Source organism: Monodelphis domestica, chromosome 2 (assembly GCF_027887165.1).
Source record: "Monodelphis domestica isolate mMonDom1 chromosome 2, mMonDom1.pri, whole genome shotgun sequence".
NCBI lineage: Eukaryota > Metazoa > Chordata > Mammalia > Didelphimorphia > Didelphidae > Monodelphis > Monodelphis domestica.
The window spans coordinates 339,087,942-339,232,120 of record NC_077228.1 but is presented as its reverse complement, the minus strand read 5'-3'; the positions used below and the strand labels follow the sequence as shown (position 1 = coordinate 339,232,120).

The 144,179-nt window shown below is 35.1% G+C and overlaps 2 protein-coding genes and 1 non-coding gene across 6 annotated transcripts; all 3 read right to left on the bottom strand.

The window, feature by feature from the left end:
• Nucleotides 1–24,337: 24,337 nt before the first annotated feature.
• On the bottom strand, nucleotides 24,338–127,742 carry LOC100024704 (cytochrome b5 reductase 4). 3 transcript variants are annotated; one of them, XM_007484267.3, is made up of 16 exons: nucleotides 126,383–127,742; nucleotides 113,117–113,270; nucleotides 95,961–96,061; nucleotides 93,058–93,142; nucleotides 84,728–84,754; nucleotides 82,319–82,373; nucleotides 77,601–77,658; nucleotides 75,732–75,825; nucleotides 73,709–73,741; nucleotides 71,084–71,206; nucleotides 48,575–48,715; nucleotides 47,277–47,429; nucleotides 45,869–46,019; nucleotides 45,435–45,521; nucleotides 35,425–35,589; nucleotides 24,338–30,195 (listed from the first exon to the last, which is right to left on the bottom strand). In XM_007484267.3, the coding sequence occupies exons 1-16, from the start codon at nucleotides 126,455–126,457 to the stop codon at nucleotides 30,141–30,143; spliced, it is 1,557 nt and encodes a 518-aa protein (XP_007484329.1). In that variant the 5' UTR covers nucleotides 126,458–127,742; the 3' UTR covers nucleotides 24,338–30,140. The 3 variants fall into 3 exon arrangements, with proteins under 3 accessions (XP_007484329.1, XP_007484330.1, XP_056674536.1); XM_007484268.3 differs by lacking the exon at nucleotides 84,728–84,754; XM_056818558.1 differs by lacking the exon at nucleotides 113,117–113,270.
• MIR7280 (microRNA mir-7280) lies at nucleotides 61,169–61,229 on the bottom strand. Its single transcript, NR_127475.1, has one exon. It is a non-coding gene; the product is annotated as a microRNA mir-7280 (primary transcript).
• Nucleotides 127,743–128,556: 814 nt separating the features above from the next.
• RIPPLY2 (ripply transcriptional repressor 2) lies at nucleotides 128,557–141,802 on the bottom strand. Of its 2 annotated transcripts, none has more exons than XM_056818559.1 (4): nucleotides 136,772–141,802; nucleotides 136,443–136,518; nucleotides 135,413–135,477; nucleotides 128,557–128,623 (listed from the first exon to the last, which is right to left on the bottom strand). In XM_056818559.1, the coding sequence occupies exons 1-4, from the start codon at nucleotides 136,879–136,881 to the stop codon at nucleotides 128,611–128,613; spliced, it is 264 nt and encodes an 87-aa protein (XP_056674537.1). In that variant the 5' UTR covers nucleotides 136,882–141,802; the 3' UTR covers nucleotides 128,557–128,610. The 2 variants fall into 2 exon arrangements, with proteins under 2 accessions (XP_056674537.1, XP_007484332.1); XM_007484270.3 differs by lacking the exon at nucleotides 128,557–128,623 and adding an exon at nucleotides 130,678–130,963 and having other exon boundaries at nucleotides 136,772–141,794.
• Nucleotides 141,803–144,179: the final 2,377 nt, after the last annotated feature.

The window sequence follows — 144,179 nt, the reverse complement described above, 5'->3', positions numbered from 1 at the left end:
TGAGAACATCATACCTTGTAGAACTGGTGGAAACATCAAGTTTAATACCCTAGTTGAGGGCTGTGGCAGAAGCTGATACATCAAGATATTTTACAAGAATGATTTTTTTCTAGTCCAGTCCAACATAGCAAAGCTCAGGGGACTTCATTATTAAATGAACTGAACACTCTCTGAATCAACAGGGCATGAACTTCCTTTAGCCTGCTTTATTGAAATGACCTTGCTTGCTTTTTTCCCATCATAGTCTCCACTCTCCATGATTATTCAATAAATATCAATTGACTGGACCGATGGGGCTGCCTTCCAGAAAGGAACAGACCTTATCTTGTGCCTCATGTTCTAGGTGACTGTCAACTTCTACTACAATATTTTTAAATTTAATTTTTATTTACTTGTTTGTTCATTAAATTAAAATATCAAAGTAACCCCCTCCTTCCCTCCCATTAGAGGGAGGCATCATTTGACAAAAAGATATATTATAATTAAACATGTGTGTGTGTGTGTGTGTGTGTGTGTGTGTGTGTGTGTGTGTGTGTGCTACTTATTTCAATTTCTCAGTTCTTCCTCTGGAGGTGGATGTATGGTTGTATCTGAGAACTCCACGGAGCAATATTGACAATATGGACCACTGGACTCTGCTTGGTCTATATTATTTTAGAATAGTAAAGCAAAGGCGGTCATATTGGGGAAATAAGGATGGGATATGGTATTTCTCAAGGAAAATACCAAGAAGCCCAGCAAATTACTTTCTCTGTGGTGGGTCTATAGTAGGAGTATCTACAGACAAATTACTCTATCGGTCTGTGGAAATTCATATTAATCTGTATCTCTTTTTCGACACCCCAAGACAATCTTTGTATCTAAAAGGAGGGGGAAAGTTTCATTTTAAGCCTGATGCTACAAAGTTGCTTTCTCCCCCTTGCTGGAGCAGGGAAGGGACAAGTTCTCTGTTTATCTGTAAATAAGTATCTTGAGTGCTGAAGTAACTAAATGAGCTAGGCAGAGTCCCATAGGGTATAGATGTGCTATGTGGCCATTCTAAACCCATCTCCTCTCTGGACTGAGGTCAGAGTCTTCCAATCCTTTGGGAAAGGGACATCACTAAGAACATAAATGGGCAGAAGGCAGAGAATATCACTCTCTTGCTTTGGAACTGAAAAGCTGGCTTGGGGCTAGTGCAGTGGCCTTGGGGAAAAGGTGACTAAGAGAGTAGCTGGCCACCCATGCTGGTGCTTTTTCCTTCTCTGGACTGCTTTTTATTATTTAATAAATCATTATAAATTAAGACAGTGTCCAGTGAATTTTAAACATAACAAATCAAAAAGTGTTTATGAAATGCCTACTATGTGTTAGGCATACTAAGTACTAGGCACTGGAAATACAAAGGGAAAAATTAAATAGTTGGGACAGCCAGGAGGCTTAGTGGATAGAACACCAGGCCTGGAGATCTGGGTTCCAATGTGGGCTCAGACACTTCCTAGTTGTGTGACCCTGAGCAAGTCACTTAACCCCCATTGCATAGCCCTTATTGCTCTTTTGCCTTGGAACAAATACTTAGTATTGATTCTAAGACAGAAGGTAAACATTTTTTTAAATTTAAATGAAATGGTTTCTGACAGAAAGGAGCTTACATTTTATAGAGGGAGACAACATGGATGACATATATACATAGAGATACATGCAAAATATAGAATCTGCATTTTAGAGCTAGAATGTATTTAGAGATAGATCATCTGGTCCTTCCTCATTTTATAGACAGGGAAACTGAGGCTAAGAGAACATTAAGTGATTTTCTCCAAATCATCACAAATGGAGACAGCATTTGGATCCAGGTCTACTGAGTTCTAGTTGCACTGAAAAATTCCATGGTCTGGGGAAGTGACTATTCTTAATGAGGTGTCAAAATATTAATGGCGAGACCATCCTACAGAAAATCAACTAGCATTTATCAAGTACTTTCAATGTGCGAAACACTGTTCTAAATTCAGGGAATAGAAATAGAAAAGAAAAGACCTTATGTTCTAATGAGAAAGAAGATAATACACAAAGAAACTGAAAGAGGAGAGGAGCAAAGGCACCTTGTGCATAGGGATGGGAGAGAACGTTTAGAGTACAATCTGGAGGGGAATGAGACCTGGCTGGGTGTCCTCACTGACCTTCTAAGAGGAGCCCTCCAATCAGAGGGAGAGGATGCTAGGGCAAAGGGTATTTGTAAAGTGTGGATTCTAGGACTAGAGTGAGAGGCTACAGGATGAAGAATTGTGACATAGTAAAGGAGGTCCACCTAGAGAAGAATATACCCCTGTTAGCCTTTTCCCCTATGTTATTGGTTCTTGTTTTTTTAACCAGCTTACCGGGAGTTAAGCTAACCAAATTTTATGAGAAAAAAAAATCACCTTTTCTCATAAAACATTTATGCACCTTTTACTTCTCCTGGTCCTCTTTGACCTTGCTCGTTCCTCTCTCCTTACTTCTTGCATAAAGGGATAAGATTCAGGCTTAGGTTCACAATTAGCCTTAAGAAAAATGAGGTTCTGCCTTGTAGTTATCGATGTCTGGTTGAGGAAGAAGGAGATGATTCTATTTCTCCCTGTTACCATGTTACCATGTGTAGCAGTCCGCCCCCTAGCTATGGGCAAGGGGAACAGTCAGTCTTGGGCATGCTCAGTAGTGCTCATGGCTGGGAAGGCCTCTGACCCTTGACCCCAGCTTCTCCCAGGTTAGGCGGGAAAACAGGTTTCTTTGTTCTCCCCTGGTTAAGAGAAACCACACCTATGCCTTGTCATTAACCAATGAGAATCATCCCTATGTACTGTGTATATTTGCATATCAAAAGCTATATTTAGCCCAGCAAGCTCCACCTTCTCGCTCTCTGCTCTCTGCTTCTCTTTCAGGCTACCTGATGGCTGTCCTTGCAGGAGCTTGGCCTCTGGCCAAGCTCCATCTTTAATCTTTCTCTATTCACCTCTCTGACCTGTGTGGTATGGATCTCAGGACTGGAAAAGCCTACGCAATGGTCCTTTGATCTGAGCTTAGCTGTGGCTCATTGATAATTAATAAAGACTCATTCTGACCACCTCATATCTCTAATAGGACTCCGTCACTCCCCTCGTGGTATCAAAAACTTCTATCCTGTCTCTATCTTCCCACCTTGTGGCTTCTCTCCCCTCTGAGAGAGCTACACCATGCTTGCCTCATGGTCCTCCACTGATCTGTTTCACTGAGTGGCCAGTGAATTGCCTTTTGTGACCCTTCCTTCCCTTTTCCTCTTTTCCTCTTCTTCCCTCCTCTCCCCTCACCACTGTGATAACAGAACCAATTATCACTGGAGAGGAAAAAATCTGTTTCTGTCCTCTAGGAAAGGTTTCTTAATGTGGACTTCATGAATGAAAAAAAAAACAACAACTTTTGATACCTATATTTCAATATAGTTGGTTTCCTTTACAATCCTATTTTTTAGAACAATTATTTATTGAAAAACATTCTGACAATCTAGTCCACATGTTTCTTTAGATTACTGGACAAGTCCACGAGCCACACGAATGTTAAGAACACTGCTCTAAAGGAATTTAGGGGAAGGTAAAGCCCCAGGAAAGGACCGTCATCCCCAGGGTTCCATCACCAGGGACTGCCTTCAGTCTACCTTTTGTGAACAAGGGTTGGGCAAGGAAGCTCTCTTCTGGTGTAATAATAATAATGAACCTCAATGCTGACTGTTCTTTGTGCCATAGCCACCAATCCCCACCCTCCAAATATTTTCCCCTGGTAAAAATATCTCTAGTTATAACTCTATTGCTATTTCTTTATCATTCCATTCAATTGAATTTCTTATTTGAATTTGAATTGTTTCTCATTTATCTTGCAAAGCTGAAGGTCCAGTCACATTTTCTGGATTATTTATTGGCATATTGTACGCGAATGTGGAAAAATGTCAAAAGAACTTTTCTATTTCCACAGCATTTATCATGTAAGACCATTTTCTTCTCTATTAACATACCCTAGTTCAGAACAATGCCTCTGGTCTGAACTACTACCATATTTTCTTAATTTCCTAATTGGTTTCCCTACTTCAAATCTATCCCATCTCTAATCCTTTCTCCTCAAAGATGCTGACATGTCACTCCCTTCACTCAATAAATGGCAGTGGCTCCCTATGAAATTTTCCTCCTTTGACATGCATGCTATCCAAATCTATCACCTAATCTCTCTCATAATCCAACAGCCAGGTTACTATTTGCCTAGACAGCCTTTTAGAATATAGTTTTTTAGGCAGAAAAAGCTGCTGATAAAGTGAAATTAATAGTTTGCTAACCACAATCTCCCTTCATCACTTTTATGTTTGAGAAAATGGATCCCTGGGAAGATTTGTCTCAGCCTAATCCTAAAATTAATCTAAGCAGTTATTAAACACCTACTCTATGATAGTCCAGTATGTTAAAATGGATCTCTGACCATAAATTAGGTGATGTTTGAACTGAGACATCCAGGAGAGAGCAAAATGGTTCAATTAAGATAAAAAAGAATCAAGTAGAGCCCAGGAGTTCAGAAAAAGGGATGATGTTAATAGAAGAATTCTGAGAAGATGATAAAGGGCAGAGATGATCTCAGCACAGGCTTTGATACTTCCTGGAGCAACCTGGAGAAAATACAACTTTATAGAAATTTACTGGAAAGAACCTAGGCTAAAAAAGATTTTTAAAAGCCTCACACTGATTGCCTGAAATGCTGAGCTCTCTTCCCCTCTGTTATTAGAATTGATTAAGCACAGCACTTCTAGGAGAGGGAAGATTGAATTGCAGGTGGTTCAAAAAATAACATCTCAGTTGAGGATTATGGCACACTACAAGAGGCTTCTTTTCTTCTATTTCCAAAAAAAAAAATCACTGTTTATGTCTTTTGTTTTTATATCATGCTATTTCCCAGGTATCTCTTCCATTCTTCCTACTAGAGTTATGCATTATAACAAAGAATTTTTAAAAAGAAAGAAAAAAAAACAGTTCAGCAAAACTAACCAACACATTGAAAAAATATAACATTCTATGCAGTGTTCAGGCAGCTAGGTGATAGAGTACCAGGCCTGGAGTCAGGAAGATCTAAATTCAAATCTAGTCTCAAACGCTTATTAATTATGTAACTCTGAACCAATCACTTTACCCTATTTGCCTCTGTTTCCTGGTCTGTCAAATGAGCTGGAGAAGGAAATGGCAAAGCACTGCAGTATCTTCACCAAGAAAACCCCAAATGGAGTCATATAGAGTCGGGCACAACTGAAGAACAATATGCCATGTTCTGTACCCATAGTTTCCAACCTCTACAAAAATCTCAGATTTCTTTGTGAGAATCAAGATTGGTTATTGATTACCTCACAGCATTCAGTTTTCTTTGTTTTATGGCTGCATCATCCATTTATACTATCATAGCATTGCATATATTTTCCTGGTGCTATTTATTTCACTTGACATCAGTTCATATAAATCTTCCCCTGCTTCTCTGTGTAACCCCAGTCCCAAAGCCTGTTGGTATGGGACTTTCTTATTAGTGGTCATAAAGGCCCTGCCTTATGGGAAGGGAGGGATAGAGTTGTGGAAAAGTGAGAGAGCTCCAGGGCCAGTCTTGCTTTGGGATTCTTAGAACATTAGGACCTCCTCTGACCTCATCAAGTTTCAAGTTGCTTCAGGCTTTTGTCTTCCAGTTTTGAAATGAAAGATGGAATTGGTCAGCCCCACTTCAGGCTTCCATGAGGAAAGGACTCTGGGAAGACATGAGAGGAGCTGGTAGTCTCTGCCCTGTTCCCTTTCCCAGCTTGCTACTCTAGAGACTTCAGGGAGTATTCCCCTTGGGTGAGTTCCAAGATATTCTCTCCTGTTTGAGCTGAGTTATCTCAATCCCAGAGGGAATGTTCCTTTGTTAATATTTTTTTTTCCATTCTGTGTTGTCCAATATATATTCTTCAATGTATACATTCTCTGATTTCTATCTTTCTAGGATTTGGATAAATGGGTTGGATGCTATTTTCTATGTGTATTCACTGTATTAATCATTTTTATAGCACAATAATATTACATTTGTTTCATATGCTGCCAACTGCTTAGCCATTCCCCAAATGATAGGAATCTACTTTCTGCTTTATTTCTAGTTCTTTGCTACTCCAGAGTACCTCTATAAATATTGTTGGAGAGGTAGCTACTAAGAGTGCTGTTGGAAAAGCTATCTCACAGCATCCATCATGGATGTCACACATAGAATGTGTATATTTGAGAAAAGTGAGCAGAAGGTTTATAATGGGACTGCTCCATTATTCATTTAATTCCATGGCTATTTTATTAAAATATCTTTGTTATGAGTATATTCTACACCTGGACTGGTATGCATCTCTGAGGAATTGTGGGTTAAACTGAAGAAGATTCTGATCCACACAGTTAAGCTGGAAAAGCTAACTGTGGGGCATTGAGGGGATTATGTGTATACATCTATACACACATTTTTATGTGCATACATTTATATATAAATATAGACATAAGTACATGGAGAGACAGAGACATGTCTACAGAGGGTATATATGGTAAGGGGGGGGGGCATTTAGGTCATGTAGCGATAGAGTACTGGACCTGGAGTCAGGAAGATGAGTTTTCCTGAGTTCAAATCCGACCTCAGACACCTACTAGCTGTGTGACCCTGGCCAAGTCACTTAATTCTGTTTGCTTCAGTCCCTCATCCAGAAGGATATGGCAAACCAATCCAGTATGTTTGCCCAGAAAATCTCAAATGGAGTCACAAAGAGTCAGACATGACTGCAAAACAATTGAACAACAAAATAGATAAACAAATGAATTCCTTATTTACTGGGCAATTTTTATGTAGCTAAACACATACAAACTCATACATTTACATATATTTCAGAACTTTTATTTTATTGACTAGTTAACTTTTGGCATAGAAACGGAAACCATGTTTTAGTTCACAAAAAAATTTGACTCTGATGCTTCATCATGGCATGGAGATGATGCTGGACTCTTAGTGGAGGGCAAGCTTCCACAGGTGCTATCTGCCAAGTCAGAAAAGGTGCAGAGGGTGATGAATCCAGCTCTCACCTGATCCTAAGAGACAATTGTTAAATTTTCTGAATAAGTATTTGCAAATGCTACAGATCAGGTTTTGATTAGTTATTTTGCTGATTGTCTAGACTTAAGAAAGTGATGGAGAAAATGTTAAAAATGCAGATTGAACTTTTAAAAAATGTGTTATGGGTGCATTGTATTTATTTCTAGCACATACCTGCACCAATACAGATTAGCAGCTCATCCATAATTTAGTCTTCAAATGTTGCCTGAAGCACTGAGACTACTCATGGTTACAGTCCGAAACAGAAATGACCTGTTGTTCATCCATGTCTGATTCTTCATCACCCCTTTATTTGGGATTTCCTTGCAAAGATACTGGAATGGTTTGCCATTTCCTTTTCCAGCTCATTTTACAGATGAGCAAACTGAAGCAAACAGTAAATGATTTGCCCAGAGTCACACAGCTCACAAATATTCTGGATTTGAACTCACAAAGATAAATCTTCTGACTCCAGGTCTGGAGCTTCATTTATGTGCCACTGAAGAAATAACGTGGATAGGTGGTGATATTGATGCTAGGAAACTGGGTTAAATACTTAATTGTCTGTCTGTCAGTCTCTCAATTCCCTATTGTGAAGGGAAGGCAAAATGAGCCTTCCTTCACTGGGCCAGTGCACACAAGCCTTGGAGACTGATTTGTATAAAAAGTATCTGTGTTTATTGAGAAACCAAAGGTAGAATATGAGGATTAAAACACAGGGATTCCCTAGGACTAAAAAAACCCCTAATACTCTACCCCCCAAACTACATCTATCACAAGATGAACCCTTCAGGTCTTCCAGCTACTCTATTTCTCCCTGGCTATAGCTAATTTCCCACCAAAACCTTTCTAATCTACCTGACTACAATCCTCAGTTGTTGGTTCAGTTATTTATCTCAGAAGCTGTCTCCAAATTTACTAAGAATGAATGCAAGATGGCTGAGTTCACTCAGAGCTGAGTTGGAAACCTCGGAGCCCTACAAACAGGATCTTCAGGTAAACCTTCTCTCAGGAAGTGCTGGTAAAATAGCAGGCATAGATAAATCTTTGGCAAGATGTTATCTCCAGTGAAAAAGAAACTTCCAAATGCAGTGTAAAGGTTTCCCTTCTTCCACAAAAGGTTAAGGTAGGAAACTCTCAAAAGAGAAGGGACAGTTACTCCCTCAAACACTTTCCTCCAGCTCCCTGTACATTCCAAGATCTCTTCCAGAATTCCTGGAATGAGCTCATGCTAGTAACTCTGGAGACAGCATCCAATATTCTAAAATTTAACTCTCCCAAAATGTAGCTTTCTAGAATCCCATTCCTATACCACCTAGGTACTCTGAAGCTGGCCTTAGGCTTTCTTATAAATCCAGATTAAGCCCACTAAAACCACTATACCTCACTGCATCTTTATGTTCACCAAAAAAATTTTACTCTGATGCTTCATTGTGGCATGGAAATGGTACTGGGCTCTTAGTGGAGGTCAAGCTTCCATGGTCCTACCTACCAAGTCAGAAAAGATCTGAGTGCAGGTTGTGATGCAAATAAATCTGTGATTTCAACTCTAGCCTAGAGAAATTTAGAGAAATTCATCCTTAAGTTGACAATGTCATAGATTTATTTTGTGGCTATAGAGACTCTTCTAGACTATCTACAAAAGTCATGGAAAGGTTAAAAATTGAAAGTCCTTATTTGATTTTTCAGGGATATAATAATTCTCTTCTTCAAATCTTCCCCTTGGCAGTAAAGAAGAAAGACAATTCCAGATAACCCTCTGAGGAGGAATCACTTGGAGGGAAGATAGGAGAATCTTTCAGGGGAGGAGGACTCTATGAACTTTGAAGAGGCAAGAGGATTTTGGATGTCTCATCTTTCATTGATCATAAAAACATCCTAGAACAGCTAATGACATTATCTGAAATAAGAGCCAAAGACAGATTAACCAAATATAAGAAAACAAATTCAAGGGGCAATAAAGAAACCAAACAAAAATCTACAACATATCTAAATTAAAAAATATTGAGGATTGCAGAAAATAGTCTTCCAGGAACTTTGCATAGATGTGCTGGAACAGTTCTAACTGGCTTGGAAAAGCCAATTTAAAATGTTTCATTATATACATTTATAGCTCATAAATCAGTGGTCAGTACAAATTAGGGCTTGATATATCATTTTGTTGAGTTCTAAACTTAAGAAAATATTAATAATGAAGACTAAACTTAAAGTGTGTGCATACGTTTCTTTCCCCTGGAGAACATGGTTGTTAATTTTCAGCATACCATCTATATTGCTTTATAAATATTGATTGAGCTCAGCAGAAATGCAACAGAAAGTTCAGGGAATGAAATCATCACCAGATTGATGGTCTGGATGGAAGCTAACAACAGCAACAACAATGGCATTTACAGAGTCTTTAAAGGCTCACAAAGTGCTTTACACACATTATCTCATTTGAGTCTCATAGTACCCTGAGTATATACCACAAATACTCTCTAAATATGAACCTGCTTTTTCCCCTTGGATTTCGAAGGTATTTGTAAAAGAATGTTTCATAGATTGGGGGGGGGGGATATTTTGTACCAAATATACCACCATACTAAATACTAATTTCTAAAATATAAATGAATGTAGCCAACTAATGAATATCTGATAATCATGAAAGGAGACACACTGATGGGGGCTCAAAAGGTATAGTACTAAAATACCAACCTAGACACTCAGGATTAACCACAGAATCCCAAGGGGACATAATAGTCGTACTCAGGGACCTCTGATTTGAAAGTGTTGAGAGAGTAATAACAAAAATAACTAACATTTTTATAGCAGGTACCATACATGAGACTTGGTTCTAAGTGCTTTACAAATAGTATCTTGATTGATTCTCACAACAATCTTGGAAGGTAGGTGCTATTATTATCCTTATTTTACATATGAAAAAACCTGAGATAAATGGGTTATATGACTTGCCCATGGTCATGCAACTAGTGAGTGTTTGAGGCTAGATTTGAACCCTGATTCCAGGTCCAGCAATCTATCCTCTATCACCTGGTTACCTGATCCTGTGCTAACCTGCCTTTCCAAAGATATTGGGGTGTACAATGAGGTCTATATCCTCTGGTTTAAGGGCTTGCTAAGCCCTTTTCAGGGCTACTCATCCACCTTCAGTGTCCATCTGGCACTCAACCTGTGGTTCCCATGCATGTAGTATGTACTGGGGTCATATTCCAGTAAAACTGCTTAGGCAGAGGGGCTCAAGTCATAAGGGGAATCATAAGCTTCCAACCCATTAATGAGTAAGGGGCCATCTTCCCCAAGTATGGGAAGGCTTTCCCCCGTGGAACGGGCAGATGAGAACAATTTGTTCCAATAGCCATGAAGGTGGCTGGGAAGTTCTTAGAGATTCATCAGACATCAAAGAGGCCAAAGTCATCCACTGCATCCTGACCCAGACAGTTGTCCTGACTTTTGCCTTGCCACTGGACTTGGATGACTGGAAGAAAGAGTGAGGCTGATGACTTGGTACATCTCTGCCTCACTTAAATCCAATTCATGCTCAAGTCAAGACATCACTCCATGATGTCATTGATTCCCTTCAAAAAGAAAGGACCAACAATAATATATTACTCCTCTTCACAGGCACTATACAGTCCAGCCAAATTGACTTTGCTCCTGTTCCTCATAGGCAATACTTCATCCATTATCTCTCCTTCTTTGACTGTTCCTCCTTCCCAGAAGGCACTTGTTTTTCACCTTGCCTCTTATAATCCTTAGTCTCCTTTGAAGCTCAGCTCAAGTGGAACCTCCTACAAGTACCTTTCCAATCCTCTAGCTGCTTCTATGTCTCCCCAATTGCATTGAATCTACTTTCTGTATACTTGTCTATGCATGTTTAATCTTCTCTCTAGATTATAAAGACTGTGAGGGCAGGAACTATTTCCTGTTGTCCCTGTATTCCAGTTCCTAGAACAGGTGGAATAATAGGTGCTTTAAAAAAAAGCATTTGCGAATAAGCATTCCCAGGTCCTTCACCTTGTGTTCCTATAGCATGAGCATTAGTTCTTTTCAGCATCCTGGGTGCCCTTGCTTGATCTTCTCTCAATTACCCATGTCTTTAAAATATGGCACTCAGAGCTGAAAGCTGTGCTTAAGATGTGTTCTGAGCAGCATCCTCTGCAGCTCTAGACAACATATATCTTGCTGAAAGTCAACATCAAGGTGGAAGAACTGCAACACTGTGATTTGTCTTCACTGGAAATCCATTGGATCCATGAGAAGTTTGCTGATTCCATTTTGGCTCAGCTTTTGTTAGTTATCAATTTCTTTGGGGAATATTTCCGGTTGTTGGCTGAGGACACTGTTCTCTATAGAAATCTTTTTTTACTGTTTGACAGCTGGGGTTCTATTGCTTTTCTGGCTAATGAGGTCAATCAGTTTTATTTTTAGTCTTCTTCTGATGTGAGTGCTTGCCAGGCTGTTCCTTCTCCTCCTTTTTCTTCTTCTTCCTCTTCTTTCTTCCCACTCTTGCTCCTCCTCTTCCTCCTTTTTTTGAAGTTAGTATTTATGTTGAGCTTTGAAGGTTTTTATCTCATTTGATCCTTACAAAGTGGTATCATTTTTACTCCCACTTTCAGATGAGGAAATTGAATATGAGAGAAGTCAATTCAATTGACCTGCCCAGGATCTCAGTCAGCTAGTAATACCTGAAGCAGAACTGAACTCAAACCTTCCTCATTCCAGGTCTAACACTTAGTTTAATCTCCTATAAGCTGCTTTTAGCCTAGTTTCCTTCTCTTCCTTTTTTCTTTCTCTTCCTTCCTTCCTTCTTCCTTCCTTCCTTCTTTCCTTCTTTCCTTCTTTCTTTCTCTTTCTCTTTCTTTCTTTCTTTCTTTCTTTCTTTCTTTTCTTCTTCTTTCTTTCTTTCTTTCTTTCTTTCTTTCTTTCTTTCTTTCTTTCTTTCTTTCTTTCTTCCTTCCTTCCTTTCCTTTCTCTCTTCCTTCCTTCCTTCCTTTTCTCTCTCTTCCTTCCTTCCTTCCTTCCTCTTTCCCTTCCTTCCTTCCTTCCTTCCTTCCTTCCTTCCTTCCCCTTCCTTCCTTTCTTTCTTTCTTTTCTTCTTTCTTTCTTTCTTTCTTCTTTCTTTCTTCTCTTTCTTTCTTTCTTTTTCTTTCTTTCTTTCTTCTTTCTTTCCTTTCTTTCTTTCTTTCTTTTTTTTTTCTCTATCTTCCTCCCTGTCTCCCTTGCCTTCCTCTTAGAATCAATACTATATATCAGTTCCAAGGTAGAAGAACAATAAGGGCTAGGCAATAGGGATTAAGTGACTTGCCCAGGGTCACACAGCTAGAGAGTATCTGAGACCAAATATGAATCACAGGAATTCCTGTCTCCAGGCATGGCTTTTGATCCACTGAGTCACCCAGCAAGGTCTTTTAGCCTAGTTTTCAAAAAGAAGCAGTCTTGTACAGAAGTTTCTTCAAGGAAATAGTGATATTTAAGAGTTGTTTCAGTATCACAAATTAGCAATGAAAAACACCATATGACTGAATTAATGAATAAAAAATTTTTAAAGCATTTTTAGGGGACAAATAGGTAGCTCGGTGAATTGAAAGTCAGGCCTAGAGATGGGAGATCCTGGATTCAAGTCTGGCCTCAGACACTTCTTATCTGTGTGACCCCTGGTCAAGTCACTTAGCCCCATACCACTCTTCTGCGTTGGAACCAAGTGGAAGGCAAGATGTTTGGGGGAGGGTTGGGGGGGGAGAAAGCATTTATAACCATTTACTATATGCTCAAAACTGTGTTAAGTGCTGAGATATGAAGAGAAAAGTAATCCATCCTATACTCTCAAGTTCTTACATGCTAACTAGGGAAGACAAGGGGAACTCAGCTACAAAACTCAGGGCTAAGGCCTAGGAATATTTGGAGTACAACAGCAGCTCATGTAGTGCTTCCCATGAGATCAGAGGAAATAATCAATAATAGTTGGCATTTATATATAGTACCTACTTGCACTAGGCTCTGGCTTAAGTGATTTATCAATATTATGTCATTTGATCCTCACAACAACACAGGTAGTTGCTATTTTTATCCTCATTTTACAGCTGAGGAAACTGAGGCAAATAGCAGTTAAGTGACTTGCCCAAGGTCATCAAGCTGATGAGTGTACAAAGTGGGATTTGAACCCAGATATCCCTGGCTCCAAGTTGGGTGCTGTATCCACTCTGCCACCTAACCACCTACAGGTAGAAGCAAAGCAAACAGAAAAGCCCAGTGGAGCCCAGGAACTCAACCTTCAGTTTTAGAATCAACATTGAGGATCAGTTCCAAGACAGAAGAGTGGTTCAGGTAGACGGGAAGGGCTAGAGATCCTCCACCATACCAGACAGATTGTAGTTGATGCCTTCTTGCTCATATGGGCAGTGTGAATAGCCATGACTGTTGGGAAGTGAGTGGTGAGCCCAGTGGTGAGCCCAATGGTGACCCCAAAGGTTATCCCAAAGGTAAGCCTATCTTCCATGGGGAGGGTTGGGGGGGGAAGAAAGCATTTATAACCATTTACTATATGCTCAAAACTGTGTTAAGTGCTGGAGATATGAAGAGAAAAGTAATCCATCCTTACTCTCAAGTTCTTACATGCTAAATAGGGAAGACAAGGGGAACTCAGCTACAAACTCAGGCTAAGGCCTAGGAATATTTAATGAGCAGAAAAGGGTATCTAGTAGGTGGTGAGAATGCAGCCATAAAGACTGACATGGAATAGAAGAGTTCACTGGGATCTGCTCTTGTTGGGTTCTCCCGTTACCCATTGGGATGGGGCAGAGAAGAAGGGAAGAAGGCTAGGACAAACAAGGGGAGAGACTCCAGAGATTTCTTTATAAAAATACAACCATTCTTTATCAAGGCTAAAATAAAGAGAACTGTCATGTCACAACCCAGAGGAATGTTAAATTATTTAGAAAATGGAAAGTCCTCAGTGCAGTAACTATCCGAAAATGTCTTGTTTTGTTTTTCTCCTGAAAGTTTCCTGAGACTCTTCCCTGAGAACTAACAATCCCCACTAACATCAAAAGAGCATTTTTTTTTTCAGAACAGAGCCTGTGAGGACATCAAAATTCTAAAGGTCTACCCAGAATGGGTCTGCAAGCACAATAATAAATAACTTCCCCTTAATCTTGAACCCCCAGGCTAAACCTGCTAATAAAAAAACCTCAACTCAGAGTGTGGACTTCTTGAATTCTGGGAAGAAAATTTCTAACTCCTTTTTCCAGAATTACCATTCTATTGTGAGCACAGTGAGCAAAATAGAGCCCCAGACTTAAAGCGGAAAGGACATATTTTTTTGGTTTGTTTTTGTTCTTTATCTTTCATCTCAGAATTGATCCTCTGTATTGATTCTTAGGCAGAAGAGCTGTAAGGGCTAAGCAAAGCAGATTAAATGACTTGCCCAGAGTCACATAGCTAAAAAGTGTCTGAGATCTGATTTGAATCCAGGTCTTCTCAACTTCAAACCTGCCTCTAATGCACTGAGCTGCCTAGCTACCCCTAATCCCTTTGTTTTAAAAATGAGGTCCTACGGAGCAGAGAAATTCAGTGACTAGTTAAATAGCAAGAATGGGCTTTGAACATAGAGCATCTGATTCCAAATATATTGGGCATCTTAATACTAGTAGTTAGTAGAGTGTAGAACAACAGTCAGGAAGACCTGAGTTCATACCTGTCCTCAAACACTCACTGACTGTGTGATCTTGGGTATGTCCTGCAACCTCTATCTGCTTCAGTTCCTTTATATGTGAAATGGGGATAATAAATTATCACCTACTTTCCAGGGTTGTTATGGGGATCAAACAAGACTTGTTTAGCATAGTGCTTGGCACAGAGTAAGTGCTTTAAAAATGTCAGCTATTATTATTATAACTACCACCTAAGGATTTTTAGTTAAATCAAAATTTCCTAAAATGATCGTTTAAAAAAATGATTCTTGAGGGCTGCTAATTGTGCCTTTTGTCATTTCATATGAATTTGGCACCTATTCAAGACAGTGCATCACCTTTGAGTGCCCCCATTATTTAGCTCATGCAGTTATAGAAACCTTTACTTTGTTTTGTTTTTATTAAGTGATAGGGGAGATGTTAATCACTCTAAGCTTGGCAATTTCTTTTGCCTTCATTTCTCATTTGTAGACCCCTCATTCCCTCTTTACTAACAAGAGATGCTTCCCAAAAGTCCTCCAATGATGTATTATCATATGGCAGAGTTGATCCTGGATTCTTAGCAGAACCCAAAGCCTGGGCAGGTTTTGGAAAGGCTTGGCATAAAGCCCTGGCAACAGACTAAGCTAGCAAAGCGAGGAAGCACCCAAAATGCAGATTTGGGAGCAGTGATACCCCTACCTTGCCCTGGTTGCTCTAGGGCCCCCTGAACCCCTAGAAGGCAAGGGAAATTCATGAAACATAAAAAGTCATAAAAAAAATAGAACCTTCCTTGTATTAAAAAAAAAAAAGGAAGACTTGGAAAGTCTTTTGATTGCTGTTCCACCAGATACTTGTAGCTTGCCCCACTCTAGCCTTCCTGAAGCTGTGGAAGAGCTATATCTATTATCAGATGTCTCAAAGGAGCCTTTGACAAGTGATAAATCATGACAATTCATTCTTGGAGTCTCTGATTGCAATAATCTGATACCAGAAAGTTGAGGGATATTTTGGGGCACAAGAAATCATGGATATTGTCTGCTAAATCTCATAAGGGTTTTATTCCTCACTGGCAAAAAGAAGGCCTCTTTCAAGAAAAAGGACAGTTTCCTGCAGTATTGATGAAAGTATTTTATTTGTCACAGCTAATGTTGACTTCATAAAGTCACACTGTGGGATGTCTGGATCTAAACTGATTTTTGCCCTCCCTGCTCCTAGAAGAAGCAATCACGGTCAATGTGCAGACTCTAACTAGGAATTATGCTATAATCTTGACTTTTTCATGGCAAAAATAACTATTATATAATTGACCTAAACTGACTCAGTGCTTATAGCCCCACAAAACATGGCTATGGTTTCTCTTTTTGGTGTGGCAAACTTATTGATCACTGGAGAGTACTCATTCCTTCAGCTGCAGTCAGTAGCATTGAGGGTGAAAATGATCCCCAGGAAAAGAAATCAGTTTTGCTGCCGCATAGTCCTCTGATCATTCACTGATGTGAGTCTTCGGCAAATAGGTTCCCTGCATCCTCCATCACCTTTTGCCTTATTTCTTCAGGGATATCATCTATCTATACCTACACAGGATTTGGGGTAGCTTACAAAATGAGAAAACTGAAACAGAAAAAATATTCTGAACAAAAAGCTGTTAAAGGGGATATAAAAATAACCCAACAGTTCCCTGGATCCAGTTAAATATGGCTATTGAGTCCTCAGTAGATGTATTGTACTGTCATTGTTCATCTTCTTTTTCTGAAGAGAACCAGTGTCTGGACTAGCTCATGAACTGGATTTAAGTGAGGCAGAGTTGCACAGTCATCCATCTCATTCTCTCTTCCAGTCATCCAAGTCTAGTGGCAAGACAAAAGTCAGGATGATCAGTGATGCGCTGGGATGTAGGGGATGATCTTGGTGTTTTTGATGTCTTACCAAGTTCAATATACTCCACAGTACCTTGTTCTGAATCTTAATCCACCCATACCACCTGGGGAAGTCCTCCTATGCCTGGGGTAGACACCCCTTGCCCCCAGCTCACTGATGGTTTTAAGGTCTATCAATTACTCTGAATCTGATTTAGCCCATCTGCTCAGATGGTTTTACTGGGGAATGGCTGCTGAGTATGCTACAGCTTCTTGGAACCGTGGGTGAGATTTGGGTGAAAGGTGGGCACCCAAGGTGGAGAAGGAGTCTTGAAAAGGACTTGGCAAGCCCTCACAGCTGAGGTACCAGTCCTTTCTGAATGCCCCATGCATCCCATACCATATTATCAAGACATATGAAAGGGTTTAGTGCTGGGTCTTTTTGTATTGGATGCAAAAAAGGGAAATTAATTTAGGATTATGGTATCAGTACCAGTTAAACTATGATAGGCAAAATTAATTTAATAATATCTGGCTTGTGACTGCTGATTCTTTCTCTAATATATATGAGGATATGTTTGTTATTTAGGTTTTTTGTAACTGCAAATACCATGGCATAGTGGAGAAAGTACTAGATCTGGAGTCAGAGAGACAAGTTCAAAATTACTTAACCTCAAACTCAGTTTTCTTATCTATAAGTACTAGCACCTATATCATCGGGTTTCTGGGAAGATCAAGTGACATAATCTTTAAGTATTTGGGAATTTATTCAAATTATTAGAATCCATCTTTTGTAAAAGCAAATGAAATTTGAATGATTGTAATTTGAATGAATGGAAGTGAAAATTTGACAGAAAATGAATATTTGCATCTGCTGGTACACCTAATACATGTAATGTGTTATTCAGTTTATGAAGTCCTGAACAAAAGGTCTTGGGAAAAATATGAAACTGTTTATTGTACTGTGACATGCTTTAGAGAATGGAGATTGCCTTGGGAAAGTTAAAGTAAGTCAGAAATTCAGGTCATCAACAAACAATGGCACCTTCATTCCTTCTTTTGCCATGAGGACTCTAGTGAATTAATGGAGTGTGGAGGCATAGGACCCTGGGTTCTAGGAAATTTATAGATAACTATTTCAAAGAGTCCAATCAAGGCCTAAAACAAGATCCATTTCTGTGAGAATAGATCTGATAAATTTAGTGAGCTTTGGGGTAAATTACTACCTTCTCCATTCCTCCACCCGCTCTTCTTTTTGTTTTCTCTGTCACTTCTTACAATGTTTTAAAAACCAAAACAGAGATATGGGAGCAAAGGCAACAAGGAAAGCTTATAAAATGAACTTGACCCTCAAAAAGGGAGTCTTTCTTGTATTAAAAAAAGGATCTTGAGTGAAACAAGGATGCCCATTATCATCTTTATTATTTAACATTGTATTAGAAACATTAGCAGTAGCAATTAGAGAAGAAAAAGAAATTGAAATTAATACCTTGAAGTTAACAGGCAATGAGAAGACCAAGCTATCACTCTTTGCAGATGGCATGATCGTCTACTTAAAGAATCCTAGAGAATCAACTAAAAAGCTAGTGGAAATAATCAACAACTTTAGCAAAGTTGCAAGATACAAAATAAACCCACATTAAGTCATCAGCATTTCTATATATCTCCAACACATCTCAGCAGCAGGAATTAGGAAGAGAAATTCCATTCAGAATCACCCTAGACAATATAAAATAGTTAGGAATCTATCTGCTGAGACAAAGACAGAGACTATATGAACACAACTACAAAACACATTCCACACAACTAAAACTAGATCTGAGCAATTGGAAAAACATTAACTGCTCATGGGTAGGACGAGGTAACATAATAAAAATGACCATCCTACCCAAACTTACCTATCTATTTAGTGTAACACCCATTGAACTTCCAAAAAACTTTTTTACTGAATTAGAAAAAAAACCATAACAAAGTTCATTTGGAAGAACAAAAGATCAAGGATATCCATGGAAATAATGAAAAAAAAATATAAAGGAAGGAGGACTTACAGTCCCAGATCTCAAACTATACTATAAAGCAGTGGTCATCAAAACAATTTGGTACTGGCTAAGAGACAGAAAGGAGGATTAGTGGAATAGACTCGGGGTAAGTGACCTCAGCAAGACAGTCTATGACAAGCCCAAAGATCCCAGCTTTTGGAACAAAAATCCACTATTTGGTAAAAATTGCTGGGAAAATTGGAAGACAGTGTGGGAGAGATTAGGTTTGGATCAACACCTCACACGCTACACCAAGATAAACTCAGAATTGGTGAACGACTTGTACGTAAAGAAGGAAACAATAAGTAAATTATGTGAATACAGAATAGTATACATGTCAGACCTCTGGGAAGGGAAAGATTTTAAAACCAAGCAAGACTTAGAAAGAGTCACAAAATGTAAAATAAATAATTTTGACATCAAATTTAAAAGTTTTTGTACAAACAAAACCAAGGTAACCAAAATTCAAAGGGAAAGAACAACCTGGGAAACAATCTTCATAACAAAAACCTCTGATAAAGGTCTAATTATTCAAATTTACAAAGAGCTAAATCAATTGTACAAAAAATCAAGCCATTCTCCAATTGATAAATGGGCAAATGGCATGAACAGGCAGTTCTCAGCCAAAGAAATCAAAACTATTAATAAGCACATGAAAAAGTGCTCTAAATCTCTTATAATCAGAGAGATGCAAATCAAAACAACTCTGAGGTATCACCTCACAACTAGCAGATTGGCTAACATTGGCTAGCAAAGGAAAGTAATGAATGCTGGAGGGGATGTGGCAAAGTTGGGACATTAATGCATTGCTGGTGGAGTTGTGAATTGATCCAACCATTCTGGAGGGCAATTTGGAACTATGCCCAAAGGGCAATAAAAGACTGCCCTTTGATCCAGCCATAGCACTGCTGGGTTTGTATCCCAAAGAGATGACAAGGAAAAAGACATGTACAAGAATATCCATAGCTGCGCTCTTTGTGGTGGCAAAAAATTGGAAAATTAGGGGATGTCCTTCAATTGGGGAATGGCTGAACAAACTGTGGTATATGTTGCTGATGGAATACTATTGTGCTCAAAGGATTAATGAAATGGAGGAATTCCATGGAGACTGGAACAACCTCCAGGAAGTGATGCAGAGTGAGAGGAGCAGAACCAGGAAAACATTGTACACAGAGACTGACACACTGTGATACAATTGAATGTAATGGACTTCTCCAGTAGTGTCAATGCAATGTCCCTGAAAATTCTGCAGGGATCTATGAGAAAAAACATTATCCACATGCAGAGGAAAAACTGTGGGAGTAAATAACACTGAGGAAAGGCAACTGCTTGACTACAGGGGCCAAGGGGATATGATTGGGGATGTAGACTCTAAATGAACATCCTAGTGCAAATACCAACAACATGGGAATGGGTTCAGATCAAGGACACATGTGATACCCAGTGGAATCTCGAATCAGCTATGGGAGGGGTGTTGGGAGGGGAGGGAGGGAAAGAAAATGATTTTTGTATCCAAGGAATAATGTTTGAAATTGACCAAATAAAAAATGTTTGAAAAAATAAAGGATCTTGTATTTTTAAAAGGCTGGAAACTGGTGGGGAGGAGGAGAAGAAAATGATCTATGTCTTTAATGAATAATGCTTGGAAATGATCAAATAAAATATTTTTAAAAAAGGCTGGAAACTATCTTGATTACTGCTCTCCCCAAATTTGCAGCACACCCCTCTCTTGTCTTCCTGAGGTGGAGGGCCATATCTAAAACCAGATGTCTCAAACGAGCCTTTTGAGAAGTGGTAAACCATAGCAATTCCTGTTGGGAGTCTGATTGCTAATACTTCTAATCTAAATTAATTTTAAATTACTTAATTTTTTTCTAGCTCTACAGTTCTTTATTTTCAAAGAGATATCTCAAGGGTGGTCAGTGATAACATTCTCAAAATTATAGAAATAGTCTTGGATTTTTGGTTGCTGAAGAACCTAGTTTAAATCAAAGGCTTAACAATGGTAGCAAGAGTGTGATGGGACAAGGTCACTACCTAAGGTTTTGTACTGAATCTTGCTTTCTCATAGGGCAGGAAGCAAGGACTGGGACAAGAAGTAGTAGTCAAGCCACTAGTCAACATTCTTGGCTCAGGTATTCATCATGGAGGTGTCCAAAAAACATAAGCATAAGATGCCGCTGGAGAGAGATGCCTGGAGCAGTTCCCCAAGACCTTGTCTTTCCTTGGAGTAAAACCAGCATTTTTCTTGTTTCCTTTGGGATTGCACAAGTCAATCTCTTCATGAGCCAAATTGAGGTCTCCATAGAGAACTAGTGGCTTTTTTGGTGCTTAGCCCGTAAATCTTGAAATCTCTCAGACTTGTGAATGTTAAAAATTTCCCCATCGGGGAATTCTTAATTGGAACAAATTCCCTACTGAGAAACATTCCCCATTTTGATGTGAGAACTCGCCAGGATCAGAAATGGGAGGACCTCTACTCCACCTGTACTTAAGACTGCTTTAGGAGAGAAAACTCCTTGCTAAACAATGAAAGTATTTGGATCCGTGCTTATGGTGGGGCAAGGAGTTCTTTGAGCCAGGCTTGTTTTTAGAATTGATACAATGGGATGCTAGGTACCTAAAAGGGTCGGGCAAGTTTTCTCTTGATGAGATTAGTTGACTCAGCTGTGCTTTCTCTCGTTCAGACTTCCTGAGGAGATTGGTCGACTTAGCAGGAATTTAGATGGGCAGTCCTTTGGAAAGCGTCTACAGTGATTGGTAGATGTAGGGACTTAGGGGAGGTGACATGGGAGAAAAACCCCTATATAAGAAAAAGCAGAATCTCTTGAGAGATATATCCTTTTGGAGAAATCCTTTTGGAGGATCTCTGATGAGGATCGCTTGGGAAGAATCTCTTGAGAGAGGCTCTGGAGAAGGGAAGCTCTTAGAGGACAATCTCTAAGGAGGTCTTGCTGGAAGGCTCTCTGGTGAAGTCAGCTGAGATGGAGCTGGCCTGGTGTCACTAGAATCCTTGTTTAGGCAGACCTTGTGGTGAGTGTTAAAAGACTGACTGATTCTCTCTCTTAAGACTCAGGTCTAGGCCATATTGGCTTGAGGCCCTTCATAATTATTCCTTTCCTACTCTTTCTCTAATTCCTCATTATATTATTAATTAAAAATCTCTATAAAACCCAGTTGACTTGGGTATTTGAATAATTGGGAATATTTCCCTGGCGACCACCTTATATTTGATTTAAAAACCAAGACACTGTAGTGAAACATATTTTCTGTGGTCAAATTTACTCACCCTCTCTTATATCTATCACAATTTATATCTTCCACTATTTTAATCACTACAGTTTAAGACCTCAACCATTTTAAATCTCACAGCCCCTTCAAAAATTTGTGAAATGCTTCCTCCCATCATTGTCAAAATTTCAGATGACTATAGGCCCAGTTCTCTATTCACTGAACCATTTAGAAATGATAATATAAGTATGATGAAACCAAAAAGTAAACAATGGACCTGTTGGGTAATATAATTTGATATTGTCCATTTAAATGGAAGTTATCTCACTGGATCTGTGATATCAGGAAAATGAATACTGCCTCCACTGGTGCAGATTGCAAAATATTCTTTGTAGTTCTTGTCCCTATTCTTCTATTGAGCATCAACCCTAAGTGCTGGAGTATTTCCTCTGGGCTTCTTAAAAAAAAAAAACTAAATTTAAAAAAATTTAAATAAAATTATCACTAAATTATTTGTTTAATTTAAATTTTTTTAATTAAATGTGAAAAATAAAGGAGAAATTCTGCCAAATAAAACAAATTTAGTAACCTCTCAAATTGAGGATACCATTAAAGGGGTAGAAATGTTCTAAATTTTTTCTAAAAGTATTCAGAAAAGATTTAATTTTTTTCTATTAATATTTATACCTTGTCTTGTAAATCTTTGGAAGTTGCTCTTTTGAAAGTACCTTTTTTCTTAAATATTTTTGGAATAATAGCTCCTTTTCCCATATTACCTGAGCCACAGATGGCAAATTCAATTAATAATCTCTGATGGCAAAAGTTAACATTCTTTTCAAGTAATGAAATAGAGAGGGAGGAAACAAATCTCCAGCAAAGAGAGGTCACTTGACAGACTAAATGAGATGCCAAAAATAACTTTTAAGAACTACTTTAAACAACAGGTTATAAAAAGGAAAAATTTTTTTGTTTGTTTTTCCATTCTAAGATACGTTGCATGGCATAGTTTAAACTTTATAAGCGACAGGTATGGGAATTATCCGGGAAATTACCTTTAAAATTTTCATCTTCGGGGGCAGCTGGGTAGCTCAGTGGATTGAGAGCCAAGCCTAGAGACGGGAGGTCCTAGGTTCAAATCTGGCCTCAGACACTTCCCAGCTGTGTGACCCTGGGCAAGTCACTTGACCCCCATTGCCTAGCCCTTACCTTCTGCCTTGGAGCCAATACATAGTATTGACTTCAAGACAGAAGATAAGGGTTTTAAAAATTTTTTTTTCATCTTCACCCATATTCTGCTATTTCTATTCTCACAGGCATTCGATGCTACCCATCACGCCATTCTCCCCTTTGGGAAAGTATATTCCTGATTTGAGCTTGTTACCTTGCACTGTGCATATCAGGGTGCTTTCTTAGACCTTCAGGATAACCCAACATGCAGGAACTGTTGGGAGATAGGAGAATTAAAAGAGCAGGCACCTTCTTCAAATGGGTGCTCTCCTATATATAGGGGGAGGGGGGATCCTAAAGGGAAATCTGTACTTTGGTTCTATTTTTAAATGTGATAAATATCTTCACTAAAGAAATTCATGGCTAACTTGCTGAAATTGAAGGGGTTCTTTTTTATCTGAGTATCCAAACTGGTGGGCAAAATACTGGGAAGAAAGGCAGCCCCCTAGGAAATATAGTGTGAATTGGGAGACCAGCACACATAGAATAGAGGGCTTGACTTTCTCTTCCTAGGTTTATACCAAAAGGTTCGATATACTTAAGTTTGTTAGTTTACATAGAAAAGTAGCAATGAATTGCTTATTTTTAATATTTGCCAAATGAAATACATATTTAGAAAACAATTCTGAGGTACCACCTCAAACCTATCAGATTGGCTAATGCAACAGAAAAGCAAAATGACAAATGCTGGAGGGAGTGTGGGAAAATAGTGGCATTAATGCATTGTTGGTGGAGTTGTGAATGGATCCAACCATTCTGGAGAATAATTTGGAACTATGATCTTTGCATACTTTTTGAACTAGAAATACCACTATTAGGTCTTCAACCCAAATAGATCAAAGGAAAGGGGAAAGGACATATATGTGCAAAAATATTTATAGCAGCTTTTTTGTGGTAGCAAAGAAATGAAAATTAAGAGGATGTCCATCAATTCAGGAATGGCTCAACAAGTTGTAGTATGATTGTGTTATAGTACTGTTGAAGGAAGAAATGACAAGCAGAATGGTTATCAGAAAAAATCTGGGAAGACTTATATGAACTGATATAAAGTGAAGAGAGCCAGACTATATAACTTCATACATAATAATAGTAATACTGTAATGATAACCAATTGTGGAATAGTTACTCTGATCAATAAAATGATCCAAGATAAAAAATGATATTCACCTCCAGAAGAAATTGAATACAGATTGAAACATACTATTCTCCCCACTTTGTTTTTTGCTTTTTTATTTATTTTTGCAACATGGCTAATAGTGATTTATTTACATGACTTCATACATATAATGGGTAACTTATTGCTTGCCTTCTCAATGGGAGGGGGAGAGAAGGGAAGGAGGGAGAGAATTTAAAATTCAAAAGATTTTTTAAAAATGGATGCTAAAATTAAAATATTTAGCCCTTTGTGATTCTTAAAATGCTACAAAACAGCAAAATGATTGCATTAAAATTATATACTTGTATATTGTTTTTACAAATGTATTTTATTTATATAATTATTATTAGGTTCAGATGGTTAAAACACCTTAAAATTTCTTTTTTAATTTCCCTGGCATCATTTTGTAATAAAAACTTTGCCTCTTTGCTCTTCTCTCTCCTTTTCTTCTTCTCCCCTACTTGCAACCTTCAGTCCCATTTCTCTCAAAGCTTTCTTGCAGAAACTTTCATTTGTCAACTAGAAAGAACAGGCATGAACTTGCAGAATTACATAAATCCCAAGAAAACAAGCATCTGATTACCTGAGCTCTAATTGCTCAGACAGATAAGCACAATCTTTTAAAGCAGTACTGGCAAAACAATTTGTTAAAAAACAAAACAAAAAAACAATGCAATAAAATGCAATGAGTCAACAATAATGGCTTAAAAAAAAAGTTGAATTTGGAGAGAAATTCCACAGAAAGTCAACCATTTAAGTGAACCTCTGAGGCTGCCTGCCAACTCCCCTGAGGTTTTCAGGTCAAGGAATCAAACAAAAGTACTGAATGAAGCATAGGCAAACATCATGAAGGGACAATAACTGGGAGAACACTTTAAAACCCTCATTTGCATTGGCAACCCAATCAAGATTTGAACATTGGTCTCCAGTGGGAGATGAGTCTTCTAGGATTCATTTCCTTCTTCTGTGAATGTTTTCTAATCAGTCTATTAAAGTGATCTGGATCAGGCATGCTCTGTACTTCATAATAGTGAGATCAACAACTTGATTAAGAAGCAAGGGTGGACTCTTCACTTATTCTTTTGTGGAAAACTGGCCTCAGGAAGTTGCTGAAATTCACATGCAACTGCCAGAAAGATGTGGATGAATAGGAACAATTTAATAATGGAGACAAACCATTGCTTTTTGAAGGAACGTTAAAGGTAATGAACATATAGATCTATACCTACATGTCATTTGGGTGATATTTGTGGTCTATCACATGAAATATGAGGATTGAATACCTCAGATTTCTGGGAAAGGCTTTTTTGGGTAAGTTGTTTTGCACAAAAGATGCTCTTTAGGCACTCTATGTGGCCAAATGTTTGTCACCCTAGAATTATACTAGACAGGTTCCAGGGGGTTTTACCGAACAGGATTTCTCCTCTCACTATGTGGATCTCTCCAGTCTTTCTTTAATGTAGAATGATCCTGAGGCATCCATATAATTTACTTGAATTTTCAAAAACCAGATTCCTCCTCCAACCCAGAACTCTTGATTTCATTAGTGTAGAAAACTTATAAGCATAATTTCCCTTCACTGGTAACTTACAATTCATAATCTTAAAAGAGTGGTTTCGAACAAAATTAAAGAGGTAAATGACTTGTCTGTGGTCACACAGCCTGACTGCATCAAAGGCAGTACATAAACCAGAGGTTCTTAACCATTTTTGTCATGGATTCTTTTGGTAGTTTCCTGAAAACTGTGGATTCATTCTCAAAATGCATAAGATAACAAGGGAAATCTAATCTGTGACCACAAGTCTTTAGTTTGTGGAAATGAATCTTCCTCAAAATTCAGCATTTTCCTCTCTTTAATCTGATTAAATTTTACCAAAAAAAAAAAACACATTTCATGCTTCAAGATTTATCTGTTTCATATGAAAGAGATTTCTACTCCACTCTGGACTTATTCTTTCTTCTTTTCCAAATGGTGTTAAAGTTCCACAAATACTTGTCTTAAATGTTTAAGAGCTGGAAGAAACAATAATTAAATTTAGATTCACTTCAGCCAACATTTATTAAGCACCTACTATGTGCCAGGCACTGGGCTGAGTGCCAATACAGAGGTTAAAAAAAAAAAAAACCCAAACAAAATAATTCCTGCCCTCATAGGGTGTACAATCTGATGGGAAAATATAATCTATACATAAACAAATATGTATCAAGTTAGAAAATGATGAGGGAAAAGGGGAAGAAGAATTTGAAAAGGGAGAAATCCCTTCTAACTGGAAGGCTCTGGGAAGGTTTCGTGGAAGACCATGTGTCCCAAAGGAAGAGAACAATTTCAGGGGTCAAAATTGAGGAGGCAATGTCTTTAGGAATGGGGAACAATCAATATGAACACATAGAGAAGGTGCATGAAAAGGTCAGGGACTATATAGCTGATCTGGAATGGAGAATACGTAAAGGTAAAGTGTGAAATAAGGCTAAAAAAATGTCTGCCAGAGCCAGAGTTGGCCCTCAAAAGCTTAGGATTTTATACTTTTCTGTAAAGGAAATAGGGAGACACTCTGAGGTTTTTAGGAAAAGGAATAACATGGTTGAGATATGGCATGGAATGGAGGCTAGGATTTGAAGGCATCAAGTCCTTGGTTCAAATCTTGCCTCTGACACTTATTAGCCATGGGCAAGTCACTTAATCTTTGAGCTCCAGGCAACTAAGTTAAGATAGGCTGAGAGAGAACTCCCTCCAGTAATCAAATCTAGATCCCTGACATGTCTGTGATGCAACAGGCTCAGAGAACTATGCACTAAGGATATTTTGGCACCTGTGTGAAGGATGGAGAGGAGAGAAACTAGAAGAGGGAGCTCTCAACAGTAGTACAGAAAAGAGATGACGAAGACCTGAGCTAGAGCAATGGCAGTGTGCAGCTGGCAGGAAATCTATGGAACAGATATTACCATGGTGCAATCAATAGGACTTGGTAACTGACTGGATGTGGATGAAAGAAGGGTGCATGAAAGATGTCTCCTGGGTTTCACACTTTGGTGAATGATGAGATGATTATACCATCAATGGGAGAGAAGAAGGGACTTATTAAGTGCCTGCTATGTGCCATGCACTGTTCTAGTGCTTTATAGATAACAATAAGCAAAAATTTCTATAAATGCATGTGCTAAAGAATGGGGGTACCCCAAAGTAATGCCTTATTCTTGAATCAATGTCAAGTCACATTACTTTATAAAAAATATAACTAATAGCCACCAGGAATAATAAAATGGATGCACATTTTAGGAAAGTTTGGTTCTGTCAAAGATGCTTATAGAAAACAGTGGTTATAACTAACATTTCTACAGTGCCATGTGCCAGGCACTGTGCTAAGGGCTTTACAAGTCTCACTTGATCCTTACAACCCAGGGAGGTAGGTGGGTAGGTGTTGTTATTATTCCTATCTTACAGTTGAGAGAAGTGAGGCAGACAGAGATTAAGTGCCTTGCCCTCAGTTACCTAGCTAGGAAGTGTATGAAGACTGGATAAGATTTCAGATTTTCCTGTCTCCCGTGCATGACCCAGCTGCCTCTCCATTCACTTTTGGTCATGTGAGATGTCTCAAGTGATGTCCAAAAGGGGAGAAAATGGGATTTGTGAGTCCTCTGTAAAGAGGTCCTGGAACTACAGGAGAATATGAGATAACCAAAGGATAGCCCACATAGAAAAAAGAAGGCTAAGGAAAGAGCCATTAGGGATACCCATACTTGTTAGCTAGAAGGAGGAGCCTCCAAGGAGTCTGAGAAGGTGCAGACAAAATAAGAGGAAGACAAGGAGGAATCAGAATCATGGAAGCCAACAGAGGTATAGATAGGCTAGGATGTGAATGTCACATGTTGCTCAAAGGTCAAGGATGCAGTGGCTAGGTTCTAAGGCTAGTCTACATCATGCCATAATGAAGATGAAATGCACATCTGGGATGAAAACTGGAAGAACATTCTACTATTTCAGTTTTAATACAAAAAAAAAAATGAATAAGCAACTATTTATCTTTAATGCTGGTGCTTAATTAGGTGAAACCAGTTTAGAGGAGCGCAAAGAGGTAGAGGAAGACTTTTCTGGACATTCTGAATTTCAGAATACTTTCAAGGGTTTTAGAAGATTTGAACTCAAAATTTTAGAGCTGGAAAAGGTCTTAAAAATAAAACCAATTTTATAGATGAGGAAAAATAATGTTCAAAGAAGCTGAAGTTCTACATTAAACTGCTAGTTAGAGGCAGAGCCAGAAATAGAACTAGGACTCCCATTTATTTCTATCTCCCCACAATTCATGGTTTTTCAGTAAGGATTGGGAAGATGAGATAGGGTTCTTAGTCACAGGGTCAGTTATCTAGTCACCAAATTACATAAAGTAAATTCAGGCCTTTAGTTTACCTTATCTCTATGAAAACAATGTCCAAAATGATGTTATCAAATAAAGCTATCCTGGGTAAACCCAAGGCACACCTGCTATTTGACTTAATTAATCAACATTAAATTAAATCACTCATTAATGTGCACTTTAATTGTAGCTATCTTGCAGGCCCTTTCTGTCTGGCTCTCCATGGAAGTGGGGGAAGGTTTATAATACTGCTGAGGAGGAAGAATAAACTGTCAACACAGTCACTCAGGAAATTTCCCCATTGTGAGGTAAGAGAAGAATGACAAGCAAAGAACAAAGTAATTACACAATGTTCCCTATGAAACCAGACAGCTAGTCTTTTACATTCCCTGTACTGATGTGCCCACCTTTTTCACATAATTTTGGTTAAAAGAGTGACACTTGTTTCTTTTGCTATCTATCTTAGGCTAGCTTCCCTATTCTGAAACCACATAATGAATCATAAAATACTTATAACAGAGGTTTACAGTAGAACAGTGAATTCATTTAAAAGTGGTGCTATAATTCTAAATAGTTCTCTTTCCCCTGAATTCTTCTCAGATGCTACAGCATTCAACTGGGGTTTGGGACACTTGAGTTCTAAGTCCCAGCTGCCATATACTAACTAGCCTCGTGACCTTGGGAATTTTAAATATTTCTGACTTTTCTGGGTCTGTTTCCTCATTTATAAAAAGAAAAGGGTTGGAATCGATGACTTATAGGGTCCTTTCCAGCTCTAAAGTTATGTATAGAGGGACACTGGATTTTAGAGCTGGAGGTCCAACATTGCTACATTCATCACATTTCTGATAAGTATTAAAAAATATCTACATGTAATTTTACCTTACTTTGTATCAATGTCATATACATAAAAAAGATCTTGTTTGGATCAGTTAATAAGTCATAACATTCCATGGTTTAATACTAATAACAAGAACCTAAGTGATCATTTCCTGAGTTAACAGTGCAATGTAAAATTCAGACTGTATTGCTAGAAGACATTTTACAGCATAAAAATGTGATCAAAGTGACCATTTACCACATAATGAATCATAAAATACTCATAACAGGGGCTTACAGTAGAACAGTGAATCATTTAAAAGTGATTCTGTAACATATTTCATCTAGGGCCATAAATATTGTCTCCATGATGAACTCCCCAGAAGAAAAGCCAATAGTAATAGTAAAATCAGTCAAGATGCTGAGATTAAAGCCTGACAAACTATGTTACTGCAGAGATGGTTGCATAATATTGAAGAAACCTTAGGACTGGCCTCGTAGTCACCTTCTAGAGTGAGAGAGAGAGAGAGAGAGAGAGAGAGAGAGAGAGAGAGAGAGAGAGAGAGAGAGAGAGAGAGAGAGAGAGAGAGAGAGAGAGAGAAAGAAAGTAAACACTAAAGTTTCCTTTAAAAAAAATCCAAACACTCAAAAACAGCTACATAAATTTGCCAATATCCTGCAGGAGCTCTTCACTCAGTAAAACTATGGATTTCTTCTTTAGAAAAGTTAAGATCCTTCAGCAACCTGAAAGAGAAAACCAAAATGAATGTTTCTTCAGGGACATTAGAATGGAGAAAGAAAAAAAGTTTGCCAATAATACCAAAATATGAGACCACTAATAGATTCAGTCTGGCTAAGCTCTGACTTGTACAAAATCATTTTTAAAACCATCCTTAAATTGCTTTAAGAGGAAAATAATAGATTTAAGAAATGACTACCCACTCTATAATATATATACATATATATATATATATATATATATATATATTCAATATGCATAGCATGCTAAAGCCAAGTAGAAAAAAGGAAGTCTAAAAATATTACTTCAGAAGAGCACTCAAAGTCTGTTCTTCCTTCAATTCATCACTCCCTACCCCCAAAAATATAGCTATCTCTACCCCTATAACAAATACAAAAAAAAAAAATTTAACTGCAGCCAATTACCTGTTTTTAAAAAATGTACAGTTTATTATTATTTTTTAAAGTATACAGTAATTTCCAACACCCCTTGCTTATCTGGGTTTTCTTTTGGTTTTCTTCTGTGTGGCTTTAAATGTTTCATTAATGTCCTTTTCTTCTTTTTTTTGTATTACTATTAATACCTCTCCTTCTCTTTAATAACTTCAGTTTCTTTTCCTGAGGTATTTAATTACTCTATTTGTTATTTTAACTATTTAAACATTTTTGTAAATATTCACACTTTTCATTTGGCATATAACTGAGTAAAAAAGTTTCTAATAATTTTACAAGTAATTTCTACTTAGTTACAAGCAGAATGCTATAATATCTAACTTTTAAAGAAACTTCTTATCTATTTAGTTGGAATCATGTCACAAGAGTCAAAGAAGTTCAGACCTGACACTATTACAATTTCCCCCTATAATTCAATGAGATTTTCCTGTAAGCATTTAGGTGGTACACAGTGCACCTATATTAAATATTAATATAATTTCATTATCTATAGTGTTTTTAAGTACAGTGTAGTTTTTTACTTATCCTTTGTAAGCATTACTATTTTTTCAGCTTCTTTGAGATCATGTTTGACATCTCTGCTTTTAAAAATTTGCTTGAGGTATAACTTCTGCACTAATTCCCCTTTTTTAACTCAGTATGAAAATTTATTTTTCTAGTATGTTTCTTATAAACAAGGCATTGTTGGATTTTGATTTCTAATCCATTCTGCTACCCTTTTCCTCTTCTTTTTTTTTATATTTTTTATGTATTTTATTGGTGAGTATATCCCATTCACACTTATTATACTTTTATTTTTTCCATTATACATTTTTTATTTTTTCTTCTTTTTGTCTCCTGTCCTTCCTCTGTAACAAAGAAGAAGGAAGGAAAGGCAAGAAAAGGAATGTAACCAACACTAATTATCTACAAGTAAAGTGGTCTAATTCCACTTTTTCACCTTTCCTCTCTTCCACAAGCCCAAATCCCCTACCTAACACTTTATGATCTAAAATCTGAAGATGAAGCTATTTTTACTTGTGACTATACCTTGTTTGATTCTACCCTCCTTACACCCATGTCTCCTAATCCCCACCTATCCTCTTGTTGGATTTAGTATATTTTTACACCAAATTTGTGTGTGTGTGTGTGTGTGTGTGTGTGTGTGTGTGTGTGTGTGTGTGTGTGTGTGTGGGAGGGAGGGTTCAAGGTGCCTTTATCTGGTTCTGATGAGAGTGAAGGAAAGAAACAAGCATTAATCACCTACTTATGTGGTAAGCATTTTACAAATATTAGCTTTAGAAACACTCCCATGAGTGAAGTTCAAGATATGTTCATTCATTCATCATGATCCCTACTCCAAGTTAATAAGCATTACTTTTCATGTACCACAATTAGGAAAAATAATAAGTTGCCCCCCACTTCTTCATTTCTTCCCTAGTTTATTCCTTTGTTCTTTCAATTTGTTGCTTATATCTATAAGATAATATAGTGAAGCTTAAGTAACCATCATAATTTACATAAAGACAACTAACTCCTAGGTATGATTATAAGGATTAATTATCTGCAACAAATTTAAAGTCCTGAGCTGGTTTCTTCCTATTCACCATCACACTTTTAGACACCCCAGTCTTCACTGTTGAGCTAAGGAAATGCAAATTAATTTTAATATGAGCCTAAACAAAGAAAAAAAAGGCAAATCTGCTTCAAGATCATTCTAAAATCATTCTAAAAGCTAACAAATTGCTTTTGACAATGCAGTGTTTTAAATTACCTGAACTAATGACCATTAACATATACACAAATATATCTGTATATTCCTACACATTGTATACAACAATTAGAAGCATATATTTATGTGTGTGTGTGTATATATATATACATGTATATGCATGTGCGTATAAACAATCTTTCTCTATGGCAGATCACAATTCACATGACTTAGAAAATTATGTCCTAGAAGATTTCCTGAGGCAGTGTCAGAGGTAGGGTTTGAAAATGAATCTTTCCTATTGCCAAATCCAAACCTAATTTTTGCCCTCAAGATTCTTCACCATTTTTTGTGTAATGGGCCCATGCCTTGTAAAAACTTTTCAGAACAATATTTGTTTTTAATTCATAATTGAATACCAAATTTCAGGTAGAGGTTAGTAAGAATAAAAACTGTAATCTTTCCATCTAAGATCATAGATCCCCTGAAATCTATTCACTGAATCTATGGACTACAGATTAAGAACTCCTATATCACATCAGTAGCAAGCAATGCCTATAAAGTTGCATTCTCCTCCCAAAACTTTTATTTTAAGAGCATAATTAATCACTGCCTTCATTACAGATTTAAAGTTGTGGCTTGGATTTGAAAATACATAGTATAACTATCCACATCCAGAGGAAACACAGTGGGAGTAAAAACACCAAAGAAACAACTGCTTGAATACATGGGTTGAAGGCATACTGTTGGGGATGTAGACTCTAAATGAACATCCTAGTGTAAACAACAACATGGAAATGGGTTCTGATCAAGGACACATGTTATATCCAGTGAAATTGCATGTTGGCTGTGGGAAGAGTGGGTGGAGGGTAAGGAGGGAAATAATGTGATTATTATAACCAAGGAATAATGTTCTAAATTGACTAAATAAACGTATTCAAATGGAAAAAAATAAAATAAAATTGCCTTAAAAAAAAGAAAATGCATAGGATATAAATAACCATTTGAAGAAAAAACTTTACCTATTCTCAAATAACAACAATTCAAGAGGGAATATTCTAAAATTAGCAAGCCAAATCCAAAATGGAAATTGTTCTGAGAATCTCTATATACAGAAATTTAGTTAAAATATTTTTTAGACTAAAAGGGAAATGAAATTTAGTGACAAAAATTAGGAAACGGTCTTTCTCTAGCTAGTTTCCATTTTTTTAAGTTACTGAAATATAACATAAAATAGTTTATGGAATACTATAAATCTACCTTTGTGTGGTATGTGGTAGCAAGGTAAAAGGTTACCTTTAGTTTGGAAACATATTTCTTTTAAATTGTTTTATGAATTATGAATGATGGATCTGTTTGAAAATTTGTAAGCATTATCATAAGATAGAATCAGACAAGAATCATTATCAAATAAGTCTTTTATGTTGTCAACTCTTAATTACTCATTTATTGATTATTTCTGTGTATTGGGGAAAATCCATGCTTCTGTTACTCCTTTTCCTCTTAATGTCAGGCTTTCAAACACTTTATTTGGTACTTGGACCATCTGACAGTGAAAAGATAAGAACTAAGTCTTATGTCAGGCTTATGTTACTTGTTAACATTTCTGTTAAGAAATCTAGTAAGAAACTAAAGCTGAAATAGTTTGTGAATTCATGTTTTCCTTCTTTTCATAAATGAATTCAATTCATCAATTAATCGATCAATCAATTAATCTCAAATAATTGAGAGTTGGCCATCTATTCTTTTCATACTGAATAATTCTGCTCCCAACTTTTGTGAAGAGTGAATCAAACTCTTTGTCTATTAATTAGCAACTTTTAAGTTAATCAATCAAAAACTTAAGTACCTCTACTCAGTATATCATCAGTCACTATGTTTGAGAATTCACAAGTCACTTGCTAGACTGGGTGACAACTCCACACACAACCCACCCCCACAGTGCTGGGTAAATTGAAACAAATTGAAAGACAGTGATTGGTCCCTGTAAAGTCCCCACTTTACAGAAAGTGATGTGGAAAAAGGACTATAAAAAGTCCTGAACTTCCTGTCCAAGGGACTTCTTGAAACTTCTCCTTTGGCGTTCTTCTTTGGAGTCTCTGCTCCCTGGGATCTTCTCCTTTGGACTTCTTTGGAGAATGGCTCCTTGGGGCTATTAGACTTAGACTTCAACTTGGAGCTTTAGGCCTTTCAACTGAAGTTTTCGGCTTCAAGACTGACTCTTGAGCTTCTTAAGAGTCGGGGACTTTCTTGTTGGATTCACTGTTACCTCGGTGAGCTTAGTTCATGAGGGTTTTTCTGCATTGGGACCTTGCCTGGATCCTGCCTGGCTTGCTAATGAGTGATGAGGATTCCCACATGGAGATTGGAACTCTGCTGGGGAGTGAGCTTCATTTCACTGGATTAGCATTTAGGGTAAGCTAGGCGGTCTCCTTACCTCTTTCCCTTCCACATTTCCCTCTTTATACTAATTTTGCAATTACACAAAATTGCTAAAAGCTGCTAATAGTTTTCACAACACTTTTTTATAACTCTTAATAACAGTCAAAATCCCAATTTAACCACTATATTCTCCAACAAATAATAATACTAGCTAATATTTTATAGCTTGTTAGTGTTTTTTACACATATTATCTCATTTAATTCTCTCAATGTTATTATTATCATCTCCATTTTACAGATAAGGAGATTAAGGTTCAGAGAGGTTAAATGATTTGCCCAATGTCAGGTATCCAAGGAAAGATTTAAATTCAGACCTCCTGACTCCAGGCTCAGTACTCTATCCTCCATGGTTGGAGGCATCAAATATATCACCCACAATACTCTTGGAATGTGGCCCCAAATAGATTAAAATATAATTGGGAAAATTTAACAAAATAAATAATACAACAGAATGCAATGTCCACATGTAGTTTCCTAACATAAGCCCACAGGTAGTCATATGTATAATTTAGTGCCTGAAGCACCCTTTCAATTTGAGTTGAAACCACTGCAATAAGCTATTAAACCTCTTAAATGCAACTGTATGATATGAATAACTTTATTATTTTTTCCATGTTTAGCAATTGATTTTTTTTAGTATTTATATTTACCGTATTCCTTGTTCTGTGAATGGTTCTGGCCCACAGATGCAGACGAGGACTCTAGAGTTTTCTATACTTCTTTTCACAAACCCTGAAAGAAGAGGCAATGAAATTCTTCCCTGTTTGCCTGTCCATTCACTGGTGGGCTCTGAGAGAATAAATTCAACTTCAAATCTACAAAAAGGACACAATTTTTTTAAAAGTTGCAATAAGTATATATCAGTTCAAGTTAATAAACATTTATTATGTGACAGGCATTGTGACAAGGAAATTACATTCTATGATATACAGATTATATGCAGGTAAGTATACACAACATTAAGTAGTTAAGTTAGATGTCAAGTAACAATCCTATACTTATGTAATTCTTGCCATAAACTGTGTCTCACATAATCTCCATAGTGACCTAACATCATACTTGGGGATTAAGGAGACAAAGAAACTTAATTAAGGTCACAAAACTAGTAAGTGAAAAAGCCAGGACTCAAACCCCAGGCTTCTGAGTTCAAAGTCTTATTAATAAGATATATATTTTTTTGTTGTTGTTGTTGTTATTTGTTTGTTTGTAGAACAGGAAGTTTCAGACACTTCTCAAGGAAAACATTGTATCACTAAACAGATACTCAAAATCCTAAATCCAAATTTTCTGAGCAGCATATTTTGTAAATGCTAAGAAGCATTCTGCCTTTTGCTCTAAATCATCAGAAAGCTGGTTCCAAGGGAATTCAGGAGAATTTCTATTAAAATATTTTTACTAATTAAAATAATACAAACTAAAAAATGTGAACATACAAGAAAGGGTAGCATTGTTAAAATGAAAAGAAAAGGAGATAATTCATAGAAATGCTACCAAATACTCAACTATAAAGAAGCTAATTTTCTCAGAAGCACAGTGACCTGTTACTTGAATTGCTAGTCAATAATATGATGAATTTAAAATATCAGGTTGTGCCCTCTTTCTTTTAATCCATTTCAGGAAAAAAAAAATCAATGGTATTACCACCAAGCTCATTCTCAATAGCAAGAATAAAATCTGTTTCTAAATGTCTCAATAAACATTCAGACTAACTGACTACTGACAAGTGGCAGCAACTGACTTCTTACTATCCTAAATCATGAAAAAAAAAGTCATTAATTTTCATTGTTGCTGAGGAAAGGTACTGGCACCATGGCTGTATTACCATGTTATTATGCTTTTTTTTTTCCATTTTACCAAATTTCAGAGAAAATTGATTTTCTTTTACAATTTTCCAAATGCCCAGGAAATTAGTTAGACTTTAGTGAATAGGAAATACATGTAGGAAATACATGTTCCTACATGTACAACAAGATTGTCCAATTTCCTTATCAGCCCTTCATATTTAACTTTTAGAAATTTTGAGTTTAATTGATTTAATTTAGAAATTTTAATTCACTTTATCTTTTACTCACTTGAAATTTGGAAGAACAAAAATAATACATCTTAAAATCTGCCACTTAAGTACAGGGAAAGAGATACATTTCCCTACATAAATCAATAGACAAATATTAAATAAGCACCTGTCAAACACCAGGGATTGCACTAGGTATAAGAGATTCAAAGGCAAAAACAAACAGTCTTGTTCTAACGGAGCTCAGATTCTATGTGAGGTGGCATGTACATACACAAATATTTAAAATATAAATGTATACACATTTATACAAAATATATAGACAGATAAATATATATTATATATACAAACATACATATCTATGTTCTACAGATATATTTATTATATATGCATACATACACATAATATATAAACATCTATAGATACATCAAGATATATATGGATTTAAGTATGTATAGATATAAGTACCTACACACATAAATGACTTTTGTGGGGAGACGGGGAGAATATGCAGATATTGAGATAAGGAGAGATTTTAAGTAGTGTTGTTTTAGCTGAAATCTGAAGAAAGGATTCTTACAGCTCTTTTCTAAGAGGTGCTAAGTATAAAAAGAGGGTATACTCATCACAAGGTACAGCAAAATACTGTACCATGGTTGTATTACTAGGCAAATTATTAAAATTAATATCTAAGCAAAGGAATAAAATGGAAGATGGAAAGTCATAAGTAAAGAAAAGCAAGAAGGCTAGTTTAGCTGAACCAAAGAATATGTAGAGGGAGATAATGTATAAGAAGACTGGAAAGTGTAATGGTAGAAATTTTAGGCTTCTGGGAGAGGTTATGAGCACTGTAATGGTTAAAAATGTGGCTACAGGATTTATGTAATATTAAACAATGGCCGCCAAGGAATTTACTTATGAAATTCCTAAAATGAAACACTCAAGTCAGAATGAAGTTTATGGAGATTTAATCACACTGGGAGTAGGGAAAGGAGAGGGAGAGAAGGAGAGAAGAGAAAAGGGAAAGGGGCTACTCAACCTCTGACCAAGGCAGAGGGAGCTTTAGGCCCAAAGGGCCAAGGCGGAAAGAATCAGTCCTTAACTCACGTGAGTGATCTGAAGGAAAGCTGTCTGCGGGCGTCCTCCCTCTCCAAGCTCCTAACACCAACTCCGTCTCCCTCTCTCCACAGGAAGTGAGCGAATTTCAGAGGCTGTTCCCTACCTCACTTCCTGTGTCTCACAAATGCCAATGGTTGGCTCTAGCTTGGCTTAGGACAGCCCAGGTGGGCAGTTAGTTATTTCTGATTTGTCATTGACTAGCACATGCCCGTGTAGTGTGGGTGTGCACAATTTTTGGGTGCTAGACCAAGATGGAGACTTTTAAAATTCACAAAAGGTAGGTTGTGGAAGGAAAGAACTAGACTGTGAAGGGAATTTGTGGAATTTGTATTTGTATTTGTATTTGAAGGAAAGGGAATAAGAGGCCACTGGAGTTTACTGAGCAAAACAGTGATATAATCAGGCTCATGTTTTAGGATTGTCATTTTGGCAACTGAACAGAAGATGAATTGAAGAAGAGATGTGAGGCAAGAAGACCAATCACAAGGCCAAATTACTCTTGATATAATATTAACAATAAAATGTCCATAAATTTTCTTTTAGCCTACTGTTTCACATGGCTATGAAACCTGAATGAGCTACAAAAGAGTACACATTATTATCAAGGTTCCCTGTTTTGGCAATAAGTATTGACAAGTTTCTATTCTCAGAGTGCTAATAAAAGCACTTAACCAATGGTATATCTTCAAGAGAACTCAACAAATTGAAAGATGATAATAAAATTCCCTAAAGAAATGTTGCTTCTCTTACATTTGATAACTAGAAGATTTACTCCCATGATGTCTACATCTTTAATGTCAGGCTATAAATATTATGTAGTAGTGTAAAAATTATATTTATATCTCAAATAATAAAAACATTATACTTTAGAGGTTTATTAAAGATCATTAGAAATCAAGGAAAAGAAGATACAAAATAAAAACCATGTGCCCATGACTGATCAGCCAGTTCCCACACCCACCTTACCACCACCAAGGTCGAGACCAGAAGTAAAGAGATGGGACCGTCCACATCCCCACCTAATATCCCCTGTCTACAAGAAGTACCTAATGCCAGGAAGTCAGTGGGCTCCTGGGAAATATAATTCTTTTTTTAGGGTAACAGATTTTCAATTATACAGTAGGCAGTAGAGAAAACAATTGGCCAGTAAGTTATATAATATAAGTTATTCATCAGAAGGGTGATGACCAGCTGCTTTCCATCCTCAAAAAGGATAGAAGGTAATGGTTTTAATAGTGGCATAAGAGAATGATGTAGAATATTATTTAATATTGGGTTTTTAACTGGAACAAACTACCAAAGACTAGTGAGCAAAGTCCTTTCCTACCTGAAATGATTAAAGTGACAATAATAAATTCTAATTTCTCTAACACTGGAAGGTTGACAAAATACTTTTTCATAACAACTCTGAGAGGAAGAAGGCAAAAATTATTCCTCTTATACAAATGAGAAAACTGAAGCTGAGGAAGAGGAATGATTGGCCCAGAATTAATGGCAGAGCCAGAATTCAAACATATATCTCTAAATTCCAAGTTTAGTGCTCTTCAATAAACTAAAACTGTTACTACTATTATTTGAAGAGTTACAGTGGGAAGTCTCTTGAAATCCTTTTGAATCAATGATTTTATGAAATGTTTAAAATTCAAAAGAACTACTTAAGCAGATGTTGAGAAAGAAACTGAGATCCATGGAGATTAAGAAGCTTAGCCAATATCATATAGGGAATAAAAGGTTATGGACGTGAGCCAGGATTTGAACCCAGGTCAGTCCTCTAAATACAGTGCTGTTTTCATTTCACCACAATGCCTCCCAAATAAAGTCCTGAGAGGGAGGGAGAGGGGAAAGACTCTCACCCTCCCCTGCCTATTCTGGAGACAGTCAAAATAATCATGTTTTTATAGTGTGAGTACTCTTACCATTAGTGTTAATCATGATTCTTAACTAGTCAGTTTTATTAGTTCACCTTGAGAACACTCTATGACAGACCTCTCCATACTTAGCAAGGCCTACTCTTTGAATGACAGTCTCTTTACAAGCCTCTTTACAAGAAGCCCCAAGATGAAGATGAGTGAGCAACGAGTGGATGAAGAAAGAAAATAAGAAGGCAAATTAAATTTTCTTTCAGCTAAAGATTATAATAGAGAAAACAAAAATATCAACAAAGTTAAAGAATTATTAGAATTTTAGAGGTGGAAGGGATCTTGGAAAATATCTAATCTAGTCTCTCTAACCATTTAGACTCACTCAGATAGCACTTACTAGTTTACTGGTTAGGTGTGTGTGCAATGGGGATAATATTAGTAAAGTGTGGGCCAGAGGAGTAATGTGTTTCTTCTCAGGTCACATGTTAGTTAATGGCACAGCTGGCAGCAGAACTCAGTTTGACTACCGGCCTGACACTCTTTCATCTACCCTGCAGTATTAATAAAGATTTATAAGCAAGCTTTGTGAGGATGACTTATGACACCCAAAGTCTTGCCAGTAGTACCTTCCCTTCATTAGCATCCATTCATCCTTGTTTGAGCGCAGTTGTTTTCATGCTATCTTCCTCCATTCAACTGTTAGCTGCTTGAGAGCTGGGGCTGTCTTTTGCTTTTCTATGCATCCACAGAATGAGCAAAGTGCCTGGCACATAGTAGGTACTCAATAAACATTTACTGACTATCTTAAGAGGAACTTTCCAGAAACTATTTTACTCTATTGTACATGTACATAATTCTCAGGGTTGAAAAGGAATTCAGAGATCATCTCTCTAATCCAACCCAAGCTTGATCAGGGATATCCTCTATGGAGCTTAGCCAAACAGTGATCAAACACCTGAATAGCACCTAAATAGTAAGGCTCACCATTCCACCTTTGGCAAGAACTAATTAGGAAGTTTTGCCTTTTATCAAATTGGAATCTCTCTCTTTCAATGATTCATAATGCTGCTTCCTTCTGAGGATAGTAGAATGGGTCCATTATTTTACAATATAGACCTTTATGGTCTACAGATGACCTCTGATATATTTAATCCTACAAAAATACTGGCAAGTACTTGTAAAATCAAAGAGTACTCTAAGAAAGCAGAGAAAAAAAATTTAAGTGACCTGGAACATTTGTACATAGTTCATAAATATTTAGACATGATTATACATACAATAAAGAGACTTGGACAACTTTCTTCACTTCACTGGATCTATAAAATGGGAAATGAGGAATAGGACAAGATGATTTCTAAGGGGCCTTAGTGATTTAATAGGCTATAATTCTATAGCAAAAAAAAAACAACAACACAACCTCATGCCTATATGAAAACCAAAAAAAAAAAAGATACTGGGAATTTTGGTAACCCAAAAACTCAGTAAGTTAACTGTGTGATATGGTCACTAAAGCAGCCAATGTGATATCAGGTTGAATTAAGGCAGGCTTCAGACCTAAAAAGACAGAGGTATAACATGCCCATCTTCTGCACTGGTCAGACCAGCCATGTGGAGCATGTACTCAGTTCTAGTTGCCACATTTCTGAAAGGACACTGAGAAGCTGAATAGTATATATTAGAAGATGGTGAAGGGGTAAAAGTTTACAGAAATAGAACTATTTAGCCTGGAAAAGGGGAAGACTAAGCAGCATGTGGGGAATAGAGAGAGAACAGCTATCTTCCAAGTATTTGTAATGTAGTATAGAAGACTAGACTTATTTTCTTGTTCCGTTTAATTTGGTCCCAAAAGGCAGAACCAGAAATAACTAGTGAAAATTTCAAAGAAAATTTTAAACTCCATATAAAGAAAAACTTCCTAACAATTTTAGTTATCCCAAAGTCTAAAAGGCTGCCTTGGAAAAAACTGGATTTTCTTTTATTTGAGCACTTCAAGAAAAGGCTGCATCTTATAGAAGGGAATCTTGCTAAGGCATAGCTTGGACAAGAATACCCCAATTTCCTTCAACTTTGAAATGCAATGATGTCACACATCTTTAAAAAAAAATTTCCCTAGGGCCTCTAACATACTGAGTAATGGTCAAACTCCTTTGTCTGGCATTTAAGGCCTTCCACAATATGATGCCACCCTACCTTTCTAGCTTTATTACATGTTATTCTTCCTCCAAGAACTCTTTAGCCAAACGGATCTTATTCTGTGTCTTCCAAATACATTCTGTACTTTGCCTGTCTAGTTTCCTCTGCTTAGAATGATCTCCCTTCTCTTCATCTACTAAAGCCTTTATTGATCCTTTAAAGAACTGAAGTCGTACCTCCTACATGAAGCCTTCCTTCTTCCTTGCCCATCCTCTCCCCTACCCCAATATCCTTAGTAGTCTTCTCTTCTAGTATTCACCTAGCATTGTTTTCTACCTTCTTAATCATGCAATAACCATTCAATTGCAATTTATATTTGTGTTTTACCCTCCAACCAGATTATCAGCTCCATGAGGAGTCCCCCATCTTATTTAAACATTATTTTCCCCCCAATGCCAACCACATTATTCTGCACATAGCAAGTATTTAATAACAGCTTAATGAATTTGAATTTACAGTGAAAAGGAAAGAAAAGACTTTTCACAGAAAGAAGTACTGCAATGCAAATCTAACTATGTTCTGCTTTAATATGTTTAAAAATGTACATTCTGGGAGGAAAAGTAGGTTTGGAAGTAAGCTAAAGGCTTTTAGAGGTTAGGCAAGAAACCAACAGTATGCAGATGTAAGTAATCAATCAGTAACATCAACTCCAAGCTTCAAAGTACAGGGAACTAAGGAAAAAGTGGGTTAGCTTAAGAAAAACCACAGGAGGCACATTAGGGAGTGTATAAACACAAGATGGTCTAATTTCTTTTTCTTCTGGCTTGAGCCAAGCCATGTGGTGTAAAAGGCAAGCATGTAAAACAGAAAGATTTTTCTCTTCATATAAAGAAATAGAGAAAGACTTGAACTGGAGAATGTGCTCTGACTACAACTAGCAAAAGAAGGTGATTAAAGGCAAGTAAGATTAAAGGAAGAAAGCCATTTTACAGGCTTTTGGCCCCCCTCACTGCTTTAATTCCTAAAGCTTGAGCTCCAAATACACAACCCATTAACAAAGAATGTCTACCAAATGCAATACACTGTTAGATATTATGCTACCTAACAAAAAGCAAGTTAGCAGAAATTATTTTACAGAAACAGTTAGAAGTGCTATAGAGATTGGTACACACTGATTATGAAACAAGAAAGTAATTCAGAATTATGGTTTTTTTTTTTAAGTGATTAGAATGGCCATATTCTTTGACCCAAGGACCCCAATGTTAATTATTGTTGTTTAGTTGTGTCAGTCCTGGCTGACTCTTCATGATCCTTGAGGTCATTTTCTTGGCAAAGATACTGGAGTGGTTTGCCATTTCCTTCTCTAGTTCATTTTGCAGATGAGGAAACCAAGGCAAAGAGTTAAGTGACTTGCCCAGGGTTATACAGCTAGTAAGTATGTGAGACCAGATGTGACTTCAAGCCTGGCGCTCCATCCAACGAGCCATACAGCTGCCCAGGACTGATAGCATATTTTAAGGAGGTCACAGACAGAAAGGTCTGATGTTCACCAAAATATTAATAGCAGTACTTTTTGTGGTAGCGATGAAATAGTTGCCCAATGCTTGGGAAATGATTGAATTAATTTTTATATATGAATGAAATATTATGACTACATTAAAAGATGAATATGGAGGATCTAAAGAAAATTGAGAAGACAAATAAACTGATGCTGAATGAAGTAAATTGATGCAGAATGAAATAAGCAGAACCAGAAACAAAATACATATCACATGTAATATAATAATGTACATATAATGAACAAAAAAATCAAAACTGAATGTTTTTTATTTATAAGGACCAAGTTTGGCCTTTGAGAAAATTTAAGAAAATATGTCCTCCTCCCTTCTTTGAAAGAGTTCTAAGGAACTATATTGTTATAGAACATTGCATATCCTATCAGTTATAGTTGATGTGTTGGTTGGGTGTTTTTTCTATCATTATTTTTATTTTTTTTAAGCCCTTATCTTCTGTCTTAGAATTAATACTATATCAGTTGTAAGACAGAAGAGCAATATGAGCTAGACAACTAGGGTTAAGTGAGTTGACCAGAGTCACAAAGCTAGTAAGTGTTTTGAGGTCAAAGTTGAACCCAGGACCTCCTGTCTCTCAGCCTGGTTCTCTATCAACCAGGCTATCTAGCAGCCCCCTTTCCATCTTTAATACAAAGAATGTTTCACTGGGTAGAAGACATATTCAGAAATAAAAATGACACGTAAACAAAAGATATCAATGCTTTTTTTTATAAAGCTTGGCTGGTTCCTACTTTTTCCAATTCATTTGCTTTTAGGGACAAGACAATTATTTTAGGCCAATCTAATTACTTTCCCATTTACATTATCTCTTGCTAATTTATGGTTTAGTTAGAAATTGTTTATCTTTTGTTTTACATAGCCTACATTTCCAAGTACAACACTCCCCACTCTGACCTCTGTAGCAAAGAACAGAACAGGAAAACGCAATTCAGCAAAAATAATCAACATGCTGAATCTGACAGTATGTACAATTTTTCATATGCACAGTCCATCACTTCTGCAAGGAAGAAAAGATTTTCTCATTTCTTCTTTAAGGTGAAGCTTAATTATTACTTGAGAGTATTCCGTTTCATGCATTGTTGCTAATGGTTTGTTTTTTCCATTGATATTTTATATATTGCGTATAATGCTTTCCTGATACAATTTACTTCACACAGTAACAGTCCATCATATCCATGAACCACAATTTATTTAGTCATTCTTTTATCAAAATAAGACCAAAACATTTACTTTGCTTCCAGTTTTTTCTACTATGGAAAGTGCTATTATATATATTTTGATGTATATGGGACCTTCCTTACTATTACATGTTAGTAGAATCACGGGTCAAAAGATAAGGGCATTTTAGTCACTATCTTAAAAGCAAATTCCAAATTTTGCTTTCTGACTCTATTCCTGCCTCTAGACTTCTTTTAAACTATGCAATTGATTGGGAATACCATCCCACTTCCTGTCTAACAAACTGATTGTTTCCCTTTAAAATCTACCAAAATTTTAACTTTTCTCAACACATTTTGTCTTTGAGGCAAAAAATATAATGAAGGGTTAAATTGGCCTACCCAAATCTACAGACTTTCTCAGGAGTTTTGTTCTATTCTTTAATGAACATATAAATGACAACAACAATGTACTCTCTACAAAATCTACAATTCTAGTGTCAGATGGTGATAATTTTTCGCTTTATAAATAACTTTACAATGGCAGCAAATTTAAGCTTCAATATTCTTACTGATGAAAATGAACTCAAAGTAGTAAAGTCCAAAGACTGGCTACAACTATGCTTTAATAATAATGAGTCAATGCCACCTGGATAAATGTAGCTGATGATGCTTCTTTAGAAAATATATTTGTTTATAGCTTCTTTCAATATCTGTTTCAGACTCAAGGTTCCTATTCAAGATAGCTAAGTTCAGAATATACTACCCATTGTTTCAGACATCATAAGCCCACTGCTTTGGTACCTTTTTTCCTTGTCTGCTAACTGCTCCAACTGATTCCTCCAGAGGATATCTCCTTCTGTCTTGTTGAAGAACATTAGCTTCACTTTCCTAAAAAAAAAAAATAATACACTGTACATCAACATGAACTCTTTTAGTTGATTTTTAAATTATGTATGAACATGTTCAACAGAAGGGAAGTAAGGTAAAAATAAATGTTACAGAATGACCATAAGGGAACAAAGAAAAGTGAAATGAAGGAACCCTCTTAATAAATAAGCTGATGCTAGAAGAAGAATGAGAAATGACTGGCAGGATAATAAAAACATATTTCAAGGTTCATTGCAATATTAAAATCAGAAAGCAGTACATGCTGTACTGATCTAACAGAGCTTCAGAATATTAATTCAAATTGTCAACCTTGTATTTTGAAAAAATCTACAGAGAAATTTACATACCTGAGGCTGGTTATATTAGTCAAAGCATAATTCAGTATTTTAACCATTGGTGTGAAGCCTGTTCCAGCTGCCAATAAGAAGAGTTCTTCTAATTCTTGGAGCTGAGATTTCTTAAAGTTGCCCTCAGGACTACTCAAAGAAACACCATCTCCTAAGCAACAAAATAAATTATTACTAAAAAAAAAAATGGGGGTTGGTAGGAGGGAAGAGAATCCTAGAAAGAGAAAGACAATGGAGGTCTCTTATAATATGATGCTGGTGACAGAAGCCTGCCTACCTGTCAGTCATGTCCAATTAAAATTTGCATAATATAGTTATGCTACAAAGGAGATGATATGACTGTCACTGTCTCTTGACATATATAATGAGGAGCTGTACAAACATGGGAGTTTTATTATTCATCCTCTCACATATTATTTATTGTGTAATATCCAGTGTTTATAAATTATGGAAAACTGGCAATGAATAAATAACTTGAAACAATGTAGGACTGACTGGCAGTTCAATATGATTATTAGCTTCTCAGTGGAAGGGCCCAGATCTTATCCATACTATAATCTAGTGTGCTTAAGGCCAAGTGCACGGTATAGTATTAGATATTCTCTAAAAGTCTGCTGAAGAGGAAAGAATACAGAAATATTATTAAATAATATTATATAATATTATTAGCTCAGTTTAATCAATTCAATGGTTTCAATCTTTCCTCCAGGAAATTCTTTTTTTTTTAACCCTTATTTTCTGTCTTAGAACCATGTACTGATTACAAGGTAGAAAAGCGGAAAGGGTTAGGCAATGGGAGTTAAGTGACTTTCCCAGGGTCACACAGCTAGGAGGTGTCTGTGGTCAGATTTGAACTGAGGACCTCCCATCTCTAAGCCTGGCTCTCAAACCACTGAGTCCCCCAGCTGCCCTCAGCAAATTCTTAATAGCACTAAAGAAACAAACCTAAGTAGCTAACACTTAATTTCCTTTCATTTTTCCTGTAGTCAAATTCAAAAAAATGAAAGCAAAACCTAATTTTCCATGGACCTACATTTTGTGGGGGTTACTCAATAATCTAGGGAGCTTGAGGGCTTGAATTTAGAATGTGCTAGTCTAGTGGCCCCCAGAATGATACTACAAAATTATAAGGCATTTGATTTAAAACTCCTGAGGCTAAGCAAAATGAAACAACTTCACAGTGGAGTCATTACTGAATCAAGTTTTCAATGTATACTTAGGAAAAAAATTAGTCATAATAATAATAAAGAAAAAAAGGTTAGGGAAAAGCCAGAGAACAGAGGTTGAGCGAAGGAGGAAAGGACAAGTTTGAAGGTAAAAGACAGAAACCTTTCTATAACTCCTTTAAGAACAGATGAATCTAAAATGCCCCTAAAGCCGTAAGAAAACAAAACACACAAATGCTTACCTATTTGAAGACAATCAAAGTGTGGTGTGAAAAGTCCAGTGTGATAGATTTTCATCATAAAATAGATATATTTGTTGTGAGGATGAATTGGTTCCTGTAAATCCAAGTATAAGGAATCCAATACAGGTGTATACGGCTTCACTATTTCTGTACCTGGAAGAAGCCAAAACCAAAACAATACACATCAAAAAATATTGTGGCACAACTATACAATATATTAAATGCTCACTATACCTATGCTTACTTGTTTATTGTTATTGCTTTTAAATGGATCACTGACAGATACTTATTACAATCTGATTTTTTAAAATACAGGGTGCATAATTAAATAATAACTAGATTTATGTTAAAAAGTTTGACCAATTTACATTGTAATAGAGTAACAACACTAATATAGATGTACCAAAATCTGCCCCTGTGGGATAGGGTAGCTGAGGCAGAAGCCAGTACCAAAATCATTACACATAACCAAACTATACACAACTGAATGAAGTAATCATCATGCAGGTATAACATTGAAAATGTTAAGATAATCTTGATCAAGTCACCCCAAAAATAATGAGGGAAAAAGAGAATTAATTTTATGAAGTTGGCATGTATATAATATCTTATTGTCAAAATTCTTTTCAGGGCATCTCTTATGTTCTCTCTATAAATCATAAAGGCATATCTTTTCAAAGAGTGATCATCCATGTTAAGGACAAAAAGGAAGTAGAGCCATCATTTCCTGTGACTGGTAAAAAACCTACTGAATTTAGTACTAAGCAACAGTGCTGGCAGGAAATGTAATCAACTCAGAAAGGATTTTTTAAATTTTGTAAATGACAAAACTTTAATGAACTATTAAAGAAAATCTGGGATTACTCTCACTTTTAATGCTAATATCAGGGAGAGCTGGGAATTGTGAGGATCCTCAGAAGCAGGGACTGTCTTAGGTCTTTCTTCATGTTCCCAGCACTTAACCCAGTACCTAACACATAACAGATGCTTAAAAAGGGTTTATCAACTAGCCACATGTCTAAAAATTGGATGTCAATTTTTAAAATTCTATTGTGAAACCTATAAAAAGATGCTAACTAGTTAGCAAAGCATTTACCTACTTTTAATATGTAGCACCTGGCAATCACAATCTAACCTTTGCTACAAGGAAAAAAATGTGCTAATCTTACAATAAATCATAAGATGAAACATACTGCATAACCTCATGATATCATTTAACAAATTTTAAACTTCAAATGTATAGTCTTACAGCATAAAATGATTTCTGATTTATTTCTTTATGTTTTTATGCAACTTACCTGCAACAGTTTGCTTGAGGTAAACATGTTGCCCAATGGGCACCTGAAGATGAGTACCTGGTGGTAGCATCAAGCAGTAAAGTTTGGTATCATGGGTAACATCCACTTTGGAAATCAGCTGGCACTTTCTATAGTATAGCCCTAGAAAAATGATCCAGTTTCTCTTATTCTTTAATTTATTTAACAAGTTGTTAACTCTCTTATGTCTAAGTTACATAAGAGTTGCTGAACTGTATAGTAAAGGGAGTGCCTTCATAAATGAAATTTTCAGTCTGTACCCTATCCCTACCTTTCTCCCTTGAAATTACTTACACACACACACACACACACACACACACACACACACACACACGAACTGACAACAGTTTCACCTGCTTCTATGGAGTGGAGAATCTACAATCATGCTAGCTAAATCTGAGTCTTTCATTTATCAAAATACCTTGAAAATTCTGTAGAGTAACTTTTTTCCTCATAACATTTTTTTCCTGTGGTTACTGTTTATTAAAGTCTTCTAGTAAGAAACAAATATATTTTTTAATGAAAACTGATTTTAGCTTTGTAATTTAAACAATAATTTTTAAAACCTTTTTCAGCAGAACTATAATAAAATTGTACAATTGAAGTGACCATGGATATACCAAATGCATTATAAAATCCTTTCTTAAGGAACTTTCATAGTCCTTCTGAAATTCACAAATATTTGTTTTTGTGGGGATACATTCAACACAAACTGAAAAAACAAACAAACAAACCTATATATAAACAAGAATCCTCTTTCTTTCACGAGAAAAGAAGGCCCTCAGCAGATCCTTTTCATAAACTTATGGGAGGTCATAGACAAGAGTTGCACAGGATGGGGAGACATAGATGGGTTGTGGCCTATAGTATACTGGAGGGAATACCACCATGAATAAGCTTAGAAATGTGTGGATTTCGGCATATTGGAAATTTGATTATTTTAACTACAAAAGAAGAAAAAACATCCTATGTCCTTTTATCACAAAATATATGCAAATTTTAAAAATAATTCAGTAAATGACTTTTGCCCATTCTTTGGTCTCCTTCAATTTCCAAGGATGAATGGTTTAGTGGAAAGAATACTGGATTTGGATCATAGGATCTTTGTTCAAATTCTGACCCAGCTACCTGTCACTCATGTGACCTTATTAGGACTTCTTTGGGCCTCAGCTTCCTCTCCTGTAAAATAAGGTCATAGGACTAGATTACTAAAGTCCCATCTTAGCTCTAAGTAGATGATTCAAAGATCTGTTTTTAGAAGAATTATGATGTCTCCCTCAACTGGTAAGATTCTGTACTAAGCTATCATTAACTATTTCTGGTCACAGAACTGGCTTTATTTTGATGACTCTTTACTTCAAGCCTACTTTAAATAATTACAAGTAATAAAGCATGCTTTAAAAGCCACTAAAGGGATCTGTATACAATTTTGAAACACAAATTATTTTGGGGACAGAAATCTGAACCACTTTAATCATTTTAAAATTTCAAACTATACAACAAATTCCAATTATTATGATGTCTTCCACTGGCACAAAGGTGATCCTGATTTACTGATTATCAAAACAGCAAAGGGCAAGTTCTGTTAGTTCCTATACCAAGATCAAGAGGCTTCAAATAAGGATCCAATAATGTACTGGGGATTGGCTAAGTGAAAATAAGCTTAACATCAGAAAGCTGATTACTGGGCAAAGAACTTTTCTTTTTACAATATCAACTCATTAAATGACTAACTAAGGCATGGAAGGTGGCCATCATCTGCATAGGTGGCTAACACTAATAAAATCATAGGCATTTTGAAATTCTGAAGAAATAAGAATGAGTCTTGATTAAATGTCTCAGAAACATGAACATATTAGCAAAAAAGGGGCTGGGGGAAAAGTGCAAAACCTGGATTCAAGTTCTAAATGGCCTTTGTCTTGGTTTCTGCCAAAAGTAAGACATATGCATTGCAGTCTCCATCTTCAGGAGTAGAGTTTAACAAATAACTGTTTATAACACCCAAAATACATAAACGAGCTACTAACTTCTTTCAAGGTTGAATAAGTATTCCAATGGCATTTCTTGTCAGAAATTTCATTATCAGAGGTGCAAATTATGGAACAGGCATGGGGGATATGCTGATTGGCAGAAGAAAGGGTGTTAATGATACAAAAATGTTATTCTGATATGGTATACTCCCCAAATCAAAGCTGAAACTATTTAATTTGAAGTGGTTATCTCCTATTTCCAGAGAAGCACAAATCTAGTCAGAATGTGAAGCCCAAAATGATTTAAGAGACTTTCCCATGATCATAAAAGCAATAAAGTAGCAGAAATAAGATGTGGTATACTATATGGCCTTCTGAATTGTACTTATTTGGAGAAAGAGTAGAAAATAATGAAACAAGTAGCTGGTAAGAATAATAAGGGTCTTGGAGACAGTGTTGCAGTTAAGCACTGAGACTACATTTATCAAGGTGTAGTGAATAAATTTGTAGATTCAGATGACTGAAACCCGAGATTCATCAAAATGTGTATTTTGAAAAAAAGAAGAGAATGTTAAAAAAAATGGAGGCAAAAACTCCAGTGTGTTTGGGGTTTTGTTTTGTTTTATTTGGGGGTGGGTGGGGGGGTGAGGGGTATTGAAGTATCCATGGTTTAATACCAATAAGAAACCTAGACAAAAAGAAGAAATATTTAGAGGAAGAGTTTGGAAATAGATCCTAATCCTGGCATAAAGGTATGACAAAGTAGTAATAAAGGACTTCAATTATCCAGACATCTGCTAAAGCTTTCTCTTTCCTCTCTCTGCCAAAAACAGAACAGCTAATAACACTCTCACTTGGCTTGGTGAAAATGTCATCCTTCCAAAGGAAGAAGATATTACAAAGATTATAGGGATTGAGATATAAAAGATTTCACAGAATAATAAATTCACGGAAATTGAGTTGTAAGATATAGTGTGAATTTAATCCATCTCCTACCCACATTATGAATTCTATGTATATCATCTCCAACAAATGGACATCTAGCCATGGAACTTACTTTTAGTCATCCTATTCTAATCTTGGGCAGACCTAACTGTTATAAAGATTGTACAAAAGGGGGATGAGTGGGTAAAATTAAGCATAGTTTGGCATATACCCAAATTTGAGGAAAAGTATATTTCAGTTGGGCTTCAGAGGAAATATAATTAGTATCCCACAGATTTTCAAAGAAAGGCAATATCCCATGTTCTAGGGAAAGTGAGCACAGGAATGATGATGTTCAAGAAGAGGAAACAATTTCAATGAGGGGTCAAAATGGAACTGTGTGAAAAGACATGTAAATGCACGGGGAACTAATCAATCAATTTAGATTTAAAAAAATATGAAGATGGAAACAAATCCAGGTTAAGAAAAGATCATTATAAAGTGTGAAAGAGTCCTGTAAAAACAATATAAGAAATGCATAAGTTCAGAATGATCTGGAGAGAAAAACTAAGGACAAGAAGAGATGTTCAAAGTTTCAATGAGAAAAAAAGGAAGATAAAAGAAGAGACAGGCCCTTTGCTTGAAATGGATGATGATGATGATGATGATGATGATGATGATGATGATGATGAAGAAGAGTGAAAGTAGAGAAAGGCAGAGCAGATCAATTCTTCTTTCATCCCTGTTTCTTCAGTGATAACAGAAAGCAAGTGGAACCATGAGACTGAAGAAAGACAAATGCCCCAATTTGCAAGATAGAGAAGAGAACACTCTGCAAACTACAGGACAATAGAGTTTCACTTTGATTTCTGGGAAAATTATTGAAAGCATCATTAAAGAGCTAATTGGTGAATAGCTAGAAAGGGAACTATGACTTCATTGGGAATTAGTTGTATCAGACTATTTCCATTTTTGATAGGGCTAGCACATGAGGGGAGTGCTGTAGATAAAGATTTAACCTAAGCTTTTGCTAAAGTATCTCATATTACTCTTGTGGATAAAATGGAGAGATATGGACTAGATAATATAATCGATGTATTCAGAAAGACTAGTTGTTAATGATTCAGTGTCAACATGGCAGGAAGTCTCCATTTAGCTCTGTGATGTTTAACATGTTAATCAATATCTGATAAAGCCATAGATAATATGCTAATCAAATCTGTAGGTGAAAAACCTGGGAAGGACACCTAACACACTAGATGACAGTCAGGCTCCAAAAAGATCTGGATTGGTTCGAACAGTAGGTTGAAACTAATATTTGTTGTTGTTCAGTTGTTCAATTATGTCTGACTCTTCATGATCCTATGGATCAAAGCCATCCATAAGGTTTTCTTGGCAAGGATTTTGGAATGATTTGCCATTTCCTTCTCTAATTTCAGGCAACCAGAGGTTGTGTGACTTTCTCAGGGTCACACAGCCATTAAGTATGTGAGGCCAGATTTGAACTCAGATCTTCTTGAAAATAAGTCCAGCACTCTATCCACTGAGCCACCTAACTACCTTCTAGGTAAATAGAACTTAAATGACTTATCTAAGGTCACAGAGCTAGGAAGTATCTGAAACTGGATTTGAACTGGAAGAAACAGTGCATATATTTAGCAGAGAAAAAAGATGACATAGTGGGAAAGAATAATAGCTATGTTCAAACATTTGAAGGAAAAGAGATTAGGTTTGTTTTATTTGACCTCAAAGGGCAAAATCAAAGGAGTGGACATCACAAAGAGGTCAATTTAGCTTAGATGTCTGGGCAAATTTCTTAATAATTAGAGTGGTTCCAAAAGCAGAATACCTTATTTCTAGAGGTGGTAGATTCCTTCTCCAAGTACAAATTGGAAGACTACTTCTCCATATGTTTTAGTGGAGATTCCTTTAGATATGAGCTCAATTAGATGGCCATTGGGGTCACTTCTAATTCTCAAGTTCTATAATTCTGATTCTGCAAGGTTCTCAACAACCAATTCTCTAAATTCTGCTCATGTCTGTCTTTCATCTGATCCCTTCTACACTCAGGCTAACCAACTTGCAGACTTTAGGGAATTTATTATTTAAAAACAGCTGACTTTATTACAAAACTTTCCTTCCTTCATGAATTTGTTACCTGGAGCACTTTACTTACCCAGATAGATCTGGTTCCATTACGTTTTCATAAAAAGTTTTAGAGGGCTGAAATAAATTTTTTAAGACTTCAAAATTATAAAGTTATCACCACTTTTGGGGGATTCTTTGCTTCTGTACTAGGCATGCTTAGTACATGTAGCTAGGTGCTTAATAAATGCCAACTTGCTGGAATTTCCTTATGTTAGATCACAAATTAACTATTGCCCTTTTTCAAAAATGCAATAAGACAAAAAAGTTCCCTTAAAAATACAGAAGCTAAAACTATTTAATAGACCTACATGTAGAACTTGCAATTAACCCACTGATTAGACAATATAGACATCATAATCCCTAAAATCCCAGCGAGATCAGTTATCAAGCATTTATGAATAAAAACTCACTGAAAATGACCAAAAGGCTTTGGTGTAAGGTAAAAAGGTAAAGAGAAAAGCTTTCAGAAAACAGGTGAAGCTGAGCTCCCAAAGAAAACAAGATTAACAATTATTTGTCTTTTCAAAACAAAACTAAAAGAGCCTCCCAGAACTTGATGTTGCTGGATAAAGTACCAAAAACCCAATATCCCCCACTTAGCTGGAAGTCAGACTTTTGGCAACATCAACTCTTCATCAAATCTCTTAAGGGGATGAGGCCTTTGTGCGATCAAAACAGCTGTCACAAAGACCCAGCACTGAAGTTCAAATGTTTTACTTTGTAAACAATTGGTTATGTCCTTTCTCTGCTCACAGAAAATAAAAAGCAACAAACAGAGGGTTAAAGAAGTTGCAGGTGTCAGGAACTCTGAGTGGGGAGGAAGAAGGAACAAGTATTTATTAAATACCTATTATGTGCCTTTACTGTAAAGTACTTTTCAAATATTTCATTTGATAGATATTACAACTGACAAAGAGGCAGAAGACAGAAAACCAAAAAACATTAAAAACCACAAAAGCACTATAATTTGTTAGCAAAGAACCTTGGGTCTATTTTTATCTTTATATCAGTATCATTCTACTTTATCCACTTTGAGTCATCAATTCAAAAGTTAAATGATCGGGATAGCTAGGTGGCTCAATGGATAGATCACCAGGCCCTAGGTTTAAATCTGTCCTCAGTACTTCCTACCTGTGTGGAGCTGGACAAGTCACTTAACTCCCATTGCCTAACCCTTACCATTCTTCTTCCTGAGAACCAATATTTAGTATTAATTCTAAGATAGAAGATAAGGGTTCCAAAAAATAAAAGTTACATGATGTTCCACTTAAGAAGGAATTCTACATTTTACAAAGATTTCCACTCTTTTAAATTTAAAATCAAATCATAAGGAAAATATACTTGTATGTAATTGTATTCCCCAACCCACCCCCAATAAAGAGTCTGTTCTGGTTAGAGGCAGCCTGGCATAAAGAGCATAGGATCAATTTTGTCACAAGAAACCTGAGTTGAGGTTGCCTATGACAAATTAGCTACATAATTAAAAACAGCCAACTTATCTCCTATGTTCCTCCAGGCAATTTACTACGACAATCAATTAAGAGATAATTTGTAATAGATGGGAGTTTCCTTAAATGATAAAAGTATAAGTCAGAACAAGAACAAAAAAAATATGACTAAGTGAAATGAGTTATGTATTTTCATAAAAAGAGTAACATGAAACATGAAGAAAAACAGAATGATGAAATAAGGAAATAGGGTCAGAACTCAGAGGCAAGAAGTTTCAAGACCTGCTTCTGATACATATTAGAAGTGTGACCTTGGGCAAGTCATCTAATCGTTTAGTTCTCTAAACCAGAAGTATCAAACTAGGGGGTAGTAGGTCACAAAACTTTGAACTGGGGCCCAAACAAGACTAAAATATAACCGGGAAATGCTTCATAAAATAAACAAAACTATAATACATTATGTTGTTTTCCAAGTCAACATGCCACAGACAAGGATCCCTTCCTATTTGAGTTTGACACCAATGCCTTAGACAACCTTCTAGGTCTCATAATTTCAGATAAAATGCCAATATATGTTAGGGAAGAGAAATTCCTATTCTGAGATTTCAAATTGCAGGTATGAAGCACTAAAAAAAAAAAAGAATATAATCATTACTATGACTGAGTAATCACAGGGTAGAGGTAGAACACTAAAAAATGTGAATGCAGAAATTAGTTATAGAAACTAAAAGAATATAAGTATTTTCATTTGTAAACCATTTATTGGGCAAAAGCAGGATACCAGATTAATAATATTTTTGTTTTAGTACAACCTCACATAAAAATATTTAAATGGATGTCCAAGGAACAAATTCAAATGATAGTACATCTTGTCCCAGTTCTGCCTTTGACATCTAAAAATGAGTTATTTAAATAGATACTAAAGTAATCATTCTAGTCCTAAGTTAAAATATTCATACCTTGACTCCACGCCTTCTCTTTCTGATTTATGAATTAAAATGACATATATCATTGAAATCCACTGAAAATCCAAAGAACTAAACAGTAATAGCTTTCCCTATCCAAATCCAGTGATCTGTCCACTAGTTAGGAGGCACAGTGGATAGAACTGAATTTAAATCTGGCCTCAGTCACTAACTAGCAGCTGTATGACCTTGAGCAAGTCATTTAATCTTTACTTGCCTCAGTTTTCTCAACTGTAAAATGGACATAAAAATAGCACCTACCCACCCAAGGTAAAGATCAAAAGAGATGACAATTGAAAAGTGCTTAGCGCACAGTACCTGGTGCACAGTAAACGCTGTGTAAATAGTAACTACTATTACTACACTTAACTAGTTTTATTTTACGGCAGACCTCCCAACCAATGCACAGCATCAGTAATTGCATGGTCAATTCAACAGGTATTAAGTACCTACTGCATGTGCAAAAATTTAGCCTACCTTGGCATAAACCTAACCATGAGGTTATCATCACCACACTCAGGGTAAAGGTTTGAAACCAATCATGACTGGAAACACCAGTCTATTCCTATCCTAAAAAGGTCTAATCATGTCTGAATCAGTCCAATGGATCTCTGAGAGTACAGATACTCTCAGTAGGAAATCTTGTAAATTCATCACCTCTAATATCTATTCTCTTCTCTCTAATCACAAGGCTACTTTGACTACCATCATCATCATCTCTTGTCTACACTATTGTAAAGATCTTCCTTGACACAGTTACCCAAATGATAGTTCAAAAGCACATTTCTAACCAAAACTCTCTTCCTGCTCAAAAATCATCTACTGACTTCAGTTTAAAAAACAAACTAACAAATGAAATACAAACCCCTTCCTTGGTATTCAAATCCTTTCCCAATCTGCCACCATCTGCTATATACCAACTGCTATACCATCATGTATTCAATTCTAGCCAAAAAGCTTAATATTCCATGTAAACAAAATTCAGCTCCTTTCTTCAGGCTTCTGCATAGATAGTATATTCCTCCTTCAGCACCCTTACCCAATGCCTGGAATGTATTATCTGTTTACCCTATCTCTTACAATCCTTAACCCTTTTCAAAGTCCATTCAGCTCATGTGGCTTGCCTGCCTCCAAAAACAAGATAAAAATCTCAACTCTGTTTTACTGTTCACATATTTAACTACGGGCATAATGGGGGTGGGGGGCAGTGGGGGAGGGAATATCTAGATTTTACCTCTGTGTTCTTAGGACCTAGCACAGTGCCTAGAATACAGTAGATGCTTAATAAATTCCAACCTACTTGGCTTGAAAGAGCTAGGGGAAACCCAGAATTAAGCAATCCCTTATTCCTTCCTCTTCACAGAGATTTAGTCATACTCCCTTTCCTGATGGGTTGAGGTAGTCTAATCTAGTCTAAAAGATATTTAGTCATTCAATCAATGGAATCAATTACACATTATCTTAACCAGCATCTCTCCAACTATGCAGAAATTTCAGATTTACTAATTTTCCTTTGTTGTTGCTTTTAAGGGGAATCCCTTTGGCAATGTTTAATAATCCCCAGAATACAAAAAAAAAAAATCACAGGGGTAAGGGCTCTCTATTCAGTACATACTAGTTAGAAAATTGTAAAGGATTTTGACAAATTAGTTTTAGACCAGCATCTTACACAATATGCCATAATATATGCCATAATAAACTCAAAACAGATGTGACCTAAAAAAGTCACATGTTTAAAAAAAAATCCAAGAGACTAAAAGTAAGTGCCTTGCATAACTATGAATGGGAAGAATACTCTTCACCAAACAAGGGACAGAAGAGATCAGAAAGGATAGAATAGTCCATTTCTATTATATAATTCTGAAGAGACCAAAAAGAAAAATCAATTTGGCCAAAGTAAACAGAGATTTAGTCAGGGAAGAAAAAATCTTTGCAGCAAATCAAGAAGCAAGGTACAGGGTGGCAAGAATGTATTCTAGAGTTGGAGGACAGGGGTTCAAATCCTGCCTTTAATACTACCACAGTGACTACAGCAAGTCATTTAACCTTCTTAGAGCTCAATTTCCTTATTTGTAAAATGAGGGGACTGGAATGATCCCTAAACCACCATTTATTAAGTACTTATATATCATGCACTACTGGAGGTACCAGAGGTACACATATAAAAATGGAGGCAGCCACTGCTCTCAAAGAGTCTATTCTACAATCTAGATGGCCTCTAAGGGATCTTAAGAGGGATAAACAAGCACACTATAATGAACTGTTGGTAGAGATACAATTTGGAACAACCATTTTGGAAAATAATTAGAAATAACATAAGAAAAGTCACCAATCTGTACATACCCTCTGATTCCAGTAGTCCTATTACTAAGTAAAAAATAATAATAATAAACAAAAGGAAAAGTATCATCCACACCAAAATGTTTATAATAGTATTTTGGGGGTGGAAAAACTAGAAACAAAGTGGGTCCTGAACAGGGAGCTTAGTAATTCATGGTATATGAATATAATGAAATACTTTATTTTACCAATAAAAAATTACAAATATAAAGAATTCAGAGAAACTTAATAAAACTTGCAAGAACTAGAACAAAGGAAGGAGAACTAGAAAAACAACTGTCAGTGACTACAATCACATAAAGGAAAACACTGAAGGACATCAGAATTCTGATCAATGCAGAGGCCATTTATGACTAGAAGAATGATGATGAAAAATGTTTCCTGTGAATTTTCTAAAAGGTTATAGGTACAGAATGAGGCACATGCTGTCAGATACAGGCAATGTGCTAATTTATTTTGTTTTAACTATACTTCACTGTGAAGAGGGAAAAGTTTTACTTGGAAATAGTGGAAGTCATGGGCTGTGATAATGATGTAATGATGTGTGTGTGTGAGAGAGAGAAACTTGGTTCCTCTGAACTAGAATAGTTCTGATATAAAATATCAACACTGCAATCATCTCTTAGCTATACACTTTTTAAAGTGTTGAAAAATTCAATGATTTAAATATTAAAGCTTTCTTTTCATTCATATAGAAGTAGAATTTTTTTAAATTTAGAAGAACAGAATGTGAGAATGATAAATTTACTTCAACTTTGATTCCTTATTTTTTATTCTTTATCCTGATTGAAGATTGTTCAGCAGAGTCAACTGTGTCTCAAAGAATGTCAGAAATCAGAAAGCTTATTGCATACTGAATAGAAATAACAAATATGTATCAGCTATGTTCTTTGAGAAACATTCTTGGGTCTCTTACATAAGAATGGACTGGTTGATATAATTGATTAAAACTTGTAAATTACGAATGTTACTAAGGAAGTGTGATTTCAATAAATAAGAAAAAAAAATTGAGCCATCTTCCTATAGCTGATTTTTGAAATAGAAAATTACTTTTGGGGGTACTGAACTTAGTAAACTAAATGCCAAAAAAAAAGAAAAATATACTCACAGATATAACTCCACTACAACTGTCTGCAATCTTGGGAGTTACCAGTTCTTCCACATATTTCCTCTCCATATAGTTCCCTACAGATTCTTCCACTTGTCTACATTAATCTTTTTTTCCTTTCCTGAAAAAAAAGTTCTTCATTGCTTTGTGCCCTAATTAGGTAATTATAAACTCAAGAAATCTCCAACAAATACAAAAGGATGGTTCTCTCAAATATAATTTTGACTATCTCAAACAACAAATAATAACACTCTTCATTTCTCCACTGATCCATTTATATATTCAATAGTAAGTGTGAGCTAGGTATTCATAACACCAATTTTCATCACAAGGATATTACTACCCATTTCTCTCATCAACTTGCTCTTGCTATAAGCACACCTTTTCTCTTAGTTTTCTTGGTTACTTTTAATCATCGTCATGGCCAACACAGCTAGTTTTAAATCTAATAATTTTTTTCATCTCTTTTCAAAGTCTTTCCCAAATCATCTTAGTTCAACAAATCAGTGAAACAAAATATATACTGCCTAAAACAACATGACTAGTGTACAGAAAACAATGCAATATGAAAGACAAATATTATACACATGTGAATTAATATGTATAATTCCTGCGCTCCACTGGTATCCGCAGAATATCAAGAGAGCTACAAGAAAATTCTTAGAATGATTGTTGGAACCAATATGAAGGATTTATGGCAGGTCATGGTCAAAAATCACATGAGATGAGAAGGCATAGATGGGTTATAATCTGTAGAACTGAAGGGAATATGTTTGTCAATGACATCATAGATCCGTTAAAGTAACAAAACTATACACAAGAACAATTAGATCATACAGTTATATACATTTCTTTTGGAATGTGTAAGTCAGACACTGAGCTGTGTAATAATACAAAAAAAATCAGAAAATGTAAGTTTCTTTTTTCATATTCTAAAATTAGGATGCAAAATATATATATATATTTTTAAAATTATGACAGTAAAACTTAATTCTCTCTTCGCCCCAATTTCCCCAATAATATACCAGAAGGAAGCTTGTGAAAAGCTTAGGTTTTAGAGAAAGTAGGTATATACATGTTTACCCAACTCATGGCTGCCCAGAGTATGGATTTTTTAGCAAGAACAAGGATGGAGGGGAGGTAAGGGAAGAGTTAAAAATAATGAGTTAACAGGGTGGGTACAGAAGTGGAGACAAGAGAGGGAAAGAAAGGATCAGAAGAGGGGAGAGGGAATTCTGAGAATACTAAAGGTAGGAAGCCATTTCATAACATTTATAGATCAACCTTCACCTCAGACACTTTCCTTTCCCATCAACGGGGCTGACTTCTTGGCAGTCAGTGACTGTGAGGTTGAAAGTAAGCCGTGTTCTTGGCATGAAGACCCATGGTAAATTCCCAACCCTGCAGCAGTGAAAACCTCAACCCTGAACATTTCTAAATACCCAATATCAATTCATTTGTGAAAAAACTTGACTTTTCTTTCCATCAAACATGCCTACCTCTCACAACATAATACTGATGAAGATTTTCCCAGGTAGAGCAGCAGAAAGAGTGAGTCCTTATAGCCTATGGTTTCATCCTGATTGATCCCGTCCAGCATGAGGTTGTCCATGTAGGCATTCCAGTTGGCCATAGTGCTGGGCTGTCTGGCTCTGCTGCTGCTGCGGACAGGGGGTGGCAGAGAGTTCGGGGCATGCGCTGCTGTCTGGGCTCGCGGCTCCGTGCTCTCTGCTGCCCTCGGCTCCGCTTCAAAGATGTTTAAAACACTTGAGAACAAACTGTTTTCAAGTACTTTAAAAGCATGCATTTACATAATAAAAATTAATGCCAATTACAATGGTAAGGAACACAACTCATCCATGCCTTCTCATTCTGTTTCTTATCCATGTCCTTCCAAAAATCCTCCAAAACCTCTACCTAACATATTTGATACCTAGGTTTAAGTCTTTTAATATGACTTGAAAACCAGTGTAGCACTCAAAGAGTGTTAGTTATCTCTGGTTCTTAGTAACAGACCAACAACGGGGTGCTCATATACCTGTGTATCAATCTAGGTAAAATATGTATGTGTTTGACAATATAGTGTTGAGGGGGGTCTCAGTTTAAATTATGCCTATTTAAATCAGTAAAGTCTTGGTGGGAATATTTTAAACTCACACATATTTTAGAACCTGAAAAGTCCTTAAAGAAATCTAATTCAAATTCCTACTTTAGAAATATCACTAGTGGTGGTCAGTCACTGGTCAAGGCAAGTCAGCTAAGTGAAGGATAAGAAGCTATAAATTCAGAAGGCCAAGGATCTAATACATAAGCCAACAGAAGGCAAAGGGTTTCTATTTTTATCTATTATAGTAAAGAAGCCAGAAAAGCTGTTAATTGTTTGAAAGGGTTAATCTGAGTGAGGAAAACAATAGACAGAAGAGATACATTCCCATTATAGGTTTAAAGAATGGGTATACTTTAATCTAGAAATTTAGTATCAATTAGGTATACTCTACCTCTTATTTTAACTGGTTCTATGAAAACATTACCAAAAGAAGGCCATTACACAGGAACAATAAGTATGCAACTGGAGTGAAGAATATAATGACTATAAGCAGATCAATGTTTTGGGAAGTTAATGTTGTCATCACACCATCACTTAAAAGAAGATAGGGCTCTCAGGATGTTGTCTATAGACATTATAGCAGGAGAGTTGCGAGGTTGAAGGGGAATTTAATTAACATCCCTATTTCTGCTGAGGGTATCACTATCATTCCTGTCACCCAGATTCATAATCTCTGAGTCAATTTTAATAATGCTTTGTTCCTCATTCCATATACAAGCAGTGGACAAATTTTGTCACTTCTACCTCTAAAACATCTCTCTCCTCATGTGGTCATCACACCATTTCTGGTCATCACTTCTTACCTGGAATACGGTATTATTAAGAGAGCAATAAGATACTAATTGACCTTTCTGGATTTATTCTTTCCCCTCTCCATTTGATACTCTACAGAGCTGCAAAATTAATATTACTAAAGTAGAAGTCTAACTATGACTGCTCAAGAAGCACGTTGCTTTAGTTGCCCCTAGGATAAAACATAAACTTCTCTGCTTGGCAATTAAGGTCCTTCCCAATCTGGTTCAAGTCTTACCTTTCCATGAAAATTTTTCACTCCCCCCCTTAGTAGACTACATTTCAGTCAAGCTGATCTAATTATTATTATTATGTGTATATAACATTTCATCTCTTCATCCCTGTGTCTTTATATAGAATATTCTTGTTGTGGATGCACTCATTCTTCATCTCTGCCTCTTAAAATACAACTTTCTCTTCATAGCTCATCTTGAAGTATGACTTATCCCACTAGTTGCTGGTACTCTCCCCATCAGAAACTATTTTGCCTATATTTCATATTTACTCATTTGCATTTATAACATTTCTCCTCAATGGAATGAAAACTCCTTGAGGGCAGGGACTTTCACTTTCATCTTTGTATCCCCAGTATTTAAAATAGTGCCTGGCACATAATAGGCACTTAATAAATGTTTGTTGAAAGGATATTACTGGAAAAGTACAATGTTGAGGCAACATCATATGGGATGTCTATAAATCAATCAATCAGAAATCATTAGGCAAAAATAAAACAACTTCCTTCGTTTTAAGGAATGTTTTAAAAGATTTTTTTTTCACAATTTCTGTCTAGTACTCCTTCTAATTAGTTCAAGTCAATGAGCTTCTAATATTCTCATGCAATCAACTCTTATGGACTAGGAATAATATAATTAACCTCGAAAGGAACAAAACACCTTCAAATACCAAGAATGTAGAGGAAATGTAAGTTCTCTACACTGACAAAATTATAGAATTTGAGGGAGCCTCTCCAAATACTGCATAAAATATAGCCAATCTTTATTAAGCACTCCCTACATGCAAGGCCCTGAGTTGGATGCTGCAGATACAAAAAATGAGATAGTTCCTGACAAAGCCTATAGTTTATTGGGGAATAGAATATAGTAAGAGGGTACTAACAACAGGGAAAGTTTTCAAAGACAGTAACACCTCAGTTGAATCTTAAAGGAAAACAAGTATTCTGAGGGCAGAGATGACAATGCATTCTGGGAAGGGGTTGGGGATCATACAAAGTCACTGGGACAAGAGAGGGACCACAGAGTTCACAATTTAGCTAACAGTCCACTTTGGCAATAAGCAATAGGCCTGAAAGAGACTATGATGAAGTAAGACTAGAAAGGTAGGATGGAGTCACATTGTGAAGAACTCTGTATTTTATATTAGGGGCAATAGATACATAATGGATTCCTTTGAACAGGGAAATGATGGGGTAACCTGCAACCTTTGGCAGTTATACATGGAAAGTACATGGGAGAGACCAATTAGGATACTGTTAAATAGTCTAGATGAAAGGTGATAAGAGCCTGAACTAGTTAGAATGGGACTCATGTGAGTAGAAAAACAAGAAAGGATGTAGAAAATTTTGTGAAGGGAAAACTGACAAATTTTAAAAGTACAGTACAGAAACAGGAAACTTAATTCTAGCTTTTCTAGGTTCTAGTTAACTGAGATATGTTTTAATAATTAATATAAAGTTTGTTAAGATTACCATGGCATTATAATCATCAAGAAATTATAGAACATTCTCTGAATGCATGATACTACATTAAGTATTCTATTATCTACATTTATCTATCCTCAAAACAGTTTTACAGATTTTTAAATCAAGTACAAAGTACTTCTGATGATAAAAGTAGAATAGACCTTAGGTGCTTTTGAAACAATTTAAACACTAAATATTTCTAAAGAAACATACATCTGTATCACTATGAATATCTTTAACCATCTTAATTGTTGTCAATAATTATATAGTCATAACCAGAAACAAAATTCTCAAGATAACTTCAGCTATTATGAATCGACATGGTAAACAAGATTCATTTAGAAGAAAAAAGGTCTAGAATCTAAAAGGAAACAATGAAACACAAAAATGAACACAATGCAGTATTTATCATATCTCAAATAATATTATTAAAAATTGTCATCAAAGTAATTTGTTACAAGTTAATAAACAGAAAAGTATTAATGAAAGAAACAGATAGGAAAGAATTAATATACAGAATACCCCAATATCAAATAAACCCACCAACAGATTACTGAAATAAGAACTCCCTTTTCGACAAGAACTTCTCGAAAAACTTGAAATAAGTTTGGCAGAAATTAGGTTACTTATGAGGCTGACAATTTATACAATATGCCACAACATACTCGAAATGGATTTTGTAGCTTTAATGTAAATGGTCACATCATACAGAAATGGAATAGAGAACCTTTTCACAACTATTAGCTAAAAGGAGAAATCTTAAACTAGAACCAGAGGAGATTATAAAAGACAAAATAGACAATTTCAATTCTATACATAACAATAAAGATAGCATAAGAAGATAAAACTCTTGATTGGGGAAAAACATTTGCATCACTGTTGGGAATCCAAAATTTATGTGGAATTAACACAAATATGTAATATAAAGAACTATTTTCCAATAAATAAGGATTTAAGGACATAAACAAGTTTTCAATCAATCAACAAACATTTATTAAGTGCCTTTTTGCCAGGCATTGGTGCTAGTCACTAAAGACACAAGTACAAAAGCAAAATAGTTTCTGCCTTCAAAAAGTTTATAGTTTACTAAGGGAATGCACGTTCATAAATACTTAAATACAAGACAAAGAAATGTAAACTATAAATGACCATAAGAAAACAACCCTCCAAGCTATTAATAAAGAAAAAAAGCAAATTATAATAATTCTGAGATTTCACTTCACATTGCAAATACATAAAAATGACAAAAAATGGTAATGGTCTGTATTGGACAGGCTTCAAATAATCAAAATAACCTTTTGGTAGAAATATGAATTGGTCTTTTGGACATGGCCTTGGAATTATTCAAGAAAAGTGGTTAACCTGTCCATACCCTTGGACCCATCTATCCTGCAACTAAGCACATACCCCTAAAAGGTCAAAAACAGAAACAAGAGTACACAATATATGAAAATTTTAATAGTAGTACTCTTAGTGGTATTAAAGAATTAAAACCAAAGTAAGTTCTCTCAATTGGGGAACTGTAGGAAAGATTCTAGTATATGGATATAAAGAAATATTTCTATGCAGTTAACAATGTCAAACATGAAGAAGTGAAAAATGGAAACATCTCCATAAATTAAAGTACAATGAAGAACCAAAAGGACATTTTGAAATAATCATAACAATGAAAATTAAAAAGATTGCTAAAAAGGAAGCCAAAATTTAAGAAAAAGAAAAACCACTGAGGGTTGAGAAAAAGCACCTTTCTCCATAAAGGCAGAGATGCAGAGGGTTGTCAAGCCAGATGTCATATATTTATGACACACATATATTTTTATGATACACATATATACACACACATATACATACATCTATATAAAATGAATGATAATGTCAGAAGTACTTGATGTATTTGGTATTTTTGCTTTGTATTTTTGCTTAAATATTTTTTTTGTTCTGTTACAAAGTAAAATGTCAATGGGAGTGTGGAGAAATGTAGGGAAGGAATAATTGTTCCAGAAACAAATGTAAAATAATAACAAAAAGTATCAACAGCAGCATGGTAATAGTAGAAAACATACTGAATTTGCAGTTAGGAAATCTGAGATTGATTCCCAGCTCTGAAACTTATCTTGTAGGCCATGTAACCTAACCTATAAGAAACCTGTAAGAGAGGTGTTGACCAGAACACTCTCCAAATACTTGTAAATGTAAACTATCTAGAGGAAAACAGTTGCTTTCTTAAGGACCTGAAAATTAGTTATGCAATGAGATATTAGCCACATTTTGTTTTTATATCTTTTCTTTCATCTCTACCCAGAAACATATCCAGGCAAATCTTAAAAATGAAGATAATGAAAATAACAGAACCAAAGGTTCCCATTAATGTAATCTGATAATAAGTTTCTAAAAAATTATTAGGTTCATTAAATCCTAATTGTCCTATAAAACAGGCATTGCTCCTACCATATTTATAAATGCTATCTCCTTTACTATCTTGCCTTGCTTTCTTCTGTTCTTTGTTGACATAAACTAATAACATAGAAATGAAAACCTACAGCAAACACCATCCACGTCTTCCTTTTCTATTTTAAAATAGTCTCCAAAATGGGTTTAATTTATATGCTGTACATTAAATGAGACACTTTTATCAGTTATTGGCTCCAAAACGAAATTCTGAATTCATGCCAATTTTCCACCAAAGAAATAAGCAAACCATCATGTCACCATACCCCCTTGCCCCATACTCAACAAATTCCAGTGGCTCCCTATAATTTCAAGGATCAAATACAAAGTCTTCTGGCATTCAGAGCCCTCCAAAACCTAGTCCCCATCCCCATCACCCTTCCAGTCTTTGTACCCCTTATTCATCAATGCATAACTTTGATGAAGCAATGATACTGGCCTATTCATTGTTCCTCAAACAAGATCCACTCTCTTATCTTTGTACTGGGTAGAAACAAATATTTTATGGGACTCAGGAGATGGACAATATTTTTTTCTTCATCTTTGTTAAAACATAATAATCACTTTAGATCTTAAATATAAATATATTTGGCAAGAATTATAGTGGATAAGAACAAAAGTGAAATAATCACTAACAAGTAATAATGAAATTAAAAGTTTCTTTACAATAGATCTGTTTATCTCTCTGCAGAAGAATTTCTCAGGCCAGTGTGGGCCACAAGAAGTATGCCAAGTTATTTTAATGTCCTATGAAAAGCTATGAATACTGTACTGGTGATTACATTTTCAAAATTACAGATGATTCTAGAAAGGTGTGTGTTTGTATGTATAAGACAGCGTGACAGACATAGAGGAAGAGATGACGGGAGAGAGAAAGATATTACAAAAGAGCCCTGATTAACAGCCAGCAATGAAAAAGAAATCAGTTCATTGTTTATGTTTTTTTCTTATTTAATTCAAAATTATTGTCTTCATTTTTCTTCCAATACCATAAATTAATCATTAAATTTTCTGGGAATAAATGTTACCTTTAAACATTTTTATGGTTGTCCTAGTAAAGACAGCAGCAATTATTTAATCAAAACTGGGATGAAAGCAAAAATATCAACACAATACCAACTAATTTGCTAATTTTGTATAGATACTAGCCCTCTCACCCGTTAGCTATTACATATGTATACGCAAACACACACACACATACATGTACATCTATGCATATTTTATCTACCAGAGAAAACTACTAAAATTGGAACTCACCCTCATCACTCTTTTAGAGTATGGATGCCTAAATCTTTACCCCAATAGATAAGTGGTGAAAGGCTATGAACAGTTAGTTCTCAACTAAGAAAAGCTAGTTATCAACAAATCATATAAAAAAGTGTTCCAAATAACTAAGTAAGAATTTAAGGCTAGGTTCCTGGCAAATTTACAATAATGTATTTCAATGATTAACACTTGTGAAGGTTGTTTTGAGGACCAAATAAGATAATAAATGTAAACAGTTTTGTAGGCCTAGAAATAATAAGTAAATTATTGTTACTATTACTACCATAATTATTATCACTGCTGGCTATCTTTATCAAATAGAAGTCCAGTTTGAGGGTTCTTAAATGTCTTTTGAAATTTAGGTTATTTTTATTTTTTTCCCTTCAGTTGCTGCAGGAGTCTGAAAATTTAAGAACATAACTTTTCATTGTTCAATCCTTTATTTAAAATGGATTTTCACTGATATTTATATTTATACATATATACATCTATAAATCATCTATACTTCCATCACTTCACTACCCCTTCCATAGAGCCTCTTTTTAACAATGAATTTTTAAAAAGAAAAAGGAGGAAGAGGAAGATTTAAAAGTCAGTAAAGCTAATCAATATATTTTTAAAAATTAAAACTATGCTCAGTGTTTGACATCCATGGACACCTTACCTCTGCAATGAAATGAGAAGAAATTTTTCTTATATCTCTTCTTTGGTACCGCGTTTTATTTGTAATTTTGTAGTATTCACTTTTATCACTTGTGATTATCATTCTTTCCATTTACATTGTTGTAGTCATTGCATAAACTATTTAACTGGCTCTGCTTACCATTATTTTCTAACAGTTTGTGTAAGTCTTTTTATACTTCTCTGTATTCGAGATGTTTGTTATTTCTTATGGCAGAATAATATATTTAATTATTTAGTAAATTGAAATTTTTTAAATCATTCCCTAATTGATGAGTAGCTACTTTTGTTTCTTTGTTATCACAAAAATCTATACAATAAATGTTATGGTATATATGGAGCATTCTTGTCCCTAGGGCATATTTCTAGGAAACTAATCAACAGATAAAAGAGTACAGATATTTTAGTCAATTTTAGATAAATTTAAATTGTCTTCAAGAACAACTGTAATAAATTGTAGTTCCATTATCAATGCACTAATGTGTGTCTTTCCACACCCCCTCTGATTCAATTTCAATCTATTGCTATATTTGTCAATCAGCTGGATATGAGATAAACTCTCAGGACTGTTTTCATTTGCATTTCTCTTATTATTTGGAGAATTTTTTCATATGATTTAAGAGTTTGCAATTCTTCTTTTGAGAAACATTTGTTCATATCCTTTATTCACTAGGAAATGGCTTTTGTTTTTATATATTTCTATCTATCTATATATTTCTATATATATCTATCAGTTGTTTATGTATGTTGGGTACCAAATCCTTATCCAAGGAAAATATATTTTTTTCACCAGTCAATGACTTCTTGTCTTATTATCCTGTATGTATCAATTTTGTTTGTAATAAAATTATATAGTTTATCTGTTATAATTTCTCTATCACTTATCAAGATAAGAATTCATCTCCTACCCAATAGCTGGGAAATGAATATAATCTGCTTATTTCTAAAATGTTTATGATGTGTAATCATTAATATTCAGGTCAGATTCATTTTGAATTTATCATGGTAAACGATGTAAGAAGACAATATCAATTAAATCTTTTTAAAAAAAAAACCATCCTATTTGTTCTTGTTTCTTTTCCCTTTCTCTTCCACTAAGAGTCTCTAAATCTCTAATTATTCTTCCATGAACTTCATTTTAATTGTTCTTCTCTGAATTTCTGCAGATCTTAAACTACTAAGACTTCTTATTCCCAAATCATCTAGTTGTTCTTGTTTAAGACATCTTTTTTTCATATTCTTTCTTCCATAGCCTTGGTGGTATTATTTTTTCTAGTTAGAAGATCCTTATCTACCTCTCTGCCAAACCTTATCTCTCAACTATTTTAAATCACTGCTAAAAATGCACTTTTTTTACAAGTAGTCTCCAGAGATTAACTATATTCATATGTTCATGATATTTATATATTCTGTTGGGATCATATTACTACTTATTTGTTAATCAATTTCCCTTTAATTTTATGTGGTTTATCCTGCACTAGAGTAAGCTTCGTGGGGTGGGGGTGAGGGGAGACAACCCACCAGTCACACTTAGTCAATACTCAATAAATATTACTGCCTAACTTTTTCCCCTTAAATTAAAAAAATAAATAAATAATGCCTTTTCAATAGTTATTTAGCTGTTTTTTAAAAGCATAATAAAGCTTAACTAATTATTATTCAATTTATCTATAGCTGAGTGGACTCCTACTGACATTTAGGTAATTTCATTTGCAATTAAGTCCTCACATTCTTGGAATGCATTTTACCCATAATAACATTTTGTAAACCAAAAACTTTTTATTAGGGAAGATTGGATAAATCTATTTTTATAAAGCTCATCTCATTAACAAAAGTTTACTAAGTAGATGACGTAAGAGTTTAAAATTCATCCCCATCAAATTATATGCAAATAAAGGGTTTATCATGTACCGCAGACTTCTTTCCTTCAATTTAATTCAAATGAATACAATAAGCACACTAAGTAACCAGTAAATGCTAGGTACTGTAGGTGTGAGATAGAAAAAACACAAGTCAAATTACACTCAAGTAACTTTCAATCTACTTGACATGTGCACAGATATGAAAATACAAAATAATTTTGGGAGAAATGTTACTAATTGAGGGAACACAAAAAAGGTCACTTATAGGAAATGTCCCTTGAGCTAAGCTTTGAACTAAGCCAAAGTTTTCCACAAATGAAGATGTGGATGGAGAGCATTCCTGAAAGAGGAAAAAAATCTGTGCAAAACATATGAAAGCAAAATATGGAATGCTATATACATGGAATAAAATTTAAAAAAAAATTTGTTTCTGTACAGCTAGAGAAGTAATAGCTGGGTACTAGAGAAAGTATTCTAATGACCAGACCAATTATTTTCACCTATTTGCTACCAGAAGCTCAGAAACAGAGAAAACTATAAGAAACAAGGTTTGGTAAATAAATGGTTTCTGACTCATTAACTCACTAAACATTGGTAAAAGGACACTTTGACTACTTAGATAAACCTTCAGAAATTTCAGCACTATCCTAATAGTCCTGTGTTCTACATAAATTTTGCTACTGACATAAATAATCAGTCTTGTCAGTATAGAATTCAAAACACAACATTATACCTGTATCTCTGTGTGCAGTAAATGAATTATGATTCTCCAGGGGATGTCCAAGATACTTCCAAGAGATATTATCTTTTTTCTTCAGAACAATCTCTACTTTACCCGTTTTTTCTGCAACATGCACTAAAAATAAATTCCATTAGTATGTACAACTGGGATTATAGTTTATTTTAGCCTACCAAAAGTCATCTCTTTAAAAAAATGATAAACCAGTCTGTTCCAAACATATTAATGTCACAGACTTGTTATATTTCATGGTAAAAGAAACAAATATAAACTCATTTGTGTTTTGATTATATTTTCAACAAAATTCTTTCTGGTTCCTTGCTTCTAAAAGATTATGCCCCAAATGGCCTGAAAGAAACTAAATTTACCTGCTGGATTCCAAAACCAGTACCCTATCAGGATAAATCTTTTATTTGTGAGGTCCTAAGATCCTTTGTCCAAAGTTGAAGCATGTCCAAAACAAGTCCTATCCCAGGAACCTCTATTTTCTGATGCACCAGGAAAAAATCTCCATTTTGCTTGCTTCAAAAGAAAAAGCTTCTTTTTTGGTAAACATTTAAGTTTTATCACTGGATCATAGCTCTAGAGGTAGAAAGGACTATGGAAATAAGCTCATGATCTCAGAGATTCATTCTTATACCTCCCTTTGGGCTTCTCAGAAAACCAAGGTGTGGTATGATTCTCAAATCCTGCATCACTTTCCTTTCACACCCAAGCCATTCGCTAACCAGCATAGAAATAAAGTGTTGCAGGTTGACCAGAATAAGCTTTAAAACATATGTATTCCCCACCCTACTTCTGCCCCAAATGTGTTTCTGATAAATCATAGGCAGAATAGCATGTTAATGAATAAAAAAGTTACTTATAAGAAAGTATACAACTGACTTATTTTCTTTTTTTAATTTCAAATTTAAGTAAAAACTTTTTTCCATGGTTACATGATTCATGTTGTCTCCCTCCCCTTTTTCCTCCTCCCTCCCAGAGTTGATAAGCAATTCCACTGGGTTATACATATATTATCACTCAAAAGCTATTTCCTTATTAGTCATTTTTCCTAATAGAGTAATCTTTTAAAACCAAAACCCCAAATCATATACCCATATAAACAAGTTCTTTATCTAGATGTGGATAGCATTCTTTCTCATATGTTCCTCAGAATTGTCCTGGATTTACTGCATTGCTATTAGTAGCATATATGACTTATTTTCTTTTGAAAGGTGGCCTTAAAACTTCTAGAGATAATCTATGGCTGAATGTCAGTAAATATCAAGGAAAAAAGTATTTTTCAAGGAAAACTGGCAAACTAGCAAGTGCAGTTTAGGTTCTTACCACACCGGATATAATCCTTTATGTAGGCCATTTTCAGAACCAGGCTAATTTGTTTCATAATCATATTAATCTATCTATATTAAGCTAATTGCTCAAGGGCCATGCTAATACAAGTTTAGTCAACATGCTTAGGCTTGCCAATTAATTAACAAAGTTAAAAATCAGACTTAAACTAAAATAATTCAATGAACATTTGAAGGTTCTAAAATAAATTTAATTATCTCCTTTTAACATTTCTTGGATTTATTACATAGGTACATAAGGGAAAATTGAGACTACATAGGATAGGCAGGTGCAGAAATTAGTTAAGTGGAGAAAACAGAAAGAAGTGCATTTGTAGGTAAATATAGCTGAATTAAAAGTTTGAAAGCTAATGAAAATTTCCTTGAAAATACTTTTCAAAAAAACATTTATATGATATTTTTAAATGTTAAACACTTCTTGGCACATAAAATCTGCTCATCACAACAAAGTATTTTGTTATAGTTACAGAAGCACTATTAGTTTTATAAATATATAAACACAGTGCCATTCTTTTCAACTTGGAACCAAAAATTATAGGTCCACACTGGATATAGGACTGGATACACAGCAAAATATTTTATAAAATCTAAGTATTCTTGATTAAACACATTTTTTAAAAATTTTGTCAAAATCCTTACCTTCAGTCTTAGAATCAATACTGTATATTGGTTTCAAGGCAGAAGAGCAGTAAGGGCTAGGCAATCGGGGTTAAGTGACTTGCCCAGGGTCACACAGCTACAAAGTGCCTCAGGCCAGATTTGAACTTGGGACCCCCTGTCTCTAGGTTTGGCTCTCAATCCCCTGAGCTACCCATCAGCCCCCATCAACGCACTTTAAATTCACCATTATTAGCATAAAATATGCTATTACACATATGTTAAATATGTATGTGTACAAATGTATTTACTTTAATAAAAATGATGGCAGCTCCAAGAGGGAGGGGAAAGGAGAATGGAAAGAAGGAAGTGAGAAGGAAAGAACAAAGAAAAGTGGAAGAATGGAGAAAAAAAGAAGGCATGAAATAGATAAGGGTGATGAATATAAGAAAAGGAAGAAAGGAAGTAAAAAAAGGAAAGGAAAACAAAAGAAATAAAAATGGAAGTGAGGGAGGGAATAATATAGCTCTTGAATTTGAATTTCTTAAGATTTGATGATTTTTTAAAACAGCTTAGAATAAAAGTGTATTTTAGTACATATGTAAAAAATGTTAATAACAGTAAAGCTATTGAATAGAATGAAGGAAAATATTTCATTTTATAAGCTTACCAGTAATGTCCTCTTGAATTTCATGGCTCAATTCTACAACAGAAATATCTTATTTAGTTTTCACTTCCATAGACCAAACATTAAATCTACAAGTATCAGAAGAGGCCATCTTAGGTTCTAGTAGTATAATATGCTCCGATTATCTTAAATGATAAAAAATTTTGAGAAGTCAAAAGATAGAATTCTGTTCAATCAAAATGGAGAACAAAGCCATTTTAAAACATTTTTCTTCAGTATGTCAAAAAAATTAATATATTCATTTAATATTTCCAATAAATTGAAGAGCAAACTCAATTTTCCACAAATGAATGCTATAAAGCTGCTTCTCCCCCTACTGCCCAGCTGAGTTCCAGGCCACATAATGAATGAATGAGGCAGGCATACAGGCCCCAAAATGGAGGACTAAATGCCCATAAGCATGTAGAAACTTGCTGTTAAAAATCCAAATCCAAATTAGTTCTTTGTTGTATTTCAAATGCAAAAAATAATTTCAATTTCTTTTCAATAATCTAAAATCAACCCCACTTCATTAGCATGAAAAACTGAGCTGCCTATTTCAAAATTTTATAACTTTTGATTCAATTTCAACAACAAAAAATGTTTATACCTCTTTTTTATGTTTCTTATTTTTCTGTACCTGTACCTGGTGAATTTTTCAGTTATACATCTCACAAATTATCTAGGACATATCTCATCCATAAAGGCTATTAGAAAAAGATAATGTCACAATGAAAACAATTTCAATGCTAATAACTAATATTTTCTAACTATGAACCTGGGCACACAGGATAAGCAAACTTTCTTTTGGAAACCTCACTAGGTTTTCCATTAACACTGAAAAAACAGAGAAAAAGAAAACTAGATCTAATGTATTTCTGGATGAGAAGTTTAGATTCAAGACTGCCTGACCTGTTCCTTTAACACTATGGGAATTTTTAAAATAATGATTAACTCAGACCAAGTGCCAGGCTGAAGACACTTCTTTAACAGAGTAAGGAGTAGTCAGCATGATGCTAAGTCAGCAGAGACATCTTAGAGCTTCGGCCATGTTCTGCAAAAGTAAAATGTAATATTCTGTAACTAAGAATAGATGCTAAATGTATCATTACCAAGACTTCTTTAAGAAAATGAAATACTAAGGTATTTTTTCTATAAGCATTCTGTGTTAGTTGTCTGTTCTCACAAATTACTATCCTTTCATTTCCAAGTGAAAAATGAGAAGCCAGAAGCACTAGAAACAGGTGTTCAGAGGGAAAAAACTGGGAAGGAGAAGGAAAAAAATCTCATCTTGTATACTAGCTTATTTGTGGCTCACTCCTATCTGGTAATAGAGGAGAAGAGACAACACAACAAAATGTCAGGATTTGGAGGAAGGTGGTTCAGTTGAAACGTATAACATCATTTGAGGACTATGAGTTTCAAAAGAATAACAAACTTCATTAATGCCAAACTAATAAATATTTGTATTTTATCTAAGTGTTTCAACATGGAAAACTACATTAATTTTTTTTTTAGCATTCTAGGGTAGATGGAGAAAATGGAAAAGAGAAAAAGTTAAGATACTAAAATAATAGAGAAGTTCAGAATGATGAACAATTAATGGCCATAATAAATAAACCTTTACTATAGATACTTACCATTTATGGACTTTGATTTTAATCAAGTTCCATTTTATTTCTATATAATTAAAGAATTATTTTAACCAAAAGTACTACTGGGTTAAGTTTGTGAAGTATTCAGAAATTTTACTTAAAACCAAATAATTATCATATGTAAAACAAAATGTAGAGCAAGCATGTTGTGGTCATTAAAAACATACACACACACACAAAACCTTAAGAGTCTAAAGGCCTAAGCTGGGCTCAATCTTTCATATTTGCTAGCTATTGAACCATGGAGCTCATATCGCTGAGCTTCATTTCCCTTTGTAAAAGGGGAGTAATAAAATATGAACTGTGTATTTTATAGAGATGCTGTGCAAAGAGTGAGCTAACAATAGTTTCATCCATAAAAATGCACTTACCAGTATATAGAAGATATGAATGATCCTTGATAATAATTTCCGCTCTAAAGGAACCATCTTGATAGTCAACTATTACAGACTCTAAATCCATATCCTTAGACAGAAAACAAAAAATTTTTAAGGTGATACAATTATAACTTTTAAAAATCCTCAATGCATGAACTTTTCCAGCAAGTGTAGGACAGCAAAAAACTACCAAAAGTCAAGAGATCTGTATTATGGTTCTGGGTCTGACAAATCAGGTTAAGACACTTGGTCCATCTATATCTCAGTTTCCCTACTTGGAAATTAAGGAGAGTTGAAACTAGAGAATCTATCACTTTCAGTGATCACAGCAAGGATCCTCATTCCATGCAGTCTTACCCCTATCTGGAGCTTCAACAAGACATTTAAACTTGAAAATCAAGGATAAAGCTAATGAACTACATGTAAATAATGTAAATGCCTAATTGGGCAAACAAAGTGGGGAAAAAAAGACCCTAACACAAACCAAGGTTCAAGTATACTAAAGTCAGAGTTTAAAATTTCCTTCTTGAGTTTAATGAAACTTTGCTTTCAGTGTTATTTTTAGGACCATTAACTACAAAAAGCAATAAGCAGGGAAAATGAAAAGATACCTTAATTAAAAATGCCAAAGAATTTTGCTTAATTGAAAAGACTATAAACCATTTTTTAAATACCATTAGGAAATACAGTGTCCACTTTGCTAAACTGAAGACCATGATTATATTAAACCAACAAAAGTACATACCTATTTCATTTCCCACAAATTTAACCTAGGCTTATAAAGTTTTCAAAAGATCTCATCCAAAAAAAATTTTTAGAAGTTCATACTTGTTATATATACTGGGTACAGGTCAATTTTATATTTATCATCTAAAACATACCTTCCTCTTAATTTTTTCCTTCCCACTCTAACCCACAAAATGTATTTGCAACTAGTGTCTCATTAACCTAAAAGGCATCATGGCATAGTAAACAGTGCTGGATTTGGGAGTCAGAAAGACATATTTAAGACTCAACTTTGAATTATGCTGGTTATATGTCTTTAGGCAAGTCACTTAAGCTTCAGGCAACTAAAAATTATCTAGGAGAAAAATGAGCTTCAAACTCCAACAGGGGATGAATTTCCTACATCAACAAAATTATAAATCCTTTATCTACTGGCATATATGTTCAATTAATATGCCTAAAGGCTATCAAAAGCAAGAGGTGGTAGCAAACTTGTGGGTCTTTGCTATCCCTGCTGGAGCAGGTAGTAAGGGACTGAGAAGTAGCAGGCCTTGTCCCTTTGACTCTGTCAGATTGTGGCAGGCAAGTATTTTTAGACAGAACTCTTTTTGCAAGAGTCAATTTGTGCTAGAAGATGACAAGGAAACCAAGCCTCCAGCAGAAACTACTGCATAGTCCTAACATGAAGTTATGAATGGCCAGGATGGCTGACTTAGCTCTGGGATTGTAGCAAGAGCACCAGACTTCTGTTACTTCAGCTATCTTTTAAGACACATAGAGATCTCCAGAAGTTTGCTGGCTATAGAATAGAAAATGTGGAAATGTACTGATGTTCAATCTGTAGTATACAGTTTATATCTGAGACTTCAATGGCAGGATTGTTGAGAATAAAGGAAACAGCATTCCTCTGAGATGCTGGTTACCCCTTCTCACAAATCTAACTTGTGATTGGGAAATATGCTATTTTCAATGGCAGCTTTAACTAATAGATAGTCTCATTTGTTCTATAAACTATGCTGATAGGATCTTGTGCTATTTTTTTTTTGTTACAAATGAAATCTAAACAGGGGGAAAATATAAAAAACCTATTAGTTTAATTTCTAGATTTTTTTTCTCTGATTTCAAAGAAACATTTACCTTCTGTTTGGTATATGTGACAATGGTGACTAAGGATTCTGTTTGGAACCAATCATAGCTGTAAGAGATTATGAAGAAAAAAATGTTTAGATCGCTTGATTTAAACAATCCTGTCCACAATCATAAACAAGAATCATTACATGTCTTAAAAGTTTCAATTTTCAGGAAAATATGTATCTTTTAAAACTTATACTTCATATGAAATCTGCCTCTTCACATTATTACATGATGTACTTAAATTACTTTTTTAAGTAAAGTCTTAGACCCAGGTTTCTAAGTAGATAATACTTTCCTTTTCTCAAAAGTAGACCATTTTACTAAATCTGAAATGGTCTACTTTTCTGTGTGTCAGTAACTTGGATGAAACTTAGAAATTTTTGACACTTTACCAAAAAGAATTTATTAACATCTACTCCATCTGAATAATAATTAACAAATGTCCAAGAACATCAAATTTGGTAAGGTATTATTTTATAATCATACCATAGTAAATAAATGTCTACATCTCAGAGAAAATGACTGACTAAACATCAAATTAGTGTTAAAGTTGTGAGATTTATTTTTCTGCTCCTCAGAAATGTTTAAAGAAAAAAAACTTACCATTTGAAATGGGAAGTTATATTTAATACCTGTATGTTTATGGTGCTATAAGTAGTACAGACAAAAAAAAAAGAACAAGGATTGCATTCTTCCCATTCCACTGAAGTGCTATTTGTTAGTCACCCACTACACTGCCCATGAGGATGAAAATCAGTCCATGCTTTCAATGTGGCAAGGAAACACTTCAGTTTATAAAAGTTAAAATGCACTTCCAACATACTCAACATAGAACTAAATGTACTATTTGAAAAACAAGAAGGGAAAAATACAAAAACAGAAAACCTTCAAACTTCACAACAAAATAAAACCTATTAGAAGAGTACTTAAATCAGTTATGAGACCACTGATTGTCTTAAATCTATTATTTAATTGAGACATGAAGTGAACTAAAAAATAAAAACTACTTTTCTGGTAGCCAATTTTCCATTTCAATTAGCTAAAACATAGCCATACAGCTAGAATAAGCAAAAGGATGTCTTCCTGTCAAGAAAACCTTTCCATGAAGTAAATACACATAAAACTGGTACGGAGATAGAGTCTAACCCTTCACTAAAACCTAATAATGCCTTAGAACTCCATACAAATTAAGGCTATTAACTTAAGGGTCTTTGGTTATTTACTCTTAGCAATGTCTAGTAGACAATGGCTTTGAAGCAGATTAGAAACAAAACTGCTAAGAACTTTGAGGAAGAAATGACTGTACCACCTTCAATAATTCAACATTTATTCAATAAAAATGTATTTTTACCTACCATATAATGATCTTGTGCCAGACATCTTAGAATTCTTAACAAAATAAAAGAACATGATACATATTCTGGCATGTGTGCCAGACTTTGAGAAAGCGAAGCTTAAAGAGTTGAAAAGCAAAAATTACAGGCTTTAACATACCATCCCTTTCTAGAAGGGAAATCAGCTCTGACAACCAAAAAATAAATATTATAAGGAAGAAAAGAAGGCACTAGCTACAAAGGGACTCATTGAATGACCATACAAGAAGTCAAACCAGGGACAAAAGAACAAAAAATGAATGGAGTAAAGTAGCATAGAAGCTATTAAAATCAAGAACAACTTTAGGTTGTTTTATCTCGTACTAAATGCTAGGAGCAACAAAAGAGTACTTACAGCTAGGTTAAGACAAGAGAAAATCAAGAAAGCAGATCACATGGGATGAAATGACAAATGATTGCATTTAAAGAAAACAAGTTAGACCATCTCAAAAACCTATTTTGTTTTTTTTTCTCTAATAAGAGAACAATTTCAAAATGGGCCAAAGAAAACAAAAGAGTTAAGAGGAAATTGGAACTAAGGGTTTGTTAGAAAATAATAAGAGAGCACCTAGAGCACCTTCAATAAATTTGAATAATTAGGTTCAGAAAAACTAAATTCTGGTCTGATCATTAAAGAATCATAGAGAAATGCAGGTGCTATAGATTAGGAGACAGGCAAATAATATCTCAATTTTCAAAGAGGGCAGAAGATTAATTTTTGAAATTATTGAGTATGCTTTCAATTCTTGGATAAAATCTAAAATGTATTATAAATAAAACATCTAGTAAGTACTTAGACAAATGAATGATATAATCATTAGGATGCAGCATGGGATCATAAAGACTTAAGTCATACAAACCCTGGGCATACAATATCTGTAAAGAACAAAGACAAAAACAAAGGGCTAATATGCAACAAAATATTCATAGCAGCACCCTCACAGTCATAAAGAGCTATAAACAAAGCAGGTGTCTGTTGATTTGGGATTGGCTAAAAAATGTCTGCCTGCTAAAAAAAAGTAATAGGAGGAATTCAGAGAAATATGGGAAGGTTTGTATGAACCAAAGTTCTATAAGTAGAACCTAAAAAAATCAAAATACACACAATGACTATAACAATGTAAATGAAGAGATCATTAAAAAGAAGTTAAATTCTGAGTAACTGAAAAACCAATGAAGGTCCTAAAAAAGATAAGAAAACATAACTTCTCCCCTGCGCAGTGACATGAAGGACTTCTAAAAGAGAATATTATATACTTTATCAGATATAGTCAATGCACAGGATTCACTGTTTTTCTTTCTCATAAAGAAGGATTCAGTAGGGATATATGGGACTAAAATGACTGGGATACAATGGCAAAAAGCACCAATAAAATACTTTTAAAAACTAAGTCATATAAGACTAATCTCTCATCCCTTTTCTTCTAAACAGGGTAACTAGACCAGTAAGATGAAAGACAACAGTATGGTGGGTAAAGAGCCATCTTTCAAATCAGGAAAATTTGGCTTCAAGTTCAACACATTATCTCCTGCCTCCAACACATACTACCTATATGCTTCTGAATAACTTAATTAAGCTCTAAATACTTCAGGCAACTCTCTAAGACTATAAGTGGTATAAGAGTTGCTAATCTGCATAAGTAGGAGAAATCTCCTCACTGGGAACTCCCTACACTAGTGAAATAAGAAATCTGGAAAAAGCACGACTTCCATCTAGCCCTGCCCTTACCATCAATAAAGCAACAAAACTCATCTTAATGACAAAACAACCACATCACCTGCTCACATTTGCTTCATGTTTTAAAAGGTGCTTTCTTCACAAACCTGGTGAGGCTGGTAGTTAAGTATTATATTCCTATTTTATTAATATAGGATCCAAGGTTTAGATAAAATTGCTTAACCATATGGCAAATACATTACATATAGATTTTCTGCAAAACATTTGACAAAAATTTCTCATGATATTCTTATGGACAAAGTAAAGAGATATACCCCTTTTTTATGATAAAATGATTAAGGTGGGTCTATAATTGACTAAATTACTAACTAGATACAAAAAATAATGATTAACAAGACGATGTGACTCTAAAGGAAAATCTCAAATGGAATTATAGAGGGCAGTCTTTGACTCTGTTCAGAAGGCATATCAAAATAGTAGATGATATAAAACAGAAAAAGATGAGCTAATACAATAAATAACAGAATCATGTAAAACAAAATTTCACAAACTAGACTTGGCTAACTATAAGAAGACTCAATTTAATAGCATTAAGTTCTACACTTAGGTTTTAAAAAAAATCAACTGTATAAGTACAGCATGGGATTAAAATGAGTTACCAGTATGACATGTGACATGACAACAATATCAACTATCCTCCCCCACCAAAAAAATAAAGAGTCCATTAAGCTATATTTGCAAAAGGAGAGAGATAACTACTCCACAGTACTGTGCCCTTTTGAAGACATATCTGTAATATTATTATTAGGCACATCTTGGGGGTGGGGATGAAAGGTGACAGCAATTTTAATAACTTGATAGCAAGAAAACTCTTAATCATGCCATTTCCAGGGTCAGTTGTAAGAAATAAAGAACGTAGTCTAAAAAATAAAAAGTTTCAGATGATGAAAGAGGTTTGTAATAGTAGTCTTCAAATAAATGAAAAAGACTACTTATAAAGAAAGGTAATTAAATACATCTATACCTGTCCTAGAATCAAAAAAAGAAACTTTAGCTCAACCTAAAGGGAAAATTCCTAACAATTAAATCTGATTTAGTAGTGAATTTCTATTTATCAGGAGTTAAAACAGTGGTCATATGAACATGAAAAAATATCATCAAAAGGAGAACTATACTTCAGATCAATATGGAAATAAATGGCTTTTGAAGTCCTTTTCAACTCAGTATCCAAAACTCTAGAAGCATCAGGAAAAGACTATAATAAGTGAGAACAGTGAGGTGAGAATTAGAGCAGATTCAAAATTATGAAAAAAGTTTAATTTTGTTCATCATACTGTTTAATAATTATAAGGGATGGAAGTGTGCAGCATACTTTAGAAACATTTCTATCAAAAAAATAAATTCCATCGCTTAAAAATGAAAGTTTCAACTTATATGGAATATTCACTGTGAAAAGTAGCTCATTCTCCCCTAACATAAAATAAATGAAATTTATTGTATATATTATATGACAGCAATAATAGGTGAGGTAAATTTTAATATATTATTGTGCTTCATAAGTTATTGAAAATTTTTTAAATTGAAAATTTGAAGAAATTCCAAATCTACCATATGTACTTTGTAAATAAAATTTATATTTATCTCACTCAAAATAAAATAGCAATACTTACCTTGGAGAAATTTCTTTGGCAGGTAAATCTGATACTTGGCTTTTGAGAAGTATGCCTAAAAAGAAAATAAATTTTAATAAATGGAAATTTCACTAGCATATTAATATAGCTCTACTAAAGCAAAATTAAAACATCTGAAATTGTACAGAATAAATTCTAAAACCCAAAGACCCTGGTAAAGAATGTGTACTTTAAGTGCATACAGCAGCTCCGATTCAACCCTAGATATTTTTTTTAAGTCCTATTCTAATGTGGAATGATAGTAACTTTGGGTTCTTAAAAAAGCTAGATAAGTGATAAACAATCTCTGGCATTTTCTATCTAGTTTTGAGTACAGGCCCAGAGATGAACTTTTGTATGTGACTTTAATCCAAGCTAGCTTAATCTGGAAAGGTTCAACACCAGGAAACTGACAGTGATGGAGTTTTTTCTGCTATATTGTTGACAAAGACAATTTATCAAGGTGCAGAAGGGTTGTGTGATCTGAAATGATAATGGAATAACCACAATAATAATACAATCATGACGTATTTAAGTATATGTGTGAGAATCACAAAAATTAAGATGAATCACTTCTAAAATGACGATCAAAATATATTCTATTATGTTAGAATTTCAAAATCTTCAACCAATCTCAGAAGTGCTCCTATTTTTAAAGAACCCCAAAACATCTAAAAAGCACAAGTATATGTGCTTATGCACCATTGCTTAAAATGATCTTCAATGGTTCTGCAAACTCATCAGTATGGATATGTGTCAGAGCTCTTTGTTATATAACATGCTGATATTCCTAACATTATTCACTGATTTTTCAATTATGTGATAGTGGTTCTTACAATTCTATTCTATGAACTACTTTCATTCATTTGACACCATTCATATATACATTAAACCTTCTGGAATATCACTATACTTTAAATGTTCATATATGTGCTAATAAAACTCAAAGCTTAAATATAAAATATACCTTAAAAAGACCCATTTTTGGTGACATTTTTAATCACTTTATAGATTACCACAGAACACAATGAGCAACAATCATCTATTTCCAATACTAAAGCTGTCCCCCCCCCCAACCCCCTTTCTTTGAGCTCTCCCTTGGTTTCAAAAGCTCAAATTGTTTCATACAACATTCGCATTAAAGAAACCATCTTCCGGTTCATATAGATGAACAAAGTTTAATGATACTTTTAAAGAATAATGGCATAATACATCATTTTCACTCATATTCTTTCCCTCTTAGATATAAGGAAACTGAAATTACTAACAAATAAATAATTTTATATATACACATATATAATAAAAAAACATAGCATGAAAAAATCTTTAATGAAAAGAATATATTTAGAAATCAGATTGTAACAAGAACATCCTAGGAGTTCATTATTGTTGGACTAAATAAATGATCAGCAAAAGCATGAGGCCTGCAAATCCAAGTTAATATCTATACTAATGTTAACCATATATTAACATATAAGCAAAAATCTGTCCTCAAAAGAACAAAAGGATATTGGTAATAAAATTAAAATATAATGATTGAAATAACTATAAAGTGAAGGGAAATTTTCTGATTGTGAAATAATTTTCAATCCCAAATAAACAAACATTTTCCTTTTTATCTATGGACCTACTGGTTCAGGAAAGAGTGGCAAACTTAGTAGAAAAAAAGTCTGACAGAGATACTGTATTCAAACTATATCTCTGACTTTCTGAATAACCTTTGGCAAATTTATTAACCTCTTTGGGTCTCAGTTTTATAAAAAGAAGAGTTAGACTAAGTGACTTCTAAGATCCCTTCCAGCTCTACATTTAGGATCCTATGTAAGAATAACAATAGGAAGGTGAAGGTAGGTTAACTGAGGCACAGGAAAAATGCCAAAGACAACAAACATGTCTTTTTAAGGTAAGAGCAAGAAAAACAAACACTGAAGTGAATAAGGAAAAGATAGGTCTAGTGCAGGGAAGATTGTCCAAAGCTGAGAGACAAAAGAGAGAGGACCAAATAACTCATTTTGGTCTGAGAAAGGTTGGTTTTCAAATTTAAAAGAGCAGAATAAACATCTTAAGTATATATAAAAGATACTATTAAAGTATTATATAGTCCAGCGTAAGGGAAAAGTAAGTAAACACTGTGAAATACTAGAGTCAATGGTATTAATTCAGATAAGCACTAGGTGTTGGTGATATTATAAAAAGAATTTCTATATGGGTCAGAGTTTTTATGAAATAATCACTTGCCCCGGTCAAGCCTAAAATTCTAGGATTCTCAGTTCTGAAACGTCCATGGCATTAATTAATTAATAATTAATATCAAGGAGACAAGCTGTTTCCTAAGGAATCCACAGAAAATCATTTTTCTTAATTATGTAGGAATAAAAATAAGATCTAATCTTCTTTGTAAAGACTTACCATTTAAAAGTTTCTTCTCATGATTTTCTACAAGGACATAAAAAAGATAAATAAAAATTTTAAAGGATTCTGTATTAGACAGAAAGTAAGCAAATGCCATCATATAAGAAAATGGAAAAGGAAATCAACTTTTGGAATGGACATGCTTTAAAACCAAATCTGAAACAAAACAAATCTATGAGAATTAAATGAAGTCAGATAGCAATAGAAATGCACTTTACCTAACAACTAATTAAGTATTAAACATTGACCTAAGAACTTGGGTATTCTTTCAAAAGTAGCATCACAGGATCAAAGATTTTAAGAACTTCAAAGAAAATCTAGTCTAATCAATCCTCTCATTTACATAAGGGAAAATTGAAACTCAGAAAGCTCTAGTGACTTTGTCCAAGGCCACAAAAATAGTAAATGGCAAAGCTGTGATTTAGACCTTGATGACCTGCCTTCAAATTTAGCACTCTGTACACGGTAACATACATTCTTTGTTTCTCAAATAGCCAAACATCCATATGGGAGAAAAATGCTCCATATCATTAATGGAGAAATGAAAATTAAAGGAATTCTGAGATTCTATCTCACATCCATCATTGTGGCAAGGACAACAAAAAAATAAAATGATAAATTGCGAGGGGGGGGGAGGGTCTATGAGAAAACAGAAACATTTATGTACTGTTAGTGGACACAACCATTCTGGAATTCAATTTGGAATTGTATCCAAAGTTATTCAAGAGTACATGCCCTTAGATTCATCTATAGTGTCCATTTTCAAGAAATCAAAAAAATAGGAAAAGATATACTCACTTTGGCAGCATATAGAGAAATAGGAAAAGATTAAATATATAAAAATATTTGTAAAAATTCTCTTTATGGAGAGAGAAAACTGGAAACTAGGAAGATGTGTCCAACTACTGAAATAATCAGAGAATATCTCAATAAGCTGTGGCATATCTATGTGATGAAATGCTACCGTTACAAGAAATGAGAAAATATATAATTTCAAAAAGATCATAGAAAGATTTATGAACAGTACCAAATTAATTTATTCAATAATAACACTGTAAAAACAAACAACTTTAAAAGCTGTAGGAACTATCATCAATGTAAAGACTATTCATGATTTCAGAGGACTGATGAAATGTACTTCCCATGGCAAGGGCAATGGATTTAGAGTACAGAATGAGATATATATTCACATGCACATATAGACATAAGCACACACATTTCTATATATACATAAGTGCATATATGTAATCAGGAGAAATTTTTTGTTTGATTATGTAGAAGAAATTTGTTACATTTCTTTTTTGTTTTAATTGGGTGGATAGGAAGGAGAGAAAATAGTTCCTGTGAAGAAAAAAATTTTTTACTAGAGATGTGGGGTACTACTGGTGTGGAATGCTGCATGCACTTTTAGATGAGGTCATATATCACCAGTACTCAACTGTTCAATTTTGTTACAAGATATTTTTCATGAAGTGAGAACACTGTAAATGTTTGTAATATAAAAGCAAAACATATCAATAAAACAAAAATAAAAAAGAAATATAATAGGATAATCAATCAGGATAATCAGTCCTTGCAATCTAAAGGAATTTAATGACATTCATGAAAGCTATGATACTTTGATTCTTTCTCTGAATTCAATGCATCATCTAACTTCGACCTCAGCCTGCAGTAATAAAATTATAATAGTATGTGCTATAAATATTTGAAGTAAAATTTGATTAAATCAAATTGTATTTCATATTTGAAAAAGGATTATAATATACCAAGAAATAGCAATTTTATGGGCCAATTATTTTTACTGGTAAAATGAAGGAGTCTTTGGTTACTTCCAGTTAAAATAACGACAATAATAATAGCTAATATTTTACATGGTATTCTAGGGTTTACAAAGCACTTTACATCTATTATCTCATTGATCCTCAAAGGAGCCCTGTGAGGTATATGCTATTATCCCCATTTTATAGAATAGAAAACTAAGACTGAGGAAGGTTCACTTGCTCAGTTTCACATAATTAAGTGCATGAAGTAGTATTCAAACTTGGTTCTTCCTTACTGAAAGATCAGTACTTCTACACTATGTTACCTACCTACCTCTATCAGTCAATAGTTCTAATTCTAGGTAAAATATAATCCTAATTTCAAGCAAAACTTTAGTGCAAATCTATGCATGATTATCACATTTTGAGTTAGCAAAGCCTACTATTTTGATCTAGAGACTATAAATCATGGTTTGTACCTTAAAATATTATATAAATGTGAACTGTTATTATTAATTCAAGTTCAAAAGAGTAGACTGGCTCACTAATCAAATTGCATATTTTAATTCAATAAATATTTATTAAATAACTGTTTTGCACAAAATACTATGCAAAATGTTTAGTTAAATAAAAAGTTTAAAAACATCATTTGCCCAGTTTTCTGTGGGTTTATGGTCTAGTGGGGGAAAAAGGGAAAGTAAATAGTACATATACAAATACTGATAGTATTTAATAAATCACATTAGGTACATAAAATATATGATCAAAGTACTATGTTAGGTGTAAGTGAAAGAGCATTCCTGATAGGGCAACTTGGTTCTCATTAACATATAATAATATAAGAAGGGGAAGATGTCATAGCAAAAGGATTTCTAGAAAGAAAAAAATATAAGGAAGGGTAGTGAGCCATAGAATACAGGGCATATGATCCAATGTGGCTGAAATGGACAAGAAAAGAGAAGAGAGTATCAATCGCTAGATGAAAAATTCAGTCATTACACTTGGTAATGTGATTATCGTTGTATCTGCTTGATGATTCTTATGTAGCCTAGTTCATCTGAATTCAGAGTAATTGTGATCATTGGCTTTTATTTAAAAGTAACCAAAAACTACAGAACAGTGCAAGCATATTAAATTACTTTCAGCGTATAAAAATAGCCAAAATGTCAGCAGATCACATTTCTCACACAATGCATCTTGTTCCTAACAAAAAAGGTCATATAAACTGAAAAACTATTCTATGCAATTTGTTTTTTCAGGGGGAAATCATATTATGGGATAATTATGTCTTGATTTTACGTGTATGTTTATGACTGGCAAAAGTTGCTGAATGGCAACTATTTTTTTTAAGCAATAAAATTACTGCTAGAAATTATTTTCCTTTAGCTTTCTGAAATTATCCTAGATTATTTCTGTAAAGTGCTACCACAGAGTTTTTCAATAAAGCATTTGTTAAGTACTTGGAATAAATATATCAGATAACAATGCTAAACAATTGTATCCCCATACAACTAAAGAGTGAAAGAAGTCAATTACTCAATTAATAAACATTTATTAAGTGACTACTATGCTGCCAGGTACTAAGCTAAGCACTAGGAGTACAAAAAGGAGCAGCAGACATTTCTTGCTTTAATATATGTATATAGGCATAAGCAAGATACAGACAAAATAGATACAAGAAACAGAGTAGAAAGCATTGGAAAGACCTCTTTAAGAATGTGGTTCAGGAGCTAAATCCTAAGAGATAGAGATTTGGGGAGGGGGGCCAATGATCTTCTAAGCAGGAGAGTCAGAGTAAAGACATTGGTCTAGATCTTAGAGAGGAAGCATGGCAGACTGGACAGACAGCTAATCTCACAGAGTATGACATGGATTAAGATCCCATCTCTAACACATACTAAATGTCTGAATCTGGAACAATCATTTAAACCTTCATTATCCTAGCCAACAAGACTAAAGAATTCCCCATATAGATGAAATCACAGGGTAGACAGTCAAAGACAAAGAAAGTGGCTCTGAGATTTCATCAGTATGTCTACAAACATCTAGATATCTATCTTTATATGTATAGAACCAGAAAAGATATTGAAAAGTTTAGTCATTCTTAAGCAGGCCTATAGTTATATCAATATCACAGGACTTAGAAAATCACCAATTGAAGGTACTACATCAATCAATCAATCCTACTTTTGGCCATGTCTCTTTATGAGGAAATTCTTTATTAAACTGATTCAAAATATGCTAAATGCAACTTCAATCTTCCATTCCTTTAGATAGGGCTGGCCAGGAAAGAAAACAGCTGATCTATTACCTGCCTTCTGGATCTTACACATCTATTATTGAAGCTTTTTATTTTGAGCTTGCATTCAGTCTCATTTTCTTATCAACTATTTTGTACCCATTCTGTCTATTCTATAAGGATGATATTAGAAAATAAGTATAGTTTTACTTGCATTTGTGCAAGTATGTTGATTGCTTGTTTTCACTGAAATTTTCTTTTCTTTGATTTATATCCTTAGTAAGGTTTAACATAGATAAGAATAGGATAAGATTAAGGGTAAGATTAAGGCTATTTTGTTTTAGGAAATATAATAATAATGTTAGGTATAGCTTTAGAATTACATAGAACAGCAAGCATATGGGAGAGAGATTATAAGGATATTAGAATAAGTATTGTTTTATTAGTTTAGGGATAAGAAGTAAAGAAGCTGGCTTGAGAAAGAATTGGAGTTTGAAGCAGATATGAGAAAGTGTTAATTTCAAATGTTGACAGTTTAACGGTTTTTTTCTGTGACAGTTACTCTCTCTGGGTGTGGCATTTGGTCTCTGGCAGTTAGCAGTCACACACAGACTCTTGCTCTGAGGGCTTTGAGGAGGTTAATATCTTTGCCCCCCTCTCTCTCTCACTGCCTGAGATGGGGACCTGAAGCAGTTAAGAGTTTTCTTTTTCCAACATGAGAAACACTAATTGACTATCTATTACTGTCTTTATAGCTTGTTTAGCTCTGAGAAGACCAAAGAAAAACCTGGTCTTTGGTGTAGACTCTGAGTCTCCTAAGGCTCAGAGTCCTAACTTGATTCTTTTTGAGACTCAACCAGCTAGCCTTTGTCATTTTTATAACTTGGAGGCGAAGTTAATAATTATAATGATAATAGCATAGTTTATTATAGAACAGAGAAAATTTGGGTTAGTCAGATCAGGAAGGATAAGTGTAGCCTGTGAAACAGAAGCAGTCCCTTGCAGAACCAGGGAGTTTTATTTGGGTGGAGTTAGAATTCCTTAGAGTTAGGAATCCTTTTATCCTTATATATTTCAATAAATATTTTACTTTTTATAACCAGTGTCTCTTTAGCATCCTTGCGCCTGGCCCTTAAGAGAAGTTCATTTATGAGCTTCATTTCACAGATATAAACTGAAGATACTTTGTTAGCACAGTAAGCAGAGTATCTGAAATCAGTTTATAAATCAATAATCAAATCCATTCCTATATTAGTTTTTACAGTTTGCATTTATTTTACAATAATTACACAATTTTTAACTCAAGCATAGCACTTCACATTTATCAGTATTCAGATTTTGCCCATCATCATTATTCATAGAACCCAATTGTTAGTCAATGTATCAATATCCCTCCCATCAAATCACTTAGATTCTATATTTATCAGATAGACGGATGACAAGAAGATAGAAGAGATATTGAGTTCCATAAACAATCATAATGGGCAAAATCTGATGAATACTGATAAATGAGAAATACTATTCTTGATTAAAAACCTGTATAACCAACCACAGCTTCCTGACTCCATTGAATTATCTTAGAATGACCATACTTCATTATCTTTTCATTGGATACCACACAGTATTTATGCTACACCTTTATCATGTAATTGAAATAACTATGAGTTGCTCACTATCTTGATTTCTTCATGAATACAAAATAAACATTTTGATTGGATTTGTAAAGGGGAGTAATATCAATTAAAGATCATCAAAGTTATGTTGAAGACAGGCTCCAGAGTTAGTATTTTATCCCGGAGTAAATTAGGAACCAATTAACACAATGAAGTACTGGAGTTAAATATTAATAAGTATACAATAACAATGTTTAAAAAATAATAGAAAGAAAACTTTAAATTTTCAAGGAAATCAGGGCTCACTTCTACTCAAGTCTCAAACTTCTACCTTGGAAAAGGGTAGATCAAGCCTCTGCAAACAAGACATTTTCTTAAGTTAGCCTCCATCCTGGAAATGTATTTTTGTAATAGCAAAAAGGAATATAGTAAAAAGATAGCAAAACCACATAGAAATCCAAAAGAAGAATCCAACAGAGAATTCTAAATTCCAAATAGTCTTCAAAGAACTGTAATGTATGTGTATACGTGTTTATATATGAAACATACATATATATCAAAGACACATTTAAAACCCTTAATTATTCCCAATCTCAAGCACTGCTGGTTTTTAATCCAATGATCTGAAGTCCTAAATTTAGATTCTTATGATTATAATTTTAAACAAAACTTACAAACAGGGGGCAGCTGGGTAGCTCAGTGGATTGAGAGCCAGCCCTATAGTCCTAGGTTCAAATCTGGCCTCAGACACTTCCTAGCTGTGTGACCCTGGGCAAGTCACTTAATGTCCATTGCCTAGACCTTACTGCTCTTCTACCTTAGAACCAATACATACATAGTATTGATTGTAAGATGGAAGGTAAGGGTTTTAAAAAAAAGCCAACTTAAAACATAAGTTAGAATTATATATTACAACACCAAAGTTACAAGAAATTTAATATTGTTCTAATACTATCAGATTTTTTCAATTAATCTAAAATAAGTTATTACATGTAATTAAAGTGTATGTTCACTTCAAGAGTTCCCATTATTAAGTACGCAAGATAGAAAAAAACATCATATAATCAGATACTGTGTATTGAAACTCAAAATACTCTGTATTTGATATATCTGAATTGGTCCTAATATAAAGCCATAATACTAGGTTATGATAAACAGAAAGTTTCTCTCCCCAGCTCTAGAAATAAATTTTACAATACCTATTTATGATCTTGAGACTCATGGTAAGAAGGGCACTATTGTTCCCCCATTACTCCTAATGGTAATTGTACTGTATTGATATTTCCTCATTATTCCATGAAATAAAAATAAAAACAAAAGCTGATGGGGAAAATCTATAGAGCTTAGATTGGATAGAATAATATGAGATAATCATGTGAAATCAGAGATAAGAAATATAGGATCTCTGATAGATAACAAGGGTAACCACCACTTCCTGACTCCATCAAATTACTTTTTCAATAAGCCATAATGGTCATATTTCATTATCTTTAGTAGTTTTAACATTAAAATTTTTTCTCAAAAATTGAGAAACATCAAGAACTTATCTCATAGGTACAGAGAGAACAAGTAATACTACACTCAGAAAACAAAAACAACAACAAAAAAACCTAAAGTGCAAAAAGGTTAAGAAAATTGCCTTTTCACAAAGTATCAGAGCTGGAAATCAATGGCAGTTAATGAACAGAAACAAGCTTTTCTTCTATTCATCAAGATAAATTTATTATAGAATTTATTTTATGCTATTTAAAACCAAGACAATATGAGCAAAGAATTTAACTAAACAGAAATAATCATTATGAGAAATAAAAGATAAGAAAAACAAATCGGTTTCCTACATCCACCTCAAAAAAGAACCAAGGTCAAAGGACTTTTTGTAACTCATTTAAAAAATCATACTCTGTACTTTCAATCCTTATCTAGAGAAGAAAAATTGCCATAGGAATACACATTCCTTTCCCTATGCTTACAACCAAATGGAATGAAGGCTTAAGGGAGGTGGAAGAGATATGCCACCTTTTTCATATGAGAAATTTTTCCAACCTTGTCCATCCCTGACACATGGTGAGAAAGATAAAGAAATGGTTTTGTGAAATACAGGGTTGCTGGAGAAGAAATGCTCAAGAGTTTTCTGTCTATGCACCCATTACTGAAAAAGAATCAAACCTTTTGATTTAATTTCCCAATAGCTACCTAAACATGACAATGAACATGACCACCACAATTTTAGGGGGAAAAAGAAGCAATTCCTTCTCTAAGAAACATAGAGGCAATTATAACAACACAACATTGATTCTGCTCTGATTCTGTGGTTTCATAATCTACAGAATTAAGTTTTATAATTATTACATTTATGTCTCATTTAAACTCCATCTCTTCCAGCAGGCAGAACAATGCTTTATAAAAAGTAACTACTGGGGGAAGAATATGAAAAGCAAACATTAAAAATAACGCAGTCACTAAAGAAGCACAATGGATCTTGCTCTATATACTAACATCACAAATCACAATAATGAGCTTTTTCTCTGGGAGAGGTCAAAATGTAAAAATACAAAAAGCTTAAGAGAAACATTATGAGGTCTTTTCCAAAGTTATGAAAAAAAGTTTAAAAAAAAACTATAACTGTTACTTCAGTAATAAAAGTGAAAGCAAAATAAAGATTTTCTATGTGGTACTTCAATGCCAAAACTTCAAAGTATGTCTAATAAAACATACCTTTAGCAACAGCAACAGGCTTAACAGCCATTCTGCCAACAAGACATTCTTTCAGCATAGATTCATAATTGACCCAACGATGTACCTGAAAAGGGAGAGAATCAGTACTAAAAATGCAGATAGATAAGACACCTTATTTTAAATGAGAGCACAACTCAATATATCCCAGCAACTAAGAATTTCCACCAAATAATTTAAATGATTCTAACAAAGAGTGAAGGGGAGAGGGGATAAGAAATAGGGAGAGAGAAAAAGATTTTCACTTGAGAATATTTTTCTAGGATAGTGTTTTCTTTGAAATAATATTTTTATGAATATTAAAAATTTTGAAACAGCCAAATATATCAAATTAGTTTTCTGAATTGCTACATTTTTATAAAAAACAAGCCGAAGCAATTTATAGTTCTCCATAAATGAATCTTTATAATCCAGCATGGTAAACAAATTTGATATGGGGATGGATTCTATTGATAAAATAGGAAATCTATGAAAACTATTTCTAAAGATCAAAGTAAAGCTTTTCAATAGAATTGATTGATTCATTAAAAGGCTTACTTTTACTAAAGGATTTATAAATTTATAAATAAAGATTTATGAAACTTAACAAGATAATCTTTCCCTAGTTTTCTCAAGGACTATTCTCCATGAAAATTCTAAACAGCAAATGTAGAGCTATAATATTCATTTATTCACTTTAAACGTCATGATAATTAAACTAGACATAACCTTTGGTAAGCAAGGTAAAACTGAAAGTTCATAATTACAAGCTGAAAAATTAAGGTAGGCTCTAGCAACTTCCTTATTTTATTAAGTTATGCTATCAAATCCCTATATATAATAAAATAAGGAAGTTGCTGAGAATGGTACTAAGGTAGTACTAAAATAAGAAAGAATTAAAAAAAACAGGAGGTAGCTAGGAGGCTCAGTGGATTGAGAGTCAGGCCCAGAGATAAGAGGTCCTGAGTTCAAATTTGAACTCAGACACTTCTTAGGTGTGTGACCCTGGGCAAGTCACTTAACCCCCATTGCCTACCCTTTACCACTCGTCTGCCTTGGAACCAATACACATTATAGGTTCCAAGACAGAAGGTAAGGGTTTAAAAATAATAATAATTTCAAAACAAACAAGCAGATTTATAGATCGCTTGAAATCTACAGCAAAGATAACAAAGCAGCTACTTGTTTATATGACATTTAAACAGATAACACTGCACTACAACAGTTAATTTACCATGTTCTCAAAATTCTCCATTCAGGGCTTCTTAATAACTATATTAAGGTGACCTCTGGAGTTTTGTTTTTATCTTTTTTTCCCCTTCCTATGGATTAACCTCTTGATCTCTTAAAGATGGTTGCACGGCAACCTATCTTTAGGCTACTAATAGAACAAACTAAATATCACTATTAAGTCAAAAAGAGTGGCTTATAGCATTGCTACTACCCTAAATCTCAGAAGTGCTTTAATGATGCAAAAGGTTTCATACAGGTATAAAAACAGTTATTTATTCCTATGGTGAAAGAATCTGATGAATAATTTAAACCTCAGTAGTCTTATTAGTCAAGTAGAGTGCAATAGTAGGGCAAAAAATGAAGATGTGGTTTGAACTGCTAAAGATAGTAACTGTATAGCAATTTAAATGGCTCCTGCAAAATGATGGCATCCTTTAACTCAAAGAGTTCAAAGAAATAAATAGTATATATAACATTATGGCACAAGATTCTTTTGCTGTGCTTTGGCATTTGGGGATCATTTTCTACCATTCTACCTGTGGAGAGTATCAGCCATATGTCCTGAAAGTATACATTAAAAGGCTCAAAAATAGACATGGAAACAAAGAGTCATATATATAAATCTTTCAAGTCTTCAGCAATGTTTCCCAAAGCCTCCTACTTGGTTTGCGTCCCCACCTATCAACAAGTCAAATGCCACCTGAAAACATTCCTAATAAGCCCATAAGAGTTTCCCTCAAGAGAACAGCATCAAGATTAATGTGCAGCTGTGGTTTCTCTCCATTCCAAGGATATTAATAATTCCCAGTCTCAGAATATGTTGGAGATCAAAAGGAGTCCTGCCAGCCAGTCAATGAACTACATCCTCTAGCTGTAATGAAATTTCTAAATGAAAAATCATCTCAGATATCTAAATACAAGATAAACTAAAAAAACAAAAAGAAACTTTAAAAGTATAAAACCAGAAAATTCTACACCCACAAGTAATTATAAATATTTATCTCTCTAAATTTAAATTTTTCTAAAAAAGGTCAAAGTCAGCAAGATGTCACTAAAAATAAACCACTACCAAAACAGTAATTAGGTATAATATAACTAAATAAAAGCCAGGTTACATTTGGTTGACTGGCCTCAAAGGAACAAGCAAAAAATAAATCTTAATTATAATAGCAAAAGAAAATAATGAAGGAAAAACAGTAAGCTCAACTTAAAAAATTTAAATAGCCATTAAATTAACTCGGTTTATCTCTCATGATAACAAGAACTTTAACAAAGATAAATCACTACTATCATAAGACTATGTACAAATTAAAATTAAAATGTAAGAAAAGCAGCTTTCTACAAGAAATATATTTTCTTCCAAGTGGACCATAGGATTTGATGCTAGATAGGATCATAGTTTCAAAAAGCCATTTCATCATGACATTAACCTCTAGACCTCAAAATAGTCTGATTTATTTTTTAATGCATGTCTCCCCCAAAGTTCTTCTCTGGTCTTTGTGTGGTCTGGTAGAAGTAGTTTATGAAAGAATATCTTAATTATTTTTTAAGGTTTGTAGACAATTCCATTTCTCTCAAAAATACTTTAAAATTTTCTACAAGGCATGTAGTCTTACTCCAAATTTAAGAGTCCTTTCCAATCACAATATTTCCATTACTTTCTAGTATCTTACCTGATCAAAAAGGTCTGTACCATCTGAACCTGCTGCTCGCATCAGTTCATCTTCCCCACCTGGATGATATTCCATATATGGACTAACATTATAAACAAGCCCTGCATTAAAAAAGAAAAATATTATAAATCAACTGCTTTAAAAGTTGGTAAAATAAAGTACTTTTAAAGGCTTATTTTTAAAAATCATAGAATTTAAAATTGATAATTTCAAGAAGGAATTGATGAAAAATGCCTACTGTTTTTTTAATAACTGCACTGACTCCAACATTTGAAAGGCACGGGAACAAACAGAAAAACAATATACGCTGTTTACCTTCTTTCATCTAACCAGGTTAAAAGGCTAGTAACAAGAACTAAATTCTTTCCTGTAAGTATATGGCAGCAATGAAGATATGAGGTTCTATCCCAAGATCTCTTTTCTTCAGTCTTTATATTCTTGCTCATTGACTTCAACAACTTCCATTATTTTAATTATCACCTCTATTTAGATCACTCCCTTATCTATATATCTAGGCTCAGTGTCTCCCCTGAATAGTAATCATATCATTAATTCCTATTGGACATTTCGAATTGGATGTAAACTTAACAAGGTCAAAACTGAACTCATTTTTCTCCCAAAAACCTCTTCCAACTTCCCTTTTTCTTGTCAAAGGCACCAACTGCCATCCCTTTTTTTTTTTTCTCTCTTTTTTAAAAAGCCTTACCTTCCATCTTGGAGTCAATACTGTGTATTGGCTCCAAGGCAGAAGAGTGGTAAGGGCTGGGCAATGGGGGTCAAGTGACTTGCCCAGGATCACACAACTGGGAAGTGTCTGAGACCAGATTTGAACCTAGGATTTCCCATCTCTAGGCCTGGCTCTCAATCCACTGAGCTACCCAGCTGCCCCCTTTTTTCCTCTTTTAATAACTCTTAGCTTCTGTCTTAGTAGCAATACTGTGTATTGGTTCCAAGGCAGAAAAGTGGTTAAGAACTAGGCAATTGGGGCTAAGTGACTTGCCCAAGGTCACACAATTTAAGAAGTCTCATGAGGTCAAATATGAACCCAGGACCTCCCAACTCTAGGCCTGGATCTCAACCCACAGAGCCACCTGGTTGCCCCACCAACCACTATCCTTGCAGTAGCCTAGGTTTGTAACTTTAACATTATCTTTTGACTCCTCACTCATTCTTACTTCTTATGTCCAATCAGTTGCCAAATCTTACAGTTTCTAACACTTAAAACATTTCTCAAATCCATTTCTCAAATCAGTATCTTCTCTCTACTCCCTCACCTTACTTCAGGTCCTCATAATCTCTTGCCTAGATTACTGCACGATCCTCCAAACTGGTGTTCCTGTCTCAGGTCTTTATATGAATCCTCTTTATTTTAGTCTGTATATATGTGTTAGTGTTGTTTTCTTCTCTATCAGAAGAAAGCTCCTTTTGAGAAGGGATTGAATGATTCTTTGTATTGTATCCCCAGAGCCTAATACAATACCTAAGATAAAGTAAACTTAATTTTCTTAATTAATAAATGTAATCAATTGATTGGGCCGACTGGCTTACCATTATTACCAGTAAAGTAGGGAAAAAATTAGTTATATCAAAACTAAAATGAACTCCTGTTCTCAAAAAGGAACAAAGTCCTTGAACACATCAGTAGCCTTAAACAAAAGTCCTCAAAGTGCTAAACCACTATCCTCAATTCTACCTCATATACTCTTACTTTCAGAGAAAATTTCATTGAATTTGGTTATCTATATTCATAATGTTTATCCTCAATGGAATGTGAGCTCCTTGAGGACAGGTCTAATTGTGTACCCAGTGCCTAGTATAAGTGAATGTTTGTGGAATGTAGAGGAGAAAAAACAGTTCCTTGCTATGTAATCGTGGCAACCAAAGTTGACTCTGAAATAAAGGTAAGAAAATGTTTTCTGGGTCCCCTAGACCTAATTTACTAATCCTTGTCTATGTTGTTGATTTACAGTGTTATATACATTGTCAAATGAAACCACTATATTGGTAAATTTTGTTAAATTGTTTTACCTGGGATGGCTCTCTAGTGTGATATATTGAAAACAAAGGATATTTTAAAAACACTTTAAAAATTTAAATAGCCTGTTTAAGATGCCTCTCCATTTTGTTCAATTAATTAGACATATTCTAAGAGTTCCTTAATAAAACTTGTCCTCTAGTGTCTTGTGGCAGAGTGGAAGTGATCATAACTAATCAAAAGTTATGCTAGAGCAGGTACTCTAGCAGATGCTAACAAAATAGAAAGGCTTCAAATTCAAGTACAAGTCTACTGCTGGTCCATATGTCTTTTGGCTGCCTAAGTTCAGAAAGATTTATCACTAGTCTGGCTAAGGTAAATGAATTTTTCATGCACAGCAACCCTTAAAATTTGTCAACCAAGTCATTTATCTTTCTCTCTAAGATATTTAAGTTATATCTTCTTCAGTAGACAGAATAATCAAAGATATATCAAGTATTGAATTTTTTAAAAATTGGACATGTAATATAAGCAGTTTAATGAGCTGCCAATAAAGAATTCTCCCTTCTAAAGTAGACTGGCATTTGCATTTAGGTATATTTCCTGTACTGTTGAGTTCTGTTTACTAGCTCATCTTATAACTACTTGTTTTTAAGAACGAATTCAATCCATTAATGTTTCAAATTATAATAGTTCAATTTTATTTTCCCTTCATGAGAAATGCTAGTTTTTCAATGTTACCTGAGATTTCATTTTTTCTTTCAGAAAGAAAAAAAAAGCTGAAATGGTCAGGATTCTGACCTCACAGCCAAACCTTAACAAGACATACAAATCGTTATAGCAAAAAATCAGAAGTGATGACTCAATGTTTAGAAACAATGGCTATTATTAAAAGACTATTGCTTCTTTAGTCCTATTTTGTATGAGTCACGAGAACATGAAAGACTAGGAATTAAAAGGGGATCACAAGGGAAAGGTAAAAAAGGAATAAATTATTTCTCTAAATCTGTCAAATAAAAGTAGTGAAGAGATTGAGGTGAAAGAGTAAGTCTAAAATAATGTCACACAAAAAAGTTAAAAAAAAAACAATATCAGTAAAAATATAATGCCAGAATTTCTGTTTATTATACAAGGAGAGAAAGGCTTAAGATTAGATTGTACCATTAAACAAGTCCTACAGTACCTTGATGTTAAAATAATATTTAACAATTATGATATTTAAACATAAATGGACTAAACTCATTCATAAAAAGAAAACAACTGACCTACCAAAAAATTGTAATGATAACTGGAATGCCAAAAAAAAAATCCTACTACTCTGATGATGGTAATAGTTAGCATTTCTACAGGGCTTTAAGGTTTCAAGTATTTTACAAATATTATTTAAATTGATTCTCACAAAAATCCTGTGGAGTAGGTGCTATTATTGTCATACATATCTTATAGATGAGAAAACTAACGCTATAGGAAAAATAACATGCTTCTTTTGGAACTTCACAAATATATCATAGAGATAAATGAGGAGATTACAGATATGAACAAAATGTTGAACAAATTGGAAATGACAGACCTGTGAAGACTAGTGAATGAAACTTTAGAAATCATATTTATTTGGAAGATCTGTGAGGCATTTACAATGATAGAACATTTTAAAAAATCATAAAAAGGAATAAGCTCCATATGCATTCAATATAAACTATAATTTGATTTTTAAAATATGAATAAAAGATAAAGGGCTGAATGGAGATTAGGTATATTTTTAATGTGATCAGATTGGAGACTAACTTAAACAATATAAATTATTTTGAAGAGAATGAAAATAACAGAATATACCAAAACTTCGTGACTGAAACTATAGCAGTCTTTAATGGCAAATTTATTTTATTTTGTATTAATATTAACAGAGGATAAAACAGAATATTAATAAACAGTAATTTTTAAAAGTAGAGAACAAATTTATAATCCCAAGCAAGCTCAAAAGTGGCCAATTAAAGTCAATTGAAGTGAAAACAAAACCAAGATTGATGTATTAGTTAATTTGATGGGTTTCTTTTTTAAGAGAAACAAAGTTTCCAAGATGAAAATATAATTCACTATGGAAAGGAAAAGAAGTAAAATCACTCTTTAAAAACTACTATACTCAAATACATAGGAACAATAAAAGAAACATGTGAAAATTTGAGAAAAAATGATAACTCTCTAAAAATACAACTTCTAGAAAATCACTCTCACTATAAGATCAGGCTACTTCCTTTTACAGTAATATATATCTTGGACCTTATTATTTAAAAATTGCTTTATTATCCTGGACTTGACAAAGACAAACATGAATATATTCACAAAAAGTAGAACACAAAGGGGACTGTTTATTAAGCTGCAAAATAACATATACACACAAAATATAAATATTAAAGAGAAAGATAGCTTATTTTTTAAAGTGTGTAGTCAATTCAGCATGTTAATTCCAAAGTTGTCTCCCTTATCTGTTGCCCTATGAATTCCCTTCTAATCTTTCCTTGCACATTTTCTTCAAATGTTTCATTGGTACTCTTTTCTTCTTTTTGAAGTACATCATTATCACTAGGTTCCCTCTTTCTCTCTCATTCATATATTGGTCATGTCTGAAAAGCTATGTTTTAATCTGCACAATTAATTCACCACCTATCTGAAGGGGTAAGACATGTTTGGTCATTAAATCCTCTGGGGCCATTGCTGATCAGAATTCTTAAGTCTTTCACAAGGTTGTTTTTTTTTCCCACCTTATGTTGTGGTAGTCATTTTCTTAGTTCTTCTGGCTCTGCTTACTTCACCCTTCACTAATTCATATAAGTCTTCCCAGGTCTCTCTGAATTAATCTCTTCTGTCATTTCTTATGTCACAATTATTCTCCATCATATTGCACAGACCAAAATGTGTTCAGTCATCATCCAACTGAAGGGCACCCCCTAGCTCCCAGGTCTTTGTAAAAATAAAAAGGACTGCTATAAATATTTTTCTACATGAGTTCTTTCCCTCTTTTCAAAATTTCTTTAGCATATGTATATATGTCTATATATGTCTTTAGTATATGTCTAGTCGGGAGATCACCGTGTCCAAGTTTGTACGAATTCTATGATTTGGCTATAGATTGGTTACAAGCTTTTTTACATAATTTTGTAGGCACAATTTGTCATTGATAGTATGTCATACATCTCCCCAGTGACTTTTGGGTTAGCCACAATTTTAATATTTTGGTGACTGTGGCATTCCATGATTCAGAGCCATATCCCAGTAAAAATTTTTTGTTCCTTTTAATACAAACCTATGTATTGATGGTGTGGGAAACTCTCAGATTAGAATATCCTACCAACAAGGATCAGCATTTTATGTCTAACTTGGAGTCTTAAAAAAGTTGTCAGAAGGTGCAAAGAGGTTAAGTGACTTGCCCATGGTAATATAGATAGAATGTATCATAGACATTTCATCAGAAAAATACTGATGTTAAAAAGATGGGTTTTTATTTCAAAGGAAAATTTGAAATCATTGAAGATGCATATACAGGTGGAGCTGTCCCAAATGCAATAGAGCCCATATTCTTCTTTCTATTCAATTGTAGGCCTGTCTCCTTGTCAAATGGCAGTATCTGTCAGGCCTTATATCTCGAAAGATCACAGTCTAGATCAATGATGGTGAACCTTTAGAGACAGTGTGCCAGGTCCTGTTCCTACCCCACCCCCTCCAGACCAAGGCTATGCCCATCCCTCCCACCACCCACCTTACCCCACATGGCGGGGGGGGGGGGGGGGGGGAGAGGAGTATGGGGGGGGGGGAAGGAAGCACACCCACTGGACTGTTGGGAGGAAGGAAGGGTAGGTGATGTGGGGAATGTTTTCAGCAAGTGTAAAGAGGGGAAGAGGAGTGACCTGAGTGTTCCACTCCCTTCCAGCTCTGCTGTAAGCCACCCACCTTAACCCCTATGCACTCTCATTGGCCTGATGGGTAGAGGGATAGGGAATGTGAAAAAAAATGCAGTAAATATGGGGAAGAGAGCAGCCACATGCCCGATAGGTTTGCCATCACTGGTCTTGATGATGGGCATTCTTTACCTTCTTGGTTTTCCTTCTATAGATCGTTAGGTTAAATTCTAGTTCAAGTGACATCACTTGCATAGGTGCTTTATTCAATCAACACAATGTCACACACAAGCAAGAACCACTGGAACTTTTAAGGGGCATCCTTCTTACAACTTGACTCAGAGCTGAATATTGCCCCTAAGAAAAAAACACTTTTAGAAACCACTATTTCTTCCTGTTTTAGGACTCAACTGATATTAATAATCAGAGAATTATATAGTTATCTCTGTAATTGTCCCTATCAAGCAATTTCATATAATCTTAACATCTTTTGGAAAGACTTAAAGGGAATATTCTGAGCTACTCAAATATTTTTTTAAACCATGTCTTAGCTTATATTCTATGCACTTTTCAAGCAAATGTGTAATTGTAATGATGTGAACTACCATAGAATAGTATTTGCAAAAACATACTTTCCTCCTCCTTATATTTTCATCATGGATAATCAAAAGTTATGAAGATCGTTTTTACAAAGATCTTGTAAAGATGACAAAGTGGGCATGGAGATTGATAGTCACTGTTTTCTTCAGAGCCTTTTTTCTACAGTAAAACTATACCAGGATTTTCTAATTCTTTATTCTCTTCCCCTCTTTCAGATGTCTTGAAAACCAAATTCTCAATGTTTTTAAAACTTCAGTCACCTTCAGCACAGACCTCTTTTCTATCTACTTTGTTTAGTCCAACAGTTCTTCCTGTCTTGGTTTTCTTTACTGTTCCTTGCTCTTCACAAGCTCTTTCTGCAAACTTAACATTACCCCTTTTTATGGACTCTTTGGTTCAGCCAAACTGGCCTTTCTATTTCTCATACATAACATTCTGTCTTCTGTCTCTGTACCTTTGAACAGGTTATTCACCAAACCTAGAATGTATTCTCTTCTCAGATCCCCCTCTTAGAACTCCTAGATTTCTCAAAATTGCAACTCAAATATTATTTCCCATGAGTCTCTCCCAATATCTATCCCAGCTAACACTTCTTTCCCTACTCATTGACTTGTATTTATTTTACAATTCTGCATATCTTTTGTTTTTTATACATGTTATTTCCCTTAATAAAATGTAAGCTCCATGAAGGTCAAGATTATTTTGTTTCTTGGTATCCCCAAAATCTAAAATAGTACCCAGGACATAGTGGATACATGATAAATATTTGCTGGTTGATTGCTATTCAATTCTTCATGCTCAGGAGCTATACTGTTAGGAGATCAAATGTAAACAACAGTATCAGTTATACTGTTTTTTCCTCCCCAGCTGTACCATTAAGAGACATAGTCAGGGCAGGTAGGCAGCACAATGGATAGAGCACCAATCCTGGAGTCAAGAAGATCTGGTTTCAATATGGCCTAATCCACCGCGCCATTTAGTTGTCTATAATGAGCCAGAAAAGGCAAATGAAGTATTCAGATATGCTCACCTTTACTCAGCTTGGTTCCCAATTCTCTAAACCACTTTTCCACCTTTCCTTATTATGGATACTTTTCCCTCTTCATTACTTTTCAACTACCTCCTATGTGCTGCCATTCCCAATGATAATGCTTATCACCTAAATGGAAGCTGGGATAAAAATTAAATAACCTTAATGAACTGAGTGGCACCATCAAAAGAGAATCATTTGTCTATATGCAACATATTTCAAAGGACTGACATATCTGACATAAAGGTAAAAACAAAACGGTATAAAACTTTTTAAATGGTGTATATATTATAGTTAATTCAAACTGTCAAGATTACAAGTAATGTGACCGTTTTGCCATCTTGTGTTCAGCAAAGGAATTACATAATATTTTTAAAGTATTTTCATCTCTAGACAAAATATATATTCAAATTTTACTATGATGAATTAACTAGGGAAGAGGGAATAAGAGAGAAGCAAACTAAATTAATGAAATATCTGAATTAGTTTTAAACTAAATGCAATGTTACTAGTTTTTTAAAGTACAAATTAACAGTAAAATAACAAAGCATTATCCAAAGGAGATCTATAGGAGATATGTTTAATCAATTCAATTTGATATTTAATTTCAGTGTTTACTCTGTGCCAAGCACTCTTCAAGCAACTATGGAGGCTACTTTTAACGTCTGACAACAATTATTTTACTTGTGCACATTTTGTAAATAAGGAAAAGAAAAAAAACTTGGGAAAATATAGAAAGTTTGGGACTTTGAATCAGAACACATGGCATTGAACTTTAGCACCAAGACTTACTAGCTTTGTGGAAATGAGTCTTATCTCTGAGACTTAGTTTCCATATCTCTAAAATGGGGAAAAAAATAATAGATGAACCTACAGCACTTCAAAAAATAACCCTTAATACTGTGCATTGATTCCAAGGAAGAAGAGTGGTAAGGGCTAGGCAATGAGGTTAAATGATTTGCCCTGAGTCTCAAAACTAGGAAGTATCTGAGGCCATATTTGAACCCAACACCTCCGGTCTCTAGGTCTGGCTCTCAATCCACTGAATCACCTAGCTGCCTCCCATATATAGCATTTTTAATGTTTACAAAGAACTTTACATATAGTAATACCTCATTTTATTTTCATAGCAATCCTGTGAAGTAGGTGCTTTTATCTCCTACTTTATATGGAAAGATTTAAGTGACTTGCCCAAGGTCACAAAGCTACAAAGTATAGTATTAAAATCAGGATTTGAATTTAGATCTTCCTGATTCCAAAAACAACATTCTAACCACTACACCACACCTAGCTGCCTAAATGTAATACCTGTCTCAGGATTTCAGCAAGACATTTTCTAACCCTTACAGGGTATTCCTCAAAATCTCAGCACGGCTCTAAGCTATTAAAGCTCTAAAACTGTACTACAACTTTTGGGACACCCTGTGTGAGTTTTTGCTTTTTACCAGTTTTATATGTGGCTAAAGAGAAGGTGCCATTCCTCCCCCTAGAAGAGGAATTAATAAAACCCAGATGAATCACAGGTGCCTCTTCTCCTTGGAGAGATTATTATATAATGCCTGAGACACAAACCAAAGGGGAACAGCATGTAACACTTTCCCTAAAACACTAACATCAGGTTCATAGCTATCAGCTAAGACTTTGCTTGGATCTTAATGATCCTTTCTTACTATAACTTTTTTAAACCTAATTTTAACTAATTTTAGTTGTTATGTTGTTACAAATTCACTTTTTTGCATCTTTCTTTTTAAAATTATTTAAAATAAGGAACAGGAAGCAGTAGCTTCACAACCAACTCATCCTGTGTAATTCTTATCAGTACTCTCTTTACAAACAGAGGTCTTCCTCTTAAATTTTATCTTTTGTGAATACCAGTATAATAGCACTTGGTCTGCTACCTGTTTTTTCTTTCCTCAACTGGCCCAATAATGGGAGTTGTCAGTAGGGGAAAAAGCATCAGACAACATTAGCATATTCAAGTATTGGCTCTGCTGCTATGTTACCTTGGGCAAGCTCTCTCAGGGTTTCAGTTCTTTTTATCAGTTAAATTAGTTAGGTGGACAAGGCGATCTTTAAAATCCTTTTCCAGCTCTATGTTCAGAACACCACAAAAAGTAAGCTTTAATAAATGTTGAATGAACAAATGAATGAATGTTTGAAGTCTGGCAAAGAAGTTTTGTAAAGAAGTTTGAGTACCAGCAGCTAACTGAAGACCTAATTTCTTGAATATTTCTCCAAAGATGAAGAGCAACTTATAAAAGGCGGTTCTGGGATGTTTCAAAGAATCAAGATTAACAAATAGAGCCCTATCTCCTCATGAGGCTTCTTACTCAATAGAAGCTTTTTTTTTCTGATGGTAATTCTAACTTCCCTATTTGCCCACTTTGTCCAATTCTCCATAGGTAACCCTTTCCACATCTCAACTTTCCCCATCAAGATTTCAATGTATCAAGGTTTGGCATAGAAAATAAATGGGAATTTTTTCCCATTTGATAGTGATACCTGTACTCAAATATCTGCTCAGAAAACTTATCTGTTGATATTCATATTAACTGACAAAACTAACCATGTTATACCTTAATGTAATTTTCTTTCAAATCCCTCTGCCAATAACTTGATCCCTAGGCTGACTCACACTCTCACCTAAACTCTCATTTACCACATAATAGAAAATAATTATTCTTTGCACACATTTGACAAGCTGACCTTATCCTCCTTAAATGGGTTGGAAAGGAAGTTCATAAATGAATTCCCCTAATACAGATAAACTATAATGCTATTCCATCTCAGTCCAGGTGAGAAAGTAAGACAGCAATGAGTCCTATAATCCCAAGTCTCCAAAGTTAGGTAGCTTTGCTTTCTCCTCATCCCTAAAGGTGTTTCTGTACATTATTAGTAAGAATTTAAAATCCTCAAGAGTTAGGGAAATAAGTGCAAACAACTTCACTTTCTAATATTTCTTTGAGGCCACACTTTGCTAAATAAATACTTATTAAATGACTTTATAAAAGATCTAGCTTTCAAAATAAATTTTCTCTAGATTCAAAGTTTCTGATTCTTTTATTATACAATCTTCTTACAAGGCAACTTTGATCAAGACAAAGGGGGCAGCTAGGTGGCTAAATGGATAGAGAGCCACACCTGGAGATCTGACCTCAGACACTTCCTAGCAGTGGGACCTTCTTCAAATCACTTAACTCCCACTATCCAATTAATATTGATTCTAAGACAGAAGTTAAGGGTTTAAAAAAAAGACAGTTAGACTGGTCATAAAAATAACACTTAATATCAGCGTTAACTTATAAGCAACTTGATATATTGTGAACAATTGGTTCCTTCATCTTTTAAGTTCCACTCATAGTATATGTTATACTGAATGCATAATGAAGTTTAAGCTTTAATTATCTACACTCAGACTTGTGGAATACCCCATATAATAGGTATGTTGTACATATAGGACCAGACTTGAGATTTATTTGGTATAGGGAACTCCTGTTAAGTCAATAAACACTAATTAAGCTCTTAGCAAGTACCAGACACTGTGCTAAGCTAGGGATACAAAGAAAGCAAAAAACATAGTCTTTGCTCTCAAAGTACTTAAATGCTAGTAATGGAGATAGCATTCAAACAACTAAGTAGAAACAAAATATATACAGAGTAGATGAAAGGGATTCTAAATGGAAAAAACTTTAATAGCTAAGGTTGCCAGGAAAGGTCCCCTGGAGTATATGGGATTTCAGCCAAGTGTTGAAGGTCCAAGAAACTAAAGGCAAAGGGAGGAAAGGCAGAAAACTATTCCAGGTAAGAAAAAAAAACATGAAGATGGGAAATGGGGACTACAAATAGGTCAGTGAAGCTGGAAAGGAGAAATGGAGAAGTGTAAGAAAGAAAAGTATAAGAGGCCTGAAAGGAGGAAAGGAGCAAGTTAAAAAGGCCTTTAAATATTAAATGCAGTATTTATATTTGATCCTAAATGTAACATGGATCCACTGGAGTTTGGGAGAAATGTAGGAAGGGGGAACAGTTAATATGGTCAGACTTAAATTAAGCTTTAGAAAAATCACCTTAGTATCAAAAAAGAAGGATTTGGCAAGAGCCCTAAGACAGAGAGACCAACCTGAGGGGTACTTGCTATAATTTGGGCAAGAGGTGATGAGGGTTTGCAGCACAGAAATGTTTTGAAAGGTGAAATCACAGGATCTGGCAAGGAATTAGATATGTGAGATAAATGAGAAATCAAGAATGAAGTTTCAAGCTTTTGGTGACTGAGAGAATGTTGACAGTAAAACCTGGGAAGAGATTGAAGAAAGCAAAGCAAGTGCAAGGGAGATGGTCTGGAAAAGAACTGAGAGATGGAAGTAACAGAGATTATGATGACAACAATGAAGAGAATTATGGTCTGTAAGACAAAAGGAAAGATGTAATGATAAATGATGATGATGATGAGACAAAGGAATTTGGGAATTTATGTACAAGGAAGTAGAACACTATCAGTAATCAACATTGGAATACTGTGGCAAGATTAAAGATATAATCATCTCTTCCTATAGCTAAAGTAGAATGGAATAGCAGGTCATGAAAGAGTTGTAGAGTTGCCTGAGGCACAAGGTCACAGAGTCAGAACTTGAACCTCAGGCTCCCAAACTCTTTGAGGCCAACTTTCTATTATAACATGCTATTTTCATACAGATACATAAAATTTTATTTCTCTTGTTCATGATTCAGCTTCCTGACAAAACCAACCAAATATGTCTAAAAATGAACTCTTCCTAACTGATTTACATAGAGATTCCTCCTCCTTTTTCTAGGCTTTTACTGAGGATGCTTTACAGAGCCCTATGGGGCATTCTTCTTTCTATACTTTCTCCCTAAACAATTTTACTCAATCTCAAGGCCTCAACTGCTATGTCTAGGAAGATGACTCCCAAATTCCAGTCAGGATGTCTCTTCCAAACTGCAGAAATTCACATCCAACTATTAATAGGACATCCTCTACTTGCATATACATCCTTACCTCAAACTCATGTTAAAACCAAACTAATTCTACTGAATCCAAAAGGAAAATATTTGGCCAAACCCATTTATCACCTAATAATGCAAAATAACAATCTAAAGGATGAATCTATGAAAATTTTCACTTGAAAGTAGGGACTATTTGATTTTGTACACTCAGCTTCTAGCACTGGGCTTAGAACAGGTACTTAACAGGTGCTTGAGATTTGCTTGGCTCTCTACCCAAGGAGCTAACAAAAATTATTTAATAATCAGCTGCTCCTATTTATATTGATCCTTATTTTAGATGAAAATGGAAGAGGTCATCTCCCTTCCTCTATTCCTCAGTATCATTTACTCACACATACCTAAAATAGTACAACTCTGATGATATGAAGATTTAAATGGAACTATTTCTTGAATTACATGAGATTTTATGCAAAGTTTATGTAGTATTCTCTCATATCTTCTCAAATACCCATAGAAAATAGTCTTCATTGCTTTAGACCTAATCTAATAGATTAACAGGATAATTTATTAGATTACTAGGGACTCTTCAAATCCTGGCAAAGTTATCAAGAAAACATTTGAAATGGATTTCAGGAAAGACATGGCTTTATTAAGTTCAAATCCTTTTATAAGAAATTTATCCTTTCAAAGCCTTTGGTCTATATATTATATAGTCTAACTGGAGATTTTAAGCTTAGTAATGAAGTCAGAGGCAGTAAAGATTGAAGATTTTAGGACACACATTACCTTCAGAACAGCTTCTGAAAAAATAAGAATCATATAAGGCAGCATGGATGAATATAAGGCAGTATGAATGAGATGCAGTTTGAAAAGAAATAGCTCTGCAATTTATTTTCTGTATGAACTTGAGGAAGTCATAACTAGTTTAGGCCTACTTCTTCAATGGTAAAATTAGAGAGTTGGTGTAGATGTTAGGGCCTTAACTAATTCTAAATCCTGTGAGCTTAAACACAAATTTCTATTGATGACAAGCTTTTTTTCCCCAACTGTACTGGTCTGTTATGCTACAATATTCAATATTTCATTTATTTCACAGTCTTCACAAGCTTGAATCTAATGGCTCCAGCCACTCTCAAATATTTAATCACATAAAGCTAAAAAAGATTCCAGAAGACTCACCTCCAGAACTGTTTAGATTCTGACCTAAGTGATGAGTGCCTATCCCTACAAAACTATTTACTCATTCCACTGTAGGAAGTCGTAGTATGCCAGATATTTAAGGAGAGAAACTATTTTCCCCAAGTAACAGAACTGTTGAATATCCCTTCAAAACTTTTTGCAAACTTTCTTTTCAAAATGACTGGCTAAGCAGTGGGAGGGTAAAGGGAAGGGAGAGAGGGAGATAAGTTCAATCATATAACTTAGGGAAAACTTGTGTGGAAATTTGTTATTACATGTAATTGGTAAAAAAAAAATGATTGATTTTTTAAAAATTTTAATGACTAGCTATCTAATACTAATAGCTTGCATAAGGACCAAAAAGGTTTTAGGTTTTATTCCATTATTGGTCACTGCTATACTATGAGAATTCAAATCAAGACAACAAACATTTTAATAATCAAGACATTGACAAAGGTGCTGGGGATACTAACAAATGAATGAAATTGTCTTTGATCTCAAGATACACATATAGAGTTCACCAAAAAGTAAAGTCTGGGGACTACTTATCAGAATCATATTTTTAAATGCACAATATATATAGAAGATTAAAAAAGAAAATTAAATAATACTGAAATAAAATTATCAAAATACTTAAAATGAGTTCATGGATACCAAATTAAGAAACTTTACTCTGTAGCTTAATAACAGCCTCTAATTATCATTGTGTCCAAAAAATTCACCTCTCTATAGTCGCCGTGGTGATTAACCTGTCCAAATATATCTAGCATTATGATTGAAAATGAATTTAGAGTTTAGCGTTAGAAACAAAATGAATTTAGGGTTAGAAATGAATTAAGCAATACCAGGGAAACAACATATATAATGATTATAACAATGTAAATGGAAAGAACAAACACAAAACAATCAAAACCAAATGTGTAATTATAATGACCAAGCTTATCCCCAAATAAAAAGCCACCTTTTCCTTCTCTTTTGCTGAGGCTTAAGGCAGAGAAAGTCAGCTACTTTCCAAATCTTAATTGTTTTCCCTCCTTTCTCTTTTACAAAAAATTCCTTATTATAGGGGATGTTTCTCTGGAAAATGGAAGCAGGAGGGATACAGGGAAAGATACTGTCAAAGTAAAAATAAATCAAAACTATTTTTTTAAAGTAGAGAATTTCATTCTATTAACAAAATCATGTAATAGAAGCTTATACCTATACCTATCTATTGCTATGTGGATGACAAAAAAGTATTTTATATATGTCATCTTGCTTCAAGTTAAAACTGGTGAACTAGAATATAAACCTATTTCAAACAACAACATTCATTCATTTGGTTTCTATCAACCTCTACTGTATGACAACCAGCATTAACCACTGAGTGAATTTTTCACTCCTACTCTGCCTGAAACCCATCAATAATAACTGCGAGACCCTATCTACCATATTGGATTTTATACAGCACCACCAGCTATGAAAAGTCAAGCTTTTAGAAATTATTTTATCCAGATTGACTGTTTTTGAGATAATTTAGTGTATATTTTACCCTGAATTCAAAGTACTCCACACATAATCTTTGTTCCTATTTCTTGACCCAATAAAACATTACTAATATTGCCTCTATTAAAAAGAAATGCTAATGTTTGCCACATCACACTACAGTAAAGTCTTTGTCGTCTAAGCCAAAATGGAAAAGGGCTATTTACCTATTTGCAAAATTCTGTTATTTTAAGAGGGTAGGAAGAATCAAATCTGGGTTTCACTAGGCTTTCAAAATCAATGGAGATTCATATGAGTAAATCATTTGAAGTTCTAGAGAGAGAGTACAATGAGGAACCATTAGTTATTAGTTAACTGGGAACTTAAACAAATCAACATCTCCCATTCTCATAATCTCCCAATATAGCATACCAAAACGGAAACATTTACCATTTTAACAATACTATACTATTAAAAAAAAATAAACCGAATTTTAAAATACACAAAACTCTTATTCCTAGATATTTCTTTGTCTCTAATAATACCATATATCTTACCTATCTTGGTATCTCAACTTTTCTGAAACTATTATTTATCACACTCTCATATATGCTAAAACTGGGCACAATTTCTCCTTTAATTAATCAATTAGTCCTTAGACTTACTCATTACTTTATTCTATAAACTAAAGAACAATATTTTATAAGGTTTCTAAGGAAATTAGACGTAGCCTTCTTCCAGTTTTATATGAATGCACGGGGCCCGACACAAGGAGAACAAAAGCAATCAGTCTTTCATTCATCTCTATTAAGAGTTATATCAGTTGTTCCTTTAGTCTCTCCTCCAATATGACCTAAGAAGGAGAAACAAGGTTAGATCCCCAAAGCAGATAAGACTTCGACGTTCTCATCATACCCTACCCAATATGAAGCACAAATCAAAAGCATTCATTTAGAGACACTGTTTCAACAGTCTTTTCTTAACCATGTGTACCTGAACATGGTATAGATAATTATCTATTTGTCTCATACATAAAATGAAATGCAAATCAACCCATATTTTTTCAAATATTTTTTTAAAGGTACTCAGGACTAATCTCAATATAATTCCAAAAAAAAAATTTAATGAGTCCCTATATCCAAGATATTGTGTGAGATACAAAAAATAAATAATACAAAATCTTTACCCTAAGGAATATAATCTAATAAGCATATGTACACAACTCACAAGTGCTTCCTATGTTTCAGGCACTGTGCTAAGTATGGAGAATACAAAGACAAACATAAACAGTCTCTGGCCTCTGAGTTTATAGTCTATAAGAATTTAACAAAGAAGGAGAATATAAAGAACTTGTATATCCAAATGAGTAAATTCAAAGGAGTATCAGATCCTGGACCTCCAAGACCACCAATTTAGTGGTATCTGAACTGGGCCTAGAATTTCAATTACAGAAATGGGGAAGAAGAAGTCTTAAGGAACAGTGTAAGGCAAGATCTAGAAATAAGAAATGAATGCATGTAAAAGTTATTATGTAGGGGGCAGCTGGGTGGCTCAGTGGATTGAGAGCCAGGTCTAGAGACGGGAGGTTCTAGGTTCAAATCTAGCCTCAGACACTTCCGAGCTGTGTGACCCTGGGCAAGTCACTTGACACCCATCCCCTAGTCCTTACCACTCTTCTGCCTTGGAGCCAATACACAGTATTGACTCCAAGACGGAAAAAAAAAAGTTATTATGTACCTATCACTAAGCCAAGCACTGGGAATGCAAAAAGCGACCAATACCTGATTTTACTCTTCTACCACATTAAATGCTTTGTTCCTTTCCAAGTAAATTTAAAAAATGTTTTCCATTTGAGAAATTTGCTGCCTTCTAGATATGTGTGTTAAATTATTTGAGGTATATCAAAAAATTGCACAATTTAATTCCTAGTCTTATACAAGTATAAGGGGATTTTTTAAAAATGTTAGTTTATGAATTCCCTTCCTTATTAACACACCATTCGGTCTCTTGCTGAAAACTACAGTAAGTCCATAAGCAAATAAAAATGTCTTACCTCTTATGCATACCCAACAATCATCTTTTTTGTTGTGTCGTATAAGTTCCTCTTCAGTTACTTCAATTAATCTTCCTTTCAGTCCTGTGAGATCCTTTCCACTTTTGGTCAATCGAATCCAATCCATAAGACTTCTGCCTTGTTTTAAAGGTACCTCAAAAGGAAGAAGAATTTATTTTCTAATCAACTAAAAATGTTTCTACTTGTCAATGACTCATCCCTATGGGTTCCCTTTTCCCCTTCCCTGCTTCAAGTCCACTTTTCTGGTCTCTTATTAACTCCCAGGCAACAAACTGAAAATCAAATTTAAGAATTCAGACATCTCCTACATGTCAAAATCTTATTCCAAACAATTCTAAAGAGCCTCAAAATTATTCTTTTTGTGCCAGAATTTTATATTGAAAACTGAACTTACAAATGCAAGTCATCTAAATAGTTTTATCATAACTGGATTTGCTAATAAGAAAATATTTGAGGAAAGTGAAATAAACTTAAAATGGTTTGGGGGAATGATTATAAAATCTGGATTTTATAGAAACTGAATCTATAAACAAACAGTAAAGAAATAAAATGTATGATGAGATAATGGTAAAGAGTAAAACTAGCAATTTTCAAAGCTTTGATAGAATTTCAGAAATAATACATTTTACATTTTCAGAATCTTCTAAAGCCAGAATACTTAGCACTGGATCTAGGAACTTTTTTAACTTCCATTTCCCCAAATCATAGTAGATAACTCAATATTAATTCTTATCCAAACTCCTATCCTAACAGTTTGGCAAAGCCAGCTAGGTTAAGAATCTGTATAATGTATTTATTTCTTGTATGATTATATATTTCTCTGTGTATTTAGCTAGCTAGGAGGTTAGGGGGTTAAATAGAATTCTGAGAGTTGGCTTACTGAAGGGGTTACTGAAGCTGCACCACAGACCCCAGCAGCCATCTTGGGGCAGCCATCTCATGAGAAAAAAAAAATTGTTTTCATTGTTTGAAATTCATTTGTGTTGTCTTTAGTTTATGTACAATATACATTGTAGCAATAATCTTACAATGGAAGCTGGCATGTCTGTAGACATGTTTAGCAATGTACTGTTTCTGTTCTTCGATTATTTTCTGCATGTACCATATTTTGTATTTATAATGTTCCCTAATTATTGTCATTATGTGTTTGCTATGGACTGTCTGAAACCCCTAATGGATGTTAAGCTATGTGACATTATGGTTTATGTACCCTGGCTGTAATCTGTGCCTGTGTGGTCTATAAGTCTCATGTCTCTGTGTGCCTATGTGTTAAGTGTCTAGAATATCTGGTGACCTGGTTTAGAAGGGATGACATGAAGATGATGGTTATACAAATGAAATTCTAACTAAATACCCCTGAGCACCTAATAAACCTAAATATAGCCCGAGGCTTTGCACAAGATACCAACAAAGTAAACAATAATGGGAAAAACTTAAATAGATTAGATAAAGAAGAAGCAGCAGGGATAATTTCTTTGTGCCCACCCACTTAGAGATATGCCAGTGGTAAAACAAAATGAAGTCCATAAAGTGAAAATACACAAGAGATTTTCCCCAGAAGACCTTGAGTCCATCAGGAAGAGAACACCACTTTTTAATGATGAACCTAATAGGGTGATTAAGGAGATACATAGAACAATTGATTTGTATGATCCAGACTTCAATGATTTTGCCCTACTGATGAAGGAGGTCTTGACTAAGAGAGAAAGAACCAAATTTATTCAGGAGACTAGAACAGATCCATTCTTGCAATCCTGGCCAGAGGATCTGAAGTAAGATACATCTGAAGAGGGAGTTTATGAGATGTTAGTAGAGGCAAGAGATGCAATTCTGGAGGTAATGGGAAGGTATACCAAAAGGCCCAATTCATAGTCAAAATTTGAGGCAATCAAACACAAGGTCTCTGAAGCTCCTGTAGTTTTCCTGGAAAGGATAACCGAGGCAGCTGAAACTTTATTGGGAATGGATCCACTGGAAGAGAACTTGATTGCACATATTAAGAGGGTGTTTGTTAAAAATGCTGTCCCAACATGGATAGGCAGTTTTCAGATAAAGAAATCAAAACTATTAATAAGCACATGAAAAAGTGCTCCACATCTCTTATAATCAGAGAGATGCAAATCAAAACAACTCTGAGGTATCACCTCACACCTAGCAGATTGGCTAACATAACAGCAAAGGAAAGTAATGAATGCTGAAGGGGATGTGGCAAAGTTAGGACATTAATTCATTGCTGGTGGAGTTGTGAACTGATCCAACCATTCTGGAGGGCAATTTGGAACTATGCCCAAAGGGCGACAAAAGAATGTCTACCCTTTGATCCAGCCATAGCACTGCTGGGTCTGTACCCCAAAGAGATAATGGACACAAAGACTTGTACAAGAATATTTATAGCTGCGCTCTTTGTGGTGGCCAAAAATTGGAAAACGAGGGGATGCCCATCAATTGGGGAATGGCTGAGCAAATTGTGGTATATGTTGGTGATGGAATATTATTGTGCTAAAAGGAATAATAAAGTGGAAGAATTCCATTGAGACTGGAACAGGAAGTGTTCCTCCAGGAAGTGATGCAGAGCGAGAGGAGCAGAACCAGGAGAACATTATACACAGAGACAAACACACTGTGGTATAATCAAACGTAATGGACTTCTCCATTGGTGGTGGTGTAATGTCCCGGAACAATCTGCAGGGATCTAGGAGAAAAAACACTATTCATAAGCAAAGGATAAACTATGGGAGTAGAGACACTGAGGAAAAGCAACTGCCTGACCACAGCGGCTGAGGGGACATGACAGAGGAGAGACCCTAAACGAAACTCTAATGCAAATATTGACAACATAGAAATGGGTTCGAATCAAGAACACATGTGACACCCAGTGGAATCACGCGTCGGCTATGGGGGGTGGGGGGAAGGAAAATAAAATGATCTTTGTCTTTAATGAATAATGCTTGGAAATGATCAAATAAAATATTATTTTTAAAAATGATAAAAAAAAATGCTGTCCCAAGGATTGGGCAATTTTTTAAAACAAATTACCCTGACTAGGAGGAATTAGAGTTGGATGACCTATGAGGAAAGCCACATATTTGATTACAGACTCAGAGGAAAGGAATGATGACAGGGATACTATTGTTGAGAACTTAAAGAGGAAATTGAAGGAAGCTGAATCAAAGGCTAGAGAGAGTAAAATCAAAGAAATAAAAGCTGTGGCTGCATTAAGATCTGTACAGCCAAGATATACTAATAATACTTATAAACCAAATGAAAGGAGATCAGGCCCCAGCCAGTGTTTTCTGTGTGATCGCATTGGACACCTGTACAGTCACTGCCACTTTAGGAATCAAATTAGGGGACAATTAAGTAATGGGCATAATAGAAACAATAACTGGAATAGTAATAATTATAATAATAATAGATGGAATGTAAATAATAACAATAATCAAACTGGGTATACCAATCAATGTCAAAATGCCTGTTGCCAGGGACAACAAGCACCTGATTTAAATACTATGCAGTTTTGGGTAAATGCTGGAGCAAGGTCTAAATATAGCCAGGTTGTAACGGGTGACCAGAGTAAGAATACTGCCTTATGAAGGTTTGCCCAGGGAACACATGAGAATGAATCAAGGAATGAGTGTTATATAATTGCAAATGAGTGGAGGATAAATGAAAATGGGAGTAATGAAAAGAAAATACATGGTGATACAAATGAATTAATTGAATCAAAGAAGGATATAGTTGGTGTAAATAATTGTACAGAGAAGAAACATTGTAAGATAAATTTAACAGAAAATCCTAATGAATGTATGATAAGAGAAATTAATGAAGAATATAAGCTAAATAATAATAAGGAAATTGTAAATGGGAACAATGATACTAAGATGGAGAATTTAAGGATCCATGAGAGTAATATAAAAGCTGATGATGCAAAACCCTGGGAAAGTCATATAATTCATGCAGATGTTGACTTGGATGAACAGGAAATGACTGAGCTTTGTACTAATGTTACTGTGCTGCACCAATTCTTGAAACTTTCCAACCACCAAATAGTACTGAACCCTATGTTTTGGTAACTATGGGGGATCAGATATATGATCTTTTGGTGGATACTAGAGCCAGGAAATCAGTTTTGCAAAGTGCTCCTAAAGATTGTAGAGCTGTTGGTACTATGGAAGTATTTGGAGCTACTGGAAAACCAGAGAGAGTAGCTAAATTACAACCTAAAATGATTACCCTTGGTCCATTAAGCATGGAACACGCATTTCTATGTATGCCTGGATGCCCAATGAACCTTATTGGGAGGGACTTGCTTTGTAAATTACGAGCAATGGGGATATATCATTACAACTCCCAGAAGAATCTCTGAAAGCCTTTCCATTGCTGTTCTTAGATTCAGTAAGTGCAGAGAATGAGTTGAATTCCACCTATCCTATTCCTGAGGATATACCAGAAGGTTTATGGGCAAAGTCTTCCACAGATGTTGGCCTATTGAAATCAACTGATCCAGTGATAGTGAGAACCAAGGAAGGACCAGTTCCTTGTGTTCCTTAATATCCTTTGAATAAAGAAGCTATAGACAGAAGAAGACCAATTATTGAGTCCCTAATTCAATAAGGGATCATAATACCATGTTTTTCAAATTACAATACTCCCATACTGCCAATAAAGAAACAAAAGCTTGATCAAGATGGCAGAGTTGCCTATAGATTAATACTGGATTTAAGAGCTGTAAATGATCATGTAATTAAGACTCATCCTGTAGTACCAAGCCCAGCTACTATAATATCATCCATTCCAAGTCAAGAAAGATATTTCACCATGACAGATTTATATTCAGCGTTTTTCTCAATACCAATTCATGAGGATTCTCAAAAGATCTTTGCTTTCACATGGGACAGTGCCCAGTGGATGTTCACTCATCTTCCACGGGGATTCTGTGACAGCCCGAGCCAATTCTTTCAAGTTTTGAACAGAGACCTTAAGACAATATCATTCAAAGAAAGTAAAATAGTGCATTTTGTCGATGATATCCTCCTAGCATCTCTATCTGCTAAAGTGTGTTTGAGAGATAGCAAGATTCTTTTGATTGAATTATATAAACGTGGACATAAAATCTCTAAAGTAAAACTTCAGTGGGTTTTGCCACGTGTTTAATATCTTGGTTTTGTGTTGTCAGAGGGTTCCAGAAGTATCACTAAGAAAAGAACAGCTGATATCCAGAAACTGAGTGCACCTAAGACCAAGAAGCAACTCAGAGCTGTTCTTAGGACAACTGGTCTTTGTAGACAATGGATACCTGCATATAGTGAAATTACTAAATGTTTAACAGATCTAACTAGGAATACAGAACCAGAACCTCTGAAACTCAAACCTGAACATCTGCAAGCTTTAAGTAGGCTTAAGGAAATGATTTTATCTGTACCAGCTCTTGGAATCCCAGACTATATTAAACCTTTTCAATTATTTGTGCATGAGACCAAAGATATTGCATCTGGTGCACTGACACAGTCTTTAGAACAAAGCTATCATCCAATTGGATACTATACTTGTCAGCTAGATCCAACTACTGCTGGTACAGTTCCTTGTTTAAGGGGTGTAGCTGCTGCAGCTGTGTTATTTCAAAAGTCATCAGAATTAGTTTTGGGATGACCATTTACAGTATTCTGTTCACATCAAATAGAAGCACTAATGAGGAAATTTCGTACTCAAGCATATTCAGACCAACGAATATCTAAGTATAAAATTATACTTTTAGGTAGTGAAAACATCACATTGAAAAGGTGTAGTGTATTAAACCCAACTACACTTCTTCCTGATTTGCCAAAGAACGGTGAACCATTACATGAATGCTTAGAAGTAGTAAATCTAATGGATATGCCAAGGACAGATTTAAAAGACACTCTGATCGAAAATCCAGATTTGGTTTAATTCACAGATGGTTCTTCATATTTGTGTAATGGAATTAGATGTATAGGTGCTGTAGTTGTCCCAGAATTTGAGACACTGTGGTATGGATCATTACCTAGTAATCTTAGACTCAAACTGCAGAGTTAATCGCTTTAAAGTAAACATTTCTTCAGGCAGCTGGTAAAAAGTGTAAACATTTACACAGACTCTCATTACACAGACTCTTTTTCTGTTTGTCATGCAACAGGAAAGATCTGGACACAACGAGGTTTTATTACTGCATCAGGAAAGCCAATTGCTCGCGCAGAAATAATAACTGAGTTGTTGGTAATAACTGAGTTGTTGGATGCTATCCAGAAGCCTAAACAGCTAGTGGTAATCCATTGTAGAAGTCATACTAATAGAAGAGATTCTGTTTCTAAAAGAAATCATAGAGCTGATAAATGGCAAAATTTGCGGCCAGGAATGCTCCAGTGTATATTATGAACTTATCAACTATAGAATCTGATGATCTAGGAAAAGCTTATGTAGACTCAGAAATACAAAAATGGAAAGAGAAGTTTGGAGCTAGAAAAGATCATGGTATATGGTTAACAGATACAGGAAAGCTGCTGTTACCAAAAGACCTGTATACCTATTTGTGTCAAGCCATTCACACAAATGGTCAATTTGGTAGTCAAGCTGTAAATGACACTGTAAAGAGGGAATGGGTTGCTCCTGGAATAAGTACTGTAGAAAATAAGATCTGCTCAAGCTGTTCTGTTTGCCAAAAATTCAATCTAGGAACATTCAGATAGAAAGGTTTAGGTGGTGGACCTTTAGCATATTGTCCATTTGAGAGTCTGCAGATTGATTATATCAGCATGCCAAAAGATGGAAGATACAAGTTTTGCTTGGTTAATTGTTGATAGATTAACTAAATGGCCTGAAGCTTTTCCATCAAATACAGCTAACATTGTGGTGAAAGTGTTGATTAAGGAAATTATACCTAGAGTTGGAGAACCATTAACAATAGACTCCAATAAAGGATTCCATTTCACTCAAGACATCCTGAAAAGAGCCTATGAAAATCTAGGAATAACACCAAAATATCATGGGCTGTATCATCCCCAAAGTTCAGGTCAAGTTGAGCGCATTAATAAGGAAATAAAGACTATGGTAGGGAAGCTCTGTGCTGAAACTCATCTCAAATGGCCAGAGATTCTTCCTATAGCTTTGTTTTACTTACGTACAAGGCCAAGAGCAGATTTACATATATCATCCTATGAAATGCTCTTTGGACATGCTCCACTACAAGCAAAACCTTGTAAGACAGTCTATACATCTCTCTTAGGAGGAGATTGTTAACTTGCTTCTTACTTAAGTGCTTTACAACAAAGACTAAAAGAATTACATGAAATGGAAGTATTAATTCAAACTGGTCCTTTGGGTTATTCTCTTCACAATTATGAACCAGGAGATACGGTATATGTAAAAAATTTTGCTAAAACATCAGCAACACAGGAAAGTTGGTTAAGTCCTTACACTATTGTGTTGGTTTCTCCATCTTCAGTAAAAGTTTTGGGTAGAGATTCTTGGTATCATTGTTCACGTATAAAATTAGCACATGGTATAAATAATGAAAATGTACAAATCATTGAAAAAGAAGGAAATGAAGAGATTGCAGAAAGATAGAATCATCAGTCAAATTGAGTCTTCAGTCAAGAAGATCAGTAAGGAGAGGACCATTCCTGTGGAAGAGGATAGAAGAGGACAATGCAGATGATGAGGAGAATTCGGGAATTAATGGACATTGATGAAAGACTGAGAACTTATAAATTTAAAAGACTTTGTGAAATTTGCAATGAAGAGGATTACAGGATAAATGGACTAATGATTTTATATTTTGGGTAATGTATTACAGTATATAATAACATAGCATTTAGCATTTATTCACATACAAACACAAATATATTTCCTACTATGGAATGGCAGAAGGATATTCAAGAGGAAGTAGGGGTAAGTATGTGGCATACAACAGTAGCATAACTCTTATATAAAACAGTAACATTGACAGCAAAACAACACAACATAGCAAAAGTAACAACATAATAAAACATAAACATAAAACATTGATTAGGTTACATTGAATCACTATTTAAATGAGTGAAACAATGTATAGTTAGGGTACTAACAGTGTTATGATTAGCTGTAGATATGTTATTTACTAACAAAATGTAGTTACATATTTAGATTTAGTTTAGGTATAGAAATTTAGTTAGGAGAAGTATTTTGAAGTTAGGTAAAATTAAGTAAGACAAGAAAATTAGATACTGACTTGCACTGCATCATACATTACACAACACAAACAATATATAACATCACATATCAAACAAAATTGTAAATAAATATGTAAATATATGTAAATAGGATGTATAATAGGATTGCAAATTAATTGTATTATAGTGTGTATAGATATGTAAACTGTATAAATATGAAGTGCACATAAGTATTTACATGTACATATGTATAAAATACATGTATATATTGTATGTATATACTATATATGTGTAAATTATGTACATAGCTCACTGTTACACATATTTGCATAAATGAGTTTATTGTTTGGTTTAATTTTCATTGTAAAACTTATGCAATATTGTGTTTATTGTGATTTTCAAAATTTTTTCTCCAAGTTTGATGTTAATGTACTGTAATACCAGTACATTGTTCTGTTTTAGCTGATAAGAGTATTTTAAGTTTGATATTTGCATGGAAGTTATTTCATCTCTTTGATGTTATTTGCTGTTCTGATTTGGCTTCTGTTTGACTTTTGTACTTGTTCATTATTTACTTTGTTTTCCTTTTCCTTTTCCTTTTTCCCTTGTTACAATTCCTTAGAATAGGTTAGTGTAAGTTAGACTAAGATAGTTGAGTGTAGGTTGTTTGTTATTTTGGATAGATTTCTTAGTAACTGGTAAATATATTTTAGATTGTGCACAAATTCAAAAATCACATGATTTTTGATTCATGCAATAGGAGGGAATTGTGATAAAGTATGGAAAGGTTTGCAATTTGCAAAACTCTGCAAAAACTGAGAAGTGCAAACCTAGGTATGATTGACAGTGGCATGGGAGCCTGAGCAAGGGGAGCTGGGAAGACTCCATTTTGCCCCCAATGGACTTTTCTTCTGGTCTCCTGAGGAAGTCAAGAGGAAGGTCTGAAGAGGATTTCCCTGTTTTGAACTGAGGAAGGGTTCCTGTATCTAACTGCTGGCAGCATTCAGTCTCACTTGGACATCTAACAACAACAGATCCTGGCTCTAACTGTTTTTTGGACCCCTGCTGAGTAAGATTTGGGAACTTGGTTAAGTTTTAGTTTAGTAACCTACTTAGTATAGTTAGTTGGTTTTTTAAATAAGAATAAGCATAAGTAAATCCCTAAGCCCTTATTTTTATTATTATTATTAATTATTATTAACACTTTGGCTCCCTTCCAATGTTTTTCAAGCAAAATTGGCAACACAAAACATGTGTTTGAAACACATTGACAGGATTCACTTGGATAAAAGGGAGTTTGTACATAACAAATTGAAACCTGTTTTCCTACCAGAAAACTGCCATACATACTATGTATATTTAAACATTCTCTTAGAAGAAAATGTGGCTAACATCAAAATTCCCTGCAGAACAGTTTTTGAAACACTGATCTACGTCATTCTATCTACGTCAATCTCTTTCGTAATATAATTTGGTCACCATCTGACTAAGTAGAGAAAGTAATGAGCCAGAAAACAAACTCTTCCACTCTGGGACAAAAACAGATCTTCCTCATTAAGCCAGATTTCCAACTGCCCTTCTCTTCCCATTTTATCTAGCTTACAGGGAAACAGAAAAGTTATTAAATTATTCAAAATTAATTTATATTCCTCCCAAAACTCATGCAGACACAGCAAAAGCATTCATAAGGAGAGGGAGCTTAGCTATCTTCTGATAATTAACAACATCACTTTAATACTACAAATAATGTGATATGTTAACTGTATGGATATAATCATAAAAGAATGCACAGAGATGTACACTGTTGTTTGTCTCTCATTAGGCTGTTCTTTCTTTGTAGTAGGGACTGGTTTTTTTGCCTTTCTTTGTATCCCCACTGTGGTTTGCAATATACTATGTTAAGCACAGTACCTGACACATAGTAGGCATTTAATTTTGATTTGACTTAAAAGCTCTCCACTAAAGTGGGCTTAACTCAAGTCAAAACAATTTCTTGGACCTTAGACCAATAACTTAAAAACATGCCCATGTCTCCCCAAACCTCAAAAACCTATCACTTGATCTATCTGCATGCACTAATAATCATTGCATATCACTTCTGATCTTTTACAGCTAAACTGCTTGAGAAGTCCATCTAAAATCGATACCTCCACTTCCTTTCTTCTCACTCTTTTTAACTATGCCCTCTTACTTCCTACCTATTCAACCAAAACCGAGCTCTCTAAAGTTTCTTAATTCCCAAATCTAAGAGCTTCTTTTCAATCCTCCTTCTTCTTTACTTCTCTACAGTCTTTGACACTACTGATTACCCTCTTCTCTTTTATGCTCTCTTCTCTCTGTTTCCATGCCTCTATCCCTTTGGGTTCTTTTCCTGCTTTCTGACAACTCCTAGGTTTGGGTTTTTTGTTTGTTTTTTTTTTTTGCTGGATCTCTGTCAAGGTATTGGCCCTCCCTATCCAATAGTGTTCCAAAGGGTGCCTGGGGCCCTCTTTTCTTCTTCCTCTATACTATTCCAATTAGTGAGTACATCAGTTTTCAGTTTCAATTATGATCTCTATGCTGATGATCCTCAAACTAATTTTCCAGCCCTACCCTCTCTCCTAACCTCCAGGTTCACTTCTCCAAATGCTAATCTACAAAGGTCTATCAAACTTTTCAAACTGGATGTTTCAAAGATATCTAAAATTCAATTAAGTTCCAAACTGAACTCATTATCTTTTCCCTCCTTCTGAATTTTCCTATTATCATCAAGGGCACCACCATGCTCCAGGCACTCAGACTGGAAACCTAAGTATTACCCCTGGCACCTCACTCTGTTTTAACAACCCTATCCAATCTGTTGCCAAGTTCTGTTGGTTTTACCTATGTAACATCTCTGGTATATTGTCCCCTTTTCTTCTCTGATACTTCTACCACCCTGATGCAGACCCCTCATCCCCTCACATTTGGACCACTGGAATATCCTGACTGCCTCAAGTCTCTGCCCACTCTAGTCCATCCACCACTGAGCAGTCAAATCTGTCTTCCTAAATACAGATTTTGCCTTGTCACCCCTTTATTCAATGAACTACAGTGGCTCTCCACCACCTCCAGGATCATATATAAGATTCTCTAATATTCAAAAATCTTCAGAACCTGGTCCCCTCCTATCTTTTCAGTCTTCTTACACCATATTCCTCATCACATATTTTGGTAGCCAAGTGATACAGTGGATAAAGCACTGAGTCTGGAAGTCAGGAAGACCTGAGTTCAAATCTGATCTCTAATTCTTACTAGCTAGGTGGCCTAGAGGAAGCCACTCAACCCATTTGCCGGGTCTCCTAAATAGTTAAATTAGAATGATAATAATAGTACCTACACCTACAAGGTGCTTGTTAGGTACAAGTATGAAATAACACACTTGTAAAATGCTTATCACAGTGCAAACCTCTCTTTTGAACTATTCACAGCTTCTTCAGTACAGCCCTTATTTGTGACTATAAAAACTTAAGTTACTGTTATTATTATATTCTTCAATACAGTAACATTGGCCTCCTTTATTAAAACTCAGTCTCTCTTGACTCACATGCCTTTTTACAGTCCATTGTAATATTCTTCCTCCCTCCATATTTCTACCCTCTGATTTTCCTGGCTTTCTTCAAGTCCCAGCTAAAATTTCATGCCCCTTATATTGGTATCATGTATCAATTGATCATCTCTAATTTATCTTTATCTATCTTGTTTATGCCAAGCTGTTTTAATTTTGCCTCTTCTAGTAGACCTTAAACTCCTTGAAAGCAAGGACTGTCTTTTGCCTTTCTTTGTACAGCCAACAACTTAGCAGAGTTGCTTATTAATTGTCTAGGTCTGTTTCTTCTTTAGAATTAGGGAGTTTGGCTATCTGGATTTCTAAGATCTCTTCAATTATACATCTATGACCCAAATCCCATACTTCACCATTACCCTCTTCACATTATTTTGAGTATGGATTAAATATGTTGGCAGATATAAAGTCCCTTGCAATCTTAAAAGTATCATATTACATATTTTGAATGAACTTCTTTGTGCTCTTATCTGTTTACCTACTTTATAGTTTTCCTGCAACTGAATATGAAGGCAAAAAAGGTTAAGTTGTGTGTTTTTCTTAGCCTCAAAATCTGGCACTTAATAGTGGCTTAACAACTGTAAACAAGAATAAAAATAGGTGGCACAGTGGAGAGTACTAGGCTTGAGGTCAGGAAGACCAGAGTTCAAATCTAGTCTCAGTTGCTGTGTAGTCCTGTTATCCTGGACAAGTCATTTAACCTCTATCTGTATCCATTTCTTCATTTAGAAAATGGGGATAACAGTACTTATCTTGCAGGGTTGTTGTGCGGGCTAAATGAGATATTTGTAAAATGCTTAGCACATAATGACACATAATAAGCACTACACAAACATTGTCTATTACTAGTCACTTTCAAATATGGGTATTTAAGGTTTCCAGAGTACTGTTCTATGATCTATGATCCCAAGAACTGGGGATGAGAAATAGTCAATGCACTGCACCCTTATGCCCCTCTTCTCCTCCAAGGCCCCAATGCCAATTTAAAGTGAAATCATTCAATCCGCTCCTCAAAATGTCTCCTAGCATGTTTCCCTGGTCCTCTTTCTTGCTCTGTTCACACCTTCTGTGGTACAACCCTCATTTGGACTTGTGACCTTTCCACCTTCCCCAATTCTCCCCTAAATTCCCCCAAGCCCTTAAGGTCTTTGATAATAGGGTTTGCATCTTATCCATCAATCAAGCATTCGATATATTTTTAAGCACCTACTAAGTGCCAGGCGCTTCTAAGACAGAAGGAAAGGCAAAGGAGCTCTCAATTTAGGACTGTAATCCAAAGCCGGTCCTAGAGTAGCTACTCAGCTGACTTAGGTTGGTCAGAGGGAGGAAAGGGGCTGGGGATGGTGAGGAAGCGCAGGATGGCGACCGGGGCACTCAGGGACTCCTGGGTCGGAGAGAAAGAGGCCGGGAGAGGGGAAACCGCAGGCCGCACTCAGGAGGGGACACGGGAGCATCCGCAGGGTCCGGGTCTCGGGGCCAGGCCTTCCTCGGGCTTACCTTACTGCGCCCTCCGGAGGCGGCGCGCTGCTGAGAGCCGGGGGCCGGGAAAGCCTGAGAAGGGACGTTCAGCATCCTGGAACCCCTGGAGCTGGATCGGCCCGGGGAACTGCGGCCGGCTAGGCCTTGCCCTGCACTCTCGGTCACTGCTCCGGCTCAGCGGCCGGGCAGTGGCCAAGCCCCCGGCCCACTTCCGGGGTCGTCAGAACGTCTCAGGTGAAGAGCGCACCATGACGCAGCACGTCGCCGCAGCCTCCGCAGGCGGGGATCAGACGCATGAACTGAAGGGAGGGAGAAGGGGGCGGGAGAGAGGAGGGGAAACTAGGACAGTCACTAAGTGAGGGTGGAGCCAGGGCGCGAATTGCGCATGCTCTAAAGCGGAAGTTCAGGTTGACGTCTCCAGAATAGAATCCAACCTCAGCACCCAACTCTAGAGACAGCGACTTTGCGCCGAGCCCAGCCCTAAAGCACAGTGGAAGCTGTCCCAGTTCCTGGTGCTGACCGAATGTATTTCACCTACCGCTTCAGTCTTGCCTTTCTCGATCCCCCTTTCATCCTATGGTACTAGCCACCCTCCTGAAGAGCAGCCATTCTCATCCTTACCAATCAATCAACAAGCACTTATGAAGGGTCAGGAAGAGTTTTTGGATAATTAAATAATCACATATTTCCTGATTAGCAATATACGACATCCTTGCTCTTCACTATTAATACTGTTAACTATTAATAATAGTTAACGATAATACTTGTATCACACCAATTATGCGCCAGCCATCGTGCTAAGCTCTTTACAATTATTATTTCCTTTGATCCTCACAAAAACTCTGGGAGGTAGCTGCTATTGTTATCCCCATTTTACAGAGGATGATGATAATAATAATAATACCTAACATTTACAGAAAGCTTACTGTGTACAAGGAACTATGTTAAGCCCTTTATATCATTTGATACACACGACAACGCTGGGAGGTAAGTGCTATTATTATCCCCATTTTACAGATGAGTCTATCTTATAGGTGAGAATCAGCAGCAGCAGCTTAACAATTATATAAAGTTATGTGCCAGGCACTGTGCTAAGCACTTTACAATCACATCTCCACATCAACCCTAAGAGGTAGGTATTATTATTAAATTATCCCATTTTACAGGTGAGCATATCTAGGGACTCATCATCATCATCATCATAACATTTACACAGAGCTATGTGCCAAGCACTGTGCTAACCATTTTACAGCTATTTCATTTTATTTTCACATCAACCTTATGAGGTAGGTGATATTATTATCATCATTTAATAGATGAAGATAATAATAACAATACTTATATAGCATTTAGTATGAGCACTGTGCAAAGAGCTTTACAATTATTATATCATTTGATCCTCACAACAAACCAGGAGGTAAGTGATATCATTATCCCCATTTTACAGTTGAGGCCTTACCTTCTAGAAGTTTACAACCATTTACAAACAGAATTGCAGAATTTTAAAGCTGGAAGAAAGTACTAAGGCCATTCAGTTCAACTTTCTCATTTTATAGATGATGTCCAGGAAGGATACTGACTTGTTGAATATAACATACATCAAAAATGGCAAATTAGGGTTTAAATTCAGGTTCTCTCATTCTGAATCCAATGCTCTTTATTTTATCTGTTTAAAATAATGCTCTAAACACCCCAAAATGCATCATTTGAGATTTGAGATACTTGCATATCTAGGGACTATTTTAAATTTTCAAGGAGCCTAGTGAATACCAATCTCATGACCTAGAAGATTTAGTTTCACAAATGGCTTTCTGACACCCAACAGTTCTGTAACCTTGGTTCAGTCACTTAATCTCTCTCTTAATTCTTGTGTGCAGTTGATAGTAGCCAATCTGCACCAATTGTGGGATGAGGGGAGAGTGGATTCCCTCACACTCAATTCCCTATATAAAAGAAACCACAGGTATTAAATTTATATTTTAAATTCTTATCTTTTCTAAGCTCCCACTAATGGTTAAGCTCTATGATTTACTCCCAGAAATTTCCCCTGAAGAAAGGAGAAATAATCCATAAATCTGATAATCCAATTTGCATACAATAGCACAGATATATATATATGTATATATATATATATATATATATGTAGATATAGATATATATCACAAACATAATTAAGAATACCAGGTTCTAACTACCTAGAATCCAGATTGGGAATCCTTTTGCTTTGATACTTTTCTAGACATCACTCAAACTTCAAACCTAAAAACAGAACACAGAAAAGTAGAAAAAAATAAGTAGAATAAAGGCAGCTTAAAGCCTTAGAATAGTGAGTCAATCAGTCAATAAACATTTATTATGTGCCTACTATGTTTTAGGCACTATGTGAAGTACTGGGGATAAAAAAGAGGCAAAAGGCAATCCCTGCCCTCAGGGAGTTCACAATCTTAATTCCCTTAGACTATTTTCCCAATCTTTTTCAGGTAAATCATGGCTTAAACTTGGCACTTGTCTTTACCTCTCTTTATGCTTCAATATCTCAGTTGGAAGCAAAATCTTAAGGAATTGGAAATGAAAGTTCTGGTATACATGTCATTTGCCAGAAATGACATTAATATTATCCTTGAAAATAAAAGGCAAAATGTGTCTGTTTTGATACAAATTGTCATTTTCAACTTTTTATGAGCAGGTGCTAAGTGATGAACTGGATTTGTTCAATGGATTCTGTCAGGGATGCTTTTTTTGAGTGCTCATCATGATCTTGGTAACAAGTTTTTGATTGTCACTATGGTGGGATAAAACAATAGCATTCCTGTGCAACTGAAACAGTTAATGTGCCAGGCTGTAAGTGAATACTTTTAAAAATTATATATATATATGCATATATATATATAATATGTATATATATACACACATATATACACACAAAATTCATAATACTTATATTTTTTCATTTCAATGTCTGAAGTTAGAATATCCTCTCTCTATAATGTATCTGTATACATATATAGTGTATTTATAAATATGCATATATACCTATGGGACTATATAGAATATAAACATAATAAATAGCAGTTTATGATATATTATATAATAATTTAACTACTATGGATATATGGAGAGAGGATAGTTTAACTCTATGAACATTTAAACAATAAAATATAACTATTGTATATTTCTTCATTCATGACATACTAAGAAAGCTTAGTTTTAAAATATTTAAACTGTTATAGTTTAGTTATTTGAGGCAGGAGATTATACAAAGTGAATTTTATATCACTTTTGTCAATATATTTTTTAAAATCCATACTGGGTTCCAAGTCTCAGTTATACTATTACTTTAAAAGAAGTTACTTTTAGTAGTAAACATCTTTGACAACATATGGGATTTTTCTTCATAGTCTAGTTTAAGAATTAAAATAAATTATTGGATCATGTATTAAGTTAACACTGACTGGGCAATTATCCACATTTTTTAAATCATGAAACTTTTAAAGGAGCAGTTTAGCACCTAATTATATGCCAGCTGACATTTGTATAATTCTATAAAGGCTAGAAGGTAATAACAGGGTATTTAAATTCAAACTTAAAACTGAAATATTTATTCATTTATGCATTCATTTATTTATTCAGGGAGTTCTATGTTCAAAGCATGATGCTAGGCGCTAGGGATACAAAGATGAACAATGATTTGGATATTAGAGTTGCTTTCTAGAATTATGGAATATAAAATTTTAATGGGGAAATCTAGACCTGTGATTTCATCCACACAGAAAACTCCCAGTATGGCTATTCCCTTCATTAAGATAGATCAATAATTCTTAGTTGCCTAAGGCAGAAAGAGGTTCAGTGAAATGCCCATGATCAAATAGCTAATATGTAACAAAGGCCTGCAGGAAAATAGATCTGTACCTAGAAGGGACCTCAGAAGCCACCCAATCCAATGTCTTCATTTTTCAGATGAAGAAACTGAGGCTGAGGGAGTGACTTTTCTAAAGACACACAAATAGCAAGGATTGTGAAGAGGATTTGAACCCAGGTCCTCTGACTTTGGAGTTCATGTTCTATCTAGTGAATCATGCTAAGAAAACAGGAAGTACCCTCTTTCTTGACTCCAGAGATGGTTCTCTGTCTTCTCTAGTAGACTGTTGCTCTCTACAATCCTTCTCAATAAAAACCCCCAAATTGTCATAATTTAACTTTTAAAAATCCAAATTAATGAAAATGCAATGAAAAGAAATGTGCTTGTTTCTGTTTAGGTGCTACCATTATTCTAGGAGTAGGGAAGCATGACAAAGGCCAAACTACCCTATCAATTGCAAAATATTTTAACATTTTATTAATAACTTATATACAAATAAATTATATTTTAAAACCACTATGATACATTTGTACATTAAAATTTTAATGCTATAAACTTTGAATTTCTTCAAAAAGAATCAATCCAATTCAGTTCCTGAATCCTGAATCAGCTCCTCCTCCTCATCTTCACTATCAGAATCTTCATAAAATGAAATTGTAGCTTGAATTGGAAAATTTTTCAGAAGAGATTCTGCTTCTTGATATAAGAAATCATAACATTTTGATTTGGGCCAAAATAGTCTGAAACAAGCGGACAACATAGTATGCTTTATTCTTCATGTACATTTGTTTTCAGAATCCTTACACTCATGAAATATTCCCATTGATGCCCCAAACTTCCATTGAGCCAAGAGTTGATAGATGCCCTTGTATGGTTCCATGATATTAGTATCCTAACTTTCATATGATAAATTTTCAACAGCATCTTAATAACTGATCCCTTATTTTTGCCACTGCAAACAAAGTTCTAAGTTGAAAATACACACCTATTTAAAGGCCTGACCAATATTGCCTACTTTTCACAGAAGTGTAAGATAAACATTTTCACTTAAATCAGTGGTTCAGGATGTATGTCACTTCAGCCACAATGGATATATTTATACTTACCAGTACAGAAACAGTTTTATTTTTTAATATTTTAAAAACAATTTAACATGACATAAGGCTTTGAGATCTGAAAATGGCAAAGGTTGCAACATTATAAATTTTGGGAAAAGACAAAAAAACCTAAAACTTTGCTTGAAATTAATAAATATTGTCAGATATGCTATGTCCATGTTCAGCAACATCGTCATGGAAACTTGTTGGGAATGAGCCAGACTAAAAGAAAAAAAGTTGTTTTAAAAAGTATTCATAATTAAATATGAAGGTACAGCCACTTTCCATCCCTCAAAATACTGGATTTTGCTGTATATAAAATTCTCTTAACAACTTAATTTTGTGGATAAAATAGATTGTGTGAAAAGCTAACTATAATTTTTTGAATTTATTTTATATGGATTTTTATTTAATTATCCATTTCACACATTTAATACATTTTTCTTCCTTGCCAAGGTAACATCAATGTACTATGTCAACGTGGAATCTAGAAACCCCTAAACTTGTAGCACAGTAAAATATGATGAACCCCAAGTTTTAGGGTTAGCTTGTAAACTGGAGACCTCAAATTCATCCCTGTTCCCATGAGAGTTCACCCCAGGGAAGTTTCAGATTTAGCTCCTCTCAGACTGAACAATAGAACCTAAAGTAAATGATAATCTAAGCTAGGTGGGGCTAAGCAAATGCTAAATTTCCTTTTATCTTAGAAGTTAGACCAACACTGGGGAGGGACAATCCTTTTAGTATCCACGGTAAAGTAGGCACTCCAGCCTGGCTAGGGTTTCTTTCCTTAGCTGGTCAGCTAGTTTGGACACTCCTATTTCCTTGTAGCCATGGTAATGTCAATCAATCATATTTCCCTGCTCCTCCATTTCCCAAAAGGTATATAAGTTCCCCAAATTCTTTTGTCCTTCAGAGTCACCATCTAGCCCGTTGTCACTCCAAAGGATAATGTCCCCAGAGTCCCTGGGTGTAGACCCTGTAAAAGTTTTGGCACCAGGATGAGTAAAGGTTCAAATATTGGACTTATCCCTTTTCTGATTAAAGACTTGATTTTTCTGATTACTTGGATAGTTCTGTGTTATTTCCAAGTTAACAACTATATTAGAATTACTTTAGGGAAGGTTAAGATTTCAAAAAGATAGATTGACTATATAAAGCATAATTAATCAATTTAAAAAGGAATGTTATCTACATTAGGATGACTAGCTTAAAAATCAGAATGAGAAAATATACATTTAAAGGTGGGGCATTCTATTAACACTAGTCTTCATCTTGCATTTTCTTTCAGTCGAAGAACTTTTTCGGTATTTATTTTATCCTTGTGGAACCCATTTTGTGACTATAACAAAATGATCCTTTTGACAGATGAAAAATATTGAAAGATGATAATTAAGATGAAGAAAAAATCTGAATAACACTCAAGTTATCATAAAATTCTCCTGTCTAGCCCTATGCCAGAGTTTGCATATTTGCCTTTATTCTCCCTACCCTATACAATTAGCTTAGCTGCAGTCATATCACTAAATTGTGCAGCTTTAAAGGATTCCAACCCTCTTGGAAACCTTCTCTGAAAGTACTTCTACTAACTCAAGTCTCCAGCGCAAAACTATGAATCAGGAATTATATTCTTAAATTAATAGTGTTCTGAACTTCAAAAATCTTCATGTTCCAGTTAGAAGTGAATTAAACATAGATTTGCAACATGGTAGACTGTCATTTGAAGATCTTGCTCTGACCAAAATAAGAAGGTAATAAGGTTCCTTTCCATGGTAATCTTGTCATTTGAATCCTATATCCCTAGGCTGAGACAGTAACACCATATTCATCATAATCTTTCAAAATCAAAGTTACAGTAAAAATAACAGGGCACTTCTCAATCCCAAGATTTGGTTATACACATATATCTAGATTCCAACAACCTCAATCTTCCTGAAGACTGCTCTGAATCTGAAAGTGAAAAAGGCCTCAAAGGGTATGCCACTTTACATTCATGATATGGGCAAAGAAATTAATAAAGACAATGAAACTCGATGCTGGCAAATTGTACACAAACAGGTACACCTATCCATCGTTGATGGAATTGCTTTTGAAAACAATATGTTTGGTATATAGTAAAAGTTTAAAAAGTAATCATATCCTTTTATCCAAATCATTTCTTTATCCAATTTTATCCAGTCCCAGGTGGAGAATATGCCTGGAAAGTGCTATCAAAAACAAAACCAAAAAAGAAGCTATCTGTACAAAGATTTCCATAGCATCATATATAATTATTTTTAAAAGAAATAGCCCAAATGTCCAAAAAATGGGAAATGTGATACATCAATGCAGTAGTGGACTACTATTAAGGGCAACAGATGAGGTTTACAAAGAAACCCAGGTTTTATAGGAAACTTTATTTTAATAGGAAATTAATCTAATTTAAATGCAAATTTTAAAAACTGAATGAGAAAAATTTAGGTTGTAATAGCCACAACACTTCAGAGGAAAAGTGAACCAGGAAGGACAAAGAATTCAGCTAGGGATTTAAGAGTAGCTAAAAATATGGTCATAATGCTTTATGGCATTGAAATTAAGTAATTTAAATATAAATAGTAATCCACTTTAATTGATTGTATTGATGTTCAATGTTAATCATTTTAAACACATCCACAAGCAAAAGAAAGAAAAAAGGTCTAGGAAGCAGGATTATTCACTTCACTCAAAGGAAAGGCTAAAGGCATTTTATGCCCCCCAAAAAAGGCAGGGAAAGCAGTAGAGGTTAGATTTCTGTGTATAAACTTATTATCCAATTTCCCCTAATTTTTAGCAAATTATTAGTACATAGGGGAGATGGAATTTCCAAAAGCTAAAATATCAAAAACTGAACGCTGACATTGAAGGAAGAGACAACTGAACTTGCTGAATCACCAACTAAAAAGCAATCTTTTTACTCTGAGAGAAAACGTACTATATGCAGTACCTTATACCACTGAGAGCATCACTACTAAAGGACAAGGGAAGGTTAATAATGTTCAGTGGACTCTGATGGTCTAGCCTTTGACCCTGGGCAAGACATTTAACACTCTCTCTGCCCCTAGGCATCTTTATAAAATTGTCAGACATAACCATTGCAGAAGGGTTACCCTGGTAGAGAGAATTGACTCATTTAGAGATCCATATTCCAACAAAGTCATAAGTGAGGACACACATAAACATATTCTGATTTTTAAAAGCATGCATAACATATATATTTATGATTTCCATTAAAACTGTTACAAGTTTAAGTTTTATTCCCTAATTGTTTTATATAGAACTTTGGGTATTTGGAAACTTTATTCTTGTGGAACATCTCAATCTCCATGTCTGTGAATAAACATGCTTACTATAAGTATTATCTTAGAGCTCTATATAACTCCTATAAAATATACCAAGGCCAGAATGATGATCTTTACATTTCATTTGCCTCAGTGACTGACCCTAAATCACAGTACTGGGAAAATGTTTCCATTCCAGGGCTCTTCCCTGGATCACAAAAACCTTTCTGCCTATAAAATGACAAATAATCACACTTGTACCCTTGATAATCTGTAAGGTCTTTCTTAAACTTCAACTTGCATTCTCAAGGGATACCAATGCACTGTCCTAGCTAAATTTCTAGCTTTGAAGTTGTCATCATAGTTTCATTCTTCCTATTCATTTTCAAAAGGAATTTTTTTAAAAGGGGGTGCTACTTAAATGACGCCCACTTTATTTACATCCTGCAGGCTTCTAAAACAGCTGCAGGATGCAAGGTGACATTGCCATACAGAGAATCTCCCTATTGCTTCTCTTAATGATAAAATATTTCCTGAGAATTTATGACGTAATAGGTATGGAAATTCTTTAGGTGAGGACCGGGAGCTATTATATTCCTACATGGGGGAGGGGGGCGGGAATGAACCTGCAAATAGGCACACAAATAGCCTAGGAGAAGGTTTAGTTTTTCCAAGGGCAAAGAAGGAAGTCCTAAACCGTCTGACACCCAGCCAGCTAGCATCGAGCAATCTCTTCCTACTCTTCTTCAGGGGGTGAAAGAGTAATTAGAGAGTAGGGGTAAGACATGCCACTCACCTGACTGGATGTTTATATTGGGAAAGTTTTCCAGAGGTTTCTGTCATCCCAGGCACATCACACACCTAAGATTTAAATGAAAAGGAACTAAATTACTCACTTCAAGGAGAAGCCGCTAGAATGGATCATCCCCACACAGCATATCCAGCCCCGCCTACCGAGCTCTGGAAGCCGCAGCGGATTCCTTTCTAGAACGAAATCTAAATCTATTTCAAGGAAAGACCTTACATCGGATCCCACTGGCTCTACCAGGTGGAATCGATGGCAGAGATCCCCAGAATAGGGTAGGGACTAACGGGACACAGAGAATCGTGCCTTTAATAGTCATTTGGGTCCTGACACTCCTATGTCAAAGACCTGTGATTTCGTCAATGTGCGAAATTCTTGACGCAAATCGCAGCATTTCTCCTCCCCCTCACGCACTTTACGTATCGCCCCAACTCGCTTATTTGCTGTTGCATCTCCCGCCTCCGTGCCTTTGCCTCTGCCCTCCCCCAATCCTGAAATGCTTTCCTTTTTCACCAGCTGACTCTTGGAATCACTAGGTGCAAAGGGCCAAACACTTTTGCAAACCTTTCCCATATGCAGTTAGTACCCCAACCCAAAGCTTTGTTAAATGTCTGCATGTTGGTGAATGTACTGTATTGCCCCCAGGGAAAAGCTAGCTCCTAAAAGGTTTGAGACTGCTAGGTTTTTATACTCCCAGCACACAAACACAGTGTAGCTAAGACGTAGAAAGACATCAGAGGCACAGAGAAATTAAGTAACTTCCCTAGACCACACCGTTCTCCTGCTTATAAATCCAGCTCTTGGATAAATCCAAATCTGTCTTCTTGCCTATTAAGTCTGGCGTCTCTCCCTCATTCCAACACATATTGACAGACACACAGACACACAGACACACACACACACACACACACACAGACACACACACATACACACACCTCCCTCCCCACCCACCTCCCAACTCAATCCTGGGTTTTGCATTTTCCACTGGCTCTAGCTCATCTATAGGACGCGGGCCACTTACCGTATCTTTTTGGTTGGGCTGCATTTTCTCTTCTTCTCTAGCAGTGCCAAGCCAAGGTCTCCAAAAAGCGGTCGACCTGCACGTTGTGGGGATGTGGGGAAAAGAGCAAGGACACGGGAGAGAAGTGTGAGTCAGAGGCTAGGCAGCTGTCGTGATCGTGAAGCAGAGGGTTGAAGACTGTCTAGAACGAGAAGGGAGAAGATGGGGTGGGGGTGGTGGCACCGAGAGGGAGAGAGGAGAGGTTCGGGACCTGAAGAAAAGAGAGCTGAAAGAGAAACTAGTGTCTCAGGCAAACGTGTGGGTGGGCTAGGGATTGAGGAGTTGAATACCCAGAGTTGTCGTTCCTGGGGCTCGGGGTCTGGGAAGCGGGGGTTTCGGGAAGCAAGCGGCAGCAGTTGGCCCACTCAGGTCGGGGCTCCGAGCTCTCCAAGCTCTCCATGTACACACCGGTTCACTAAGGCTGGGGCTCTTTCTCCCACAGCCCGCAACAGCCCTGGTCTTCTTTATATAGCCAGGGTGACCAGATGCATATTTAGAAATGCCCCCCTCCCCATCCCATCCCAGATCTCGAGCCAGCGGGGTAAACAAAAAGGCTGAGCGTGAAGGCCAGCTCGGGTAAACAAGGGGGGGTGCGAACGCGTGCAGCTCCCAAATGGCCCAAGGAGGGATTTTTAGCAAGCAAGTGTTAATCGCTCTTAAATAGACACATGGCGACCACACTAGCCTAGTTCCATGTGAAGAGGGGAGGAGGAAAGATTAAGCGAATCTACACGTTTTGTGGATTTTTGCAAAAAGCTAGTAGTGTCTGGGGGCCACCCGAACCGCCCTAGTCTCAGCTTCTCCACTAGGGCAGCTGCATTCAGCTAGGCATCCAGGGCTTTGAGAATAGGATTGGAAATATAAATGAAAAGCAGCTTTCTTGACCCCTTTCATAGGGTCTAGGCAAGCATATGAATAAAGAACCCCGGCAAAGACAAGGCAGATTAAACTCCTTGAGGAAAGGGAGGCTGCCATTTAATCTGATTTGTACCTTTCCATCTCAGAACTATGCACGGGTAGCTTCTTTAATATCATTGGACAATGGTGATCATCTGTCATGGGGGGAAAAAAAAACAACGCTGAACAAGATGAGAAGTAGCCCAGGCATGAAGAAGAAAGTCAGAGGAATCATAAGTCTTGGGATGTCTGTGTACATTATTTAAGCTACGTTGTCTGGTTTTTCTTCCCTTGCTTCCCTATGCCTCCCTCCCCCATTTAATTGTTTAAAAAAAACGAGTTTATGCTTAAAACCCTTTTTGGGGGGTTAAAATCCTTTTTTATTTTGGGAACTTCCTCCACCGATGGAAATCTCAATTGAAGAATCGAGGTGGGGGGAGCAAGAGCACGCATTTATTAAGCCTGCTACATATGAGAAACTGAGATAAGCGGTTACAAATATTATCCTATTTGATCCTCCCAACAATCCAGTGAGATTGATGCTAAATACTTAGCTAAGGAGTTGTCTGAAGTGCAGAGGTTAAGTAATTTGAAGAGGGTCTTACAGAGCAAGCCCTACACCAAGAAATAACAACTATGAATTTTTAAAACTATGCTGGTTTTTCTCCTAAAAACTGTAGGTGGGCTATTTTAATTCAAAGCAGCAGCTAAGTGGTAGAATGGATAGAGTACTGGACCTGGAGACAGGAAGACTAATCTTTCTGAGCTGAAATCTGGCTTTAGGCACTTATTTAGCACTATGACCCTGTGCAAATCATTTAACCCTGTTTGCCTCAGTTTCCTCATCTGTAAAATGAGCTGGAGAAGGAAATGGAGAGCTACTTCGATATCTTTGCCAAGAAAACCTCAAATGGGTTCATGTAGAGTCAGATACAACTGAAAAATGACTGAACAACAAATCTGAATTCAAAACGCAATATTTCTTCTATTCAATGATTGAGTCAAACCATTTCTGGGTAGGAAAATTCATTTTGCACTAAATATATCCTTGGTTGTTCTCCTCACTCCTCCTCATTTCTCTAAGAGTTACATTAACCATCTGGGTTTAAGGAAATTAAAGAGGAACTAAGAATAATAAATATTGACATGCTAAATTGCCAGTTTGTATATAATGCATATACTATTACTGTGGACATTCATTTTGCTGAACTGCTGATATCCTCCCTCTAATATTATAAGCAATAATAGCAATATTAAATAAGGAGATTTGTGATTCAGCAATTTTAATGTTAAAAACCGGTTAAAATTTTGGTCCATCTTTTTAACATGGTGTTGGTGTTACTCAGTTACTGGCTTAGCCTTTCCATTGAACTAAGCTTGACTAAACCTTCCCCAGAAGGCCATAGATTTTCTCACACTAGTCTGCAGAGCAACCAGTTCTTTATACATTGTTAATGATTTGGGATGGGATGGAAGAGGTCTAGGAGAAGCAACAGTGACAAACTACTTCTGGAAATATGAACTGCTTACTATTGTCATGAGGATGTGCTTGGTAGAAAGTCAAGAACCTATCAATGCTATAGTAGGTAAGTCCTAGAAGATCATGGTTTACTATAGTCTCTGAGGCAATTATAGGCTAAGGGACTTGCCCAGACCCAAGTCAGACTTCAAGGCCATCACCACCTTCTGTGCTACTACAGCCTTATCAATCTGAATTTACTCCTCCCACCTCCATACATAGATACTCTTATGGTTGTATATTTCAGTAACAGAGACTAATCAGTCACATGAAATGTAGATATCATTATAATGGAAAAGGGAAAAAAAAAAGGACCAAAAGCACTAGTATGACATTAAAGTGTTTGCTAAATAAGAAAAAAAATTTTTGAATGCCTACTTGTATCTTCCTCACCCTTTCCCCAAAATATTATAAATGAAAATCAAATTCAGATATACTACAATTCGGAATTTTAGATCTGGTAGGGAACTTAGAGATCCATAGCCCAATTTCCTCATTTTACAGAGAAGGAAACAGAAAGAAAGAGGGTAAATGACTTGACCAAGATCATACCAACTCTTTCTTTATGCATATTATACATTTTGCACCAAAGTTAGAATCTCAAGTTAAATGTTGAAATGAGAAAATACAAATACAAACTGTGTCAAGAGGAAACCTTGCTTTATGAAAACAAAGAAGCCCAGGTTACAAATACAAAGTAATTTAGGTGTAGTTATTTGTTTTACAGAATATTCATTTTCCAAAATGGTTACTGTAGGATTCCTTTCAGCACTGACTTCTAGTGTATTTAAAATATTCAAATTTATAGTTCAACTTTCCAGAAACACATCTATCTATTATGGAAAGTAAGGTATACCTATACTTCCAACCTCTATACTATTTATGTATTTCAGTTAGATTGACAGTCTCAAAAAATTTTCAAAGTTGGGAGGCTTTTGCTATCATTGTTTTAAAACTCATGAGAGTCAATGTGGCAAAGTAAATCAAAGGCCAGCCTGGAACCCAAAAAGAACTTAATTCTAGTCTCACCTCTGATAGGTTCTAGTTGTATGAGCCTGGGAAAATCATTTGTACTTTTGGCAACTTTATAAGATTACACAAATTGCTAAAACAACATCAACCATGATTTGAAGACTGGTTTCCTCACTTGGGAGCTCAGTATATTAGCATATTCACAAGTCTTGTCTCTATCCCTCTGAGGAATATACTCAATATGCACAGAAAACATAAATGCTATTGAAATAGATAATAGAAAAATCTTTGCCATTCACTAGCTTGCTCACAATTCTCTTGAATTATTGTTTACTCTTTAATTCAACAAGCATTTATTAAAGTCCAACATGACATTCAAGCCCCAAAAAAGAAAAAGTTTTAAAACCCTGAAGAATATAATTTCAGGTTTTTGGATGTGACCTGGTGTTGGCCCCTCTTCTCAATGAGCCTCATTAAGTGTGTGACTTGCCCACCACTTACACAATGAGGTGAAACTCAGAGGTGTGAAGGACTGAGGAGAATATAATGACTCACAGCTGTTACTGGCACCTTGGGCCTCCCTGATAAAGGGTTCTACTCAGTGCCATCCCAGAAGAGCTCACAATTCTTATGCACTTCTTCCTATTCAAAACTTTATAAATGTGATGTAAGGAAAATTACAGAATTTAATATAACTGAATTTACTCGTTTAGAAAAGGTTTTGTAAAGGAAATGTACTCCTTTTCAAGCAGTCATTGTCAAGGAGTATTTTTATTAAATGTTCACTATGTTCCAGGCACTATGCTAAAAGCTGGGGATAAGAAAGAAAGACAAAAAGTTGCAATCTATCCTCAAAGGGAGTTCATTTCAATCAACAAATGTTTGTTGAGTGCCTTCTAGCTATAGTACATTTTGCTCCGCAATAGAGATATAAAAATGAAAAATGGCATATCTCTGCCCCAAAAGTTTACTAAGGATAAAGCCAAATTCACAATAACCATAATCCGAGTTAAAGTACAATAAGTACAAAGGAAAACTCCAACAGAAAGACCCAAAAGATTTGGTGGGGGGGAGCTATCATTTCTAGCTGATTTTGTAAAGATGGCCCCATCTTGGAAAGTCCTTGAAAGAAGGTAAGATTTCCAACTGTCAGATATATGGAGGGAATCGGTTGGAGGAACAGTTGATGATTTGCACAAATGCATAAAGAAAAGAAGGCAAGACAAGAGTGGGGGAAAGCTAGAAAGCTAGGTTGAAACCAGATTATGAAGGGCTGTAAAGAGCAGGATAAGGAGTTTGTATTTAAACTAATGGCAACAATGATGGCCTAATAGATTTTGAACAGGGGAATGATGTAGTCAGGCCTTTACATTGGAGAATTGCTTTGTTCATGGTCTGAAAAATAGATTGAAAGGTGGGAAATTGTAGTAGGGAATTAAGAAGCTTTTGCAATAGTCCTGGTGAGAAGGAAGGAAAGTCTAAGTAGCCAGTGGGGGGAAAAGAGTTTAACCATTAACACTTAGCTTTAGTAATGGGTCTAATAATATTCATTTTAATCATGCAAATTAACTGGTATTCACTGAGTAATTTTTTAAAGTTTTATAAATATGCCTGAATATGACATTTGAAGATTAATCCCAAAAATTAATAGCAAAAAAAACCCCAAATATCCATTACTAATAGTCAAGTTTATTTTGGAATATCCATCTTGTGTTTTGCATGTTTTTTGATCATTTAAATTTTTTCTTAAAGTGATTCTCATAATTTTCTCTCTTTCTTCCGGACTATACCTGAGATTTCACAGTTATTGGAAACTCCTGCTTTAGAAAATGACAATGAAGGGTAAAAATTCCGTTTTGCATGACTACACATGTATTATCTATATCAAATTACTTGTCTTCTCAAGGATGAGGAAGGGAGAGAATTTGAAACTCAATCTTTTATGTTAAAATTATTTTTACATGTAATTGGAAAAAATGAGATTTTTTTTAAATTAAGAGAAAATAAAGAAAGGTAACTCATGCAACTGAGAGGTTTAGAGAACTGCAGAGTTTGCTGAGAGTTTAAAGGACTGAAGATTAGCTGTGGTCACACAATTAGTATGTGTCACAGGCAGTGCTAGAGCTCTGACATTATTGACTCTAAAAGTCAGCTCTCTATCCACTATTCCATGTTGTTTCTTTTTCCATCACTCCTGCAATGATATTAAAATCAGTTGACAGAGTGAAATGTAATTCCTAAAATATTCATTTTTTATTCATAACTATTTTCATAAAATTTTTATTCATACACATATGCCTAGGTAATTGTTAGCTTTGTTTCAATGATAATATCCTTTGATTGGTGCTGAATGGAGAAGTTTGTTAACTAAGTCATGGAAAGTAGGCCCATTGTGCATACTGTCATCCCATAAAGTGAAATACCCAGAATATCAGGGCTTTTGATCTCTCAGATGCAATTGCCAGATCCTTTTATAGTGTCTTTGGCAGCAAAATCGTTATCATTTCATGTCTGCCAGAAACCAAGTAGCTGATGCTAAGGATAGCATAAAATCCACAAAATATTATTGCATGAACACCAGCTTTTTTTCTTTTCTTTTTCAAATAACTTTTTAATTAATCTTTTCCCCCATTATCCCCCCATAAAGTAAATTTAAAAACAACAATAACAAAACAAACAAAAAAATCCCTTCACACATAGCTACCTAGTCTGGCAAAACAACCCCACATACTAGCCATATCAAAAAAGTATGTCTTTTTCCAAATTTTAAGTTCATCACCTGCTACAGAATAGCATTCTTCATTTTCATTCTTTTGGACTTAGGATTTCTTTTTGTTTTTAAACTACAACTGAGCACGTGAACACAAAGCTGACAGATGATATCATTTTGGACACTTAAAATGTTATCTCTGTATGTGCCTAATTCCCCAATGCCTCAGTTTCTCCATAAGTTAACACCATGCTATTTCTTTTTTTAATGGTTAAAAAAAATCATGCAAAGAAATTCTGTTAAAAGCGATGGGAAAGCTTTCAGTCTGAGAATCAGGGCTGTTATAGAGAAGACACAGGCATTCACATTTTCATTTTAAAAGTCTAATGCATCTTTAAGCAGTAGATTTTCATTATTTGATATTCAAACAAATCATTACCCAGGAATGTAGGATCATAATTTTGCATAGATGTTTTTCAGTGAACTGTAGGTGTCGCCAAAATGGAAACATCTGTGAGAACCCTCTCCTATGCAGCACGTTTAAAGATCGCAATGAATCTGGTACAGGCCAAAGACTGCAGGCAAAGCCAGGCCCAGAATGTGTTGTTCTAAACTAGAGGGTGCTCACAAATGGCCCTGGGAGAGATTTAACAAGTCTGTGCTAATCACACTCATACATGGGAATATCTGGATTGAAAACAGGCAGGTTTACTTTTGAGCCTATGAGTGTCTCAATTAGCTATTTTCTTGAGGGTGGTGGATTTAAGGGTCTTTTTAAAATTTTCTGATTTATAATCACTACACACTGTAAATATATCAGCTAACAATTCTATTATCAGATGATCGGGGTTGGCACATATCTGTGACAGAAAAAGAAACAAAATATTTGTATATACATGAATTTTAACATCATATCTGGAAGTGTTAAAACTGTTGCAGACTCAAATGCTAAGACATCACATATAATTTAAAATATTTATCCTTTTCACATAAAGTGATATTCTTCTATATTCATGTTTGGATACATATATGTTTTTCCAAATATGTGTTAATTATTTTATATCTTGGATTTTTTTAGAAAGCTTTTGTTGGAGGCAGTGAAAAGGGACCTGACTTTAAAGTCAGAAAAACCTGTCTTGAAGTCTTTGCCTCTGACATATATTGGCCATATGATCCTGAGCAAGTCACTTAACCTCTTAATACTCTGGAAAATCTCTAAGACTCTATGTTACAGAAAAGGTGCCAAGCTGAATTGGTAAAGGGAATTTCATCACTTAGGGATTTCTGACACCAATGAAATTATAGATCCAGTCCCTATCCTTTAATAAATCCTCAGATTTAATTTTTAAATTCCACTGTCATATGTAACATAACACATGATTAGGAAAAGAAATCTAATTTTCTTTCCACAGATGACACAGAGTCATAATAGAAGACAACCTAAAGAATTGCCCTAGACAGCATTTCTGATCTAAAGACAGGAATGCACTGAACATAATAGAAAAAAAAAATAGTTGTCTATTCTCTTCCTTGATTTATTTAGATCATGCTACCACTTGGTGACTAGACATCTGGTTTAGACAGCTGGTCATTTCCCTAG

Excerpts from the sequence above, each read along its gene's own strand:
- LOC100024704 (XM_007484267.3), bottom strand. The coding sequence starts at position 126,457 with ATGCTGAACGTCCCTTCTCAGGCTTTCCCGGCCCCCGGCTCTCAGCAG. Across the intron at positions 84,755-93,057 it reads GCCTGTTGCTGTTGCTAAAG|AAAATCATGAGAAGAAACTT; the intron begins GTATGTTTTATT and ends ATGTCCTTGTAG. Across the intron at positions 71,207-73,708 it reads AATTCAAGAGGACATTACTG|TGCATGTTGCAGAAAAAACG; the intron begins GTAAGCTTATAA and ends ATTTATTTTTAG.
- RIPPLY2 (XM_007484270.3), bottom strand. The coding sequence starts at position 136,881 with ATGGAGAGCTTGGAGAGCTCGGAGCCCCGACCTGAGTGGGCCAACTGC. Across the intron at positions 136,519-136,771 it reads CCCAGGAACGACAACTCTGG|GTCGACCGCTTTTTGGAGAC; the intron begins GTATTCAACTCC and ends CACAACGTGCAG. Across the intron at positions 135,478-136,442 it reads AGCCCAACCAAAAAGATACG|GTGTGTGATGTGCCTGGGAT; the intron begins GTAAGTGGCCCG and ends TTTAAATCTTAG.